Genomic DNA, 114,220 nt, shown 5'->3' on the forward strand with positions numbered 1-114,220 from the left:
TACGACTAGATGATGAGCAGAGCATTAGCAGTCAGTCTGACACAGGCATATCCGCAACACCACCGCCGCCGCCACCGCCTCGACGACAAACGGCAAGTTCGAGACCAAACACCTCCGTCTCTACTGCTACAACGCAGGCCTTCGGTTTGGATAGAACTCAGACTCTACCGGCATTGCCCACAACACCGCGTTCCGCATCGGTAGCTTCACAAGCACCACAAGTATCACAGCTGTCGCAACAACTTGCAGGCAAAGCCGGCAAGCCTCCCCCGCCAGTGGGCAAGAAGCCCGCCCATCTGGCCGCAGGCTCACCACTCTCGAAGACAACAACTGGTTCGACAGTAAGCACGTCTGCACGAAGCGAGGACGCCACGCCTGCTCGCCCTGCACGGTCGGCGTCTACCACATCACAGGTGAGTCAGCACGCGTCGCTGGCTCGGAAAGCCGTGGCCGTGGCACCACAACAGACGTCTGCTGAATCTCAATCGGCAACAGCAATTGTTGGCGGTGGACAAGGCGGGGCCCGCAACAGCAAGGGACCAGCCGGCAGCGCGGGGCACGCCAACGGATTTAAACCTCCACTCCCAAGCCGCCACGGCCAGGAGGCTGCAGGATCCTCTGCATCCGTGGACCTGTTGGACTCGACGGATGATGATGGCGGTGAAGGTATTGGTGGGTGGGAAGCCCTGCAGCCCAGTTCGAAGCAATAGTACTACTATGTCCTGGGAGCCTTGGTTTGCCTTGGCCGTGTCTGATCAGAGAGAACAGGGGGCACGGGAGCGGCGGCAAGGATGAAAATCGATCAGGGAGCACTTTGGCTACGAAGCAATTACTCCACGGAACCGAACACGACTGGTGGTTCGTGAAACACTCTAATGAGCACATGGCGCTGCAAAGAAAGAGAGACATTTTTCTTTTGGGTACTCCGTACGTGAACGGGAACAATAGACGATACATGGTTACACCAAATGACCGGGGGAAGGGCGGGAGCGAGGGAAGGATACAAACTTGGCAATTGGACATGCAATGGTAGCCAAGCTCTGGGTATGTATGTATGTACGTACGGCGTACGGCGTATTGACCCTATGAGACTCTTGTTAGAGCTAAACAGCCTGAAACTAACGGGCGATGCAATGCGTGTGACGTGACTGAAATCCCGGAGGATGAGCCATCCTATTGACGAATATTGGCAAGTGATTGGACGCGAGACACAGTTGCAAGATGTAACTGAGTAGCTGGTGCTACTCTCTTGTACGGAGTAGGCGCAATGACATCTGGTGAGGATGGCGCATCGTCGCTTTGATACCACGATATTATGAGAACACGACGCTGCCGGTCCGGGGCTATACAGAACTAGGGATATTACTCATTATGCCGGTACACGAGCAATTGCTAACGTGGTGAGGGCAGTACTGTCATCAACACGGATAAAGGAGGACGGATTGACGCTAAAAATCCTCTGACAATTCGGATAGAGGAAGAGCGGCAGAGGTGAGATGAACGGCGGATTCTGGAGATGATTGAGGGCTCTGGAATGCTCCCAAGGGCTCTGGGCCGAGTAATAAAGGTGGGCTGATAGTTGAGTTCAAGCCCGGGCCCTGTTCTCTCCCCCACAACGACGAAGACACGAACGGGAACGGCTGGCGGCTGGGGAGATTTGGGTTGCTCAGCTGCATCGCTTGTTTAAATGAGGCGGAATCTGCAAATTGGCTGCAAACCTCGGGCCGCCCTATTGCCGTTTCTGAGCCGCCAGAGAATGCTTGAGCCAACATGACTTTGAGGTTTGGGTACGACAACGGACCAGTATGGAAGACACCATGCCCGCCGATTTGCGTGTCCGACATTGTCATGTCTGGGGGCGTCGCCAAGGCCGTCCACCCGCTCGAGAAGCTTGTCAGTCCATCCTCTGCACTATTAGTTTTCGCACAGCATACAATATTAGATGAAGCTATTACTAGTAGTACATACTAGTAGTAGCCTAGTACAACATGCCAGTATCACCAGCACCCCAGCTGCTTAGTACGCAGCTGTTCCGGCTGCTGCTCTGACAGAAGTGGCGACCACATGCAACGTTCAAGGCTTTGCGGCTTGCGCCGTCTCCACAGCTCGGCCACGCCAGTGATGAATCGCCAGGCCAAGACAGCAAGACTACCGGGGCCCCTGCCCAAGTCCAGTTACAACGCATCACGGTACTTCGCTGTTGGTGTTGCGGTTGTTGGGTGGCCACGGCGATTACCTTGGTCTTGGCTGTTGCCGCCTCGCGATGTGGGCTGCATTGGTGGGCTGATGTACTACTCCATAGCCCTAGGTCAGCATGCGCAGGAAGTGTCCGAATTGCTGCCACCCACCACAGCACCCATTCGACTGCTACTGCCGCCGTGATCTGGGTGGTAGAGTGCCGGATTAAGTACCGATAGCGACGTGACTGCTGCATGGTCTCGCAGGGGCGTGGAAATGACGATGCGAAAAGAAGGCCAAATGGCTCCGGTGGACGGCAGAGAAGGCTCAACACCAACTTTGGGCAAGGAATCAAACAATCTTCACATCTTGATACGGAGTATTCCGTGTAGACTCCAGTTCTGAGTGAGTTCTAGGCTTGGGACGGAGAACGGTGGCGGGAAGGAACACGCCAGGCTGTTTTCCCACTCGAGAAGGAAAGAGTCATTGAACCCTCTTGCTCTCCTCCAACCAGGTGAGCAGACTGCTGCATTCCACGAGCCATCACGAGACCAGAATCCATCGTCCCATCTTGACCATCCACGGCTTGACCTCCACGACGCCGCCTCCTCCGCCACCACCACCAGCGAGCTCCAGTTTCCATGTTTGTACCTTGGCGTATCAGCGATCGCCATCGAGATACTTGCTGCACGAACCCAGGGTGCGGTGTGGTGCTCTGGTGTTATCGGTGCTGTGAGGCCCATCTCCATTGCTCTGATTAAGCTTCGGCTGTGTCCCGAGGCGATCGCCCTCCAAGACTTCATCCATGTGCCTCTCATACTACTCACGAACAACTCCCTAGTACGGAGTATGTGCCTGCCCACCCTCCACTGCCGTTGTACAGCGAGCGATAGGACCTAGACTAACGGTCTTCTCATTAGCTTAGGAAGCTTCGCTCTGTTCTGTTCTGGCCTTCCTTTAGCCGTTTCCCTTGCTCAGGTGTCTCCAACCAGGCCAGGCCGTCTGTCATCGAGGCTAGGCCCCTTCAACGCAGCGGTCCTTAAAGTCGACAACGCCCACCTACTCGCAAATGACTGCACACACCAACACGTTTTCTTCCCTACTCTCCACCCTCTAATAACTCGCTCACATCTGCGTGTCCCGTGAGGCAGAGCTCTTATAGCCCACATCGCTTGCGTTTGCCCTCTCACCTTGGATGACACCACCCCGTGCGCCATTCAGCTTCTATCCTATCCGCAAGATACCCATACATTTGAAAGCTATTATACCAACGTACCGTTAATATCGGTTGCTTGATTGGACCCGTTGCCAACAGTCAAATACTAATCCACCGGCACCCACACAACTACCCCAGTCACGCTCCTGGCTCCGAACCCAGGCAGCCTCGATCCAAAGAAACTAGCACTTCCGAAGTCACCATTTTTCCCACGATCGCATTTAATTCCTCTACCCGACTGCCACCCGTTCCAGTCAGTTGGTGTCGGTCACGGAGCGTATGGGCAGCATCTGAGATTGCGAATACCCTGCCGAAATTGACTCAGACATAAGAAATACTCTCTGCCAATACACCGAACCGCCAACGGCACTAACATACGATATACCTGCCGAAACTTACCAGTGCCGCGCCATTGCCTCATAGGGCCGAGTACAAACATTTCAACGTGAAAACAACAGACTAGACTAAACAAGAGGCAGTCCAAGTCCCAATTCTTGCTTCGTACAGGGTGAAGTAGTATTATTGAAAGAAAGTATAACTAGCCTTTGGACTGGACAACTTATCCAGAGAAACTTCTGCACCTCCGTTTCAGAGCTTCCTGGTTGGGTCTCCGACCTTGGACGGAGAGTCACACGACATCCCTCCCTCCAACACTTGGACCCTGACCAAAAGTCCTTAGCCTCTTGTCTCTTCCAAAATTTCAGCCATGGCTGCACGGGGGTCGAACATTTCTGCCTCAACTCAGAACCGTATTCTCATTTGGCGTTCTGAAGTCGCTTCGGCACTCGATGACGCTGCCTCTTCGGCAGCCAGTTCCACTGGCATCGCCTTCTCTCTTTCGGATACACACTCGTCTGCTGGGAATTCCTTGTCACAACGGCAACATAGCGCTGGTGCCATGTCTCGGGGCCGCCGATTCTGGCGCCGCATTGCCCGTCGTCTATCAGGCGGCCGCTTCGGCGGTTTCGAAGATGAAGACCTGGACCATGAACCTGCCATCAAGACTGCCATGTACCGCGCACCACCGCCTCCCCCACCCCCGGTGGACGCAAGAGGCATCGATACAATCGAAGAAGCAGTCAGTCTTGGTGAAGAGAGCAGCGATGACAAGGTCGGCACGGGTCGAGGTCTTAGAGAGAAGCACGAGCGTTTGGAACGAGCCGCTCGCCTATTAGATCAGAATCGCGCAGCCACTTCATGAAACTGGACAGAAGAGAATGATACCCGGCTTGAAGATTATTTCAAAGCCATGCAGGATGAGACAATGAAAAAAACAGGAACAACACACATGCGGTTCGTGCACTGGCGTTGAATATTGGGCATATGGTGACGGAGTCTGGCATGTCAGCAGTATATACGTATACTTTCCCTCACGGTTTATATTTACTTAATCTAGCATAATTGGTTAATATGCATATTCATCATACCCAGTCAAATTTGCATCAAAAAGCCTCGTATGAAACGCCATACTCCGTGACTACAAATCCACAATCTTCCGCTACGCAATCACACCAAGAGGCACGTAGTTTAGATTTTTATTTCAGTGTTCATTAATCCACGCCTAGAGTGTAAACCAGACCAGCAACGTAGCACCGAATCATGCATGGAAAATTTCAGTCCCCATAGAAACGTACTACTTGTCCACAATCCAGCTTTACATACAAGCCGCCCCAGTCACGAGACGAAACTATCATCGTCTCTTCACTCATTATCGGCCGTGGAGAACGGTATAAGTAATTTTTTAGTTTTTGTGCGTTGGGGGAGGGAAATGAAGATGCAAGAGCCACATGACGATTCCTTCTCTCCCGAGAGAGACTGAGCCATTATACAGGAGGAAAACGAGCAGCCAGCAACTAAAAAAATAACAGACATAACAATAATGAAATGGGGGAGGGGCAAGAGGCAAAAACAAGGACACCAAGAAAAACCAACAGCAACATTTGCATTGACTCGAGTCGGCGAGTCGTCAAACCAAACATGGAAAACAACGACACCAGGGGCAAAACTCTCGTGGTAGAAGGGATCATCCGTGATACGGCAAGTACCCGGAAAAAAGCGTTGCTGATGAGAAAAGTCTCGCCTGATAAGAGACTGGACTACCAGCAAAGGCTTTCTGGCCCAACGAAAAGGTGAAACGGTGCGAAAACGTACGAATTCAATCCGTGACCATAACAATTTCCATTTTTCCCTAGTCGATAACAAGGACCACCTTGACCCCTCCACCCGTTTGCCGTAAAATAAAACATCGACGCATCTGCGCACCGGCGCAAAATTCACCTGCCTGCCAGCCCTAAAAACACGATCCAGCTGTTCTCGTGTACAATAGAGGTTAATATGCGAGAACAAGCCAGCCCAAAATCGCATCTCGGTACCATTTTGCCGAAATGCTCATGATATCGGAGATGTGAGAAAAAGAGTTTAGTTGGTGGACTCAGGCGCGGGCTCCTCAGCCTTGGCCTCCTCAGTAGGCTTGTCCGCAGCCTCGCCCTCCTCCTTCTTGGGGGCATCAGCAGCACCAGCGCCCTCGGCCTCGGCGTTGTCGGATGAAGTCCACAGCGTCAAGTTGTCGCGCAGCAGCTGCATAATCAGAGTGCTATCGCGGTAGGACTCCTCAGAGAGTGAGTCGAGCTCGGCAATGGCATCGTCAAAGGCCTGCTTGGCGAGGTGGCAAGCACGGTCGGGCGAGTTGAGAATCTCGTAGTAGAAGACTGAGAAGTTCAGAGCCAGACCCAGGCGGATGGGATGAGTGGGAGTAAGGTCAGTCTGAGCAACGTCGGTGGCGTTCTAAAGAGTTTTCAGAGGGTTAGCATCCAGAGCTTTAAGGAGTACGGAATGATCAATTGATATGCGCGCCGTCATTGGGCGATTTATTAGGCAACTGCAGCGTGCGATATTTACTAACCTTGTAAGCCTCATGAGCAGCAGTGGCAGCACCCTTGCGCTTCTCACCCGAGGCAAACTCAGCAAGGTATCGGTGGTAGTCACCCTTCCTATTAGCGGAGAAGGACAATTAGCAATCTATGCAGACACTGTTTGTGCATGAGCAACCGGCTGGAGCAGCTTTTACGTACATCTTGTGGTAAAAGACCTTGGACTCGCCAGAGGCAGCGTTGGGGATGAGAGACTCGTCCAGAACATTGAGAACATCCTCGCAGACCTTCTCCAGCTCTGTTTCGATCTTGGAACGGTATTCCTTAATGGTAGAGACGTGCTTGTCGGAACCCTTGGATTCTTCCTTCTGCTCAATGGAAGAGATGATGCGCCACGAGGCACGGCGGGTGCCAACGACGTTCTTGTAGGCAACGGAGAGGAGGTTACGCTCGTCGACGGTCAGCTCACCGCCGAGCTTGGCAACCTCCTTCATGTAGGTGACCATCTCATCGTAGCGCTCAGCCTGCTCGCAGAGGCGGGCGAGGAAGGTCTTGCTATATTGCACATCGAAAAAATGTCAGTCTTTCCGGCCAGCGACGCGGGTGATTTTTCTTGTTTTCTTTGAGAGAAGAGGCACAAGTCTCTGGATCAGGTGTAGGTGGACAAACCTTTCACGCTAAAGAGAAGAAATATCGTCAGCATCATGCACCAATGGATCAAAGCGTAACGCAGGCAGCGGCAGAATGAGGGGAGGCAAGGGGTGTCGCCGGCGTCTGGCAGCTGGGATTGACCGAAAATGTCGATATACGACCAAGGATACGCCGTAACGAGCCGGAGCCGGAGCTACAGGCTTGCGCAGCCACGCTCGCGGGCAGGATGAGGCAATAGACACGGGCCGCAACGGCGGTGGGAGTTTTGAGAGGAGGTGAGGGAGGGGGGAGCAAGACTCAATAGAGAAGAACCTACCTCAGTGGTCATTTTGTGGATAGAGAGATAACGGGAGAGAAAGTGTCGAGACAAGTGCGAAGAGGGAATCAAAAAGGATGATGCGAGAGAAATGTGGAAAAAAGCGTGTTCGGGGGGGTCTGTAGATAAGGCGTTGAAGGGACGAGATGAGGGGGTGGGTGTTTATATTTTGATTGTGGACCACGAGCCTCTGGAAGCAGTGGTCGAGGTCGAGGTCAACTGGTCAAGTCTGGCCAGCTGGTTCGGTTTGGGTGCTGGGCCTCCAGGCTCTGGAGAGGGGGCCCCCGTCTCCGGGCTCTGGGGCCCTGGGGCGGAGCTGGGCAGAGAGAGGCAGACTTGACCAGTTGACATGTTGACATTGACGGCGGCACGGTCAATGTCAAGCGCTCAACGCTCAAGGCTGGCACCATACATGTAGGCATTCGCCAGAGCTTCCATGACGAATGCCACGCACCCGCGCATCCCAAACACTGACCTGCCTGCCCATGGTTTGCGTGGCTCGGGGCTCGGGGCCCGTGGCCTTTGCCAGACGGCTCCTGCTACTTGACATGACTTGAGCACACTTGAACAGCCGGCAGAGAGATGCATGTGTTCATAGCAATTTGATTTCAGTCAGAAGCCAGACGGGCGGCTACTTGGCGCGGGAGCAGGGCCCTGTGGGAGAGCACTCTTGTCTCGTCGTGTCTGCGGTTCATTCCTCATGTTTTGACGATGCCACCAGCCCGGCTCCGTGTGCCTCTTCACCAGACACTTCCACCACCATCTCTCACCCCCCATGACTCCGTCGCCAAAGTTCAGGAAAAGCTCGTCTGGCCAGGTGCGCACCTGGCGGCAATACGACCCGAGGCTGGCAGCGCTGGGACGCCGACGCTGGCCTGGCCAAGTGCTGCGACGACTGTGGACTGAACTGGGGACGTGGACGGGCGCCAGCGGGCTGGGCCACTGGTGGAGCCGCGTGTGTGTCCGGCTTGTGGATGCCCGTGGAAGAACGAAGCCATTGTGGATACCGACTTGGGACGTGTATGCCCATCAATCTCGACGGGGACTGGTCGCCGCAAGCTGTCGCAGAAGATTGAAGCAAACCTGGACAAAGACATGTGTCGACGTGGTGGCACCTGGGGCACGCAGCAAGGGAGGGGTCGACACATGTGCGGCTGCAGGACCAAGGGCCTGTCGCTGTCTGCCCCAAACGGCCGTGGCCATGGAGCCGCCTGGCTCGACGCGAGAAGCTTTCTGGGCGTCAAGTGTCGAATGTCGACGGTCGAGCAAAAACACGTACCCAAGCAGTTGTTTCGAGGCTCTGCCATCATACTTGCTGTTGCATAACGACCTCCAGGCATTCCAAACGGCGATCCTACGAGGCGTCCGAAGCGAAGCGCCTGGGTACCTCCCTTCGACCCAGTAGTACTCCGTACCTATGTCTGGTACATTTCTTGGGCCGTATCGCTGCCAACAAACCCGCACGCTCAAACGCTCTTGCCTCGCGGTCAGTCAACCCAACCCAATCTTGTTCTTCTGCTATGACTGCCCAACAACTAAATTGTCGCGTCATTGAATCGATGTCGACTTCAGACCACACGCAAAATACATAGATGCTTCAGTGCAAAGTTTTAAGATTTTACTACTGGATATTTTTTTTTAGGTACGAGGCACTCGAGGCAGTTGAGAAAGCACAGCGGTCATCTAGGGATTGTACCCCCAAGTTAGAGCCCAGGTGCCTTTCAAGTTGTCTCAGGCACCTGGTAGCTTTATTCTTGCCTCTTCTGCAGCCTTACTTTATGCAGCGTTCCATCGGTCGTCTGTTCCTTCGCCAAGTATCAGGTACCTCAACAGACGCGCCAGCACGGCAAGGTCAGTTGTTCTTTTCATCCATGCCTTGGTCGATCTCTACATTCTCCCTCCAGCTTATCCAGGAGAAAGGCTACTCCTCGACATCTCCCCCGTCCACCCCGAAAACACCAGCGATGGTCGCACTTGGTATGTTTATGCAAAAGCGATATCTGTGGTACGTGGGCTATCGCGAGCCTCAGGTCCTCGGCACATGAGTCCTCTTGCGACCTTGCAGCAATGTCTTTACAATGCCGCTCAGCGTCACAATGGCAGACCCAACCAGGTCGTCGCATCCAGTTGGACGGGACAGAACTTGACGCCGTACTTGGCGGCACTACTCCGTCTTCCCTACCGGATCAATCCCACTCTGCGCATCCACAATACCAAAAAGCAGGGTCTTTACCTACCTACTTTAGGCAGTGAGCGGCTGAAAGAAAATCTTTGCTTTCAGCGACAATACACTGATAATTTCGGCCACCGACTTCATCAAGAGCCTGCTGCCTTCGACGCCGATTCCTCATTTTGCATTTTTTACGTCTCACCAAGTACCCAGGTAGTCGAGGCTTCTTTCTGTGATGCTCCATGGGCCATCATATTATCTCATCTTGGTCATATGGCACCCCAACCAGCAAACAATCGCCATCCAAGCATTGGCTGCTGATGCCTGGTTTCCATGTTGCTTTATGGCTGGCCCAACCCGCTGGAGGTCCCCACTGGCCAGCCGTAACAGCTGACGAGGATTCACGTCAATGCCAACCGTACATCACAGTGGGAAGCAACTATCACGTTGGTTTAAGCAGGAGGCCTTCGGGACCGGATTCTTGCTTTCATGTGCAATTTATATATGGATATAAATATATGCGCGTCTGTAAATATATACGTCTGTGAGGCTGGTCCGAGTGGCATTTGTTCTGGCTCACAATGGTGCGAGTTCAAGAACATCCGGAGCAGCACCTGAGAACAACGTTCAGGACGATAGGTGCCCTGCGCGCCTCCTTCAATCACTGTCAGTAACTCATGGAGGAGCATGCATCACGCCTCCTACAGAGGTCCGTGGTGGCAATTTCCCAGATGCTAATGTGACTCATTTCATCATACGGCTGCCCCTCTTTGTAGCACGCGTCCTTGATTTTCACCACAAACGACGGCTTCACCAATGTCGCGTGGCTCAGCCTCAGGATGAGGTACGTATGACGGAGTGAGCGCAGGCAGCCTTGATGCGCGTCACTGGTTCGAGAAATCCTGTGTGAGTTGTCCGACTTGGTCTGACGCTGCCGCATCTGGTTGGCTACGATATTGAGATCTGGTTCCACCCGTGACCGTTGTTTGCGAGGCTGTTGTGTCACGGACTGTTTTTGTGAAGAGCCCGTACAGGATTAGCATAACCTCATTTTAATGCGTCCAGGGTTGGTTGATTTCCTTTATGCACGGGGTGAGTATCATACACAACACCATACATATATATAGAGTGTCAGCCATATTTCATGCTCTCTACGGTTTTGGCTTTTGCAAAGCGAAAGCAAGGTTGTTTGTATCTCGCCTAGAGAAGCTTAGTGCACGGCACGTGTGTAGTACATATATTACATAGGGCAATTTTAAATAAGGCTGATTAGACTATACAAACCTAGTTATTACTCCATTAAATACATATTTTTCGTTACGGGTATCTAAGCTTTCCAAAGTGTAAACGATTGAAGAAACAACAAGATTGCCACGAATGGTTGGTCCGTCAAAGCCACCAGACCAATGCCGTGCATCTTGTTCCTCTACAGTTCTTCCGACTCGATTCCGCCTGACCAACCTCGTCCCCAGTTCGCCGGATCTCCTCCCGGCACACAGAGTCCCAGCCTCCAGAAATAGTCTCGGTGTGCGAAAAACAGCTGCCAAATCTTGAGACGAGTCGGCAAGGTCCTCGCCACAATGTACTCCTCAATAGACGGGGAGGCAGAGGCGAAATGGAGCAGTCGACGCATATCCTCGAGCAAAGAGGTCTCAGCACCGGCACTACACTCCGGATCGCTATCGCCAACACATGATCGAATGTCCTCTTCGGTAGGTTGGAGCTCCTGCTTCGAAATGTATATCTCTCCGCCGTGAGGGCTGTATCCCCATTCCTCCAGAGGCAGCAGCGGGACCGGGTCGTTATTGTGTGTCACACGGCGGTACGCCCTGTGTTCCAAATTTGTCGTGCCGTCCAGTTGGAAGGCCTTGTCGATATAGCGAGCCAGTTGGTAATTGCCGACCCGAGGTTCGCCAAAGGTAGTCACAACCAAGTTGTCCCAGCCGAGTGACAGCTTCAGCTCCAGCGCGGCAAGACAGGCCACGGCACCGCCAAGGCTGTGCCCGACCAGCTGGATTTTATAAGACGGATACTTCTTCCTCAGCGCCTTGAGTTCCGGCACAACCGTCCCCCTGGCCATCCGCCACGAGTGCAGAAACCCCATGTGGACGGTACAGTTGTCGCACTTGCGACGATAGTTCTCCAGGAAGTCGCTGTCATCGTCATCTGGGGCGGGATAAGGCACGTATTCCTGGGGTATCGTGCCCAAATCCACCACCGTGTTGGCGATGCTGTATGTGCCCCTAAATGCGACAATGATGGCGCCGTTCCTCTCCCCAGAGACGCCGCCATCTTGATTCTCCCTCCGTTTGCTCCCATGATCCACCGCAATGTAGCCGCAGCTGTCGCCCATGAGAAACCCGGTGCTCCATGTCATGGCTAGAGAAAGGCCAGGAAACTCTTTGCACCGCGACAGGCACTGAAATGGCTTGTGGACGCCGGTGCTGCCGATACAGTACGACACGTCTACCAGTCTAGACAGGCGCTCAAGATCCGCAAACAACGACGTTGATATGCTTGACGGCGATGATTCGCTATTTGGTGAGGGCGAGTCTATGACGTGATGCTGAGAACTGTGAGCAAGCCGCCACCACAGCAGCGGCTGTATGAGAAGCGCCCAAGACCACATGTTGAAAGATATCCGACAGGTGTAAATGGCAGAACCCGCGTTTTACATTATCCAAGTGGAGTCAGATGTTTTTGTTATTGTCAACTCGTCTTCTTTGTCTTCCCTTTGGTGTAGTAGTTTGGCTGATGTCGTCGCAGCCCCAACAAAGCAGCCTTCTCCTCTCAGCCACAACGTCCCGAAACGGCGGTGGTGGATTCAGATCGGCAGACGCAGCACGGGTATCGCGACGTGTCGAAGGACCAAGTAAGAATTACAATCGTCCATTCAATCTCAGAAGCAGCGCAACGGCGACAACGAGCGCGTTGCAAAGGGGGGCCGCCCCTAAATAAAATACATGTCAATGGCAAGGAATGCTCACCGTGAAACGGTCTGGTCGAGGCAAAACACGAGTGGTCAGCCAAGAAAGCTGAAGCGTAAGCAAGAAGTGGACTCGTGACTGTTTTGTACCATGACACGGCGTGGTGGGCAGTCCTGATGCGCCAAAAGTGCGGAGTGAAGGAGGTGCGGGGCGCTGCACCTGCCCATGTTTAGCACCGGGTCAGCCCAGCTTGACAGCAAGGCCAAAAAAGAAGGGAAAAGGGAAGCCAAGCCATGCAGGGGGCGCGAGACCAGGAACATTCATCACGGAGAGGGTTAATTGGCTGGGGAGTACAATGCGGCCATGGGCCATGGTTGCTTGATGGAAACGGGCACAAGGTAACTAACTTGGCACCAGTTGACGTTTTGCAACCACTCACATAGACGACAGACATACGACATGCGACATCAGCGCAGTAATGCTCACCAGAAAAAGTATACCAATTTAGGGGCTCGAATTTCCGACAATCTCTATAGTAGCGTATCGAACTGTACATTCCAAAAGCTGCATGTGGGACATGCAATCGCGCCGCTTCAAACTCTCCCTTTTTCCAACGCAGGGGTTGCAGCATGAAACCCACCACGAAGGGGTCAAAGATAGGCGACGCAAAACAATATATACCGAGTAGCAAAAGGCGTGTTCATTGATTCGGGCGTCAATAGTCTGGAGACAGCCATCCTGAATGTGGCACTGTTGCTCTTTCTCCCTCGTCACCTCATCCGAGTCCCCAAGCCCCAAGCCTAGTTGGCCAGGTCATAGGACCACGCAACACCGCGCTGGCGTCTGGCCGGAGGAGTTTGCTTGACAGCGTTGAGGCTGTTGAAGGTGCCCGTGTAGTCGGTAGCATTGGCCTGGCAAGCGTTGAGATTGCAAGTCAGGGGAATGACGACGGACCCGGCAACTTCGTACTCGGCTTGGCTGATGGGGGCCATTGCTATCAGCATCGAAACAAGATACATACCCACGGGAACAAATATTCAAAGACGGGTGTGAGAGGGGAGAGACTTACCCCTGGTCATCAGGGCAGACCTTTTGAATCATGGACAGCTTCTTCGTCTGACCCTGCCAAATGAAGCTCACGTCTGCACTCTCACAGGAGTACCGCGGCAGTGTGCCCCCGCTGCTTGAATCCTGTGCTTTGGACGCAGGACCGTACTCACAGCTGGTCGACGAGTTTGTAGCCGTGTCCAGGAACTTGAACTTGTACGAGGTCAAGCCGTCACCCGTGCCGTTGGTCGTCGCGGTAAAGCTCTTGACATGGTAGTCCGCTGGCAGGACACACTTGTTTTGGGGGTCCTCGGCTTTGACGGCGAGGGCGGCGGGAGGCGTATATGCCAGTTTGGCGGCGAAGGCGGCCGGCATCGAGGCCAGAAAGAAGAGAGTGCACTTCATCTTCTTTGTGTTTTTCTTTTCTTCTTTTGTTTTTCTATATTGATGACTCGCACCAGGAAGGAACTGTCAAAGTTCTGGAATAAAAAAGCCGAGAGTACGGATTTATAAAAGAATGGAAAAATAAAGAAAAAAGAAAATAGAATACGGTGTTTGCAAGAGAGGAAACGGAGGAAGGATGGATGTTATAAATAGCAAAGGCATAACAAGATGGAAAGGAATTTGCGCAAAGGGGAAGGGGGGGCGGTTTGGACACGGGTAATACAGCCATCTGAGTGAGCAACGGTACTACACATCACTTCCTGATACGGCTGCCGCACAAGTGACGGGCCAGCAAACATGAGATAGTTACAAGACGGGTACAAAGCGCAGAGACCGGTTAATGGGTGGTGCCTGGGCCGGTTCACACCACTCGGCTGCATATCAATGGAGAACGGAGACGGTGTGGTGGAAAACGTGGGTACGGGGCGATAAACTTTATGTGATCGGAATCCTGGTAAATGTCCAAAGTTTGCTGTATTTGACAGAGAATATATTCGAAAGTGTACAAGAACTGCGCGATTGTCTTCCGAGACGAACCGGTCGTGACTCGTGTGGAGATGGGCTTACGTGTCGTGCTGGTTGAACAATTTTTTTTTCTCTCTCTCTGGATGCTCTCATATGTTATCCTCTGACGGACGTGTCTACATCACAGGTGAATGGATCGACGGTAGGATTGCAAAAGACAAGAAGTATAATGACTCCCAGCCCTGTCGATCGCGCAACGCTACGGCTGCAGACCTTGTGCCGTGCCCTGCTTGGGGTTAGTGTAGCAGAGAATGACTGCATTGTACGGCCCATGAGCAAACAATGCTGCCGTCTGCCACACATGTCTCTCTCAGTGCTGCTCATACGCGCGTAAATCGGATGCTGCGTGGGTTGTGGTGGCGAATCGCGATACTCGGTCGACCCTCGGAAGAACAGACGAACGCTAAAAAACAAAATCCACACAATGTTTCGCCTCCAGAAGCGACGTGTGCAAACATGACAACCAACAGGATGGCAAAGAAAAGAGCCCGGCGAAAGAATTGGAGACGCAGCAGTGATGGGCAGGGGAAAGGGCGAATATCATGTGTTGTGATTGGGCATGCCACGTCTCATCTCGACGGGGCTGCGCTGCCGATCGTAGACGGAGAAAAGGGCTCAATCTGTTACAACTGGATTGCCGGGGCTGACCTTGTACAAAGACCGATTGACTGACTGGCTCCTCGAGGGATGGATGAATGGACGGATGATGGAATGATGCAATGCTGGAATGCCCGTCCGTGGATTGGAAAGGCCGGCTATCAATTGATCAGGTGACCGCGCAGTGAGAAATGCTGCGGCATTTGCCTGGCATTTCCATTAAGCATCTGTCTTGGTGAGAGGACGACAACGGATTCAACCCTCAAAAGCCATCCTTCACTAGTATTATTGATTGACTCGCATCAAGAACGCGGCATCCCATCCCCCCCACTGAATGCCTTCCCTGCCAAAAAGGCTGCCGCCACCCGCATCGCCATCCGGAGGTAGGATCCCCCCCTGGCGACGCCGAATGTCAGGCACCAAAGATATTCAGGCCCATACGATTTGCAGCCTCAGCAGGGCCCTTTCTACACACCATGCGGCCACACTGACGGAGCTGGTTGGGTCTCGGGGGTGGCTCCCGACTCTACCGTGATCGCGATGTGCGCCGCGATCCAGCTGATACGACGGCAGACAGGTCGGCAGAAAACACAAAAAATCCGCGTCTCTATCATGCCCGCGTGGGCAGAGAGCGCCCGTCAATTTGTCCTCTGCCGTTTCCCATTTTCCGCCGAGACCTTCCAACTCGGGCAGTGGAATCCCGCCGAACCGTTGCTGGCGATCGCTTCTTTGCCGCTTCCATCGTGTAACTGCACATGTTTTATGCGCCCAGCCAGAGAAAGGATGTGATGAAATAATCGCCCACGGACACCACAGAACGGGAAGCCAGGTTTACTGACTTGTCGATCCCCCTCAAACCATGTCCACGGCAGTCCTTGGACTTGCCTGCCGTCGCTACAGGAAGCATGTTGCCTCTACTAGCTAGTCGCCCAAGTGTACATCTCAGCACACCCGGCCGAGAAAGCCACGCAGAATGCGAGAACCAAGATCGCCAGATCGTCGGCTGCGTGCTTGCGAGAATAAACATGTTCCCCCGGCTGGTCAGGTGAACCCACGTGGTGGCCGCATGTACATACCGGGACTTGTTGGTTTCGCAGTGCGGTCAGCCAGGTGCATTGTAGCCCGCGGACGGGAGGACGGTGTATAAGCGGAACTCAGTATTAGATTATCATGTTGGAGTAAGCTTATCCCATGGCGTTGCACACCGTCAGAAACCGCGATCCCGGCCATGTGCCCGTCATGACGCTCGCATAAGAGATCATCTTGTTTTCGCCATGATAGCATACCCGCAGGCTGCAAAGGTGTGGCTATTGGCGGACGTTTTTGCCCGTCACCTGGATTGCACTTCAGACAAGGGAGGTTCGAGACGTACTCTGGTGAGAAACACATGTAGCTTCACCGGTCGAGCGAAAGAAACGTTTAGGCCGTGGTTAAAGCTCACTGAAGGTTGAACTTCGTATTCCATTTACCGCAGTCTATACGATATACAACGCATCAAGCGAATATACCATCTATCCATACCAAACACGAAAGTACTGCCCCTTAATCCATCCAATCATTAATGACGTTAGGTATTTGCCCATCCCTTTACCACGTTGCACCGAGTGTGCCAAGATTTCCCGCCCGCATACCGTGAAAAAAAAAATCAACGTAATTCATTCGCAAATTTCGTCCATCGTCATCTTATACAGCCATCTTCATGGCGATTGTCTTGTGCGGATCATACCCCTTGACAATGATATCTTCTACCTTCCACCCGTCGATACCACATCCCTTTTCCCGCGCGATTTCTACCTCTGGGAATTGGCGTGGTTCTCTTTCCAACTGAATATTGAGAGCGTCTTCATGGTCCGCGTAAACGTGAGCATCGCCCATGACATGTGTCAAGCTGCCGGGCACTAAATCGCACACATGGGCGATCATGTGGGTGAGCAGGGCGTAGCTGGCAATGTTGAACGGTACGCCGAGACCCATGTCGCAGGATCTCTGGTACAATTGGCAGTGTAGATGGCCCTTTTCAGGCGCCGTGCTCGTTGCGCTGCCATTTGTTTCCGTGGAAGAGGCCATGCCGTTCCGCCGTCTTCGGCTGGGGTATGAGACGTAAAATTGAGCAAACACATGGCAGGGCGGGAGTGCCATGAGATGCAAATCACGGGCGTTCCACGCACTGATGATTATCCTGCGGTCGTACGGCTTGTTCTTGAGCTTGTCAATGACGTCTGCGAGCTGGTCGACGCCCTGGCCTGTATAGTCCGTCTTGGCGTCCACGTATTCTGCTCCAAAGTGGCGCCATTGGAAACCGTAGACGGGCCCCAGGTCTCCTTCTTCACGGTGGGTGAGGCCTAGGTTGTCGAGGAACTCGCGGGAACCGTTGCCGTCCCAGATCTTGACGCCGACGTCGCTCAGCGCCTTGGACGAGGTGTTGGCCTCGATGAACCACAACAACTCGGCAATCACAGCACGAAGAAACACGCGTTTAGTGGTAAGAAGTGGAAGAATAGGAGTGCCGTCCTGATTCAGTGAGAACTTGAGAGGTCGAGGGGCAAAAATGCTGATAGTGCCGGTTCCCGTCCTGCAGAGTCATCCTGTTAGTGGGGGTGACGCCGTGAACAACGCGTCTGTTGCAACTCACCGATCAGGTCTTTGTTCTCCTTCTTCTAGAATTTCCCGAATCAGATCAAGATACCGGTACTCTTCGTGCCTCTTGGCACAGGCAGCTCCGTTGGGAGCAACGCCATTTTGTAAAGTCATCTTCAATTGAGGGTTCTTGTATAGCATGTGCAGCAAAAAGAGCGACGCGGTCCAAGGAGCCCGTAGACGCGACTTGGGAACATGCCCCGCTCCCGAATGAGCCAAGTGTCAAACCCGCTGTGGGGCAGCAATCGTTCAGACCGGGTTATTAAAACTCCCGTACTCCGTTACCCCGATACCAAAGCTCCCCAAAGCTCACTTTCGCTTACCCTCGCGCACGTGACCCACAACTCGAAAAATTTCTCGAATGTGCAGTGTGGTGTGTGCGCCATCCACCGAAATTTACGGACCCCGTCTCCGAACTTGGTGATCTTCCTTTCCTCGACATCACCCAACGCCGAAGTCGACAACCCCATCACCAATCGACAAAGATGGCCAAGGAAGCTCCCGCCAAAACCGGTCTGACCGTTGGTCTGAACCGCGGCCACGTACGTGTTGTCAAAGTCTCACCTCGTGGAGGATCTCTGCTCCGCTGTCCCCTCGTCCTCCGCGAGGCGGTTCCTGTTGCCGAAGCAGACGATGGACGCTGACATTTTGTGCTTTTTTTTCTTCGCCATGTATAGAAAACCACCCCTCGTGTCGTCAAGCCCCGTGTCTCCCGTACCAAGGGCCACCTGAGCAAGCGCACCGCTTTCGTCCGTGAGGTCGTCAAGGAGGTTGCTGGGTAAGTTGCAACATAACCACCAAAAAAAAAATGACAATTCGAGCGGAGCGAAATCATTGAATGGATGGGAAACACGGGCCCATGTGTGCAAGACTGGATGCCGGCCTCGATTGCAAACCCGCCAGTCCATTCGATGAATTTCCCTGCCGAATGGAGTTTTCTTCATCCCACGAAGCCTCGAACCCAAGCTAATTTGGATGCAGTCTTGCCCCCTACGAGCGCCGTGTCATCGAATTGCTCCGCAACTCCAAGGACAAGCGTGCCCGTAAGCTCGCCAAGAAGAGAGTACGTTTTTTTCTCACAAACCCTTCATCGCTCTCGTTCTGTGTCGTGGATGCTAACTAGATCACAGCTCGGTACTTTCGGCCGCGCCAAGAAGAAGGTCGACGAGCTGCAGCGCGTCATCGCCGAGTCCCGCCGCGCCCACTAAATCGCATTCTAGACGGATGAAATGATTTTGAAATGGGAAACTTTTTATCGGGTTGCAAAAATGGGAGGAAAAGCAAGCCCTTTTTTCCTCCTTCGGGAAAGCATGTAAAAACGGCGTGGGGGGTCATAACATGGATGCATTACGGGCGGAGGAGTAGCTGAGAAGGCTTGTTTCGCGGATCTTAGGGACGTGAAATAGCTACTGCTTCGTTGGAATACCAAAATTAACCTTCTCGAATTTGTGGATTCTGGTCTTTGTGATACTTGAATGAATGTGACACCATATTTTGCCAACTTTTCTCATTGTCAACTGGATTTCATGGTAAATTTCCTAAAGAACCTGCATCTCCGTTCATTGTTTCTCATAACTCATTGTTGTCTATGGTACAGCCGAGATGCACATGCCAACATCACTACCAGGATGAATGCAGCGTGACTTTCAATCCTTCTTTTCCAAGGAGTCTCCGGTTCTCAAATGTTCATCTAGCTCAATTTCATAATGTTGTCATGTGTAACTACACCATTTTCATAACCGTTCGCTCATCTAAACTCTACCCTGTACATTCGAGATAAAACGCCAAGTCATGCAATAACATTATTAACTCACTTCTTCCCCAACTTAAACCACTTTGGTTTTTTCGTCGTCCCATCTCCCTTGTCCTTCTTGTCCTCTTTCTTGGGCGCCTCAGTCGCAGGACCCGGCTCAGGTGCATCGTCGACTTTTGGAAGATCAGGCACTTTGACAACCTGTCCCTGCTTCGCGACATTTGCCCCGAGGAAAGGCTGCTTTCTGATTGCTGCCGGTACACTGTCTTCCCACACTAAATTGACGAGGACCCGGCCAGATAGTTTATACGATTTGACAAGGTTATGATTTTCTGCGTTGCTGTCTTTGATGATGTCCTTACCACCGGGGAGGACGAGGTGAAACTGCTGCGTAGCATCTGCCATGACGTGTCGCACGGCTTGGTATAAGAATGCCCCCGTCTCGTTGGGGCTGACTCGCCATTCACTGCTGGTATTGTCGGGGAATCGGACCTTGACGAGGATGGATTTAATGGAGGCGATGCGTGCTTCTTCCGCGGCGGCCTTCTCTTCTAGTTCCTTGTCTGAGAGGAGCCGTTTATTCCGCGAGCTTTCTAGAAGCCGGGCCTGATGGAGTTGGGCGTGGGCGATGGTTGGGGTGAAGTCCGTCTCTGAGGCTGGTACCAGGGCCGCAGCGGGTGTAGTTCCTGTTGGCGCAAGGAAGACGTTGACGGGCTGAAACGGATCCTGCGCTGTGGGTGAGGAGGCCGTTGCACTCTCATTAGGAGCATCTTGTTCCACCGGCGCAGTTGAGAGGACAGGCTCAGGCTCAGGTTGTGACTGTGCTGAATCTTCTTGAGCGACCTCTGGTTCTGGCACACCGTCGGTCATCGTCGTATCACCCTGCTGTTGACTCTCCTCCCTGGCTTCTTCTGTCTTTGTTTCATCAACCTTGACGTCAGACCCGCTGTTCTCTTCACCATCTTTGAAATAGGTGCTAATCTTCTCCATGGCCTCGAACAGCGTCTGTTCAGTCCTCTTGTACCCCAACCGAATCAACACATTGCCCGAGTTATGCCCCAACTGCGCCAACGTCTTCTGAAATTCCGGAAAACTCGAAAACTCCCTCCCCATGATATTCAAAACAGGTGTCTCATAATACAGCTGTCCGCTCCCACTTGTTGTATTCGCATACCCCCTCGCGGTGATGTTGACATTCTTCCCCGCGCTCGCCTCTCCACTTTCAAACTGGCGCATGACTTTCCATAGCGTCAGGTCGGAGGGGAACTTCTTGATTAAGCGGCCGCCTGGGATCTCTTTGGCATCGGGTTGGGGGATTTGAAGGGCGATTTGGACGGCGGACGGGGTTTTGGAGCGTAGAACGAGCTCGAGCTTTGCGCCGCCAGCAAGGCCTGATGTTCGGAAGGGCACCGAGAGATCGACCTGCTTCTGTTTGTGTCTGTGGACAATGTTAATTTTGGAGCAGGACTGGTATGCGAAGCGCAGATGCGGTAAGAGGGCGATTTTACTTGACAAGGTACTTGTCGCTGGAGAGGTTGAGCTTCTGGCAAGCTTGGTCTAGCACATCGGAGAGATAGGTACCAGGGTTGACCTTGACAGTCGCCCTGCGCAGGTCGGTGGCGATGACGACGACATGAGATGCCATCCTTTCGAGGGCGGGGATGTGTGGGAGGGGAGCCAAGAGTGAGCCCGAAAGTCTCGAGGAGAGGGCTGAGTTATATGCAGTTGTGACGATGGATAAGACACGGTAGTCCAGTGGCAGTGATGCTAGGCGATGCGGTCTTTGGTCTATGGTGGGGTGAAGTAACTGGTGGGTGTCAGATGTCCACGTCGTGTACCTTACCTCTTCAGACACGAGGGAAATTCATGTGAGAGACGCAAAGAAAGAATTAGGTTTCTATTCAAAGTTTATTAATTGAGCGCTTGTGAGCTAGAGAAAGCTCTGAAATCGAACAGCTTGTGGGCTGCTCACTCATCAAGGGACGTGGGCGTGGACGTGGGCGTGGCCGCTCGTCATTTCTTCTCGAAGCCTCCAGGATCCAGATTCCATCAGGCAGCCTTTCGGTGAGGTAAACACTTGAGCTTCAGCCAATCAGAGGCAACTAGCAGTTGCAGCACACGAGATATCTCCCGAGTAATCGATTATAAGAGAAATTCACCCGTTGACAAGGATATACTAATATGCTTATTATTGTTTTAATATCTGAAAGGACTCCGTAGTACCATGTAGCGCGTAATAGTCAGATAGAGGGCCACAGAGTCTACCCCCCTGACAGCCGGACTGTTCCCACATAAGGCGGGCGCGTGGGAGTAGCTGCTGTGTCGGACAGACAAAATAACAGGATTGCGCTGCCAGATTTTCCCAAATAAAATTAGAGAAAATTCGAGACACTCTGCGATTTCTCATAGTACTGCCAACGTTGACTGGCAGGCAGCCGTGGTGAGGTAAAGCAGCAACAGCACCGCAGCTCCAACCAATCAGAGCCGGCCACCCGCTCTTTCCAGATCCAGGCGTCTCCACCGAGCCAGTCAGCGTTCGGCCACGCCAGTGCGTTTGCCTTGCTGCAGGCGCTCGCTCCGTGTTCTCGGTGCCGGAGCTGAGCTACCACGACGACATTCATTCACAGCAACCAGGGAGCTTCGAAACCGCCGTGCCACACAATCCTCCACGACCACCATCACGAACCCCCCGCCAAAGGCTTCACTACCCCCAAAGACATCGATTGATCAACCTCAGCGCCCCTCGAGAGCAACTGCTCGATCCGCAGTTCCTCACCCAGCACCATGGTACGCCCCAACCGCTCCTCCATCCCATCACAGCATCAAAGGCTAACTCTACCGCCAGTCATCCCCCTTCTCCATCAGTTGGTAGCCCGCGTCCCTTCCCCTTGCCAACCCCGTACGTACTAACCAACGATTCCCAAAGACGGCGGCGCCTGCGTCGCCATGGTCGGCAAAGACTGCGTCGCCATAGCCTGCGACCTCCGCCTGGGCCTCCAGGCGCTCACCGTATCCAACAACTTCCCCAAGATCTTCCAGTACGGCGACGTATTCCTGGGCCTGACGGGCCTCGCAACCGACGTCGGCACCGTCGCCGACCTCTTCCGCTACAAGGTCAACATGTACCGCCTCCGCGAGGAGCGCGCCATCGCGCCCCGGACCTTTGCCAACCTCGTCTCCTCGTCGCTATACGAGCGCCGCTTCGGCCCGTACTTTGTGTCCCCCGTCGTGGCGGGGCTGGATCCCAAGACGGGCAAGCCGTTCATCTGCGGCTTCGACAGCATAGGATGCATTGATTTTGCAAAGGACTTTATCGTTTCGGGCACGGCGTCGGAGCAACTGTTTGGTATGTGTGAGGGCTTGTGGGAGGAGGACATGGTATGTTTTCCCCTCTTCTTCTTCTTGCCGTTTTTCTCGTGATGCACTTTTTCTTTGTCTTCGTGTGGCTGTGCATGACGGAGGGGGAATTTTGCTAAAACAGTTTGCTTAGGGTCCTGATGCTCTTTTCGAAACCATCTCGCAGGCGCTCTTGAATGCTGTCGATCGAGATGCCCTTTCCGGATGGGGCGCACATGTGTACATCATTGAGAAGGACAAGGTTACCAAGAGATTACTAAAGGGTAGACAGGATTAAACGAGTTGTCGGTGTGGCCGAGGAACGGCTTCGGACCTGATGGAGTGCGCACTGAGGAATCGCAGGATTGGGATGCGCTGTACGAATATCTAGATGCTCGGCTGGCGTCGAGATGGAATAAACCAAAGAATTACAATTTACTACCAACAAATTATTCGGCAGTATTGCATGCTTTTCAGCGACGCGTCAATCATGTTCTGACTCTAACTCCAAATGCTTTTATTGAAGTAGTACAAACACCGGCCGCTGCAAAGTACACTTAAAATTCCCCCAGCTCTCGCTGGCAGGCTATCATACATGTGTCTACTATCTAGCTTAGGCCATTCATGCAAAACATTGTTTCCGCGTCTATATAACTTCTTCTTTTTATTTTGTCTTTCATTATTCGTCTATATCTCCTTCTTGCCCTTGATGCCCTCCGTCGTCTCATGTGTTGTTGTCTGCATGAAGAAATTGCGTTCAATCAACTTCAGGACCTCATCGAGGAGACTGTATCAACCGTTAGCTTGTAGTTCTGGCTTAGATAGAAGTTGCAGGGCACTTACATGACAGGTGCGCTAATAACGACGACTGCCTTCCACTCAGTCATGTTGAGTGGGACAATGGCAAACAGACTCTGCAAGAAGGGGATGTACAAGAGGGCAAAGTGCAGAGCCATGGACAAAGCGATGGCGTAGACGAGCATCATGTTCTTCCACAGGGGCAGTGAGAGGAGTGACTCGCTTGACGACAAGGCGTTCATAGCGTTAAACATCTCGATGACGACGAGGATAGACAGTGACACGGTCGAGCCTGCCTTGGCCATGTCGTTGGAGAACATCTGGCATCCGATCTCGGGGAAGTCGGCGGTGCAGTGATGGAAGCGGGAGAGCTGCTTGAAGGTAATCTGGGGCCCCTCGGGGTTGTACATGAACCACCAAGCGTAACCGGCAACAGTCGCCAGACCAACGTATGTTCCGATAATCAGGTAACGCAAGAACAGCCATCCACCAATGAGGGGCTCATCTCTCTTTCGGGGCTGGCGCCTCATAATATCGTGGTCCGAGGGGTTAAAGGACAGGGCGGTGGCAGGAAGGCCATCGGTAACCAAGTTGACCCAAAGGAGCTGAACGGGTATCAAGGCCTCGGGCATACCCAGAGCAGCTGTGAGGAAGATTGAAACAACCTCGCCGATATTGGACGAGATGAGGTAACGGATAAACTGTTGGGTGTTGTTGTAGATGGCTCGACCCTCCTCAATAGCAACTTCGATGGTGGCAAAGTTGCTGTCAGCAAGAACCATATCGGCAGCCAACTTAGAAACATCAGTACCAGAACCCATGGCAACACCAATATCGGCCTTCTTCAGAGCAGGAGCATCGTTGACACCGTCGCCAGTCATGGCTACAACCTCGCCCAGAGACTGCAGAAGATCCACCAATTTTGACTTGTGACCAGGCTCGACACGAGAGAACAAAGAGGCTCGCTGGGCAGCTTTAAGCTGCTCACTGGGACTCAAGTTCTCAAATTCACGCCCAGTATAGCTCTTTCCAGTGAGATCTTCATGCTGACCGAAAACGCCAATTTGACGGCAGATACTCTCTGCTGTATTGCGATTATCTCCAGTGATAACAATCACACGAATACCGGCTTCCTTGCATTTGGCAATTGATCCAGGGACTTCTTCTCGAGGGGGATCCAGCATACCGACCAGACCTAAGAAAGTCATATTTTGCTCAAGGCGGGCGTAATCCGCAGTCGACTTGGCGGATAGCAAGGGATTCTTGGATACGTCGTCAATGCTAGCCAAGGCAATAACACGAAGACCACGGTTTCCATAATCAACAACTTCTTTCATCAAGAGATCGGAAAGCTTGCCGCTGAGGGCAACCTTGTTACCGTCTGCACCAAGCAAAGCGTGGGAACAGCGGTCGATGATGGATTCGGGTGCGCCCTTGACGAGAAGCTTCTTCTGCTTTCCGTTCTGGACAAGAACAGACATGCTCTTTCGATCTCTAGAGAACTCATAGGTGGCAAGACGGGGAAGTTGTTTCTCATACAGGTGGCTGGCATGGTGGAGGCAGTCCTCGGGATGAGTGTCATTAGGAGGACAGGGTCCAATCTTTTCAACAAGCGCACGTAGAGCACCCTCAGTAGGCTCACCAACGCTGGAGAAGGTAGCAGTACGGGAATCATAGGCGAGGTGAGCATCGTTGCAAATGGCAGCGACTTCTGTCATCTGGCGAACGGTGTCTGACGACGATGTCAAGTCCTTCACGGGCTTGCCATTGGCTGTAATGGCACCCTTGGGGGCAAAAGTGGTGCCTTCAACATCGAGTTCATTGAGGTCATTGCCGGCCTCATTGATGTAGACAATTTTGTTGACACTCATCTGGTTCGTGGTTAGGGTGCCAGTCTTGTCTGAACAAATGACACTGCAGCTTCCCAAGGTCTCCACAGAGGGCAAGCTGCGCACCACGGCGTTCTTAGCAGCCATTTTGCGCGTACCAAGGGCCAGGCAAGTGGTAATGACAACAGCCAACCCCTCAGGGATAGCAGCCACTCCTAAGGAAACGGCAATCTTGAGATAGTAGATGGCGCCCTTAGTCCAGCTACCGTGACTGGGATCATTGAAGTTGGGGATGTTGATGAGCCAGACCAGAATGCAGATGACAGTAATGACTTTGGCTAGATTGTCTCCAAAATCGTTGAGTTTTTGCTTGAGAGGCGTGGGCTCAGAGATTTGGGCCGTGATACTCTCATGGATATCTCCGATGGCGGTGTTGGAGCCAGTGAGGACGACAACAGCTCTGGCACGCCCAGTAACGACGGTAGTTCCCGAAAAGAGCATGTTGACTTGATCCTGCAAGACAGCACGCTCATCCTTGACGACGACCTCGTCATCTTTGCCGACACTCTCACTCTCTCCAGTCAAGATAGCTTGGTCGACGGCAAAGCTATTGCTCTCAATGGCAATGACGCGGCAATCGGCGGGGATACGATCTCCAACGGCTACAGTAACGATATCGCCAGGAACCAACTCGTCGGCTTTGACTCGAGCAACGTGGCCATGGTTACGAATAACATTGGACTCATTCGCCGAATATTCTTGCAGGGCGGCAATCGCCTTCTCAGCACTGCTTTCTTGGGAGACTCCGACGACGGAATTGAGGATTAGGATGGTAAGAATCTGAGAGCAGAAACCAAGTGTTAGCCAAGCGGGTTGGTTAGAAGACACTCCGTAGAGCTACGAATCGATATATGCTATCAGCAGTACTCACAACAGCGGGGTCAACGAAGGCACTCCAGCCGCCTTCGTCCTCGAAAAGTGCCAGAACAAATGAAACGGCCGCGGAGCCAAGTAAAATAATCACCAGCTGGTCCTTGAATTGCTCCAGAATAAGCTCCCACAGAGGAGTAGGAGGCTCTTCGGGGATAGCTAGTTGCTCAACAAAGTCAGCAAGACCATTTGTACAAAACGAAGATGGTGGGGTGAAGAGCGGCATCAAGACTCTAGCTCGTTCGCAATGGGGTATTTTATCGCGGATAGGAGGCAAATGAGAGATTGTGCGACACTTGAATAGGAATGACGTACAATTGCGACCATACTTGATTCTCAGCTCCTCAACTTCCTTGTTGGTAAGACCGTCATGCTCGTCCACTTCGAAGTGGGAGAGAACCGTCGCAATGGGACGGGCAAAGGCGTTCTCCATGTCGACTTGCTCGGCGAACAGAACACCGGAAGCTCGGCGAGGAGGGAAATAGGATGTTGCGCGACGTGCCGAGCGAGTATAGACCGGGGGATGTTGAGCACAGCGGCACGGACAAAGGAAGACGAAAGGTTGGGGGACAAGGTAAAGAAGGTTCGAATAGCCAGATCAGCGTCTTGACATGGCCGATTTGTCAGATCCGAGCAGCCCCACGTGGTGTCTGTAGAGAAGGCTGGAGAAGAAGACGAAACAGACAATGAAGGGAAAAGCAGTTTTCTGTGAGCCAGGCCGGCGAGCGCAAAAAGTTGTACATACGTGTTCGTTTTGGCTTTGGAGGTGGTGCTAGTCGACTTCAGGACTCCAGGAGTGGGTAGCGGCTGAGGCGAAGGGCCTGGTAGGTGCTTTGCCTTGGAGCGGGCTCCGTAGTGGCGCCTGGGGCCACATGGCGGCAAAGTCGGGCCTAGAGCCAGGGGCCATTCCGCCAAGCATCGGCCAGGTGTCGGGCCAGTGTCAGCCCAAGCCTGCCAGCTGCCAGCTTACTAGAAGGCGAAGTCAACATCTACATGGAGAAGTCCGAGGACACCGTGGTTGCTCTGCACCAAAGCTGCCGGCAGGTGCAGGTAAGAGGAAGACACATCTGGAATCATGATGAAGTGCAGGGCAGGTGCAGACACATGCAGCTGCCACTACGCGGAGTTGCTCGTGGTTGGTCACCCAGTGGAAGGTAACGACTGGTCGCAGGACCGCCCGTAGGGCTAGTACTCTGTTAAAACAATGCCCGAAGCACCGAGTACTTGCATACGTGAGCTTTGGCAATGGTTACCTGATTACACGCAGGAGGAGTCCTATAGTGGTAGGTACCTTAGTAGGTAGTGGGTACTTGAGTACCTAGTTACTTACATATCGCAACGCAACGTCCAGCATCTTCATCCCGGCTCATGCCTCTCAGATTCGGTTCGTAATATCTCTGCTGGTCATTCACTCCACACAATTGCTGTCTGGAGGATGCCCGTCAGCTTCCCACTAAGCGCTCCATTGGTCCCCTCCAGTTGCCCAGGGTCAGGTATTGTAGCTACCAGATGCACGACAGCGTGCCCAGCCAGCACTGCCTCCTCAAACGTGGAGCAGCCCAACATTGAAGGCTCCATTACCGGCTTCTATTGTAGTAGTACCTAGGTACTTACTTATGGCCATTGCACAGAGAGAAAGCGTGCAAGCATCACAACTGAGAAACAGGATGGTCACCAGCGCTCTCAGCGGCGCAGCTGGGCATCTTCCGCCCGGGTCTCCTGAGTCGGCGCGCCCCAGGTTTTTTGCTTCCGGTCTATTCCAAAAATGGACTAGCTCCAGGGCCTTGCCTCTGTCGGGCCTAGCGTCCGCCACTGGTAGAGTTGGTTCTCCGTGTGTCGCCATGCTTGTCGATGTCAATGCTTCGAGGTTTTTCGGCGATGTCCAGATATTTGCAAACAAAACAACAGGCGGCAAGAGGCCAGAGCTGGGAAGGCTGGCAGGTAAGGCAGGCTTCCGAATGTACGTCGCATTCATGCCGACTCCTGGTCGTGGTTGGGCTGCAATGCCCTTGGCGTACTTCCCTGTACATCTCTCCTTTGCTTTTGTTTTCCTTTTTCCTTTCCTTCTTTTCTTTTTTTACTGCAGAATCGGCATGTCTCTCCCGAGTGGCTGTATTGCAATTTTCGAGACAAGACAATATATGTGTTGTCAAATTGTCAACGGCTCCAATCTAACGGATGAACGTCATGAGATACAATGGGAGGCAGAACGTATTTGACCACATCAGGTACTTGACTATCGCGTTCCATATGATGATATAATATGGTGCATGACCATTTAGCCCTCCTTTTTTTATTTTTTAATGCCTTCATGATATACTATGGTATGTTATTATTGTATAATTCTCGGTGGGCAAATATATTCTGCCAGACTGTATGCCCCTTCTCCCCCGTAAGCAAGCAAACCAAGCCCATGCCATGCCATGCCATGCCATGAATCGCGATTAGCAGTGGAAATCGAGACAAGGTTTGCGGCTATAGTACTGCTATATAAACTACACTGTAATAAAGCCAGCTATAAGCCTGTTGCTGACAAGTGTAATATCGTCCGATATCTTTGTCGCCATGTGGTTGTAAATTATCTAAACCCCATCCCAATCGTCTGATCCTAATGTGTCTCAGCCATGGAACTTTAAACCTATTTGCCACGAACAGGAACCAGAACGTTGACATATTCGTCCACGTGCAACCCCAAGGCATCGCTCTTGTTAAAGTATCCGTCTGATATGTATTCTTTGTAACCGCAGTACCAGTCAAATCAGAAAATAGAAAATTTAAAGGTTTTGCGGAAACTGGGACACTTCTGCCGACGAATGCTTTGACTCAAAATAGCCCTGGTACATATCGTAGAATGTTCTGCAAGGTGTCTTCCGTGATCCCGATGTTTCTTGCGGTGCGGCTTTGCGGTCTATCAGCCAAATGAAACACACATTCGATAAAAGGATATGTTCTGCTGTGAGACGATCAAGCAGACCTCGGGACTGTCCTCATCAGAGATTTCATCGCCGTCATCTGCCCAATTTGATATCCAGCTCGCGTTGAATTCCAAGGCCAAGTTTGAGTATGGGCGCTTGAATGCAAACCCGTACGCGAGTGGCCTTTTGGTCTAGGGAAGAGAGTAAAGATAGAGGCCATTGTCCTGGGAACTGATTCGCTCGAGGTAGTACAGGTTACGTATTTTGGTTGGGGGGACAAAAGCTGAACACTGCCAGCTACCTACCACCTAGGTAGGTATTTATGAACGGGATAGAACAAATAAATGGCGCATGGCATCATTCAAGCCTTGAAGAATGCCGAATGAAATCTCTAGTGTCTTTTTTGCGAAATCAGTCAGACTCTCCTTCAACACCTGTGCCTTCAGGTAGGTTAGCTGCTAGTTATTGAAAGTCCGAGTAGTTGTCGCTTTGTTGAGAGTTGCTTTTGAAGTATTCAAGCTTCCTGTGGAAGGTTCAAGTCGCTTCAGCCGCATCCGACTTTACAAATACATGCCGCATCTTCAGTACAGACCAAAGATATGTTTTGCTTTTATAAATTACAATTATCCGCCACCCTTTTACATACAACCATAGGTAGTAGAAAACTCAGGGTCCCGTCCAATCTCGTACTTAAACCAGCAATCGGATAAGGGCACCAAGACACAAACAGGAATAAATAAACGCCAAACCCACGGCCTCTTTACGATGCTCTTCTCATTCAAGTGATAAATAAGCGCAACATGAAATGCTCTCCGTTCACACTTAACACCCTCTAGCTTCCATGTTTCTATTCCTTTAATCTTGCAAAGATATCACCAAGAGTGATGTATTGAGGACTCCTCAGGATCCCACACCCGGAACACAAAATATGCAACAGGCGTAGATTTGAATATAAGAGCTTCTGGTATTTTCGAGAGACTAATCGCATTTCCAATCACCTTCTTGGAGTGTCAGTCCGCCGGCAACAGAGTCATAGCCACAAATGCCGAGACCTGATCAATTTTTCACGCCATAAGGACATATTTATTAGCGACCTAAACTTGGTCGCGTCTAGGCGGCGTCGTTTTTGTAGTGAGCTCTTTGCCCGCGGCAGCTACGGCGGATCAATCGCGCCTAGAAAGCATCATCTTAGAAAACTTCGTTGTCAGGTATTTGCTTCACTCTACAAGGTACCTTTATGCAACGTATACTAGGGAACAGGAATACGCTCAGTACAAGATTTACGCAACACCTCTGACACTCATGGTGACCTAGGATTCGATATTGAGATTGGTCACAGGGTTGATCCTCTTTATTAACTGCCGAGTACGGACAATCTGATGAGATATTATGCCGATCCTCCAAGGTCACGCAATGTTAATTATTTCTCTCTTGTAAACGTTAGGTAATAACTGAGTGAAAAAGAAAGTGAAAACAAACCATCATAGCCCGTCACCCGGCGCCCAAAACTTCATCCACCTTGGATCCAAATCGCTTCCTTCGCGATAAAATCTCAAGTCGGTACTCAGACGGATTCTACCGTCGGCGTCTTCGTTTAATGAACTCGTGTGAATCATATATGGGTCGTGGAATACCACATCCCCAGCTTCGTAATTGGTCACGAGCCACCGCTGGTGTTTGTGCTGCGCACCAAATTCAGCAGCATTCTGTGATAGTTGTCCATACTTTTCCATATGGATGTTGAACGCGCTCATCCTCTCTTCTGGGGTCAATTCGGCTGCTCTGCGAGTGAAGTCCTCCTCGATAGATCTGCCGAGTCCCACAGAGTCAGCAAGATACATCAGTCCACCTCCATTTTGTGACACGTCCCCGATCGGAACCCATGCGGTGAGGAAGAAGGCCTCGCCACCTCTGAGGAATAGTTTGTCGTAATGCACCGCTGTGCTTAGTGCGCCGGGGACGTTGTGACGAAGCATTGTACGCTGGAGGAGGACTTCGTTGTCCCACCTCATTAAGTTCCTGATAAAACTCCGTAGGTCGGTGTGTGCCACAAAGTTGAGATATTCCGGTGCTTTGTGTGCGTCGGTCATTGTTGTGACCTGTAAATCTGTGGGAGGGAGTTCGCCGGCACCGATGCCGCCGTGGGCTTGGGGTGATTGGTTCGAGTTGAATATGCCGGCTTCCGTTGATGTTCCCGGTTCCAGTATTCCGGTTGGAGCATATCGAGTGAAGTATCTTTGTGGGGTGTGAGTAATCATCGTGGAAGTGTTAAACTTACGTGATCTAACGGGTTACTACAAGATATACCTGCAGTTTATACTCACTCGGATCGGACTTTTAGCACATCCTCCCTTGGAATCAAACTCTTCACGAATAAATAACCATCTTCTTTCAGCCTCTTGCGCATTTCAGAAATAGGAGTGCCTTTAGATGTTGGTCTGAGCCAGCCTAGGTTTTCCAGCGCAACCTTTCCTTCGTTGGACCCTACTGGGATAGGTGGCTCATGCGAGCGCAGGGTCACGGCGGCTGCGGTCATTGTGAAAAGAGCCACTATTGATCTGAGACAAAATTCATGCTACCGAATGCTCATTTTCTTTACAGTTGGTACTATAATATATGGTCATACAAACTTGACAATGAAAGAGGGGTTGGTGCCGAAAACGGCGACAGGCACTCGCCTGGATCTCATGTATTTGCCACCCCGCAGAGGGTGACCATCGCTCGGAAGCTAATAGACCGATTTAACCGAAGAGGTGATTTTGTATCGCCTTCTGTATTCATATTTGAGCGCCTGTTCCTTGTTAGTCGCGGTAGTTGGACATTGGCCGTAGTCACAGGACCTTCACCGGGCGTCAAGAACTCAAGTTGCTCAACATACTCTCCCCCACAAGTTACAACTTGTGTTGGATCCAGTCCCTAGAAAAAAGATCCGTAATCGACTGGTCACAGAATATTCAGTATCTTGCCATGAGAAGTTGCTAAATGGTTACTTGCCTGCCGTGTGACTGTACCACACTGTCCTCCCATAGCCTCTTGCCAACCCTGGGTCTCTGCCAACCACGATTCATGAACCTTAATACCATGTACGACACTTCATGCATCAACCACGCTATTATCATGCACATGAATCCTGCATTTTCCGATTCGGAGGATGAATAACGGTCCAAAAACGACGGCGTTCGCTGGCGCTTTTGAGCAGAGCTGAAGAGAATTACAACAGCTTTCTCTTCTGTTGTCATCCCGAGCTCCACGCTTTTGGTTTGGAGATAGCAAGTTGCAGATATCCAACCGCCTGTACACAGCAGACGCCATGTTGCCCTAGTAGCCGAAAGCACAAATGGATGACAATTGGTCTGCGGAAATCCTAAAGCCGTTAACCTATGCCCTTGCCACGGCTAGAGGAGCGCTCGAATACGAGACCGCAACCACATGTACCCAAGATCATCGATCGCACAGGGACTACATGCCAAAAGCATGAACCACTATTTCGGACAAAGGACCTCATTTTTGGTATGACAAAGAACGTAGACCAGCATATTTGGGGCCCGACATGGGATGTGAGCGGCGTCGCCGTCGTCAGCAATACGTGGCAATGCTGTTGCGAGATGGAATCATTGGAGACCAGATTCCCCAGACTGCGGACTGATATTGACTATCATGAAATGGAAGTAGCAGGTGCTCCGACAGCTTTTTTGTTTTGCATTGACGTCAACTGGTGGGTTTGCTCCTTCCTCCCTGACATTTATGCTCTCCTGTTGCCAGCTGTCGAGCACCCGGTGGCATCTCTAGAATTCCTTCTCTTCCCCCATCCACACAATACCCTCCCTTTGGTTCGTTTTTGGTGGCATCCATTCCCCCAAATCGGGATCTTCTTGGAAGTAATTTTGTATCAACTTTTTTTGGACTTGTTCAGTTTGATTCCTCTGTAGTATGGCGATTGCAGTATCGACCTTCTATACGCCTCGGGCCTCTGTCGACGGCTTTCAATCAACAAATCCAATACCTCCAATCGTTGGGAAACACACCAACAGTTTGACGTTTTCCCATTTCAGCACGTATGCTGGACAGGTTTACGATGGGCTAAGCCAGCGACGAAGGCAGATTAAGTCTCTGCTGTCCAACGATGGTATCGAGAACAAAGCCCAGGTTTCACACGGTTTCTTGCACCGGCGTATAGACCCAATCCCGCCTAACTCAATTAGTCAAATTTCTGATATGCCTGACATCGAAACCGAAAAAAATATACGTCCTCGATCTCCCTTCCGTAAGTGGATGGTCTCCATACAGAAACGAAACCAACATGGCCTCTCACCACGGCAGTTACCAAGCCGTGATTTGCCAGATTGGCTTTGGGGCACCGGCGAAGGGCACAGTACGTCACAGCCGTGCTACTCGATTCGGGCCAAAAACTCATCCGGATCCTCGTTCAACTTTGTTTCTGCAGTTCGAAGCGCCAGTGTGAGTTTGACGGAGCTCAGTACGATGACAAGATCAAAAGCCAACACCGCAATCTCCAGATGTGCCTCGCAGGTTGATCATGGCACCGACGTATTGACGGAACCAAAACAATCTGAGGATGTCACTATTGGCAGGCCAATAAAACTGGATCCTGACGCTCTGGATCGGGCTGTGAAGCGTCGTCGTATATTAGATGAGCTAGTACACACCGAAGAAGACTATATCAGTGATATAAGGCTGCTTTTAAATGTATGGCAGAACACTAATGATGCTACAAGATATTCTAATGAGTCTACTAGGTTTATGTTACGATGCTGGTGTCGCTTCCTTCCACATATCATGGCTTACGGCAATCGGTCAACCGGAATCTCTCCGACATCTTACAGCTGCATGAAGAATTCTTGGACGAGCTTCAGCGCGCCGTCTCAAATTCGGGGATCAAAGAATTTGGTCATCTCGAAGGTGTTACCGGAATACCAGACCAACCGCTCCATGATCGGACGCAAGTCTTCAGTCGTAACGGAAGAGCCAACGTTCACCGCGGTTGGTCAATCATGGAAACTTCTGAGCTATGTGCAGAACCACAAGTTATTGTTGAAGTTTCCAAAATCTTTGAGAGACAGGTGAGCCATCATCACACCACCCACTTACGATGAGATAAATGCATTTCTCTGATAACCATAGATGAGTCGTTTCTTTATATATAAAGAGTATGGCGCCAAGTATGAAATGATGGTTCAAGAAACAGCTTCAGTATATGATACATTGCCGGACTGGGATTGGAACCAGAAAGGGCTCGAGGCCCTGTCAGCCCTATTAAGCACGAGGAGCTGTGCACTGCGCAACACCAACAGAGCGGCTACTATGAAAGATCTCCTTGTGAAGGTGAGACCTATGTCAAGGACGAGGAAAGTGAAGAAAGCACGTATTAACATGAACGCCAGCCGATACAAAGAATCTGCAGGTACCCTTTGATATTTGGAGAGCTCCTCAAATATACCCCTGTTGCTGATTGCCCTAACGCACACATGGCGGCTGAGAGCGTGTTAGCCCGGTTTCGAGAAGCAACCACAGAAATTAACCAGGTGACAAATGACCCTCAAATGAGGAACACTTTATCACGCTCATGGTTACTACAAGACCGACTCGTATTTCCAAACAGGGTAAGCTTTCTGAGGTCAGCTTTTGGAAAAGAGGAGTAGCTAACCATCAGATAGAGTTTCGATTCGGTTTCCAAAGATCGTGTACGATCTTTCGGTCATGTTCGCCTATGCGGAACTCTCCATGTCTGTTGGCAAACTCCAGATGGAGTTGACGGCCAATACTTGATATGTATACTTTACCCTGATGTTCTCTGCTTGGCATGTGCTGGGAAAGTAGATCCCATATATACCATAAAAGCTTGTATAAATGTGCATGAAGTCAAAATAGAGGAGGCAGATAACGGAAGAGGTGAGCGAAATGTCTCGACGTTGAAAATTCCCTACCTACAAAACAGCTGATTGCGATCTCAACAATAGGTTTACAATGCCATACAGCTCCTTTCTCTTGGAAGCTCGTTTTTGAATGCCATCATCAGCTATTTGAAATTATTATGACGGCCTGTGCCCCCAAAGAAGAAGTGGAATGGCGCGCACGATTATCTTCACCACTAGCACAATGCAAAATTGGAGTGGCAACCACGCTTACATTTCTGGACTTGAACATTAAAAGCCTTGGGGTTGTTACCAGCAAATCAGGTGAGTCTTCACTATTGGTCCATCCTGTAGGCAGCATTGACATAAAAGGAAACAGATCCTGGTGCTCGAAGACTGTCCATTCGGAGAGCTACCACGATATGTCCCAAGCCAGCTTTGTACCAGGTAATCATCAAATACACAAGTGGAGTTCGCCAAACCAGCGGCCACGGTTCTACGTCGTTAAACATACATCGATCTCATTCGCTACTTGCTGCAAAGACTCGTGTTTCGTTTCTCGCGCCACCTCGAAGCGAACGCGCGCGTTTAGAGATTATTTTGGCTGATGTCTGGAGTCAAGAGATTCTGCCCTTTTCAGGCATGAGTGGTCGGTCGAGAAGTGAGCGTCTAGTTAGAACATCAGCCTCGACGGTTATTAGGAAGCTGAGTGTGGCGAGTATTGCAAGCTCCTTTGCCAAGAGAGCTAGCGGACTGAGGCAGAGAATGTCACTCGAAGACACTTTCCGGCCAGTCGGGCTACAAACGACACCTTCAGAAGTGGCAGACCCTGGATCCACGTCAAACTCGGAAAACAGAATGAGTGATTTAGAGAAGCATAAAGCTTCGACAGCCGCAGCAAAGCGCTCGTTGTCGCAGGAGGAAATACAGGGAACGACGAAGAAGAGAAGCGGCATGTCAGGTCATGGATTCCGAGGCATGTTCAGTTAAACTCTTGTACGATTGACCCCTACAGACGTGATATGACGATGGCATGCAGGGGTCTTAATGCCCCTGATGAAGATAGTACAGGGATTGGCCGGAATAAATTGTATGGCGGAAAGTGCATAATACATAATGACATACTTTAGAAACTGAAGAACATAAAATAACAGAGGATGTAGTATGGCCATGGCCAACATGAAAGAAAAATTAGGGGCAATGGTACTGGCTGACAGCATTTGGAGAAGTGATGAATGTTGATGTGTCTTGGACAGGTCGTGCATATACATACATGGCATTACCTGCGAGTAGCCTCTAGTAGGTACGGAGAACTTGCGTAGATGGGCTTCGGGCGGACAACATGTGCCTTTAGAATGGAATGGCCTACGGGTGGCCAATTGGTAGAAATGAAGTGACTGCCAAGTAGTACTCCGCACTACTCCATTACAGTACCAACTTTGCAATGTCTTGGGCGAGTTGGCCAAATTAGATGATGTCGCTAAATGATGTCGCGAGCTGGCACTTGCACCTGAACCCTTAGCGAGGTGGCTTGTCTCTCTCTGGCTTGCTCCTGGCCCCGCAGCAATTGAACCTTGAAGGCTAGGGAAATAAAACCGGTAAGCTGCCATCGCCATTTTTCTCGTTGACAAGCTCTCCGGGGCGACCAAGCTCATCGTGTCTTGCTCGTGTTACAGCACCATCCGTCGCTCTGGTGTGGGTTCTCCGGAACAAGAAGGGGTGCATCATGGCATCGACAGGAGACGTCCACACGCAGGATGGTAATGGGAGTGCTGCTGCAGCACCGTCCAAGTCCGAGCGGCTGATACCCACCTTGATGAAGTCGGCCGTTGACCAAACTGTCAAAGCCGTTACAACCGTGGTCCAAACCGAGATTCGAGCACTCCCCAAGCAGATAGTTGCGGCCGTTGTTGCTCAGCAAGCTACAGCTCCCGCCAAAACACCAAAGAAGGCCGTGTCGCCTACACCAGACGACGACCAAGCTCTGTCCAAGTCCCAGCAGCTTTGGAACGATGCATACGATGGCTTGGAAGACGGCGGTGCCACCTCTGGCATTGTGCAGTCATATGCGGAGACGTTGACGTTTGCCATTGCTGGCGGTGACGAAGGGAAGCCGGGGCCAGAGATGGCCACTTTGGCTGCTGATTTGAAGGACCCCGTCAAGCGGCAGGCACACATGCGAGATCTTGTGCAAAAGGGACGCGAGAAGTTTGCCGACGACTCAAAGCTGGCCCAGACTGTGGGGGATGTTGCTGGATTTGTTCTCCAGGCTAGAGGAATCATCGACGTTGCCATCAAAAACGTTCCTCAAGCCGCCTTGCCATGGGCCGGTGTCTGTGTTGGACTGCAGGTGAGAGCTACATGCATGCCCAAGGCTATTGATCCGGTTTCGCCATCGAAGTCGCCATCGAGACCACTGAAACTAAACTTGTCAACAGATCCTTACTAATCCGGCTAAAGTCTCCCGAGAGAATCTCGCAGGGATCACCCATGTAGTCTCTCGCATGGATTGGTATTGTTCGTTGGTTGATCACCTTCTGGATGAGCGAAGTATCGTCGAAGGCAAAGAACCCGCCAGTGTGGTCACGCAGCGCCTGGAAACCCTCGTGCTTGATCTGTACAAGAGCCTTTTGCTGTATCAGATGAAGAGCGTTAGCTCTTATTACAGGAATTCGGGCTTGACTTATCTTCGGGAACTCGCTGCATGGGACAAGTGGGAGTCGGACCTTAAGGCCATTACCACTGCAGAAGAAGCTCTGAGAGCTGCTTCTGTTCAGTACAATACCCAGAGCTCCCTTGAACGCCTATCTGAGCTGATGAAACATGGAGACAAGATGCAATCAACGCTGGGGAACATCCACCAGGATCTTCAGGATTTCATTTCTACCCAGAAGGAGAAGGTTGCCGATGACAAAGACTCTGCTTGTCTCCGAGACTTGTTCGTAATCGACCCGATGCGCGACCTTGAAAGGCTTGAAAGGAAGACGGACAAGCTAATTGACATTGCGTTTTCGTGGGTCCTGGATACTGAAGAGTATACATCGTTCTCGAACTGGCATGGATTTGACTCCCGCCGTCTGCTTTGGGTTAAAGGAGGACCTGGAACAGGCAAGACAATGCTTTTGATGGGGATTGTCCGAGAGATCTCGACACAGTCAGCAGCGTTCGCACCCAGCGCATCATACTACTTTTGTCAAGGCACCGGAGATCAGACGCGAAACAATGCTACCGCAGTATTTCGATCCTTGCTCTGGATGCTGCTTATTCAGCAACCTCGTCTTATCCAGCACTTGCGTGCCAAACATAAATATGCGGGATCCTCGTTGTTTACAGACCCGAACGCGTTTAGTGCAATGTCTGAAGCTTTTGAAAATATGCTGAAGGATCCGTCATTCACGCCTGCATACTTCGTGGTGGATGGCCTGGACGAGTGTGACGGGACTAAAGAAGATTTAATTCAACTGATTTACAAGTCTCTTAGTATTTCGCACAAGGTCAAATGGTTGATTTCTAGCAGACCAGAACTTGATTTGATGAAACCAGATGTGGATGAGGCTCTGGTTGAGTTGGATGCACAAAGATTGGAAGGGCCAGTTCATGCATACATCACTTACAAACTGTCAGGGTTGAAAGAGAACCCTGGATACGATGACGAGGCCACTCTCGTGGAACTGTCTAATGAAATATGTGACAGAGCTGCAAATACCTTTCTCTGGGCGGCGTTGGCATTCAGAGAACTTCAAGGTGTTGATGGGAAGGAGGCTATTGAGACAATCAAGAAGCTGCCCTCCGGGTTGCCAGACCTGTACAGTTACCTGATGGCTAAGATTGAAGAGCATCATGGCCTGAAAAGGATCCGGTGCAAAAACGTTATCACGGCTGTATATCTTGCATATCGGCCGCTCACTCTGAAGGAGCTGGGGGTGGTGGCCGGACTTGGTTCTCCCATTAAACCTCTAGATATCGTAAAGGCCTGTGGTTCTCTTCTCAGCATGACGGGCAGAGTGGTCTCTTTGACCCATGAATCTGTCCGAGAATACTTGTGCCAGAAATATGGCAAGTTGCTGGAGCAAGGGGATGTTGTGCTGAGCCATCAGGATATTGTTAGCAGGTCACTTGTAGAGATGCAACACACCCTGAAGCACAACATGTACCATTTGCCTGGAAATGGGTACTTCCCGAGGCTCCTTGGTGATGCAATCAACGGTTCTGATAACGATCCTTTGGCTGGTGTTGCCTACTCTGCGACATTCTGGATGCACCATTTGGTTAATGCCGGCAGGTCGGAAACTTCTGCAGAGCTCGTGACATCTGAGAGGGTCCTGGATTTTTTGAAGAAATTCTTTCTTCGCTGGATTGAAAGTCTGTCACTTCTCGGAAGCCTGTCCGAAGGGTTGAAAGCTATTCGCCTGCTCGCAGCACAGCCTCGCTTTGAATCTTCAGCGCCGTTAAGGCAGTTTCTCAAGGACGCCGAGAGATTTCTCATCAGTCACAAATCCACCATCAAAGCGGCAGCCTTGCAGACCTACGGCACGGCCTTACTATTTGCTCGACCTGAAAGCAGTGTTCGAGTCTTTGGATGGGATGAGCGGCTTCCTTTCATTCGAAACATGGTCACCACGCAGCAGACCGGGGACTCCAACACGCGGACCCTTGATGGCCGCTATGGCGCAGTCACCGCAGTGGCCTTTTCTGAAGACGGAAGCTTCTTTTCAACAGGTACTGAGGGTTCGCTTACGGTGTGGAAGGTTGAAACATGGATACCCATCTGCACAATTTTCCTCCCCGACTCGACAGGTGTGGCCGAAGAACTTAGCTTCTCTCCCGACTCCAAATCCGTGATGGCGGTGTATGGTGATACTTTGCACATTTGTGACGTGGAAACAAAAACACAGATCCGGACCCTCGTACATCCCGAGAAGCGTAAAATTGCCTGTGCCAACTTCCAATCCGACAGCAAAGGCGTTGTGATGGTTCTTAGGGATGCCACAGTTCATGTGTGGGACGCAGAGACGGACAAGTTTGAGCAGGTATTCGCGGCAAAGGGCGAGGCTAAGAGCATCATTGCTTTATCACCAAACAACAAGACTTTGGCTGTTTCGTTGCTGCAAAACTTGATTGGTATCTGGGACGTGTCCACCGGTTCGGGAGACAGCGCTCGAGTGCTGAAACGCCATGACGAGGCATTCCGCGACTTCACATTCGCGAGTGACAGTAAGACGCTCGGGTCAGTTTCCACTGATGGCACCATCTGCCTGTGGGACATTGAGAGCGGCATCTGTGCGAGAAGCTTCAGCCCTGGATGGAACAACTGGCCGACGATTGCATTGTCCCCAGATCTCAAAACCATAGCAATGGGTGGCTTGGAGGATACAACTCGTCTGCTGGACATTAAGGACTGGAGTCAGCAGGAGGAAGCACAAAGTCACCATAGCCGGGTGACGGACGTGGTCGTTTCTCCTGATAAGACTGTCGCGGCAACAGCCTCCCACGACAAAGACATTCGCATATGGGATATTGAAAGCGGCGAGTGCTTGCAACGACTCTGCGGCCATAAGGACGCCGTCCACTCTGTCGCCTTTTCACCAGACGGGCAATCTTTGGCGTCAGCTTCGGGCGATAAGACCGTCCGGGTATGGGATCTGAAAACAGGTGAAGCTCGCCAAACTTGGCAGGGGCACACTGCAGCTGTCAAGTGCGTTGCATTCTCTCCAGACGGCAAGATGGTTGCTTCATTCTCCGAAGATAAGACGGTCAGGCTCTGGGCGGTTGATACGGGTTCGAGTGTGCCGATCAGGGGCCAAAGCGAATCACAGTCATGCATTGCCTTCTCCAACGACAGTAAGACGCTGGCTTCTGTCAACAAGGATGGCGCCATCGCTTTGTGGGATACCGAGACTGGAAACCAAGTGCATGCGTTTGATGCGGAGGAAGCCGACTGCCCCATGGCGCTCGCCTTTTCCCCAGACGACTCGACGGTCATGATGGGGTCTGTCAATGGCTGCATCTACGCGCTGGACAAGGCATCCAACTCGAGACGGCAGGTTCTTAGCCAGCAAGAAACCTTTTCTGACATGGCATTCGCGGCTGATGGGGAGACTATCGTGACGACGGCGGGCTCCGTGCCGAGCAGCGCGTCTGTGCAGACATGGCTGAACAAGAAGACGCCAGACAATACACTTTTTGTGTACAAGCCGGTAGCATTCCCTGGTATGGAGTCTGAAGCGAGACTGGGCGACGTGTGGATCGAGGGACGTGGTGTTTTGGCGCTGCTGCCGACCAGCTATACATCGAATGTGTTGGCTGTCTGTGAAGACATTGTGATTTTGGGGCACGCGTCGGGCAAGGTAACATTTCTCTATTTTGACTTTCCCAAGAGACCTGATACCTATTCTGCATAGACTAAGAGGAGGGAGACACGGGCGGTAAGTGAACAGCGGTATGCAGTATTCATAAGTACATATGGTGTAACGAGATATTCAGATTGGGAAATATCGTCTCGCAAAGCATAGATAATACGTAATGATAAAGAATAATTAGAGAATTACTTGTGGTACATGTGAATTGTGCTGGCAGTCCTTTTTACGCGTTTAAACTATTACTACTTGGATGAGAAGCATTTGCTGGACTTCAAGTTGTGCTCAGTTTCCCGTAAAGGGCGGCATCAAAGGTCACGAAAAGTATAGCACAACCCATGTCCACAGCCACCGAGCGACAATCATATGTAGGCACACTCAATATATTAAAGTTGCCAAGCGCAGATGGCATTGATATCAGACAAGCCATAGATGGACAACTGCCACAAGCCCCCAACAGCTATTTCATTTTTTTTTATCTTTTCTAAAAGTACAATTCGCACCAGTGCCAGCGGGACAAGAGGCGGGTAAAAGGAAAAAATTGAAGATGATTCCATGCTTCCGTAGCTCATAACAACGCCTGCCTAAATGAATACGCTCAGTGAGTCTTCATGGAGCTCATGCTCTCGTTGGTAACGCCCTGTCGGCCGGGCATCTTTCACGTAAATAGTCAGTTGCTGCTCATACCGCGGACCAAGGAAAGGGGAGGAGGGGACCGAGGGACGTACCTCCATGGTCTGCATGGAACCGCCTTTGAGAATCTTCTTGATGACCTCGTCGTCGTCGTCGGTGCCGAACTCCGAGTACAGCACGTTCTTGGGCGCCGCGTCGTACGTGCCCTGGGCGCCTTGTCTACAAAACGGCCTGTCAGTAGGCGGCTCCTCGACGCTCGGGGACCTTGGTGGTCTGCCAGAAGGGCGAGAATGGGAAGAATGTGTGAGTGTGTGAGTGTGTACCTGTGTGTGAGGAAGATTTTGAACGACGACACGAATTGCGCCAGGGGGATGGACGTGTCGCCCTTCAGCCACTGCTTGTACTGGTCTACGTCCTCGACGAAGACGAGGAAGTCGTCGTCGGAGCCCTTGTAGTGGATCTTGGTCTGCGTGCTCTCGCCTCGAGTCATTTTATTTCTTTGAGGGGGGGGATTTTGGAGAAACTTTGTGAGCTTGGGCAGGTGCGGGGTTGGTGTCGCGTGAGCTGTGGTGCGGGATGAGCTCTGCGTGTTTGTGAGTGTGTTGCTTTTTCCAGATTACTTCAAGGAAGAAGGTGTTGTTGATGGAGTGTTGACACGATCGAGTCAACTTTTTGAAAGTTTGTTGGTTTGGTTTTTGATGGAACGATGGAAAACGGGAAACTTGGGGAGAAGGGGGAGAAGGAAGGATGGAAATGGTGCGAGAGGACGGGCTTAATAAAGTTTGCCCGGATGCCGAAGTGGCAGCTGTCGGTTTCTGCACTCGCGGGATTTCAGAATGGCGTTACTTGGTATGACGATTCGAGAGCTTCCTGCGGGTGGGAAGACGAGAGCTTGGGGGGAGCTACCAGTTGACGTCATTGGCGTTTGTGGGGTGTACTTGCTGGTGACGTCTGGATCGTTGACGTTTTGGGGGCCCACACATGTAGCGGGACTGTTGCGAGGGGTCAAGGACTGAGGGGCACGGGCCACCTTTGCTGAGTGGAGGGAATGTGCGACGGCGTGGAATAGATGAATTGAAAGATGGGAAATTCCAATGCCATGTGGAATTATATTTGCAGGAGCTTGTTTTTTATTTATTTATCTGATTTTGGATGACTTTTATTGACATTCTCTCCTTTTCTTCGCTTTTGCAATGGCAGGATGGGAAATGCACGCGCTCTGAACTCTGTACTACTCTCTGAGAGTCTGAGACAATCAAACTGAAAGTGGCTCCCGTTTATGCAAATCCGGCAACCTGACGTGCCGCAGTGGACTTGCTTGCCAAGGCTGTACCTGCAATATTACTTCATTGTTAGATCTTCTACCTTGTCCTGTGGGTAAGCGTGGCTATGATGTCGTATGCTTGGCGGCAGTGTCAGGTTGGTTCTGGCATTAGTGAGTGCCTGGTGGGATACGGACAACGAGGCAAGGGATGCATATGACGACTGAGTTTTGAATAAGTCTCTTTGCGAACGCGGAGATATGGCGCTAGTAGTAGATACAGGACGTGTTGGTATGTACAACATGTGCGATATGCCTCCACGGGCACCACCTCAAACGCCGCTGCAATATGGCTGCGAATAACCAATTGAAGTTGTGTCAAGAAGAAAACTCATAATACAAGAGATGCATAATTTGCCAAAACGCCATGTAAACCACCGCGGGCCAGCACATGCCCACCCAGCCATCCCGTCTCACCAACCTCACTCACTTCAACTCATCATAATCCGGCAGCGCCCACCCATCACTCTGATGGCCAGCAACCAGCCCCAGCAACCAGTCCATCCTCTAAGCTGACGCGCAGGACAAAGGTGGTGCATGAATTTACACTGGATATACATACCTATATTTTGGCATGAACTCACTCACTCACCTTTTTGGGACGTCAGGACTCGGGAGTCACTTGGCTCCCGGTGCCGATACGTCTCCACTTCGGGTCCGCTACCCGGGCAGTCCATCTCCGGCCTTGCATAATCCAGTGTACAAGGCGGCCAGGTTCACCTGCTGGGAAAAGAAGCGCCATTACTCCCATTACAGAGCGTCAGCGCATTGTCCCGCAGGATGGTAGACTTACTTATTTACAATATACCAACTATTATTGTTCTGTACTGCTGCGTGGACCCGGGAAGGAACCATTCAACTGAAAGCCTGGCCGTGCATCACTAATATCGGATTGCAGGAGAAAAAACCCCTTGACTATGAATCACTTCATATATTCTGCTTTAAATGTAGCTCAAATTCACGCCATCATAAATATGCCTGGTTTTACATACGACGTCATCTCCTAACCACATGCACATTACAAGTAGTTGCGTCTCCGCTTCTGTGTCGTGGCGGGAATCTGCTTCTTCTTATAAACAGACAGCCTGTTGCTAGCACCGCAGTACTCCGTGTCACTACCACCGCAGAGCATTCTGCAATCGGCAGCGGGGGCAACAGCTGAGGAAGCAGCAAGAGCGTTACCGCAGTAGCACTCTCGGCCATACTCAGTACCAAAGTACGTGAAGTTATTGCCATTGCTATTGCAAAACGTGGCACACACTTCATTGGTCATGTTATTCTGCGGCAGTGTCGGGCCGTCCAGAGCTCTCGTGTTGTTGCCCTCAGTTTGGCATCCGGCAAAGACATAGTCGCCAACAGCTGCAGGCTGCTCAGGGTTACCAGTGGTAATGTTGGGGTTCTGGTAAAGCTCCAAGCGGCTGCTGGCACCACAATACTCGTACTGATCACCAGAGCAAGGCATGTTGCATTCCCCAATAGGCGCCGTCTTGCTGCTATCGGCGAGGAAGCTGCCGCAGTAACATTCACTGCCGTATTCGGTGCCGAAATACTTGAAAGACTTGCAGAAGGTAGCACAAGCTTCATTGGTCATCTTGTCACTAGTAGTGGCCGCTTGTCCAAGAGCCCTGACGCCGTTGCCCTCGCTCCAACAGCCGACCATAGTGTACGGGGCCACAGTGGGCTTGTGACTGAGAGTGGCAGTAGGAGTCGGCGTAACGGGTGCGCTCGTCGTCGAGTACAGCTCGAGACGGTTGCCGGCGCCGCAGTACGCGCTGGGGTCACCGCCGCAGGCCATGTTGCATTCAGTTAGGGCAGCAGCCGCACTAGTCTTGTCAAGAGCATTTCCGCAGTAGCCTAATTCCTCAGTTAGATACTTGCATTCCAATGAATTGTCAAGGCCAAAATGAGATGAGCTTTCTAGGTTGGAGGCTTACATTCACGACCATACTCGGTACCCCAGTATACATAAGCTTTGCAGTAGTCGGCGCACTTCTCAAGGGTCATGGTGTCGTTGGCGAAAGAGGTGCCAGCCAGCGCTCGGACGCCGACACCCTCAGACCAGCAGGAGACGTGAGTATAGCCGGCAACAGTGGCACGGTGGGTAGGAGTGACGGGCGCCACTATCGAAGTTGTGGTTGTGGTCGTGGCCGTAGAACCAGGAGTTGTCGTCGTGGTGGTCGAGTTAACTGGAGGGTCAACAGCATCACAGGCTCCAGGGTTTGGAAAGGCGGTGCAAGTTCCGCCAATATCGGTGATAGCCTTGAAGGTGTCGGCTTTGCTTCCAGAAATAACATCAACCCGAGACTGGTAAGGCATGCCACCGGGAATGGTGTACTGGCCCGAGAAAAGGGTATACTTGCCAAGACAGGCGCCTTTCTGAAGAGGGACAGTGGCATTGTTTAAGAGGGCCACGGGACTGTTGGTCTGCGGCGTTTTGTAGGTAATGCTAGCCTGGGCGCCATTGCTGGCAACATCATTGCGAACAGCAGCGACAACGGTAAGGGCGCCAGAGCTGCCAGTGACACAGCTCTGAGGGGCCTGGAACAAGATATCATCCTGAAGAGGATAGCCGTTGCCGTTGTTGTCGTAGGCTTTGCTTGTTCCGTCGGCATTGTTCACGGTGACTGTGAAGGACGAGATGCCCGACGCAGCAGGAATGACGGCCTCGATGGGGTAAAAGTTAAAGTTGTCGTCGAAGCCTTGCGCAACTCCCTGAACAGTGCTCGTGATGGTGCAAGCGCTCGCACCACAGTTTGCATTGCCCTTGCGGTCCTTGTAAGTGATGGCCACGTTCTTGATGCTGTCCTTTGCGAGATCAGTGACCTTGACACGAATGAACCCGGTAAATTGAAGACCAGTGCCGCCGTTAGTCAGAGTAAGCTGCAAGTTGACAGGCTTGACGGTGTAGGGGACAATTGGGTCGGTAAGGGTGACGGTTGGAGGAACCACCTCAATCATCTTTTGAAGGACCTTTTGGCAGACGGCCTTGAAATTGTTGGCGTCAGTCAAAGTCTCCATGGTCTTGTTTCCGTCGACATTGAAAACCTTGAAGTCCGAGTTCTTGTTAATCCTGACCGAGGGGCCGACGACGAGCATGTTGGTGGTGTTTCCAGAGAGGTATTCAGTAACGACTTTGTTGTCAAAGACGGCATCAGTAGAATCGAGTGCTACATTGCCACTGACTACACCAGTAGCTGGCATGAGATCAGGAAATTCGTCTTGATGAACGCCACCAAGAGTGTGGCCGCAGGCCGTAGCCTGAATCATTTCCTCAGTACTGAAACCCATGCGTTCAAACTGCTGTTGGAACATGGTTGCCGAGTTCTGAGGCTGGGGAACACCCAAGGCACCGGCGGCGGTAGCATCTATACGTCCAGCGCGAATGGGAATGATTGGGCCGCCGCATGAACGAACAGACATATAGACCCCCATGGCAAGCAAGTCAGAGAGACTAGAACGGCGAGTGACATAAGGTCCCATGAAATTCATGGTCGTTCTATGGCCCGGACCTGTGTTCTCACCATTGTCCAACTCATACTGCAGGGAACCATCTAGACCACCAGTCTTGAAGAAGGTGTTGGCCGTTGACATGTCGTGGAAGGCGGATCGTAGCCACTCTGCAGCATTGCGGCGACCGGGACCCGAGGCTTCGTTGGTGCATGGGTTGACAGTATCAGCAAATTTGCGAGCCCGGAAAGAGTTGATTTGATACATAATCTCCTCCAATTCGTCGATGCTGGAGGGCCAGGTCGGATCAGCCAAGGCTGAGCCAGCCAGGCTGAGAAGGCCTAGCAACACAGGTGAGGTCTTCATGTTGATGAGTTCTTGGAGATTATCGAGGACTTTGAAGTATCAATTCCGCAATCCGATAAGAGAGGGCTGTTTCCTGTTGGCCAAAGCTCGCGATTCCGCGGCCTCTACTCCGTAGGATCACAGAAGCTGGTGGCCACGGCGAAAGCAAAAAGGGCAAAAGCAAAGGTGATAACCAACCCCAACAATGTCGCTGAGCGTCTACAAACGAAGGACAGCGGTCTTCAAAGCATGACCGGAAGGCGAGGACGCAGGAGATTTATGAACTTCCAAGAACACAGCACAAAAAGAAAAGCCGAACACGCATTGAAGCATGGAGGACTCAAGGAGTACGAAAAAGCGGCCGGGCATTGCCCGATGTCTCTATGCAATGCATATTGGAAATCGGTCATGGAGCCACGGGCCATGGCGGCGCGGCCCAGGCGCTCACCCACGCCTGAGAACTGCAAGCTCTCACAAGAAACGACAAGGCGCCCTGCATGCCTCGCGGAATAAACAAGTGTCCCAAGAGTGGAGGCAGGTTGTACCAATTGGCGATGTGCCATTTCTCAAACGCAGCCTAGTCTGGTTGGAATGGGCCTCGTATTTTTGGCGGCGTTTGCATTAGTCGCCCAGGGGTCGTGGCGTCCTGTGCCGGATTATCCAATATACCATTCGCCGCCGCTCAGCCGCAGTCCCGAATATCCCTGCTGTTTCCATGGTCATTCATTCGTCTCGGGCTGCAGTTCCACGACGTGTTCAGCCCAGCGAGACAGACAAGAGAGCACCTGGGTAGCTAACCGATGACTGTACAACCTCAGTAGGCTCGCTCTGTAGGGGTAAGAAATTTATCAGAGGTTGTTCCTCACCGTTTTCCAGGAAGCGGATGGATGCCATCGAGTCGTCTTGGATGCCAATACATTGGATACAGACCGTTTATGATTTGTCTAGGCCCACGCACCACATACGGCCACGCTGGATCACGCTGAACCACGCCTGATGATACTGCCAGTCTGTGCCTCCCAAGATATTGCATCCACACAATATAGACGTTAATGCTACGTGCCTTCGCTTGCAGTTGACTGGCTTGGCGCTGCTGTGTCCTGCAAGCTGCAAGAAAATCAGCTACACCATGTTAACGCAGGTGGGCTGCGTACGGACTTGGCATGGGGTTCTGTTGCCTTGTCCATATTATCACCGCTTCCTAGATGCCGTTGCATGTGTGCACCATGGGATAGAAGTCGTCTGCTGGATCAGGGTTGTTAGCCAATGGTGTACGGATTGTGCTACCCATGAGAATGCAGAGCAAGGTCACGGTACTGACATGGTACAACACAATATTCTCCGCAGAGAGCAAAACGTGCGAGGCGTTGAACAAAGGACAACTCTGATGGTGCGCACGACGGCCCTTGTTCGTCTTCCCTTGCTCGTCCAATTCCACCAACCCGATCCACCCACTTGCCACGATTTTGGCGTGGTTCGATGCAACGTGGGCGCTGAGCTTGTGTGCCTGCGAGGTTCCGGCTTTTGATCCGGTCTTCTAGCTCACTGCTCCGAATTCCTTTGTCCGTATTAGAGTCCGTGTTTACTATTCCGATGATTATGAAAGCCTACCTAGGCAAGATTACGGGTTGCCACGTGCCCAGAGGAAGGTGGGAGAGCTCAGGCAGGGTAGTACATACATGTTGCCATTCAGCGGCCGAGGGACACTCCTACAGCTGGGATTTCTCGACCTTGAAGACGAGCTGACGTTGCTACCGACAGGAGCGAGTCGCGTAAAATCATATGACGATAAATGACGGTGCTTGGCTGGTGTTGTGGCGTCGACCAAGGTTGGTGGACTGTAGCACTACCGTGCGGTGTTCGTTGGCGGCCTGGCGGCTTCTGTCCTTCTGTGCGCCCACATGTCCATCTCACATCAACGCCGCCACCCCTGAAATGGCGGGTGGCTCCTGCCTGCTTATTCACTCGTTGCTTTTCACCCCGCTTCTCGCCCCTGGCTCTTGGCTCCAGCAGATAAACGTCGCCACGGCGTTCTTAATTATCGTACGCAACAACCGGTGTGGCGTCTCAGCTGGCGGTGCAAGATTGGCCGACGACGAGACCAATCGTTGACAGCCCATTTGGCATCGCGGAGCCAGGTGAGATACATGCATACAATATGCATGTAGGCCCTCAGCTTGGGGGCCAAAAGCGGCTCCCCGTGTTGACGAACCCCATTTCGGCCCTGCCTATTGTCGACATCAGCTTCTGGAATGGGTGCCTGGATGCTACTCTGCCCGTTCTGGACTTCATCAGCGCCGATGTCTGCACATAGTCTGCTGGGGAACTTGGAAATGGCACAAGCATACATAGCCTGCCGAGATTGCATGGTGCATGGAAACGGAAGAATCTCGCCCCTACCTTCTCCTCTCCGCGGACACATGTTTACTCTCACCTGCATGGCGCAGGTCAAGGGCCTTGAACGGCAAGTTGACCCGTGCTATTGTATACTCGAGAGGTACAAGGGTTGGAGGGATCTTTGCGCACCGGTCCGCTTCCGTTATGGATGCTTTTCTTCCCGCAACATTGGAAATTACTGAATCTAGATTTTCTCAGGTGGCCAGGCCACGATGCAATTGCCGCATCATTGGCAATAATGAAGACTTTCTACCCGGGGACAATGGAACGTTGGCGACGAGGCTGTACTTGGATGCATTGTGAGTCGATAGTCATGTTATTTTCGGATTATATCGACCTATGTCCTACCGAGCTTGCCTCTCCGTGTCTTGATTCCCGCCTGGTGAATGTCTCACGACCAGCAAGCTGATGCTGATTTGATATGACCGGCCAGGCAATCTCACCGGCACTGTTGACTTTTGGACTCTTTGACTTTTTTTCCTTTTTCCCCCTTTATTCTTGCCAATAGTGCGTCGGTGGGCTCAAATATTTGGCTTGTTCAGCCATTGACACCTACCCGCATATGGATTATGTCCGCGTGTGCGGTTGCCTATGCTCGTAATTGACAAACGGGTGGCGTACCCAATGGAGGGAAACGGTCCTACGTGCTGTGCATAATGCCAATGCTACTCAATAGTTGTTCACGGCTCCAAGTGAATCAGGCACTGTTATCTATCGTTTCATGGAATGCTGGACATGTCGAACCGACTCATCGTCTGCTTTGCGTTGACGAGTTCAAGTTCGCATCCGTCTTACCAACTATGGTCGTGTAAATCAACTTGTTTCACGTGTCCCACCGCGGGCAATGCCGTTGTCTTAGTCTTGGCTGGTGGCACAATTGCAAGATATTTATAGCCATACCAGGATAGATGCTACTAATATCCAAGACAAAAATTGTCTTTGCAGCTCTTTAAAGGATTCTCGAACCCAATCTCAACCACAACAATTCCCGCCACGTCATTATCCAACTCATTGTCAACTACCACCACTACCTACCCACATCTGAGCTCATTCTGACGAACACCCAACATGGCTGTGGCTGTGGCTGTGGCTATGGCAGGCGGCGCCACAAACCAATCACATGTCCACAGACTGCTGGTTCCCCCTCCATTTGACGACATCAGCGCCCCACTGGCCACAGCTGTTGTCGTCATGCTTTCAGGTCCAAGGTACATGACGACAATCACGGCCGCCATAAACTGTCCTTGCTAGCGCTTGATTTTCCGGGAGGCAGCTCATTTAATGCGGCACATGGAGGCAAATGATGCAAGGCAGCGTGAGGAAGGCCACAAATCCAAGAAACAATCCTGAATTTCGGACCCATGAACCGCTGGTCCCTGCTTTTCCCCTCTGCGCCGGCACTTGAAACGCAGTTCCATTTCGATCGGCACGGAAGTGGCCCTTTCGTCTCAGCATTGCATCATACACTCTGTCACGTTTAAAAACTTTGCTTCCTCCAATCCTCATCCTACGCCAGGGCATCAACCTCTGCATCCCCGCCAACCACTCCAGCATCGTTAATTCCTCGCGCCCAGGATATCGAAAACACCATCACCTAAACAACCACCAGCCAACCACCATCGCCTCGTCCGCAACCCCGCTCGGTTCGTCACCATGGGCGCAAAATCGGGCCTGGCCCTCAAGTTCCTGCAGTGGTTCATCCGCGGCATCCAGTTCCTCTGCGCGGCCCTGATCCTCGGCATATACGCCTACTTCCTGGCGGCGCTGCACAACCACAACCTCCCCATCGAGACGTCGGTCCGCGCCGTGACGGGCATCTCGGGCGCCGCGGCCCTCTACACGCTCCTCGGCCTCCTGCTGCTCTGCTGCGTCGCCGGCCTCGCATTCACCTCCTTCGTCGCCATCGTCCTCGACTTCTGCTTCATCGGCTGCTTCGTCTACGTGGCCGTCGTGAACAAGCACGGCGCCGGCAGCTGCTCCGGCTACGTCGACACGCCCTTTGGCCAGGGGCAGTCCGACGCCACGGCCACAGGCAACAAGGACGGCTTCACCGCCCTGCCCAGCTTCCACACCGCGTGCCGCCTGCAAACCGCCAGCATGGCCGTTGCCATCATCGCAATGTAAGACAAAACATCAAACCCAAGAATATGAATCCACGCTCACAGTGCCACACAGCGTCTTCTTCATCTTCTCTATGCTCATGGAGGTGGCCCTGGTCCGCCACCACCGCAAGGAGAAGCGCTTCGGCCCCTCCCCCGGCAACAACTACACCTCGGGCTACGCGAGGCGCGGCTTCTTCAGCCGCTTCCGCCGGGGCAAGGATGCCGCGCCGCTGGACGAGGCCAGCCGCCTGCCGGAGCACACGCACCCGGACCAGCTGGACCACACGCGCCAGAGCTACGGCACCGAGAACACGGCCGTGAACCACGACGGCCCTGCTGATTACTACAAGCAGGAGGGCGGCTACGGGTTCCAGACGCACGGCGCGACGGGGGGCTGGCACACGGCGCCGCAGACGAGCGGCGCGCCGGCCAGGAACTACAAGTATGAGGATGGCATTTACGAGCGTGCTTGAAGCGAGCGATTCCTGAAAGGATAGGCCTTGGGAAGGGGGAAGGGAGAGGGGGAGGAATGCCGTGTGGGTGGATTGCTGTGATACCCCGACTTAGCGGGGGTTGCCTCTCGCTACGTCCTTGTCGTTTTTGATGAGGCTGGCTTTGGTGCTGTACTACGTAATGAATCGAGCCATGACCTGACAATTGTTACTAATATACACTGTTCTGTACTGTACTATCGTGGGTAACACGCCGCTGAATGCTCAGGGGCGTCTTTCGCTTTGTAATTGCATCATGGGCCAGAATCATAACGACGTCTCGTTTCGTATCAACACACGCTTGGCCATGGACAGTGCTCACAACCGCCATCACTCCAGGTCATGCACACCCCATGAGCTGGGTGCTCCAACTCCCCCACCGCTAGTAGCATACATACGTCCCAACAAAAGATATATAATCCCATGCTTCTTCGCTAACGCATCGGCTACTCAAGCCCATCCCTCCACATGATCCAGCTCGCCGCCAGCTTCTGCCTCATCCCCCCACCCGGCGTCAATCTTCTCCAACTCCCTGGTGAAAAAGTCCTGCTCCTCCCGCATTGCCGTCCGTATATCCGCCGCAATCTTATCAGGGTACCGTCGCACATTCAGCCAGTGCGTCAGGCTCCTGAGGGCCTGCTCCAGCGGCAGCGCCGAATCCACCTCGGCGTCCACATCGCTCCCGGCGAGCCACTCGTCCCGCAACTCGGGGCGGCAGTGCAGATACACGGCCGTTATGACACGCATGTTTGACTGGCGCCATTTGCGTCCGCAGTAGGGGACCTGGTTCTTGAAGAGTTTGAGCGTGTATAGCCGCAGCTCGGGCTGCGGAACCCGCAGGGACTTGCGCAGGATGGTGGAGGATTTGTACTGTACGAGGAGGAGGTTGCGGTGGGATTTGTTTTTGCAAATCTTTTGGAGGACGCGGAGGTAGTTGATGAGGGAGAAGAAATTGCGGCGAGAAAAATCTGTGATGGGTTCTTCCGGGAGAGGGTTGACGGGGTACCCGAGTTCGTCGACTTCAGGTCGCGTTGACGCCTGATCGTCGCTGGCCTCACCTTCGTCTTCCTCTTCGGGATCAAGATCCCTAGCCGGGGATCGTCTGCGTTTGATGGGTGGGGGCACAGCGTCGTCTTCACTGTCATTTTCGGAGTCGGGTTGCTGCTGCTGCCCTGTTTTGTTCTCGCCCTCGGCATCTTCTCTTTCTTCCTCGTCCTCAATTTCCAAGTCACTGTCGGCCTTGTCCTTGAGCTTGGAGCGCAGATTACAGAACTGGAAGAAGCTATTGGCTCGTTAGAACGAGGACTGCTGTTCATTTTGTTGGTGAGAGCCCCCTACCTGTTCTCTACTCGATCCATTTTGCTGTCCACTACCTGCTGAACATCCTGATGGGCAAAAAGCTTCAGCACCAGTGGGACGTAATTGGAGTCCAAAAGTAGTTGCGTGAAATACTCAAACTTGAGAACGTCTGCACAAGGTCAGTGGGGGGGGATCAACAAGAGGTAAGACCATGGCATCTTACGAGATATCCTCAGCCACTTGAGAAGTAGCACAAGAATCCCAGTCATGGCCTTGGACGTGATTTCTCTCGTCCTGGCGGCATCGACTTCCTCGAGTGAGGGCTCGGGCTCTTCCTGTGCAGCAATCTGTCCCGGAATCTCTGGCGGCCTTGGTCCAACCGGGCCGCCATTCATTCCTGGGTTATTTCCTCTGCCCGCCATACCATTGGGCATCTGGCCAGCTTGCTGCGCTACAATGGCGGTGACGTTGACCAGGATTGGCCGTAATAGGACAATAACGAGTGACTGCAAATGAGGCAACGAGTCTTTCTGTTGATACAAGGTCGGTCAGCAAATGATGATCCACATTCTCTCTCTGTTCGAGAACTTACGTAGAATCTCTCCACCGCCATTAATCGTTGCTTATCTCTTTCTGACAGGTTCTCCGGGTGTGGTCCGTAATCCACCTCGGGCTCCGGAACGTGTACATGTCTTGTTGTCTTTTCCTCGGCCTTTATCTCCTTGAGCACTTCTCTCTCCTCTAACGTCAACTCATTGAGGTCGAGATCCTCAATCTCATCCTCATCCTCGTCATTCTCCGTCCATCCGCGCTCAAATTTGAGGAAGCGTTCTCGCTCTTCCCACATTTGCCGTGTTGCGCGCGTCATCCGCACCCTGGTGGAGAAGAGTTCGCCAGCCTCAAGAATCGAAGCGGGAATATCGCTTCCTTCCCATCGCCGACTCACGATTGAGTCGTCAATGCCAGCCATGCCCTTTCCGCCAGCGCTGTTACTAGTGGCATCTAGGGGTGGGTACATGAAGGGGAAGTTTTGATTTGTTTGGTAATTCTGCTTCTTGCCTGCTTTTCCACCGACTCCGGGTGAAGGCGGGGGGGATGGTGCAGGTGTGGCGATGTGAACTGGCTGGTTTAAGATGGAGGCACCACCGGCTTGCAGCTGTGCGGGGGTTGCAATAATTCCATTTGAGCCATTGTTTCGTGCTGGGTGGTTCGGAATGGGTGGTAGGATCGATGTGGTTTCGTCTTCTAGGGGTATTAGAGGCTGCGGAGGGACATATGCTGGATACTTGGATGTGATCTCTTGTCGGAACACATGGTAGTCCAGAGGCGAGGCTGTGATTGTTTCCTTATTCATGCCCTCTTTTATCTCGCTCAGGGCCTCCTTTACCTTTGCTAGATCTCGCGTGCCGCCAAATACCAGTAAGATGGTTTTCCAGAACAAGAGGAATATCTGCGCGTCTGTTAGCAACGCAGCCCTCAAACCCCCAGCCACGTCTCAATCACCTGTGTAAGCGGCATGAAATTCTGCTCATCCCATCGCAGTTTAGAAGTAGCCGTCAACATAAAATCCACCAAAGACGGATTCAATTCCACTGAACCACCAACAGCGTTAGTCATTACCTACATGAATGAATCAACACCAGCCCACACTAAGCCACTTACACAATGCCTTGTACGACGAAGACATATCGTCGGTGTCGTTCAGCGTCTCCTGAATAGCAATATACATAATGGTCATCAGATTCATCAACTCGTCCTGTGCCTCCTGCGGGCTTGCCTGTTGGTGGATGTCTCCAGACCTGCAACAAGTCAGCAAATCGCCCGTTCACTTCACACAGCCCTGCGAGTCACCGCCTTACCAATGCAACTCGAAACAGTTTCTCAGCGCCTCCCAAATCACCGGCAATCCTTCCAACGATGCCAAACACTCCACACCGGCCTTGATGGCCTGCAGCTGGGGTATACTAGCAATGGACCGGCTGCCTCCAACCGGTGCATTCGGCATAGCCGTGTCTCCCCAACGGCCCAAAACAAGATATACAATCTTGCCTATTGACGCAGACCGCAACGCCGCGTCATTGGACTGCACTCCCGCAATGGCGGCCTGTATAAACTTGGCCCGTGTGTCGTGATCCGCATCGTCCCACGAATGCTGGCCGTCAGAATCATTGTTCCAGTGCCACTCGAATGCCTTCTGAGCAGCATTCAAGCGAACCCACTGCCAGAATTGGTACACGAACCATTCGTCAATCTCCTCGGCATGCGGTCCCATGTCTGAGTAGACAAAGTCGTAGGCAACAGGCTCGGCGCGATTCACTTCGGCGACAATGCGGCGGAGCTGGAGCAGTGAGAGAGAGTCTGTAGGTGCCGGGCCCTGTTGCTGCTGAGGCTGCTGTTTTAGCTTGGCCTGGCCTGGTCCTGCTGCTGCTGCTGCCGCTGCAAAACCAGAAGGCATTGCATTTCGCTGCAGGCCAGGTCTTGACGGCGGCACGGGTACAGGGGGTTTATTCAGTTGTTCGGCCCTCATTCCGCCTTCAGCAACTTCTCCCGTATCTGCTACATCGTCTGTCGGCCTCGGGGGCTCAGAGGTCTCCTCGGGAACGGATCTGGGAGTCGGCCACATGGCTTGTGGTGGTGACACTGACGAGAGCAGGGAGGTTAGGCGGTGATGTCGTAACTCGGTCGTTCCTGGCGCATTGCGCGTGCCGTCCACCGGTTTGTTGTGCGCTGTGTGAGCTTCAGTCCATTTGGCCCACCTCAACCAGGCGCTCGATTTCGTGGGCTTGTTGATCAGGGTTGAAGATGGTTTTCGCGTGACTATCGATGCGAGGGGCCTACGTTTGTGAGCGAAGCTTTAGCTCTGGGTTGGTGCGATTGGCGGGGGTTCAGGCTGGCAGGTACGGACATGGAGGAAGCATCCCCATTGGCTGGCACGAACCTAACAAGCGCAGCCAAATGCATCGTTCAAAAAGACATCCATCAAGGACGGAGCGAGACACAAGTGGTTTGTTTGTTTATTTACTTACTATGTTTTACTAGTGATTTACTCATTCATCTAATTAATTGATCTCATTCTAGGCTCTCCCCTCGCAGATTTAAAAACAATCTTGCGTCCTGAGCCGGACTGCACTATCCCAGTATTCAATTCACCGTAACACTATACGCGACGATCGTCTACAGGCTCCAACGGCATAAAATAATTGCATTATCTGTGCGAATCGCTTGTGAACAGTTAACAAGCGCCGTTGCATCACCAAATATCTTCTTCTAGCCCGCCCTATTCGCCACCGCTTCCACTCGAGGCGTCGTCCTGACCATCTTCTTCCCCATCGGGCTTGCCCGCCTTCTTCTTCGCCCTCTTCCTTATCTTTTTCAACCGGTTCAGCCTCTTCTTCTTCTCCTTTAAATATTCCTCCTTATCCAGCGCTTTCTTCGCCGCAGTATCAGCCTTCTCCCTCTTAGCCTTGATCTTCATCCGCGTCGCAATCCGCCTCTTCTTCCCCGGCCTTTTTCTCGTCTTTGCGTTCTCCTGTCCCGTCACCACTCCCTCCATCTTTTCGTTATCCTCGGCTTTTGCCCTTCTCACGATAGTCACCCTTGTCACTTTCCATGGCAACTCCATTCCCCATGCCGGCCAGTGTGATCGCTCGACGACCTCTTCTCCAGTCACTGCTGCAGCCAAGTACTCTCGCCTTTTGCTGTCGGATACATTTCGCACCAAGTAATATGATGGAGGTCGTCGATGTACCAATGCGCCTTCTCCAAGAGGCCCGGTGTCATCTTCCAGGACGACTTTGGCCGGCGCGCCAGCAGTGCCGAAGAGCCGGAAGTCGAACTCGCCCAGGTCCTCGTCGGAATTTTCTTGCACCTTTTGCTTTCCGTCACCTTCTTTGGTGGCCTCGGTGGGATTTTGGAGTGCTAGATGTGGCCTTGCGTGAGGAGTTGAAGCTGTAGGCGCCGGCTCATGAACATCCATGCCCAGTGACTTGGCGATCTGCGCATTCAGCCTCGCCTGCAAGTCTAGATCGATGCCCTCGTCTCCACTGCCACTCCATGATGAATCACGATCATTGTTCAAATCCTCCCGGCGCACCCTGCATGGACATCAGTCACAGTCTCAAGAATGAAGGTCCCCGTGAGCAATGCGAACCTCTTTGCCTCGGGCAGCTCAAACATTGTAGCCAAGCTCGGAACCAGCCAGGATCAGTGTGCGATTTCTGCAACGCGAATTAAGATTGAACGCCTGGATAACGAGCCAGTGGCTCTCGATTTGTGCACACGGGCTGTGGCTCGTGACTCGTGAGCAAGTCGCCTTGGGCTCGTGGATGAAGTTTCAGTGTTCCACCAGGTGACCAACCTGCCTCGGTCCCACTTCAAGCCGCCAAGTGAGTTGGGGGCCATTTGCTTATCTTATCGCACACGGCCAACGGAAGGCGTCGGTCGGGATGAGACCAGCAAGCGCCCTCCGTCTGCTTCCACTTGCTTATTATTAGTAGCGAGATAACTGCCGCGCGCTAACAGACCATAGCTCGACTTCATCGTGGCCAAGCGTAATCACTTCAAAATCAAACATCACAGCATCCAGAGCCCCAAGCCGCATAACACAAGAACCTTGACAATTTCTGGTATCTAATGTGTGCATGTCTGGGATAATTCTAAAAAAAGCTAGCTAAATGCGAGAGAAAATACAACCCCATTGCAGTGCCGAACGGGGCAGGGGGGGCAAGGTAAACAAACAAGAAATGAAGATGCGAAAAAAAAAAACCAAGAAGCCTCTGATCGCTATAGCGCCGCCGTCAAGGCAAATATTAGCGGGCAAAAAACTAGTAATAAAACTCGATGCCAGCCCACGGGTGGTGCGGCCTCGGCGTCTGTCGTCAAATCCGTCCGTCCCATGGCTCATTAAACCAGAACACGTCCCTAATCAATCCCCAATCAATCCCCCTATCAGACCATACCTCACGCCACAAAAGAGCCTATCCTGGCCATGCTAATGCAATGTACTCAAAAAATGCAGTTATATACGTCGAAGTAGTGGGTCTCGCCTGCATGCTCAGGACGCGCGCCCATGCAACTCCGGCAAAACCCAACCGAACCAAATCAACAAACTTGTCAACCTGTCAGATATGACTGTTCCATACAGCGTCAAACAGGTTTGATTGATTCATATAACATATGTAGATCGGAGGCGTCCCTGGTCCAACCGCCTTGCTCCATGCAAAAGGGTCAGGCTGCTGTCTCTTGGGCCGTTTTGCATCAAAAACGGTCAAACCAGGGCTCCCCAATAGCGGGTATCTAGCGTCCACAGCGCCAAGCAACGCAGATGGTGAATAGTAGTAAAAGTAGTGAATATAGTACATTATGTTTAGTCAAAATGAAATTGATGGCTTGCTGCGGATTGCATTCTACTCCACCAGACCCCAGCCTGCCACTGTTCAGGGCGTCTTGAAGGGTGTTGTTGCAAGACATATCATAGACACATCATGAACTATCCTGCAGGGAATCCGTAGAATCTAAGCAGCTGTCCACGAGTAGTTGTTCATTGTATCAAATGAGCCACGAGCGCTGTTGCTGTAGGGCGCAGGTTCGTGTTTCAGTGGAGACACTCCTGAATAAGATCTGCCATCATTGCTGGCATAAGAGAGGCTCGAACTAGACTCTGCAGCCGTAGTTGTCCATGTATGAGCGGGAGGGTAGTAATCTCTTGACGGGGCAGCGCTGCCACCTGGCGAGACATCACCTACGCCGTTCGAAATACCACGAAAAGCATTGTATCGATAGTCTGGGCCTTCCGTATTATGGATGGATCCATTGCTGTGAACAGACTGGTGGCCGTGGTGCCGGGGGCTCTTGGAAGGCCTCGGATTGCTGTCAACGTATCGTGGCATGCTGAAACCACTGTCTCCTCCCAAAGTAACCGTGCTACCAGGGAGCTGTGGGGTCGACGTCGTGGTATAATTATACTGAGATCGTATACCAGGCTGGGGTTGATCTGCAGTCGCCAGTGGCAACGGCACCGAAGAGCCAATCGAAGTTTGTAACGGCAACTCTTGTGTCTCTGTAGCAAATCCCGAAGATCCGGAGAGTGGCAGCTTTGAATACGAATCAGGTGCCATTGATGAGGGGACCTGGGAGTTCCAAGAAGGGTATGAGCTGTATTAGGATACACAAGTTAGTTCATTCCCGCCGACTAGCGCAAAAAAAAAAAAAAAGTCCATACTATGGGGTTTTGGCTACTAACTTGGATCTCATGGGATTGATACTTGGGTTGTGAGGTTTCGGGGGGCTAAACGTAAACGCCGATCTGGGGACTTGCATATCCATACTCCTAGGCTTCCCGTCTTGTTTGAGATTAATAGCGCTGGCGACAACACCCAATCCTGTCTCCACCAGCGCCTGACCTCGCGATCCGGCGCTCGATCCAAGAAGAGGAATTTCCTTGCGGGCCTGGAAATTCCGTGGGCTGCGGCCACGGACCACAATCGGAGCGGTGATGGACTCTGACAATACAACCTTGGAGTTGTCAGAGAGCGTGCCATGGACCTTGAGGTGCAATACAAAGTGTTGCTGTAGCTCCTTTCGACGGCCATTGTTGGCAGTGGCGCTAGAGTTGTGTTAGAAGACCGAATCGACTTGTCAACCACGACTGTCATGCATAGCGTTTACTTACATCCTGAACTGAAGTCGACGCCAGCCGATGGGATAGACGGCAAAGTCTCCATCGTTTTCGTTTCCATCCTCCTGGAATGGGATCAGAGGCAACGGAGACGGCTCCTGGTCCGGGCCTTGGCTGATTTCGGGAGAGTTGGGTGGTGGAGTCTTCCAGGGAATCACGATGAGTCGTACAGGATTGCCATCTACAGACTCGATGGCAGACACAGCTACTTCCATGTTACTGACGGAGAGCGTTTCGTTGGACTCGGTAACCACAGAGAGCTGTCCTCGTGGCATGACCAGCGAACCACTGATCTGGAACAAGTTTCGACGGTAGCAAGTCAGCTCAGGCTGCAATACAGAGCCATCACTGCTGCTCGCAGGCATCTCGGATAGAAAGAACATGCCGTGGAGCTGAGCAGACAGTTCAAGCTGCTGTACACGGCCCTGTTGATCGACAATGGTAGATTTGTCTTGCGAGCGTCTGAAGGAAAGCAACTTGTGGTCCTGGTTCACTGTGAGTCGCGAGCCATCGTCCCTCATATCATGAACTATTTCCTGGTAGGCTGGTGGCTCGGTTTGGGAGAAGGACCGTTTAAGACTAGAATAAGAGTTTTGACGGTCGTAAGAGGCGGGCTCATCCTGAGAATATCGGTTATACGAGTAGGGCTGGTCCAACTCGCCTCGGGGTCGAGCCGAGAGATGTGGTTGCGAGTGCCCATGGATAGAAGAGTCCATGCTTCCAAGGCGGGTAGGCAAGTGTGAAGAGCCGCCATAATTTGACCATAGACTTGAATGAGCAGGTTCTCCTCGGAGCTCTGTCATGGTGGCTGCTGGGTATGCTGCCGTAGTCATCATGAGCACATGTCTTTGCAACAAATGCCTTGTAGAACAGGTTGTGCCAAAAGTGATGAATTACCACTGGGACAGGACCCTGGGAACGACGGGGTTTTTATGCCGGTGATGAAGAAGGCGTAATGATAAGAGCCCAAGGGCGGGAGCAAATATAACCGCCTTGAGATGATTTTAAGTTTGAACTTGGACCGTGACGGATGAAACGGCGACAGCGTGTGGCCTTTAGCTTTACACGGGCCGAGTCGTAAGGCAGGTTCAAGTAGCACCGGCTGGCAGTTTGGATAAAGGAAAGATGTAAGTATGGTGGTTGTAGAATTGCAGATCAAGTTGCGGGCGAGTAGTATACTACTTGTATCCCGATGGATCCCCCCCCAGGACGGCAGATGCTTGTGGACTCTGTGGATTCTGTGGAGGGGCGTGTGTCCTAAAAGGCCCGGCACTGACCTGGGTACATTTGGGACGCGAGTGCCAGGGCCGGTGTTAACAGCCAGGAACGGGAACAAGCCCAGCGTAGTGTGTGTAATTGCAATTAGGGTCATGGAGCAAAATGAGACTAAACAGGCTCAGGCTGCTCAGGCTCAGGCTCAGGCTCTTGGCCCATCCATCCACTGGGCTAGTATCGATCCGTCTCTGCAATCTTTCGTCCATCGAGGAACAGAGCTAAGTCCGCCTTTGTGTAGGCGTCTGTTCTTGGAAGGCGAGTAATATCAAGAGGGGGCCGGCCTAGCAGGAAACCCAAACCTCGTGGACCGTGTGAGGCGACGACGACACGATTTCCCGGCGGGCTCCATATCTCGAGGAGACGAAATGTAAAGACAAAACACTCTTCAATGTGCAATGTGAATCCATCCGTGCCTCTGCCAATTCTTGGCACGCCAGTTGTCTTTGTTATGCAGAAACCATGAATTACCCCAGAAGCATAAGGGGACTTGGAAGCCCTAAATGCTGCCCATGACAGATGGACGGTTACGTTGGGGGCGAGATCAAGTCCGACAGCACGGGAAGAGCTACCGTGGGATGGGACATGGGGCCAAGACATCATCATGGGTGCAGTACGAGATCGAGGGGCCACACAGACGAAAGGTCCTTCCTTTCGCGCTGCCCCATGGGAGGCAAATATTACATGCTTGACACGCCCCGTTATGTCAACCTATCGACCGTTTGCCGAAGAGGAGACGAAAATATTCCTGGTCGGTTCAAGGCCAAGGGGGCAACAGTGTCAGAAGCCATGTACCGGTGACGAGCCGTGGGGAGGGTGGGCGAGTCTGCCGAGCGGGTGTCTGTCACAGAACAGACAGCAACCAGACCTCCATGGTAGTGATTACTTTTGCTCGGCATGGGCCTGAGGAGTGCAACAAGAAATCGACGCACGACGCACGACGCAAGACGGAGACAAGACACGGCAGGGGTGTCGGTGGGTCGAAGGATGGTTAGTCTCTTAACAAACTCGAGCTTCACAAGCCTCATGGCTCAAGCGCACATTCCGGACCCTGACGAACCAACAGTGTGTGTTAAACAGTTGGAGGCAGAATGCTCCGATACCACCAGGAAAGCCAACTCCAAGGCCCGCAATTCTTCTAGAAGTTGGCTTCCGCGTACCGGTATAGCACCACAAAAAAATGGGTGACGCCCCAAGGCAAGTCTTCCGGTGGACGTGGACGCTGTCGTTATCATGGCCAGCCAAACCGTGAAGCGAGCGAGGTATTTGAACCTCCCCCGCCAGAGACACAAGTGGCTACAACATGACCAGTTATGAAATACACCCAACGGAACCCACGTTTTCGCGCAATACGGCAGCTGGATTCTCTAGCCTCGCTTCCATCTTCCGCCGACTTGCTATGCAGGGTAGACGACTAGAAGAAGGGCTGGACAAGCCGGCAATCTCTGATGTGGCTGTTCGTTTCTTGTCAGAGGACTCGGCCGATAGTAGTTGGCGACTAGCGGCTGGCGGCGATATTCAAGGACGAATGCGCGCCATTGCCACACTCTAGCCAACCCCCGAAAATGGTGGCAAATCAGTCATGCGCAATGCCCAAGCAATGTTGCCAATTAGTGTTCAACACCAAAGAACATGTCTAGACTAATTGTGCTAGTTGTGTCAGGAGTTCGCCCCAGAGTGTCGGCCGAAAACAATTCGTCTCGCGTCATAGCAAGAGCCACGAGACCTCAGAAGGTCAGGACCAGTCCTGCATGGGTCAGGTGCGGACAGTGACCGAGGTTGTGGGAGGCACGGCCGACTGACTTTTGTCAATGCGTCTGGAGATGCCATATCAAGCGCAGAGCGATGGCGACAAAGTCTCGAGCTTAAGAGCAAAGGAGAAACCCGAGTTGGATAAATGGAGACCCTTCCACTAGCGGCGGCATTGGTTGGGCTGACGGGTGCGCCTCCATCGAAGCCATCTTTTCCATCACCCACTAGGATGCAAATAAAGCGGGTGCCAGGACATGTCGCTATTGGTTAAACGGTCTGCACGAGGCGGGCTTACTTCCGGTGATGCCCCATGCTAGCCGTTCTTTGCGTCGATGTGCCTGCTATCACTGTTGCAGGACTGGTGCGGGACACCAACCATCGTGGGCACGGGAGGCCAAGAGGGAGTGTGTTGTCATCTCCTCCGGCTGGCTGTTGCCTTTTCGGCCGGCCTGTCAGGCTATTCTCCTCCCCTTCCCTGGCCACCAGCCATGGCCACGATTGGTCCATTGGTCGCAGCCATGTCTTAGTTATTCGGAGACAGCCACTTTTCCCATTTCGACAGGCCGGCATGGTTGCACACAACGGTGCAGAGTCGAGGCTGTTGAGCAGGCATCGCCCGAAGGGGAAGCTCATCTAGGGTTTGAGGTTGCTAGAGGCAAGCAACTGGAAAGAAGCGAGCAAAAGCTGAGGGTGTTATGGAAGAGAAACTTGGTGGTATTTCTCCTTAAAAACAGGATTTAGATATTGAAGACCAAGCCGCCAGCAAAGGATGGCAAGCCTTGTCTATACTAAGGACCACTGCCGTGGAGGTTTTTAGTGCCGCAATCCCGGAGGGTAGCCCAAAGAGGTGTGTGTAGAGAAGCAGACGAGCCAAAACTAAAAACAGGGGCGCGTTGTGAGTAGTAGTACTACTACTACTAGAACCGAGCATCTAACAAGCTGATCAAGGGGCCAGCAGAAACCGCTTGCTGGTATCCGTACTCCATGGACCGCGCAAGCATGGCCAGGCCAAGGGGTGCAAACCGGTCCCGCAGGCACAGGGAATCCAATGCCGCAAGGATATTGAGAATTTGAGAGAGGTGAAGCTTAAACGCTCCAACTGCTCCGAATGCAAGGACTCGTCTGTTGTCACAGAAAGTTGGTGATACCCCTCTCTCAGCCTCCGGTATAAGTTAGATCTTTTATCTCTTAGTCGGTTGTTGGTATCTTTTTTCGTTTTCCCCCAATGCCGGTACCGCCACAATGGAACGCCGCTCGGCATGCAGGGTCCAGTTGCTTGAGATAGTAGTATGTATGCTCAACGTCGTCGCACGACCAACATGACAATCCCAATTTGGGTCAGTGGTCATAGCGGGAGCATTCCCAGACAGTAGGAGGCTCATTCTAATATCACGGAGAACATGTCAGGAAACACCCCATACACACAAAGGGGACACCAGACTTACTACGGGGTAGCCAGCTGCATGATGAAGGACTGCAAGAAGACATACGTAACCACGCCCATCAAAAGGGGTAACATTCCCAATCATCACACCTTCTACTCGAAATGAGAAGCCGGCTTTGATTTGTCCAGGCCCAAAACGAAGCCCACTTTCAACACTTCCCGTTGATGATATATGAGATGTGCACTCCGTATAAATCATATTAACTGTATGCACAACTCCGTCCTCTGAAAGTTCCCATTGGCCTGCCTGAAATGCCTCAAGTAGGCGTTCGCAATCATTTTCTTCTGGTGACGACCACATGGAGGCCAGGTTGGAAAGTTTGGCCCTGGATGTACAATTTGCGCCACGGCCCACCCCCCTTGCGCCTTATGTAGGCATAAGAGGCTCTAAAAGATCGGACATATTGTTCGGCCGTAAAATCACCTAGAGGCCTCTCGCCCGCAGAATCGTCCGCCAGAGGGCGGTGCATCAGAGCCAGGGAGAAAAAGCCCAAGTGCGCCGCCAGGCAGCCAAATTATTAAAAGCCTCGCCCACTCGCAACCACTCAACGCAGTTTCTGAGTGGGCGAATCGTAGAGGCAGGTCGATGTTCGAAAGCAAGTCGATCTCTCCATTTGAATTCATCGCGCCTAAGCGTATCCTGGTCCATATCAACGATGGAGTCCGGGCGGCATTACGCCGCATACATAACACTCTTGTGTCACAGGTTGATCAACCGATCTCGTGCACATTGCCATCATCTGCTTGGTGCGTCGTGACCCCCGTGTGTCAATGTCAAAGCCCCACGCGACTGTTGGCCTGTTCACGAGGCGAGATCCTCACGTCCAGGTGTGAAAGTCATCATGATTCGAAAGGGGCTTTTAGGCTAGACGGTGACAGAAGCCGGCCATTCGGTTTCTGCACGGCCTTGCGCAAAGCATAGGCTATGGTGAGATCTTGTGCGTTCCGTGTAATACAGCCGGGAGCTTAATTTGGGAATGAGGTTAGAGCAGAAAACGACAAGTGGCTTGGCCTTCCTCGAGATGTGAGTGGGACCTGTGTCCAGAGTCCTGAAAATAGGTAGGGGCTGGTGACTCTCGGCTTTTCTCAAATGCTTGGCCCGTGGCCAGGTGAAGATTGAAGATGTGGGCGTGGGGTTGGGGTTGGGGTTGGGGTGTGAGGCTGTGAGGATCACTGAAGTGATATTAATTATCTATGGCACAATGGTGGTGGAGACGGGCGAGACGAGAAGGACCAGACACATGCACACACGGCGCTGAGAGACATGGGTGCACCATACTTCGTACTCGTTGCTTCCTATGTAAAAAAAAGAAAAGAGAAAGAAAACGGCAGGAGCACCCAAGGCGTATCGCAAACTGAGACGTCCGGACACGTTCGTCATAAAATATACTGAGAACCAAGTCATGCATGTATGTACTTAGTATGTATGTGCTCTGTACGGACGTACGTACTGTACATTACTTTATGCGATGTACTCGTCGGCTTTTATTCAGAGGTAAAGTTCCCGCGTAGTATGGGGTACTTCTGCAAGAAGTACCTACCTAGTCGGTAGGCACTTGGATTGCCACTCCGTATGCCGTACTCCGCAGTGCGTCATGGTTCATTCTTGCTGCGTGAGTGGGCAGGAGGTTGCGCCCCTGCCGAGGCTGCACATTACTTGGAGGCGCTGCTGCCTTCGGGCCATTCACCAAGAACAGAAGCAGAAACTACACTACCTAGGCACTAAGTACCTGCCTCTGTCCAATTAAGCCCAGCAATTCTGGGCCGCCCCGTAAGGCAGGTTCCCCCCACGCCATCACGCATGCGCCAGTGGGCTGGCCTTGCCTGGCGAGCTGGGAGTTGCGGGGGTGTAAAAGCGCATCACAGCATTCCGAGCCAACAAAGCAGGGAAGGAGCACTTGACTTGCAGCAGGTACGCTGACCAAAATGTTCCAAGTTCTAAAACCGGTGGGCCAATCATGCACTCCGAAATTGGTGTCTGTGAGAAACAGGTCGTGGGAACATCGAAATTTCGAGTCCGTGGCAGCAGGAGAGAGGTCTCTGCTGCCGTTGACTCTTATCTCCCAACCTCGGGCTTCAATCGTCGTCTCCTGAAGAACCCACGCTACGGAGTACGCGAGCGAGAATTCAAGGTTCCCGTGTCTTGACGTCCCCGAGCACCCAAACACGCAACCTGTGGCCGGTCATGTCCAAGACGACGTCGAAACATGGCCTCCCGCATCATCGGCATTGCTTCAAGCAACGACGGCCTCTTTCTTGCTCGAACCCTTCGCAAACGCAAAATCCTGAAGCCTGGCCTGGCATCTGTGCCCACCGCCTTGGCACTGCTTGTTCAACAGTACGTAACCATTACCGAGACCACACTGACCTGGGCACATCTAGCCATCTCAAAGCGTCCAACGACTGTGCGCTCCTCACCATCACTAGCATCATCCGCTGGGACATGGCACCTGACCAGGGTGGTCGACATCCTCACCTGATGTCACCGTCAAACTAGAAGACTAGCCTGTTCCTTCTATGCATAGCAAGGGACGGTCCCCCAGCACAGCATCAAGGCGATCTTGCCACGGCACCCGCGTCAACTCCAGGTCCCGTTGGACGCTCAACAAGCTATAACCATCATCCACTATTATCCATTATGAACTTTCGCAACATCCTTCCAATGTACATCCCTACATGTGCCGCATCCTTGCTGACCCCTCCAGTAAACTTTATCGACCACACTGTGAAGTAGCATCCGGAATGCTGGCCGTTCAGATCCACTGTAACCTCTTGGTGGAAGCACAGTGGCGCAGGGTTCTTCCTTTGTCTCAACTTTACGATGCTGTGGCCTCTCGCCTAAATTTCGTGATACCGAACCAGTGCGCAGGGCAAACAACAGTTGCAGTACAATATCTGGGCGCACATTTCACACGTTGTTGCGAGCACTCTTTAGGCATAATGATGTCTTTTCATTACCTACACCAACTGCGACATCGCCCGTTTTGAAGCGTCCAAGTGTAGATGTCTTTCCCTGATATGTGCATGGTCTGCCAGCAGATGGCAACTTGCATACATACTATGCCACAGTTTCTCGTCACCACCAACCTTGATGACCACAGGGTTGAGGGGAGCTGACTTCAGTGTCATTTTCCCATTCACAGATACTAATCTCTTCACTCTTGAAAGTCGAACCGGATTGTTTGCAGCCGTTCTCAGCTGTGTTTGCGATGTAACCATCAGGGATGGTGCAACCGTCCACTTAGGCAGATCTGCCTCTCAGTGCCACTCATTTGGCCTCGCTTCCTGCTGCCATTTGGTGTTGGCAAGGTGCAAAAGGGTTACTTCCCGCCTCGACCCGCTTATCTACCTGTGGTTTATTCTTAGAGTCCCACGCGAAACTCTTTTTTGCATTTGAGCAATTAAGACCTAGTCCACTCTGTCAGAAACAGCGCATGTTGGCGTCGACAATGCCGTGAACTAGACGCAGACACGAAATCGTCCTCAGTTATTGATTCGACGGGATGGACTTTCCTCTACAGGTTAGGAACATACGGCGTGTTGCGCGATGGATACTTACAAAATATCACTGAGATCATGAATGAGCCCGTCTCCCAAGGTCAGAAAAGGATGTGGGAATCGCCCCTCCTGGCCCGTGCTGGACGCTCAAACGGACCTTCCGACACTGTCCTTGGATGTTGCACCGAGATCATGCTCCGGCCCGGGTAAATATTGCTATTAAATATGTAAGCAAAGGGGGTGGATAGTTAAGTATCCACGATTCAGCGATCCGGATCTCGAGTTTTTCTTGAATTCACGACTATTCTTGCCGCGTGGATCACGGTGGCGAATACTGGGCGCGACCAGCCTGGTTTGATTGCGGAGCCTACGATTTCGTGCTCCGTCCGCAGTACAGATGGCGTGAGTTGGAAACACTACAAGTCAGTATCTGCTTTGAGCGCGGATGTGCTTTGGAGGATACGACACCTTCCATGGAAGCGCTAGATAACCCATCGATACCGATGCGCACTGCCCGTCCCCGAACTGCATATGACAAGTAGGTCTCATCCCGTAGAACCTTACGCGAGCTTGTGAGCTGACAAGTACTCGTCATCACCGTGAGGCTGTTGGGACATAGCTACCGTGGCTATGTACAGCATCTTGCTCTGCTACAGGAGCCCTCGCAATAAGCGACACATTAGGCATATCATGAGCGCTTTCCTTCAATGACCGCCTAGCCTTGTCGCGACAACGTCTGATGCGCAATAACCTGACAAGTTCTGCGCAGCCCTTGTGCTCTCCCCATCGGACTTTGCTGTGAAGACGCACCAACCATCACAAACGGCTTAGCCAACAAAGGTCCCCTGGGTCATGGACACAACCTTGTCGCCCACGTCTAGGCGATTGGGGGTGTAATGACAGACGATTGGCAGCAGAAGGTTCGCCAAGTGTGGTTCATTCGGCTGACCCACCAATTTCGTTGACGATCTCCGCGCGCTTGCCTTTTCTTTACAGCCACTACAGACTGAGATGGTCGGCCGAAATCGTTAGACCCGGTGCGCCAACATGTTCTCACCAATGTGAGGAGCTTCCTCTCGGCTCTGGGTCTCGCTAGACTACGGAGTGCTAGTAGCAGGTTCTGTTTATTACTCAAACGCAGTGGTGTTATCCGTTGGTGCATGACTCTTTGCCCAACGTCTGATGCCGCCGTCCCAGAGTCGCGGGGATGAGGCCTGGGGATATCCATCCACTATTGATGCATTCCATGATGTATCTCTGAGCGTGAGTTTGCATAGAGTGGGATATATCGATTCAAGAATAGATGTTGGGATCAAGGTACCCATGTATGGGACTAATGTCCGATACGCTGGACACAAGAGGTTATGAGCTTCTCTGTTGTTTCTATGACTGATCTGCGGTGGTTTGTTTAGTGATTGCGAATTTCCGTGAAAGCAGCCACCAGCGACCGTAGGAGAGACAAAGTTTTCGAATGTTGCGTGGTTTATGCAGCAGCTGGTCTGCATCAGCGATCACCCACTTTTCGATCTTGTACACGGCAACAGATGTGCCATGTTTATGTATGCGAGCCTTGGGATTTGCCTAGTGCAGAGGTGGAGGGGGACATTTTTTTTAAAAAACAAAAATTTAAAAATTCTGGGCCTGCTAACTGCAAAACACTCTGCTTGGCTTAACATAGAGCATGCGGTTAATATCTCTAGATTCCTCACTGACATTTGAGGGACAGGTCCAAAGACCAGCCGTACCACGCTCGACTACAGGGAGAAACTCCCGTTGGATCACATATTTGCAATTATAGGCGCCGATTTGTAGATGCCGTGGACACGAGGGAAACACCCTGACAGCCCTGGCGCTTAGAGCAACAGAGCTGCATTATAGCTTCGTCCAAGGGAAAAGCACAGCTTACACCAATTGACAAGTTAGCAAGTGGATAGATGTGCTCGAGGTAATGTTTGGAACAAAATGCACTACATACACTGTGCGAAATGCTCCGTGACTCGGGTCCGAAGGGTCGTCACACTCGGCTCAAGGTAGGAGGGTATCAACGAAATCATTATTCGTTCGCATTCCTGCGCCCCACAAGGCATTCGGTTAGAATGGCGACTTGAGTGATGATGGGGCGCAAGAAGCCGTCATCTGTCCCTCGCCCCCATCACCAGAAGAAGGATGAGGCCAAAGCGGGCGTGGTTGGAAAGGTTGGTGCCACCGGTTCCAAAAAGGATCAACCGCAGCATCAACGTCAAGCAGACATGACCGTGGAGTCCATCTCCACCTCAGAATCGGCTTTACAGTCTGTAGTTCCGATCAGAAAACAGTGGGCAGGGGCTGGGTGGACGACGGGATTGGGATGAGAAGCTGTTGCACTCAACGTCTCGCTCACACGAGACGACGGAGGTCTGACACGGGGCATCGCGGCATCGCGGCATGGCCCTGTGGCAGGTGCTGACGCTGCTCGTACGTACTTGTACTTAGTTGGGAGAACAATCTGTCCTGGGTATTTGGACGAAATCAGGGCAACCTCGGGAAGAGTGAGGAGCCTGATGCCATCATTCTGCGGTGCATCCAGTCCCTTTGCATGGCATCCCCGCAAAACTGCAAGAGATGATGCAGCTATCCCTCCTTGGGGTAGTGTCGAGTGTCTCTGGCTCTAGCCCATGGTGCAGCCCTGGATATGTATCCTCCCAAAGTCCTCGGTCGGTTTTGCGGTGGTTCGGACGGAGAAGAAGCCGGCCAGGTTCTCACGCACTCCAAGATTGGGAGATGCTGGCATTCGTGCACTTTGTACGGAGTAGGCCAGCCGGAGTACACCTTGTAACATTGCACGTACGCGCGAACCTCGGACGCGAACCCCTGGATATTGTATACACATGTCGCTTCCTGTACGGAGCACATATTGCTGGCTGCGGCTAGAGGTTGACTAAGCGGTAAGAACACGCCCCCCCCTTTCAAAGAAACCACATGGTCAACTTGCACCCCCGTCATCATAGAAGCAGGCCAGCCTGGCCAACCAGGGACCAGTCCTGAAGCCTTGGAAGGCCCGAATCATTGTACATACATACATACATACACACATACATACAGCAGGACGGCAAGACTTTTTGTGCACTCGAGAGACAGACGGGAACCTCTATCATATGAATGGAACCCATGTCCCGGCCGTTTTGCAGGACGGCGAGTTGCGTCGAGGGCTGTGGATAGATTTGCAGACGCGCAACATTACATATCTGTTGATGGGCAGTTATTCAAACACGTTGCCTCCGCCGGGACGAGGCAGCTTACTTTGCGAGCAAAATACATAAGCACCAGACCGTGTCTTGGGCCGCCAGCCCCCAAATTGCTGACGAGATACTACTATTGCTGCACAAGAAAGGCCCATTCTGGAAAATGCAAGGTCGAATCGTGGTCAGCCGAATTTGCCGGGCGGGAAAAACACGAACAAACCCCAGGGTAGCATTCGGGACATTTTGGCAGATGGCGATTTCTTTGACTGCGAACACTGGTGTTCTATTGTAAAGCTTGGGGCAGTCGACGATATATTGGTTCCTTTGGTCACTGACTTCCCTGTCCTTGCCCCTGCCCTGGTCTATCCTCCCCCCTCTTCTAACCTGCCTCCATCACGGCGGCCGATGCAACATCGGGAGTCGGTTCTCAGATTGCAGAATTATCGGCCGATCCCACTTCGCCCAGGCGTGCGTGAAGTTCCGGCTTCCATGTTCCCTTTGGCATCTGGCAGGCTCAGCCCTCACGAGTTCGTCACCGAGGGGGGGGCAAAACGGAAACAAAACGCTGACCGTGGTCGACGCATGACACGACGGGCGCAGAATAGTAATCTGCTTGCCCTCCGTCGCGCCAGCAAGTCAGGTAGACAGTGACGTCGGGCTGTCCGATGACGATGACATAGTAGTTACTATTCCTCCATGGACAACAAGGCACCGGCAACGAGTGGACCGGGATTTTTGCATGTGTCTTGTGCCTATCATGTCGCTGCTGTTTCTGATTTCGCCTCTACGCGGAACGTAGTTTGTTTCACGACCACACTAAATTTAGCCATGAACGGGTTGGGGAACCAGACCTGTTGCGTGAAACAGCCCCCGACCAGTCTTCATTTCCCTCTGGTTTCGTCCTCCTGCTCCAATGTCTGGTACGGCAATGCATTTCTGGACCCCAGGCGAATTGGAGACGCGGCCTCGAGGCAAAATGCATGCTGGCGGCTACGAGTCCGGCGAGCAAACCCAGGCGGCAACCCTGCATTAACAGGACGTCTAAGATGTTTCGGCCCCGGGATTGGGCGTTTCCCCCCATCCTCCTTCCCTATCCAGTAACGCCTCGATGCTCGATATACAGATGACATGATTTGGGGGTGGCACTATGGTGGTCCTGAGATGCAGGCTTTTTTGTGCCATCGACAAACGTACTATCGCGCCGAGCGTTGTGGCGCCATGGGTGCTGCTTCTTCCTCTCTCCCCATGCTGCAGGGGACATGGGACGCGATATAAGATGGGATTGGCGAGTGGCATAATTGCGGGTTAATTGACGCTCCTGTCATTGCCAACGAACCAAACTTTATTCTTCCTCTCGCGGCAGTCTATTGTAAATACATACACCACCGTGGTTGGCAATGTCCAGCAGCCCATCGTGCCACCAACACCGCCAAGTGATCATCACAATCACGAATCGTAGCATCATCTGCTTTCCACGGTGCCGCTAAAATGTGCCTTTGATCCACGCCAACCAAGAAAATGAACACCAACCTTTTCCAAACGTGGCCGTGTGTGTCTGTACCAAGAAACGCAGGCCTCTCTGCAGCGCTAGATGTACGCTCGAAATAAATCGTCCTGCAAAACCCCTTTCATCTGCTGAATTGCCTCCCCAATAGAATGTATGCGCCCGTGTCATCTCCGAGACGCCCTTCATCTCCGCGGCCCTGTCTTTGGCCAAAAAAAAAAAGACGACTTGATCAAGTGTCTTGCACAGGGGGATAATGGGGCAGGTTACCCGTCACTCGATCTGCCAGTTTCCATCGTCAGAATCGGAATCTCCACCCTCGACTTGGTCTTCGACGTCCATGAGGGCCATTTGGACAAAGCGGCGGACCCAAGCTTCTTGAGCTGGGTCGAGCGCGCCTGCATTTGCGTTGGGTGCACCGGCCTCCTGAGGGTTTTGGTGCCTTGCGTTACCGCGACCTGCTCTGTGACGATGGCCTCGGGCTGCTCGTGGTGCTGGCTGACCCCGACGATGGGGCCCGCCTGCGGGAACGGCGTATTGGTGTGCTCTCCCTCGACCTTGGGGGCGGTTTGCCTGGCCGCGCCCTCCTCTGGCTGCTCGGGCGGGAGGGGGAGGAGGCTGAGGAGCTGGTTCTCGACGAGGCTGGTTGTCCATTAGGCGAAGGACCAGGGGCGCCTCTCTGGCAACCGCAACAGGAGGATTCAACTCTAGGGCTTCTTCGTTGTCGGATTCGGTGTCATCCTCAGACTCGGGCTCTTCAATCTCGGGAATGATTTCCGCGAGATCCTCGCCCCCAACAGGTATCCGTCCCAGTTCCCGTCCACCGATATAGCCCAGCCCGACGTCATCTCCATCGCCGGCTTCCAACTCCCAAAGACGCATGTAGCAAGAAGTCACTTTACCATCAGGCTGCGTATTATAGTGCTTATACGGATTGGCGGGATCCAGCCATGCCGAACACAAGTAGCAGAAATGCGTATCGCACCGCGAGCAAATCATGTGATTGCATCCATGGGTCTTTTGCGCCGGCGCATTGCACGTAGGACAAGGACTCGTATGTAGTTGTAGATATTCCAGAGATGCCTTCTCCTCCTCAGTCAGCTCGTCCTTGTTGCGTTTTGGTGTGCATCGCACAAACTCTCCATGCCACGTCTGCAGGCACCTGCTGCAGAAAGCGAAACCGCAATCTTCACAGACGGACAGCAAATCTGCAGGATCGAATTTCTTGGCTTTGCTCTTGTTCTTCGTGCTTGCCTTTTCGTCAACCTCATGGGCGGCGTCGTCCTCAGTGATTGTGTCTGGAGTTTCGTCACCCGAGGATTCAGCAAACTCGAGGCCTTCTGGTTTTTTGTGCCGTTTCGAACGAGCGGCCCCGTTGCACCATTGGCGAGGGCAGTAGATTGTGTCCTTGTCTGCTTCGAGCTCCGTCTTGTACTTGAGGGTTACGTAGCGCTTGACCATGTCTTCAGGGAGGCCGATCTGGAGGAGTTCGCTGGGGCTGATGACGGCTTTGGATTTTCCCTTTGCCATGGTGCTGGAGGAGGAGGGGGAGGAGGAGGAGGAGGATATTGCACGATCCTTAGCACAATTTGGTGTCAGACAGCGGACTGTGGAGAGATTTCCTTCCTTGATGGCGTCGGTGTAGAAGTCTTGCAGGCATTGGAGGCAGAAGATATGGCCGCAGTCCATCATTTTGTGGCATTTGGAGCCCTTTTTGGGGTCTACGTTTTGTTAGTATCGCTTTCTCCTTGTGTAAATCCTGAGACTCAAGAGTTCTGGGAGACGCATACTCACCCAAACATATCCCGCATTCAAACGTCTCTTTCTCAAAAGCCGCTTTCTTGGCATTGATGTCATAGTCCAACACGGCAAGCTTATGATCGGGATCGACCTCCAGCGTAAATCCAGTATTAATCGCTCCAAAAACATTCTCTGCCTCCCTATGCAAATGGTCAATGTATGTATACGCGATCATATCCCTCCCTGCCTCCTCCCACAACCGTGGTCCATCGTCCTCTAAGACACGCAGCGTCGCGTCCGGAAGCCACTGCGGTGTGGTGGAAATCGTCACAGCAGGTGGCTTGTCCGAGGGATACCCATCTGGGAGGGTAATCTTCAGCGACAGAGGAGGCAAATGAGAGACAAGAAGTGAGTCGACTGGTTCTACAGCTAGGGCTGCAGGAGTAGACGCAGATGCGGGGGCTGGGCGCTCGGCTTGTGCTACGCCAGACGACGCCGCTGGGAAGAGAACAGTGACTGGCTTTGCTGGCTGTACCGGGAGTTCCAGCTCAAACGTGAATCGCGGCTCGCCCTCTTGCGACGGTCCTGGGGAGGAGAGTGCATGGCGTATCTCAGGGTATATCGCCTCCAAGGTCTCGAGCTCCATCAGCCGAGGATCGTCGTCGTCCCCCGCATTATCCATGGTGTCGTGTTTGCAAGCGTGCGTGAGGAGACCACATAATCTGCGTTGTCATGAGAAGGCGTAAGAAGATATCCCCCGGTTGGGGCCGGGAAGTGGCTATAAGAACGTTGTGCGATGTGAGAAGTGCATCTGTGCATGAAAGTTCTGTGGTTGTGGCAAAACGGTGGCCAAGGACCCGAGTACGTGCTGATTAGGTTGAGGCTCGAAGGACTGGATAATGATATTTACTTTATTCCGCTTGCCGATTTCCCTCGAATATTTGCCAAGCTTGGCTTCGAGAATGAGTAGGACCAGATATTTATTGACGGAGTGATGAGAAGACATCAAGTTTGAAAGCGCCTCAACCGCAGACTCTGTGCGGTATGACTCCTCGAGGTTCCACCACCCTCTTCCCGCCTCTAGTCGATCGCGGCGCTGAGAAATGTAAACGCTAGTTCATACGCCGGTGACATGTTCCGCTTCAGCTTGTCACGGCCGGGGAAGAAAAAAATAGCAATTTATCCAAAGCAAACACAAGCAAAAAGAGATGTGCCAAAATAGCTACATTAAAAAAAAGCTTCATAAAATCACAACTGCGACCCTTAACCCCACAGACCGATCATAGCAGGCGGTGGCGAATTCTGCCGCCAGGCACAGGGAGACGCCCGTACCGTCCACATGTCTCACCCACTATTGACATCACGAGTGGTTTTATTCCTCATCACTCAAAGGGGGGAACTGGTTCTCGCACCCAATTCCCCAACCTGGATAGACATGCATTCATGATTCCTATTCCCACAACAACACAACCATGCTTGACGACACCACGCCGCTGGCGTCGCTATCCGTGACGCACGTGTATTATGTATGTTCTTCCCGTGCATCGCCTTATTCGAACAACGTTGCAGCCGGTTACCGCAACGACATGTATCCAATGGTTCCTCAGAAACTCCCCGTCCCGTCGCTGACGCTCTTCAGGACCCGGAAGACCCAGTGTCCCTGCTATGCGCGTACCTAGCCCTCCTCCCGCAAGCCCTCTGCATCGTGTACACGACCCTCATCCTGTCCACGCGCGAGGTCGAAATCGCACTCATGTTCGCCGGCCAGCTAGGCTGCGAAGCGCTCAACTTTCTCGTCAAGCGGCTCATCAAGGAAGAACGCCCGCGCAAGATCCACGGCAAGGGGTACGGCATGCCCAGCTCGCACGCGCAGTTCGTGGCATTCTGGAGCGTCTCGCTCGCTCTGTTCCTCCTGGTGCGGCACAGACCGCACCCGCAACCGCAACCGCATGGCAACGCAAACTCGGACTCTGCGAGCCCCTCGCAGAACAGAGCGTGGTCAATGCTGGAAAGAGTCGGTTTATCTCTTCTCGCGGCTGCCGTGGCCGCTGCTACCGCATGGAGCAGGATATACTTGAACTACCATACGCCCAGACAGGTCATCGTCGGGAGCGTGGCCGGCGTCCTCATTGCCCTGGCGTGGTTCGCTGTCACCGCGGTGGCACGACAGACGGGGTTGTTGGCGTGGGGGCTGGAGTTGCCGATTGCCAAGCTGCTGCGGGTACGGGATTTGATTGTGAGCGAGGACGTGTGTCAGGCCGGGTGGGAGAAGTGGGAGCGGAGGAACAAGGTCAAGATGGGCTGAGCATTTTACGAAGCCTGGCGCATAGGAGGGATAGATCTGATACCCCGGATAAGACGGTAAGATTACAAGTTTTCACATGAATTCTTCACGAGACTTGACTTTTGTCATTCGAACATTGATTGTCGGCAAAGCCATGCCGGCACAGTACATTGCTTTTTGTACATATGTTCCCTGTGACGAAATACACGGTCCCATGCCACATCTATCAATCATAACCGCGGCAATACTGAAACGACAGAATAGGTCGTGTCCCTCATTTCCATAACCCTCCCATTTGAAACCATCAAAAAACTCCTAAATAAAAATTATGGTGGGCAACCTATAGTTGCCACCTACAGTAGAAGAGAAAGATATTTATAAAAGTAATTTTTTTTCTTTACAATTTTCTTTTAAATCCACTCAGCTTCATTGACAGGCGAGAAGCTCTCTGGACTGTGTGGACGGCCAACAGGTTGTGCAGTTGGACTGCTCGGCTTCGCTTTGGTTTTGCTAGGCGTCCGTTGGGGAGTGTACACAGTCGGACTGAGACGAACTTCCTCCTCGTCGACTTCTTTGACGGGTTCCTTGTTCACCAGGGCCAAAGGCACTGGGGGTAGTTGTTTATCGCCGCCTTCTGAGGCTTCATCCTCGGGGACGACGAGAGTGTCTGGGATTTGCGGAACAGGCACACTTGAAACAGGTCGAGTCGGGGTCGTGGCTCGAGGTGAAGGCGGCACTTCGTAGTAAGACTGGACAGAGGGCATGTCATGAATGTTCGAGACCCGGATGCCAATTGGGACGGTGGCGGACGAGCCCAGGGATGATTCTCGGTTGTGTCTGCCGCCTGAGAGTCGGATGGTGGGAGGAGGTAGTAACTCGTCATCATCAAAAGGGTTGACTGCCTGATCGTTGTCTTTGCTGGAAGACACATAGGCTGTGGCCGGGAGGGTATACATGGGCTTGTCGGATATGGTGTCTCGCGGGAAGAGGTTATAGGCAGAGTTCTTTCGAGCATGTGCTTCTTGTGACGGAACTGGGCCGGGAGTGGTAGTTGCTACACCAACCGCGGGAGCTTCAGGCATGCCGTCCGGCTTTTGGGACTCATCTGAAGTGAGGGCATGTACAGGGCCAAGCCCAAGCTCCACGTCCTGGGTAGTGTACAGGCTGCTCGCTTGGCGCCGAGCAGGAGGCAATTGCGTAGACAGCGGTACAGGCTGCTCCATCTGTCTCGTAAAGATGAAGCTGTGCGGTACGCTCGACTTGGGGTGCCTGATAGAGCGCTGCCGGTCAAATTCGAAGTAGCCCCTGGGGCCAAGCTTGCCGATCTTGGTTGACCGGAGCAGTATATACATTCCGCCCGTCATGAGACCCGTCAAGTTGGACACCACGACAGTAGCCATGGATAATTCTGACTGCGAGGTTTTAATGGTGGAAGAATCGTCTACAGCCACTGCATAAAAGAACGGCAACATGATAGACTGCAGCGAGAGTTAGAAAAGCAAAGATATCATCCAGAAAGAGCGCTGTACCCGCGGAGACTTACCAGTGTCAGTACACCCAGAGCCATGTACCACGCCATCCATGTTGCTGTTATTCTCTGCTGCTCACCGATGCCTACAACACGGTACAGACGAATAAATGTAACAACACACCCTATGAGCAACGTTGCTGCAATTCCAATAAGGAGACCAAAGCAACCGATAGCCCATCTCCGAAGGAAGAACACGACCGAAGGAAAACAGATATCGGGGGGAAGTTCGAGTCGAGTCAAAACGAACGTTAAAATCAAACCGAAAACGATGACAGCCAGACACGTGGGGACGCTCCATTTTGATCGCGGAGAGAAGGGTTGGTATGGACGAAGGGCTTGAACTATTGCTTCAAGCCCGAATGTGAACTGAATATACGGTACAATAAAGAAGGCTGCGTCCGCATAGTGAGGTCAGTTACATGAATAGCCACCCGTGCGAACGACAAGAAAATCCCATCTTACCTGGAAGCATTACTTGTGAAAGGGGCTCGCAGCCCCGAATGAAAAGCCCACGCAGGCCAAACGACTGGATAGAAGCAAATATGATCCCCTGCACCACAATACCCAACGATAGCGCAAAGGGAAAGACCTCAGCAGGGCCAAGTACTCTCCAGAAGGAAGACCTATCTCGAGCGTTAATATCAAGACTCTTCTGTTTCGGTTTTCTTTTTTCGGCTGGGCACATGGGTGCACTTACTTCAGCCTAAAGCTGAAATCTTTTCTCTTCGCAGTCATGTAACAATCCCAATAAATACCAAGCGCTGTCGTGGTACCCGCCACAGCGTTGAAACTAGCCAGAATTAAAAATGACGTCCGTATTGACTTGGACGCCGCAAATTTCAACTCATTAATAAACGCAGCCGAATTGTTCCCTTGGGTGCCCAATAGCTCCCCTGCCCTGGGCCATAATTCGAAATTAGGTGGCTCTGCCCACCTTGAACCAAAGCCATCCATAAAAGACGATGTTGAACTGCTGCCTTTGTTAAACGTAGCAGATGATGACGTTCAGTCAGTCAATCACGCCGGTGGAGAGTTGTCTTGGTTGACTGAACAGAGGAGGCCCGATGCCTTCGCTCAGATAGCCAGCTCCTGTTCGCCGCCCGTGGAGATCATCTATACTACCGGCTGCCTCGAGGGTGATGAGGTTCTCTCGAGTCGTTTTGTCGTCGTGTCTATGGGAAGTGAAGAGGCGAGCCGCGGAAACAGGACCTGTTTACTCGCAGAGAGAAGGAAAAGAAAGGAGAGGCGAGGAGTCGTCAAAGAGGGCGCAGCCGTCCGGGGAAGAGGAAACCCAGATTAGGGGGAAGAAACAAGAAGTGAGTCGTTCTTAATTGTAAACGGCTGTCCGGACAGCCGAAAGAATAGCTAGGTTGGTTTTAAGTGAATGACTAGCAACTCCAAGTAGAAAGGAAGGATGGGGTCAACCCAGTCGATGCAACAAGACACGAATCACCATTCAAACCAAACGACAATAGAAAGATGAATACAAGACTACGTTTTTGTGTCAAGAGGATGCCAAACGCTATAGATGAGCGCGGGGCAGAGTCAGGTACGGAGGGAGGATGATGACAAAAACCCGTCCTGGTGGTGTGTGGCTTGGCAGCAAGTGATATCGAGCAGGACCAGGGAACACCTCCGGCATGGCCGCCACCCGAATCTGTGCTAAGCAGGCTGAATGCCAAAGCCTGTCAGATGGTTGAACACAGACATCAAGACTTCTTAGCATAGATTGAGAAAGTGCTAGGATCCTCCAACAAGGGGTCATCTTGTTGCATTACCGGGCAAGGGAGCGGTTAAGGCCACCAGGCCACAGTCGAGGTCACAACGAATGGCGTCGACTCCAGCGATTCAGACGGGTGGGCTGGATGTTGAGCCTCTGTGTGTTACTACTACTCCATCTAGTCTCGCCGCGGCCGAGCGTTTAGCCCTACGGCGATGTCGTGCATGTCGCACATGGCGTACATGTCTCACGGAGCCTCCAGATCCTCTTGAGCTACCGATAAACTTTAGCTGAGATAAAGTTGTCTCTGTAACCCAGATCGTTATCAGCGCCCGACGATCGATTTGGCTGGCTACTTCTGTGTACACTGTAGGTGTCAATGTTTGGGCTCAGGGAGACTCTCCATTCAACCCACCTGTGATTAGTTTTTTTTTTTTTTGGCACGCTGCACTCGGGAGCGCCGCAGAGGGGTTGCCCCAGACGCACAAGGTCAAACCTCGAGACCGTTGACTATATTAATCCCACAGTGTGTGGCGTTTGGGGATTGGAGTGTTGAAGCAGTCTTGCAACAACTTGGAGTTTCGAATGTCAGTGGTGAAGTTGAAGAGGCACTCGCACTACACCTAATCGGGAAAGGCTTGGCGTCCTTCCCTCGTTCAACGCTCGCAACCGCAACTTTCTTTGAAACAAGAACCGACCCTTTTCGACTGCCAGAGTCACCCATACCTCCTGTTTGGAGACTAGAAACACCAGAACTTGGGAGGTTGTCGTCAAGTCTTGATCGCGGATTGGTTCCCGGCGGACCAGATCCTCTGCTGCTACAACCTAACCCTCCCGACTCCGTACTGACTTGTGGCAAACTTGTATCAGGGTTAACATAACAGTCGTCGCGATACCAGAGCCATCCAGGGTCTCATTTGGTCCGCGCTACATTACGAGCCAATACCAGTTCTGCCACAGGTGATGATGTGCGGATTTCCTAGGATCTGGCATGCGACTCTTGTTTCTTGCGCTTTGTTGAGAGCAATGCACAGACATCTATTGTGCAACACCAGTGACGCAGCTCTACATGCTGTAACGTGAACACCTCGATGATTGGTTATGTGGGTGACTCGAATCGAGAGCTCTCACCTTTCTGGGGTTCTCATCGTGGTTTGCGACCAGACTCTGGCAAGGTGCGCCCGCAACCTCGACTATATCAGATAGCGTTCTATACTGTTGCAATTTTACTTTTGTCGCAATTTGAGGCCATGCAAGCGTTTAGGCCGCGCGACTGGTTATCAAGGGACCTGCCTCATCAGTCCGGATCCGAGCTAGCCGGACGGTTGAACTACTCAGCCACTCTTCTCCCGCGACACACAGTCGGATGAACTCTGTTCTCGCGGTTTTCGATCCGGGAGATAAACGCCACTGTCTTCCTAACGCCTGAAGCATTGAGTCCACTGTCTAGTCGAGCCTGGCTCGCTCCTATTCGTCAACGCCAAGAGCTGTGAAGCATCACTGAAACGCGGAGAGGACACCGATTAGGCTAGAGCAGGGTGAGCATGTACGAAAGCACAAATAGAACGGTCTTCAGAGACACTACCCTTCTCTTGGTTCATTGCGTGTACTTTTTCAAAGTCAGACCTTGTATGCGGGAGTGACTGGAGTCATCTTTGTCATGCTCTCTGCGCCAAGATAGCAACAGGCCGTGGAGGAGTATAAGATATAAAGCTGGAGAGAAGTAGATGGTATTTTGCCATTTGTCCATGTTCCTCCGGGAGGAAAATACCGAAGGCACAGTATCACGAGGTGGTTCGCTCAGACCGTTCAGCATTGCGATTCAGCCATGGCCGGCAGTATTTCCGACCCAAACAACTCAGCCACGACTCGGAAACCTCCATGTCTCCGTCCTTGAAGACTAGTAGCATGAAATGATGTCAAATTATCACTTTCCAGTCGTGCCAAGTAGCATAAAGCTCATCTCCACAATGTAACGGCTGTTATGCCGGGACCCTGGTAAATACGTCTCGGCAACGGTAGGAGCGGCGCTGGCCGGTACGCACGACACTGCCACCGGCCATTATCGATAAAAATTTCTCAACTGCTCAGGTTGTGTGTTGGAGAAGGGAGGCAACCGGTAGACCAGACATGTCGACGTCCATCGTCGGCCTTCTCCGGTCCAGTGGCCACGAACACGCAGCAAAGTCCAAAAATGCCAAAAGCCGGAGACAAACGTCCGTCACGACATGATCTCGATCAGACACCAAAGCACGCGGCCAATCAGGCTCTTTCCACAGAGCAACCAAGGCAATTTGCAGGACAGCGCTTTCCCCCTCCACACGGCCGTGCGTCATTCATGAGGTTCCCCTCTGTGGCTGATAGACCCTAATCCCATTGAGTGCGCGGAGGTGCGTTGAATGTATTAGACCTACTTTTTCGCGATACCTTAACGGTACCTCTTTTACTACTAAGTTAGCTATAATATAAGGTATTTCTTTGTAACTTAGAAAGTTTTAGTAACTTTTATTATTATATAAAATACTAGTAGAGTGATGTACCTTTTAATACTAGATTTTTGATTGGCCAGAACCTGAAATTCGGTACATCCAACGCACCTCCGCGCACTCAGTGAGATAAGATTGCTCTTCAACCAGATGCCAGTTTAAGACAATTGAGAACAGACTTGTCTGTCTGACAAAAAGGCCAAGTCATTATGCTGCATGACGCTTCTTTCTGTTGGTCAACTTGGAGATAAAACCGGGGCAGTGACTGTCCGCCAATGACGGCCACAAGCCACACGCACCTGACGTCATCTGTCGCGGAAGCAACATTTCCAGCTAACAGTTGAACGACCACAAAAGGATGTTGTGCAACCTTCTACGTCCTTCTTTCACCCCAAGTTCCCAACCCGTGACATCTTTCACCAAGGCAGCAAACGGTTAAGTGCTTTGACCAAGCCATGAGGTGTCCACTTTCAAGGTTGCCTCAAGTCCCCCAGCCAATGGAAACCAATCCCGTCCCTCGGAGCTTCTCCCCCGACATCATCTCTCAACACCACGTCCTACCAAAAAACGTGGCTTTGAAATATCCATGACGCAATATGTCTCTCACCCCATCATGTGCAAAGAAAACAGTTTTGTAGTCACGGAAAATAAGGCGAGCCCGTGAAGCCTTGACCGCAGTCCTGCTGTGCTCATCGGTCTTACATTATATATAAAAAGCCACAAGACGGCCTTCCCGTTCCTCCATCTTCTCTTATCCCGGACATCGAACCTTACCAATCAAATAATATAATCACTCTTTTTAAATTAAAAAATTCCCTACCAAAGTACATTGACAATGGATTCCCTCAAGCAAGGTGCCAACTACGTCTCCGAGACTGTCAAGCAGGCTACCAGCGGAGCCTCCAAGGAGACCAACAAGCAAGTTGCCAAGGACAGCGATGCCCCCATCGGCACTCGGTATAAACATCCCCGGATCGTCGTCGTTTCGACATGTAAACTAACTGGTGTAGTGCTTCTGCTGCCAAGGACGCCCTTGGTGACAAGGTTGACGAGCACAAGCACGATGCTAAAGCTGAGGCTCACAAGCAGCAGATCTAGATTGGTTTTGCGGGACGAGAAATGCCGAGAGCAAATGTTGTTTGCGGAATGACGTGCATATCCAATACCCCCTAGATAATTGCAAATTTAAATCTGTCAATTTTTCTTCTTCGACCTGTTGATGTATATTCTTGATGTAGCGTCGTAAATTCTTTGCGCGATATTAATCCCAGTTCACGTTCAAGTACCAGTAGAATTACTTGCCCGTCCACCACCTTTGTACAATCCATGCTGTAGTCGTGTCTACACCCGATGCCTTTCTCGCACCCTGCCTAGTTATTCTTCTTGGTGGGAAGGGCCAAAAACGCATTCGATATCTGGCAGTACGAATACCACATGGCGTAAAGAGGAATGGCAACCCATAGGCCGTTGAAGAAGACGAGGTATACCCACATGTACATGAAGTTGCTACCATCCAGGTTAATATTGCCGGTGAGCCACTCGGGGCAAAAGGTCATGAATCCTATAGTATAACTTGGTTAGCAAATAGAAAAAATTAATTTTTTTTATAACATCAATCAGTCAATCTGTAATGCACACCTCCATAAAGCTCAGCAGTAGCCAGAATAATCATCCAAAAGTTTGCCTTGGGGCTCCCCTTGCTAATCAGATAGCAGATGTACAAGGCCACAGGTCCATCAAAGAACACAGTCAGCAGTTCAAGACTAACAACACCCTGAATCCGCCCATCAAGTAAGGAGGAAAGTCAGCTCTACACACTCGTAATAGATTCGATCACTCGGAAAGAGGTAGGTGGCGTACCAGGTCTATACCAGCCCATCTCTTGTCCGCCCTGGCATATACCATCCACAGCTGCGCAAACGGGTTATCCCCACCGCTTTGCGGCCCATAAATTCTCTGGTTCTCCCAACCCAGGAAATTAAATGGTGTGGGAAACAAGTTGGCAATGTCTGTCTCGGCGTCGGGTGTCATGTACGAGAAGAAGCAGTGGTACAGGAAGCTGCCTTCAAGGATGAAGTGGCACAGCGCGTCGGCGAGGTGCCAGATGAAGAGGAAGCGGAGCGTGCCGGATGTTGACGTGGGCAGGACGGATTTAGAGGTGAGATAGGCGACTAGGACGATGGCGACGGTGGCGAGGAGGGAGATGATGGTGGTTTGGTCGAAGAGGTTCGGGGGCAGGTCAGACATTGTGGCGGGTGGTCGTGGTGGTTTGCGGAGATGAGATTCGTGATGATGGCGGCCGGTGCTGCGAGGCGAAGGAGTCAATTGGCGGTTTTGGGAAGGGAAGTAAGCAATCTTCTGAAATTGGCCGAGCGTGAGGGCGCGCTGCGTTGGCTCTGTCGGTTTATGGTCAACGGTGTAGCTGAGCTTCGGTCCTCATTCCCTCAAGTGCTGGCTGAGCTTCCATGTCGTGGAGAGAGCTCCAGTCCCCACTGGGGACCCTTGGTCAGGTCCCAGCCCGACCTGACTGGTCGAGCTCATATTAGAGCACAAGACGGGGGACGAAACGCTTTTCGCCCTTTACTGCAGGTACGAACGCCGATTACGCCGCCATCGCAACCATTAGACATTGGCAACAAGACAATGCCATCTACATCCCTTTCTATTTTGGAAACAAACTTGTCACTACATCTCACAACACATCACCCATAAAGCACACTATCACATCGACAATGAATCAAGGCAGCCAGATGCAAGATACAGGATGCCTTTGTGTACATGCAACCCAACTTCCCTTTCCTTCCTATTTACGGAGTACTGGATTCTACATGAAATCGTCAAAAATCCATCTATTTCAGCCGTCCATAGCTTCATCAGACAAGATAAAATATCCCTCAATTGCCAACATTCCTAATCCCACTTCTTGAACTCCTTTTGTTTCTGTCTCGTGTTCCACCCCAGTTTCCCACTGATACTATTCACCCAGTCCTCGCTTCGTCGACCCTCTGTCTGCACAGACGCGAATGGGAACCGACTCGCACTGATAGTCACATAGTCACCAGGCTTCATCTCCACCCGCTCACGGCCGTCAAAACTCGCCCACGACGCCGTCCGGGCGTCGTACGGCACGCCAACGCGGAGCACAATAGTATCGGGTAGAATGATTGGTCTGAACGAGAGTGTATGCGCGCAAATGGAGGTGACTAGCATGACGGGGTTTTCAGGGTGGCAGAGTGAGCCTCCAGCTGCGAGGTTATACGCCGTGGATCCCGTTGGCGTAGATACGCAAACGCCATCCGCAAGAATAGAGGTGAAATGCTCGTCGTCTCCGAAAATCTCAGTGTATGACATGGCTAGGATACTCTGTTAAATGGAGGTTTGATACAATACTCATCAGCAGAGGGGCATTCTTCTTACTGGGATTCGGTCCACGGTCCACCACCACTTCGTTCAGGATTTCGTAAGTGCCGTCAGGTCGATGGGTGTGTTCATCTTCCCTCTCTTCCCCTATCAACTCTTCTACCAAGTCCCTGCGGCTGTGAAGATCGTCTTCGTCTTCGCCAGACTCCTTTTCGTCGTCAGAGTACTTTCGTCTGATGCTCCTCATCACCGTGCTTTCAAAACGAAGGCGCAAACTAACAGTCACGCCCTTGTCAAACGCAGACCCTAGTATTCTTTCGTGCTCTCCAAAGTCAAACTTGGTCAAGAACCCCAAGCTGCCTAGGGCAAAGCTCAAGACAGGAGGGACGATGCGCTGGAATAGCCAGCTGGCATAGAGGACCGTGCCGTCGCCGCCGAGCGTAATCACAAAGTCAAACATATGTGGTCGCGATCTACACATTGGCTCGTCCCAATACCGTAGGCGTCGTTCCAGACTCGCTCTTGCTGTGGCAAAGTCTACAGAACCGTCTGCAGAGTAGCTTTTGGCCGCGTCGTCCAGAATACCGGCTACGTCGAACTTCTTGCTTGTCTTCAATTTGTCTTGCACAAACACGACGTAATCAACGTCCCTTTGATTGTGTAAAAGCCACTTTGTCAATTCTCTGGCCTTGGGAATCAAGTCTTGGTCGTAAACTTTGGTCAAAAGGAAAATAGTCTTGACTCGAAAGCGGATTCGCATGCTGCTCAGTCTTCGACTTAATTCACGAACACCCCATGCCATGTCGGAAAGCTGCTTTTTAGTAAGCATGCGACTGTGAACCTCGTCGTTTTGAGTCAAATCCAGCTGCGAGGCACTCTTGGACATAGTACGGGTCCAAGCCTCCTGATCAGTCTGTCCAATTCGACCTCCATCGAGGCTAGAGGGATCTACCTCGACACGTGAGTCTTGTCTTGGCTTGTGTTTGGATCCGGAGGGTCTGTCTTTGCCCTCTGCTCTAGTTTCATCGACATTGTGCTCATCGTGCTCGTCGGGGCTCGCATAAATAGGATGCGCATGGTATCGTTTCTGACCAGCATCACCAACTGCGGCGTTGGCTCGACGCTGGCTATCTAGAAACTGATGGACAAGGCATTGGTCGCGCCGGGCAGCCGCGGGGTGTTGATGTGCATATGGCGGCACTACCTCTGATGCCACGAGAGAACTCTTTCGGCGATATGGATTGGCGGGGTCAAAGGTCACCTAGAAGCAGAAAATGACCTCTCGTGTTAGCTATGTGCACCCGCAAAGTGTCGCGACTCAATTGGGATGAAGGCCTTCGCACCTCCAACGACTTGGTGTCATCGTCACTGTCGCCTACAGACCCGTCCGCCTGCTTTTCTGGCTCGGCAAAAGTTGCATGCTTCACTGTTGTCGCCTTGACCTTTCGGTCTTTATCGCTGTTGCCGTCGCCGTCCTTCATCGTGGTATAATCGAAATAGTTGTCCAAGTGTATCGACAGCGGCGTCGGAAAGTCAAATCGTCTCGCCGCTCGCCACACTGTGGCTCTGTGTCTCGAGATGGCGGGGTTGATGTCGCCAAGCTCCAACCGCAGTATGGTCGTGCAGCCTACAATCGGTTCAGATATGGGAAATCAATTGATCGGCTTCCTTTTCGGTGTCGCCGATGGTGATGATGCGTGTTGTTTGTCCTTTGGGGGTTAGGAACACGCCAACATGATGACAACATGCTGAAGCTCATCTTACGAAAGCTTATCCAGCAAACCAATCTTGGGTGCCGCGGTAGATACCTAGCTAGGTAGGTAGGTATCAGCTACATACCCTAGCTACAGGTAGGTACGGAGTACTAGCTTGCCAATGGGAATACCAGACGCCTCAACCGGCACAACCGGATCTAAAGGATTAGCGGCAGGATTTCTGATCGATGGCTGGGGCAGAATGCAGGGGCCCACAGATCAAGTTTCTGCTTGAGAATTGGTCGTTCGTTCAAGTCACGGGAGAAGGACAGCAGTCAGTCGCATCCTGTAAACACGTTGCATATGCCAATTCATATTCGCAAAGTGCAGGACAGGGCAAATTAACATCAAATAAAGGACCTGTTAAGCACTTTGGTCGAGGAGGAATACGCAGACATACATACATAAGAGACAAGTGGAGAGGCGTGCCCGACGTGAGTGTGGATGAGGATTACGATAAAGGTCAATTAAATAGTCAATTCATCAATGTGACACGTAGTCTGTGAATGACGGTAGATGGTGTTGATGACTGCTTTGAGCTCGTTGAAAGTACCTGATGTGGTACCGTTGGACTGAATATCAGAGTGTATATGGAATTACCAGAGCTGAGATATGTACCTAGGTAGTCACTATGAGTGGGGTTCGGCCGTTCCATCAAGAAAGTGGCAAGACACATTCTACATCCCTACCTAGCTCTTGTGTCGGCACCGTTGCATTCTTCATGCTCCGGTAGATGCTGCTGCTTCCCTCCACAACGCTGGTTTCTCCTTGTCAGCTCTGGGAGTAAGATACACCATCAAGGGATTCTTCTCCCACAGCATATAGGATCGTTGGCTCAGCCACCCCGAACTCTCAGACGCAAGTTTCATGTCGAAATTATAAATCACACGAGCGAGGATCAGTCGCATCTCAGCATATGCCAGACTGCAGGGCCCGTTAGCATTACTTTTCTTGCCTTCCGTTTTCACATGAAAGTAGACAATGATGTGTGTTGAGAGGGAGATTGGAGGGGTTTATGCCCTGCGGGGGGAAGAGAGGGGGTTTGCGGATTGGAGAGGCAACTAGGCAAGTGCGATGCTTACTTCCTGCCAATACAGTTTCGTGGACCGACATGGAATGGCTGAAAAATGTTTCGGTTGTCGTTTGCGAACCTTGCGTCTCCCAAAAATCTCTCGGGATGGAAGTTGAAGGGGTCCTGGAAGTGCTCTTCCATGTGATATACAGCCCAATGGTGGACGCCCACAACGGTCTGAGGTCAGGTAAGCATCCATTTGTATAATTCTCGTCATCTTTCCCGCCTCATGGAGGGCCAACTACTCACGCCTTTGGGCAAGAAGGTTCCTGCAACCATGCCGCCCTCCTTTGGAGTGGTTCTTGGCAACGCAATTGCAACAGGCGGATACATTCGGAGAGCTTCATCTAAACAGGCTAGCATATACCGAAGTCTACTGGCAGATTCGATAGTAATCTCGTCTTCATCGGCAAAGGTCGATCGGACTTCCTCTGTCAGGCGCTTGAGGGTGTGGGGATTAGATGTGAGTAGGTACGTGACACCAGAGAGGACGGTGGCCGTCGTCTCGGATCCTGCAATAACTAGCAGCGTGGAATTCGACTCTAACTGCTCAATCGACATGTTCCACTCATCCTTCTTCTTCAAGACACCGTCTATCAGATCATCCCTACTGCCAGCTTCGATTCTTTTTTGCAGCTTTGCTTTGTTGATCTTGTCGTGGAATCTCTGCTTCTCGAGGGCCCGATTGGGAAGTATCCTCGTTACGATACGCTTCAGGAGAGGGTAATAGTCTTCGACCTGGAAATAGGCTCCCAGACGGCTCAACTCAAAAATACACTTGACCCATTCGTGGTAGTCGGAATTTTCAAGACAGTCGAAAGAGTCTCCAAAGGCTAAATCACCGATGATGTCAAATGTGGTGAAATTGTACCACGAATCCATGCGAAGGGGGGTCTTGCCGTTATCGTTCCACTGGTGTAGTCGCTTGATGAGGAGATCGACAAAGTGCACGATACGTGACTCTTGGCCTCTCATGGACTTGTCTGAGAATCCATGAGATAGTTGCCGTCTCAATGCGGCATGTTCGTCCCGACCCGAGTATATTATGTCTGGTGGCGTAAGTGCAGCTCTACCCGGTCGGTAAATGGTACGATATTTGGGGAACTCTTCGGCGTTGTTCTTGTGCCCCATGATGTCTCTCCACGCCTCAGCATCACTGAAAGCAAGCTCATTGGGTGCAATTCGCACAATGGATCCGTATTTCTTATGCAGATGAAGTACAGTAGCATGATGCCTTCCGCTGAGCAGAGAACGCAAATAAGGGATTCGAGAAGCCGCACAGAACCAAGGGCCAGGGTATTTTCTCAAAGGGTGCAACCACAGGTTGTAAATCCAGCAACCTGCAGTATATATTATGACCTATAATGCTTTAGTACGGAACGCCCCAGTAGCAATGTTGAATATCATTGATTTTGGGAGAGTACTAACAAATAACGACAGGGCTCCTGCGATGAGCCCAAGACGGCTTGAAACCTCAACCAACTGCACCATGATTGCCGGATATTATGCGTGGTAGAACAGGGCACAGAATGGAGCAGATACAATGATTTTCTGTCTCTAGATTTTCATTCGTCAGTGCCGCGGCCTCAGAAATATCGTCGTTGCCTAATATATGCACCAGTACTGGTCGATATGGTTTGCGGCTAAGTCATGATGTTGTGCGACTTGAGACAGATGCCTCTGAGGAGAAAATGTGCCTCATAGCCGCAATATATCTTGTCGGCAGTCTACTCATACGGAGCGTGGCGCAATCTTCTCTGCGGCACCCAAGTGAATGAGCACCAGCCAGTGAATCTTTGGTCCATTCCTCAACGTCGTCGCTGATATGCAGACAATCGGCTCCCGACGCTCCCAGCTGACTTGAAACTGGTACTGAGCGGGGAGATATTTGCGGAGTTTCGTTTAGCTGGAAAACACTGACCAACTACAGGCGGTGTAATTGGAGGATCGACGTCGCATCGTAAGTTATGCAGCCCTTCGGAAAGTGAGTAACCACCGCTTGGGCTTCGCTTCTACTAGGACCAGAGCCTGGTCAATGCTGATTGTCTAGTAGGATACATTCAGGGCGAGATATGGAGTAGAGGGGCTAAGACGGAGTGATATATCATCCGTCATCATTGCGTCTTATTCACTCAACTACGCGGTACATCGACTAGGTGTTGGTCAGAAGCATTACGGATACAAGTTCATACATACATATGTACAATGAGCGTCGTTGGTATCCTTGGAACATGGCCCAGTGGATAAGTGCCGAGATGACAAGCGGCCAGCCACGAAAGCGTAGCTTGCTTTCTGACCAAGAACCCAGGTGCTACGGAGTACTGCTGGCGGGTAGATCCCGGTCTCCACCCCCAAATGGTTGGAATGGGCTGGAATGGCTTTTCTCGGCCGACCAAGGTCACGCCCTGGTAGGTGCAGGTCTCTTGAGGATAGTCCTCATTGGGGCTTCTCCAAAGGCCTCTGAGAATCCGGTAGCATTTAGGGTGGACCAGCTACCCCCAGGCAGGGCAGGTCTGTGTGCAAGACGAGACTCAGTCGACAATGCTGAAACAGGAGCCCAAGTGGAACGAAGACATTGTGGCGATGATGAAAACTTGACGGGCTGTCTAGGCTCCTGTACATGCGCCTTGTCCAAAGCACGGGTGGTATTGTGGCTGGGAAAATGTCGTCCAAGGCCGCAACTCTCACCACTTGCCAAGATTTTCATTTTCCTCAACAAGATATTTACTCCGGAGAACACAGCCGCCCGGCAGAAACTCCGCAATAAGAGATCAAATTGTTCCTCCATCTTATGTACAGTCGAAGCGAACTCCGCCGTCTAGAGCTCTCCGGCCAGCGATCTCGCGTAATGGAATGCTTCCCGCATATATAGGAGTCTAGGCAGAATGCAGGCTGCGGTTGAGGGTCCGCATAGGACCCCGGGCTCACCGTGTCAGTGGCGCGGGATGAGTGTGAGCCGATGGCGCGATTCAACTGATTGTCTTTGTTCTCTTGAGATGGAGTGCAGCGCTGGATGTAATACGCGTATCGTAGGTGGACGGCTTGGAATGCTTGCGAACACGGCCACGTTGGAGGTCCTGGGACAATGCGGAACGCGTATGTAAGTGTGGTGCATGAAGCCCGCAGCCAATAGCTTCCGTGGCAAACCAGGTTCATTCATAATCATCTGCCGCCGAGTATCTCCTATTTGAGGCACACTTATGTTATCACTCCGCGGCAATACCAGGCATCGCTTCTTCTTCAAATGGGGCCATGACTGCTGACAGTTCGGGCCGAGCTACGGAGTACTGGTGCTCTCGAATGAAATCGACACGATAAACTGTACCTCACACGCTCAGTGTACCAGACATATGTGCACGATCTTCAGAAAGAAAAGTAATTGCTCTTGCTAACCAAGAATTGACCAGAAACCCCAGGCAACACGCTCAAGCCTGCGTTGCCCATACACAGAGGCCATGCTTTACAAGCAGCAGTAGACGCATAGCCACAACAAGATGTAGAAATCAAGGCAAAAACACCACCAAGAAAGAAGCAACTATTACCTACAAGATCTGCCCGCCAGCGCAAACAGTCCAGCTCTTGACCATCTCTCCATTCCGTCTCCCTGGCATGTGGCAAAAGCAGGCCATCTCATCAACACCAAGCAAGTATCGCATTTCAAATCCTGAGACGACTGTATATATTCCACGGCTCATATACTACCACCAGTATAGCCCTGCAGACACAATAATACCATCCATCCCCCTCATGACATGACGTCCAAACGCCCCAGGTCTCAAGCCCAGGCAAAAAAAAATGATCATCAAACCCATGTCCCGAAGGTCTACAGTCTTGGCCCGAGCACAAATCAACCAGCTATCACGAAATAAAAACCCCCCGTTGAGCTCTGTCAGAATTCGTCTTTCCCAGCTTTTTTCGCCAAGCCTTTTTTTTCGAGGTCATGTCCATGTTGACCAACGACTCTCTGCCTTGATGGTGTCCCGGGCAGTAGCTTGTAGGAAATAACGAGACCTTTTTAAGAATTAAAAAATGGCCCGCCGGGGTAGATAAATAACCCAAATCAATTCAACCACAGCTGGTCACAAGGTCAAGCACGGTCACGATACACGAGCCAACTAGAGGTCTAGCCGGAAGGCATTGAAACCCAGGCATCTAAGACTTAGATGCCTCGGTCATCTAGGTCGGGTTACACACACGGAAGGTCTTATATATATACATGGCCCGTAGGTCAGGTCCCCTAGATTGTTGAACCAAGGACCCTTTGACACCATACGAGATTATTACTCTAATATGAAGCTTTTCCCTTCCAAGCCATTGTTATCAAGGCCCTTGTTACAGACTAGGTCGAATTTCCTGGGTCAGGGCCTAAGGAGCATATTATCCTACTATGTGTATGAGTCGTGATATCCCACTATATATATGGAACGTGATATCCCACTATGTGTATGGAACGTGATATCCCACTATATATATGGAACGTGATATCCTACTATGTGTATAAGTCATGACAACGCAATTCCAAGTCTGCCAAGCAAATGCCGTAATATGTCGCAATATCCTACTATATATATAAGCCGTGATATTCTACTATATGTATGAGTCGTGATATCCTACTATATGTATAGGTCGTAATATCCTACTATATGTATAAGTCATGACAACGTAATTCCAAATCTGCCGAGCAAATGTATTCTCTTCCTTGCTCTTCATGACTAGATATGTCTTTCGCCTGAAAATGCCTATTCATGCAAAATAACATGGGCCGTATATGCGCTGCTACATCGAGAGTGGTAAATTGGGGCCATACATGAGAGTATATATATATATATATATATATCTGTTCATCTTTATACCTCTATACAAAGTAAAGACTGCTCTACAACTTGGCAATTGCTCTGACCCTTGACTTTTGAGTCACCCAGCGATCCTCCACGTCTGCCGAATATATATGCAATCCTCTAGCGTCATGCATTTCCATCGTGCCAGTCTACCCCTTCTGGGGGCCCTGTCCCTCTCGGCTCGAGCTGCTCCTCAGTCGGAGGATCTGACTGCCCAGAGGCCTGGAATCATACAGCTGTCTCTCAAACCCCCAAGCGCGAGGGACGGGCGCCAAGCCGATATTGACCTGACGTACGCCTCCAATTACAAGTACGATATAGAGTTCTCTCTTGGCACACCCGGCCAGAAAATTGTCGGCAGCTTCGACACCGGCTCTGCACACATATGGGTAAGAGAGAAAGCAGAAGCTTCAGTCAACACCACCGTCGCCAGGGCTCGTTCCTACTTCGACAAAAATAGCAGCTCGACTCTTGTACGTACAGGGGGATCAGCGACCTCCGGGTACAATACCGCCGGTAATTCGTCCTATCAAATCGACCTGTACCGGGATAATATGTCTCTAGGTGGTGAGTGATTTTCGTTTGCGACGGCATTTGTCGCCCATGTAGATTGGCTTCTGTTGATACTGACCCTGAGAGTTGGCGCAGGCATTGACATCAAGAACGCCAGCTTTGGCATTATTAATAATGCACCGAGGGCACTGGATAGTTTTAACAGCATTTTCGGTTTCGGTATGACTGATGAGCTCGGAAGTGAGGAGAAGGAGCATTTTGTTCCCACAATGACACTCCTGGCCGATCAGGGCTTGATCGACAGGCGAGTCTTTAGCCTTGAGATTGGAGATAGTAGCGGCGTCCTTCTTGGCGGTGTCAACCGGAAGAAGTTCTGGGGTCGTCTCGGGAAGCAGAAAATGACTGTGCATCCCTTCCACGGCAAGAGGTAGGTCCAACGCCAAAACCCAAGCTTGAAGTGTTTGATGCGACTCGGGCTAATTTATACCCAAAGCTACGTCATCTCCTTTACCGAGGTCTCTGCTACGGCTGAGGACGGGTCGAAATCTAGTTTAAGTCGATCTGATGAAGGCATTCCTGCACTACTCGACACCGGCGCTACCCTGAATAATTTCCCGCCCTCTGTTTTCCAGCCAATTTTAAAGAGGTTTCCTGGCGCTAAACCCATGGACAACCGCCCGCTCTACAGCGTTGATTGCTCACTCCGTGATGTCAATGCCTCGATCGACCTCGCCTTTGGCAAAACAACTATCAAGATGCCATATCGCAACTTCGTCTTCCCGACTAATAAAAAAGGCGACTTGTGCGTTCTTGGTATGATGGAGTCCCAAGGTGAGTGCGACGTATACTTCTCTCGTCCTTGGAGAGCCAGACGCTTATATACCTCTAGAACACACAGTGCTCGGCCAAGTGTTCATGCGCGGCGCCTATATAGTCATGGATCAAGACAACTCGGAGGTCTATCTGGCCAACGCCGTGACGTGCGGTTCCGAACTGGTAGCTATCGACAAGGACGTTTCCGCTATATCTTCTCTCACCGGGCAGTGCCGGCCCCCCGTCGTGGAACAGAATCTTTTGCCGTGGAAAAAGCCTGGCATAGATCCTGAGAATTGTGTGAACGCGATAAGCGAAGACGTTTGTGGGACAGCCGAATACTGTAGGATCTTCCCAGGGGCATTTGGCAGCGACTTTGAGACGGAAGATGACTGCCTCGCCGCTCATGAAGTTCCACTCGATGATTGAAGGCGCAGACGAGGGCTAGAGACTTGTGTTGTTTGGGAAAATAAACGTTGCTTGTTGGTAAAGCGCCTAGGTTCGTGGGGACCCGCCAAGTGTACTCTGCACAGTATGAATATCTAGTCACATGGACACTTCTGAGGTTACTGGCACTGTATCGGCGTATATTTCTCAACTGCATTTTTATTTGACAACTAGACAGTCCTGCCCATTGAGCGAATACAGTGCCTTTCGCTCTACTATGTCTTTCTCTATGCTCATTATAGCTGTTTGCCCTACCTATAAATCGTTAGCTTGGTGGATTTCAAAAATGTAAGAGGGCCCCAGAGCGTAATGACCGTCTTCCCCGTCACGGCCCAGCTTCCTCCGGGCGGTCCTTGCACCCCATGGCAGTCCAGTTCCCCCTGCCCGCCTTGTTTCAACCCGCGCCGCCACCGGCGAATTATCAACAGATGAAGATGCGACGAGTAAACTGCACAAATCGCCCGGATGTGAACCATCACCAACCGTTGTTTCACGACAACATGTCAAACAAAAACTGACGCCGGGCAGACGCATGGGTAGTACCATTATAGCTCGGCAAAACCATGGATCGATCAGCATTTCAGCAAAATCACACCCCCCCTTCGTGTTTCCCGCACTCAACCTCGGTGCCGCAGGTCAAGCAACAATTCACACATACGCCACGCCATGCAACACCATCCAAGACCAAGACTGCAAAAATGAAGCATCTCATCCTTGTTGGAGCATGCTACCTAGACACAATCCTTAGGCAAGTCATCCCTGCGCATGCGCCGCCACTTTGGCACGCACGCGCGGCATACTACTGACCTGCCCTGCAGCGTGCCTCACTTCCCCCAAGAAGACGCCAAGCTCCGCGCGACAAATCTCACGATCCGCAGGGGAGGCAACTGCCCGAACTCACTCGAGGTGCTCCAGCAGCTCGTTACAGACAAAGACAATACGCAACTGCACCTCGTGTCGTGTCTGCCGCGCCGGGATGCCCCCAGCACCAGGAGAATCATCTCGTCATTCGGGCCTGACACCAGAGTCGATTTCCGGCACTGCATATATAGGGAGGGGTATACGGAGGCTGCGAGCAGCTACATCATCAGAAGCCAGCAGAGCAATAGCCGCACCATTGTGAATTACAACCATTTGCCGGAAATGACGTGCCATGAGTTTGCCCAAGTGGTGGACGGCTTTGATGGGCATGAGCCGACATTGTGGCACTTCGAGGTGAGCGCTGCATTTGCCTTCTCTTTCGGCTACTGAATCTGGCGCTGCAAGGCCGTCATTTGGTACTATCCCGACGTGCGACAGCCTTCTCTGGTCTGTGATTTATCTTTGAGGCAGAGGAATTGTGACTGATGACTTTGGCTTGCTTTTTGTCCGCGGCACAGGGCCGCATCCCGGAGACTACCCTCGCATGCATGCGTCTGCTCCGACAGAAGCTGCCCGAAGCAAACATCAGCGTCGAGGTTGAGAAGCCCGGAAGAGAGGGACTATCACAACTCGCCCAAGAAGCCGATGTTGTCTTTTATTCTCGGGTGTGGGCAGAGGTAAGGATTCCATCACTTAGTACGCGCAGTCTTGACAATTTGTACTCGGTCCCTCCCTCGTCGTCTCATCTATTCCTCCTTTTGTTGTGCCCTCGCCTCACTGAGACAGGCTGCCTGGAACAGCCATGCTCATGACTAATGTACAATGCGTAATGCTAGAGCCGAGGACACAGGTCTGCCAAAGCATGTCTCACAAAAGAACGCCGCCATCAAGGGTAAGTGACACATGCCGTAACTCTCCTTTTTTTTGGTCTTTTCCTTGTCAACGATTCGACTGACATGACATACACAGATCACTCGGATTGTGCACTTGGGGTGCAGACGGGGCGACTATCATGTCTCAGGCAACCGGAGCCTGTCTTCACTGCCCCGTGGAGAGCGAGTCTGGCCAAATATCCGTTATAGAGTGAGTCCCAACCCAGCAAGCTTTTGCAGAGACACTCATTGGACATCAGAGGCTTGGAGGAGACCGACTCTCTGCAAAGGCAGGAAGCGCCTAGATTTGCGCCATGACGGCGGTAACAACATGGCTAACTGTATGCCACCTTGGCCCTTTACTTCACAGTCCTGTCGGCGCTGGCGATACATTCATTGCCGGAATGCTTCTCAGCTTGATACGCAACGACTGGCCCTTGTCGGATATCGGCAAAGCAGCATCATTTGCTGTAAGGCTAGCAACCTTGAAAGTCCAGAGAGAAGGTTTCGGAGGACTTGGGCTGGATATTGCGTCACGATAGTCAGTTCCCGCCAATCTCTTAGGTCCTTTTTTGTCACTTCCGTTGGCAAAGGAGGCCGCCGACAACCAGACAAGACGCGGGTTCATTCTGACGGCCATTTGTTTCTGCTGTGTTCTATTGCAAAAGAAAGAAGCCAGGCCAGTCACAGGAGTTTGCCTGACTAGAGTGAGGCATCCGGAACAGTTGCTTGCTCACTTATCAGAACGTGTAAGACACAAAAGCTTTCAATCAGGATATGGAAATGGATACGTCATTGAAACTCAGCACCCCTTGGATCGGATTTGCTTTCCCAATCGACTCTTACCAGTGGCCACATATATTGCCCAGCCCACAGACGGCGGCAGCCGTCAAAGAGTCACTCGTTCGCGGCAGCATTGGTCAGGACAGTCGATATCGGCGCATGGTTTTCCGAGCCCAAAGAACTGACAATGCGTCGAGGTGACGGGCAAATACGCTGTCCAAGGCGGGTGATAAGCGGTCGTTCCTTGGGGGCGCCAGAGTTCTGGTGCTGCCAGCAGACTCGGTACTGCCAGCCCATTTCCCATGCAGCGTGACTCTCCAGCAAGTCAAGATCAACATATTCAACCCGGGATCAAGCCCTGCAGCATGGCAGACACAAGCACGAGCAAATCATCACCTATCAAGAAGGCGACTAATGGCCTTTTGTCTGGTAGAGCGACTTCCTTCTGCATGTTATGGAACTTGGCTGGGTGTCAGATTCCACCAGGTCGAAGAGTCTTGGCGAGGGACGGGACATCAGCCCCTGGTAATACGTAGTCCTGTCCACGAGGCTGAGTAAGTCCAAGGAACATCTGCTGTGGGGCTATTCTTGGTGGGAGAGTTGTCTCAGTTGCGAGAAACCGAAGTTTTCGTCCAGCTATCCAGCCTCAGGCGAGAGCAGCCCCGTCAATACTTATGTCGATCCTATTACTCATTGTGCTTGTTCGTTGGCAGTGACCCCCTTATTCGTTTGTGGCAATGTTGCACGTACATACACACTGGCCCGAGGGCCAGCTTGTCGCAAAACACCACCCGGATCGCTGTGTGCGGCCTTTTCATCACAGGCCAGAGACTCGGAGGCCGGTGCATGTACTCTGTAGGGGCGCTACGGTCTTGGGGGTGTTCCCTGTCGACGGCGGACCTTCATAAATATTGTAAAATGCTCCATCTTGAGATTGACCAACAGTTTTCCACAACGATGGGAGGGGGTAGTGCGACAGCCGGATACGTTTTTCTTTGGTCGACGCTGAAAAAGGTGGCTGAAAGTTGTGTAATAAAGGTACCTAATATATTAGCTTTTTTTCCACAAATGTTATTTGCAGGCCCGGAGAAGCTACATGGAACCCTGTACTTTGAGAAGAGAGGGTATGTGACGCCAACATGCACATGAGAGATCCCCAAGCGACCGCATGGAGCCGTTGCGGACAACTCGATGTTGGCTGCGCCGGCTACGGCGGTTGCAGCTGGAACAGGCGCTTCCCGGTGCCTGATACCGCGATTTCCGGTGGCATTAATGCTTTCCGTAAAGAGGCCCCTCGGGGCGATTTACCACACAGGTTATGGTGTCTGATCAAGTCACTGCATGCAAAGTCTCGACAAGGGGGATAATGCCGACTCGCAGCCCCTACTACTCCGTGCTCCGTACTGACTCCGTACTCGGTATTGGTTCCAGATTGCCCATTGCGGAAAGAATGCTCGGTAGCATGCTCGAGCTCGAGGGGTAATTTAACACTTGATAGCATGCCAATCATGTTCTTCTGCACACCTTCGGTTAGCGGGAACGAAGAGTCAGTCCCTAACAATGGAGTCTGGGAGCAAACGTGTAAAGCATGTCCATACAACGGAAGCCTTGATGCAGGAAAGCAAATAGTTTGCCCATGTCAAAACCGGACAGGCATTTTCTCCCATGATGCCCATGTTGGAAAGAAAGGGGCGTGCGCATTGCCTGGTCCGGCCCAGACTCGAAGGCTGCCGCCGCAGAATATGACAATATTTGAGAGCTCAAGGGAGCAGCTGATCAAGTCAAGTTACGACCGATATTCTACCGCGCAGAGACATGGTGAGGAACGGGTAAAGTTCAAAGCGTCTTGTTCCAACAATAGGCAAGCCATAATCTTAAGGTTTTTGGAGTTGGGGGCGTGTGCGTCTGGGAGAAAGAACCGAGGGGTTCGGAGTGCACTCTCGAGTTCCAGCATCGTTTCCCCTTCCAGCACACCCAAGCCCTGTGGCCCCCTCGGCTCTTGCTTATTTTTCTGCTAATACTGGAGGCTCAACCCCGGCATGCCTGGAACCGCAAAGATGGCCTGTGAATCTGGAAAGGTGGTGTGGGGTTTGAACGTAGCCTTTGCTCACTGCCTCGACTTGTGACGGCGCATGTACGTACGTATTACGGAGTACAATACTCCGTACTCCGTGCTATGCGCCCAGCTCTGCCATGTACTTACTTGGGTGAAATTGGAAAGCGACATCAGCTCCTGTCCCTTCACCTGTCTCAGATGTACGTACGTACATCCATGTCCAGGCATCATGGTGCACGCGGCGTTGAGTCCCAAATGACACCCTTGGCATCGCTACTCTGTAGCAGCTCCGCCATTAGAAGCATGCGAGTAGTTATCATGATGCCCTGGGCTGAGCGAACGGCATGAATCATGTGCATCTCCAGGATCTGATGGCAACCTGGCTCAATGTTTCTCCCACCAGGGGATACCAGGAATTAGGACCATGTACATACATATGTATCATACCTAGTACTCAGTACGGTGCCAGTAAAAGTCAAGACTACTGGCGCCCAATTTTTTATACAAGTATTCAGACTCACCAAATTTGTTTTCCTCCTCCTCAGGACAGGAGCCCCGCCAATACAATTTTTTTAATTACTAGTCGCCGTGGACGGAGTGCAGCATGTGCCAAATGCCTGCTCTCGCGACCACATGTCATTTCTGATGAGAGATCAGCGATCCTCGGTGCCTCAAGAAAAAGGCCGCCGTTGGTGGTGTTGCTTTGATGGAGCACCCCTTGCTGCATACCAGGGCTGCTGTTGTGTCTCGGCAAAAACAGGAGAGCGCCACAGCCGGCCCAACGTAAGGAGTTAAAGTAGTAGTATACATACGTACCTGGGTATGTTGTATGTTCATACTATTTGCAGAACTCTTGTTTGTCGTGAAACGCCTGCATTTCTCGTTGGCGTCCGTGTACCTCTTCCAAGATGTCACCACACATGCATTATGAGGCTAGTGCAGACTGCATATCATGCTGATGATAAACCCGCCAGACACAGACATGCTCCCGCAACGCTTCGGGAAATGGCACTCTGGCAGATTACCATCCACACTGGAGCGTCCTTTTTTTTTTTTGCTGACCGCGTAATCAGACAATACATGTTGAGAAACAACCATCTGGCCCACAAACTTTGGGGGCAGCTTTGAACTCGACGTGACTCTGTAAACGGAGATCGAAGCACATATTGTTGCCCGCTTGGACAGAAATACACGAGTTTTCGCCCAGAAACTAAGTGCATAATATGGGCAAGGCCCGTTTACTTCGGGTGTCACCGGCGTATTGAGGGACAGATACCACGACGTCTCGAATTCCATTCGCCTCTCGTAAGAGACACCACGATATTCCGGGTTATTGGTTCAGGTGACACCGATCGGCGGCGATATTAGTCGAGTTTGTTTATGCCAGCGTGTTTTTTCTGCCTGTCTTCCTATCAGATAACGGAAATACCGTCATGAGGTATCGTACAATGCAATACACGTAGCCATAACAGACCTCCATGATGACCGAGAAAGGACGTCACTGGTATCGCAAAACTTGTAATCTTCCAACAGATTCGCAAGACAGCAAAGAGCTGGTTCACGTAGTTTTTTTTTAAAAAGCACAGCGCGAGCCGGCGAATTCTGTGTTCATCCCGTTTGCGATCGAGTAGTTACAGTCCTGACTTAAGTAACACGATGCTCTAACCGTATTCGAAGACCATTTCTGCCCAAGAGTGCGTTGAAGAAATATATCGAACTGTGGCTCGTCTGAATTGGTGACAATAAGCCCCGATAGATCTCATTTGCCTTTCGATGAAAAAAAAAAAAAAGCAAAGCCGGCGAGTTACCGGTATCGTCGTGGAACGACCAAGGTATTGTGTTTGATCGACGTGTTTTTCACCAGGACGGTAGTACGATTGTTTTGAGAACCAACAACCATGTGCAACTTGAATTCTCCCGTCGGTATAATGCAATCCCTGGATATGTAGGGAATAGGTAGGAAGCGTTCTTTAACTTCTGTAACCTGATGGGGCTTACGTACATGCCAAGCATCAATATTGACCTCCGTTGGAAAGACGATCTAACCCTTGGGTGAGACAGTGTCGCCTCACTGTAGTTGGCCATTGTGTAGTAGGTAACCTGCTAGAGAGAGAGTTTTATAAACGAGAGCCCGTGAAAACATCACTATTGTGAGCCTTATGCTATCGTGGCCGATTCCGCATCATCAGGCTTGTGAATAGTTCCCGTTTTGACTGAGACCTTGAGCATCGGCCAACAGTGTTGCGTCATCCTCAATGAACGAGGGGACAATGTCTAATTGGACATGGTTCTATGGGGAATAGTACTCCGTACTGGTGGTATACTGCCCCCTTCTGTATACTTCAAAAATCTTTGTAGATGCAAAACCGTGTCCCAGTCACCTAGGCACGTTCCACGTATTACGTATGTACAATCAGACACTGACCCTGCAGCAGCTTTCGTGGCGTTCTACATGTCGTTCTGAGTCTGGGGAATGGCGGTTTCTGTTTGGGTAACCAAAAAGAGTTAATAGGCCCGGCGCCTGAACGGTTGGTGGGTGTGTTGCAGTGGCTTTGAGAGTGACAAAAGCCAATGGATGATGTAGTCTTCGAGTACAATAGCCGATTGGCATAAGTGCACCAAGACAGTGTCTGCATCTCTGCCGGTGGACTCCGTGCCCCGTGACCTTGTGATTGACACTCGCGAGGTAAAAGGAGGGTAGGAGCAGAGCGAAGCTTGGCAATGAAAAGATACTATCGCAGAATGCTCCGTCCTCAGTGGATCGGTATAGCTTACTCCGTGATAAGATTCAGAGGGGGTTTGGTTGTTGTGGTGGCCAAGATTGACGATGCGAAATTGGGATATGTCTGGTACTTTAGAAGACCGCTGGCTGCCCGTATTTTCAGACGGAGGGAGTTCTGATTCGAGGAGAGTGGACCGCGGCGAAAAGCTAGCTTTTTGCACACCCTAGGTTTGGGGAAGTTGCTTGTGGTGTTGCCCGCTTGCCGTCTGTGAGGATCGAGAGGTGAATCGAGAGGGTCAACTGGTCTAGCTGATTTATGACCTGGATGAGTCTGAAAGGTTTAGTTTAGCGAGGGTGCAAAGGCATGAAGGGGGGCCGCTGCAGATGAGTCGACGTAAAGGACATTTGTGTACTGCGTACATGGTCTGGACAGAATTAGGACTCGGTTCACCAGTGCGTGTTCCGTACTTACAACATCGAGTGGAAGTTGAGTGGTAGACCGGGGGGGCGTGGGCGTGGCATGCGAACTTTAGAGTGTGGTGCACAAGGGGCCGCGGACGGGGAGATGGCTGACGAACGCATGGATGACTGGGCTGGAATGAGCAGCAAGACGATGGACTGTGTTGTGTGTGATATGTGTGATGTGTGATGTGTGGTGGGTGTGTATCGTGTCGTGGGCAGTGACGGTGGGAAGTGGAGGATCGGATGGAGTCAATCTGGTGCTGGCGCAGTCAGATTGTTGACGACAGGCAAGGCATGTCGGGTCAGATGGCGCCTGGCTGCACACAAACTTAGAACCTTGGGGCCCTGGAGCCATGGCGCTAGGAGTTGAGGAGCTCCAAGTGCCCCCCGTTGCCCACAGGCTTGCTGCGTCCCTCGAGACGCCAGCCAGTTCAACGCCCATGTACTCCGTACTACTCCCTCCTAGCCCATGTATGTACGTACCTAGCACTCGACCCAGGTGCCACATTCATTCTCCATGCCAAGGCACTGACTCCTAGTTTGAATGGCCTCGGATTGCCTGGGACTCTAGGGCGGTCCTCTGAGTTCTGTTGAAAGGCTGGTAGTAGGTGGACCGCAGCATCCGCTAGCATCGCGCCTGCCCAGCTGCAGAGAAATTTCACCGCCGCAACTTCCCTGGGTAGTTCTACAGAGTCCAATACGGAGTAACGTGGGAAATCCGTGCAAATGCTCAAGCGTCCAACAGGGTGATTAATGAAAACACAGTCCCCGGCCCGCGTGTGACCTGTGCTTGCTGATGTCAAGCACTTCCGGATCCGTCTACTAGTACTGGTACTTGGACACATCCATGCTGGCCCTGTGGGAAATACGATGCAGGACAATGCAGTCCAAAAGCCATCCACAAAAGGCGGACGTGGAACTTGTGACACTGACCAGCGGGGTCTCACTGGCCCCGTCCCAAGTTGGTTCGCCTCTGCCCCTAATAAATCAAGGCTAATAGAAGGTCATAGCCGGGTCGCAATAAAGCTGACAGGATGGATGGCCACATCTACTCCGTATGGTTGCCAGCCAACCAGCCAGCCAATCTGCGGATCAATGATTTTGAGGTCGTGGCAGCAGTACTCCGTAGTGGCACTAGTGGATGCGACCCGACTCAGCGAGCAATCAGACATCCCATTCCTCCGTTTCGAGCTACTCCATAGAGAGTCCAGCAGAGTTTGGCTGTCTGGTTCAGTAATACTCAGGCGCCTCGATCCTGACCTGGCGCACGGAGTGCCACCGCAGCGACGGCTTAGCAGGAGAATATGTCGCGATACTGTGATGTCTAGCACGAGAGAACTTTGAAGCTTTAGACGAGTACGCAGTACTACTCCGTAAGAACTCGAAAAGTACTGCATGCAGACGGTCTCCGTACGGCACCTAGCCCCTGCTCCCCGTCCTACGGACCGTTGTTATTACTCGCATCACTTGACCATTAGAATGCCCAAGCATCACGGATTTCCAGGTCTGTATCAAGCGCCGAAACTTGTCTGGTTCAAATGATCCCCGCCTGCCGTGTCAACGCCAACGCCAATGCCGGCAGCCTAGTGAAGCGGCCAACCAAACCACAGCTATCCAGCCCATTTCGGAACTCACGTCTTCGTCTGCGCAACTACCGCCACTTCAGCATCTTGGTATTGACTAGACCAGACGGCCGGCCAATGTCCTGTCACACTTTGGCCTACAACATGTAACTTCGTGCTGCTCGTGAGCACCACTCACCACGCAACTTGGCAACCAAGCACTGCTGCCACCTTTTTTTTTTTTTGGCTCCCAGCAACAATAGTGGAGACAATTCCCCACGGGCAAAGCCCGAACACACTTGTGCACCCAGCACTGGCCAGCAGCCCCTCCATCGCTGCACAAATATTATGCCGGCTAACACGAAGTACGGAGTACACGAAGAGTATTGAGCCGGCGACTGGCGCTTGTGGGTGGCTTGAAGGAGGGATAATATGGGACAGTCCGCAGTCGCACCTTCCCACGCATCATCGTCCTAGTCCACCAAACACCTACGACGCGCACCCAGGCTTTCACACCTCCAGCCTCAACGCAACACCATGTACGGAATAAGCCCACGCGCAAGCAAATACGCAATCTCCTCATCCTCTTCCGAGTCTTGATACAACACTCCGGCGCCGCAGCAAACCCCCGGCGCCATTCCACTTTTCACCCTTCTAGCATGAGTTAGCCAACCACATTTTGCCAGCCAGCCTCCGGTCGCCCATGCTTCCCGTTGCCTCCTAACAACGCAAGATTATCTTTCAAGGCTAATGCCTGGTAGTACCTCAATATCAGACCGGGGCTTTGTCAACTGCTTCGCCAACAAACTGAACATGGAGTATGGCGTACACCAGAATCAGTCAGGCGCGGTTTCGCCGACACAAGTCTGCCAATCTGCGGCTTGACGCCCCTGGCGCCCCTCCAACCCAGCCGAGAGGAATGACCCGTGCTGGAATCCCAGCAGTAGTAATAGCTGGCTGTCCTGCGTCTTATCCAGTTTGCATCATCTTGACCCACAAGAGTCCTTGCCGTCCCTTTGTATGATGAAGATGAGCAGGCCGACACCATCACGGGCACCACCGCATTCTTTCTTTTACTCGTGGCCTGGGCCCAACATAGCGGACTGATCCATATGGTCGCGGCTCTCTCGATTCGCAATACATACTCCCTACTGTGCCACGTCAGATGACCACCCGACGCTCCCGTGTAAGATAATACATTTTCTCTTTGGGCCCAAGAGATTGACTGTCTTGCCAGCAAGCGTATACCCCCTCTTTTGTCGATGACGCTTCATCAATGTCACAACCTAGCCATTCCGTTGCCACTAATCATTGTGCTTCCGGGCCCGGGCTCGCGGCGGAACGGAGGACCCTTGTGGATGCTGATCGGTGCTGACGGTGGTAGAGGTGGGACGACCATGTATCCGCCTTCCGCCGTGTGTGGCACAGCCTTCTCACCCTTGGCATAATATCAAATACTAGTACATACATATGTATCAATCGGTAATCAATCACCCACAGCTGGTTTCGGAAACTCGAGCTATTACCATTGGCATCTGTGGTATGGGTCCTATGGCTGCAGACTCGGTCAATGCGACGCAAGAGACATTTTTTGTTGATGTCGCAACATGGTTAGATTGCTCCAGCATTGTTGAGATGCTTGGCTCAGCTGCCTATCAATGCCATGAAGGCCTCAACGATATCTTGATGTCATGCTTCGGATCATGATGCCCCATCCGAAGCCTATTCTTCTTCGCCGTTTCACCTGGGCTCACAGTAGCGCCTGATATTCAGACTGTTATCGTTCACTCAGTACTTTGACAAAGTTTGTAAGAGCAAGCCACTCTGTCCGCTCCGCCGTGGCAGCAGCGAGCCTATGATTGCGACATTGGCCGCACAGTGGTATGGTTGTGTGCATAGAGGCGTGCCAGGAACTCTCGTGCTGTACCACGCAGACACACAATTACTGGACGACAAACCCGGAAGACGTTTTTGTACTGCAGCGGTTTATTTATTCATTTACTTCTTATTGGAAACATGTGGATATTTCTACGGGATTGAAAAAACCACATCATCATGGGTGCCAGCTACCAAGTTGGCCGAATGCCCTGTATATGCTATGCAGTCATACGAGTTATTATCTCAATACATGTCCAAGGTGAGCATCAGTCCGCTCTACCCGCTTGGCTAACAACCTTCTAGCAATTGAGCGGATATGGTCTGTTCGGGTCTCCGCTTTGTGGCAGCCAACTTCAGCCCCGGGTTGATGTCTCTGACGAATGAAGAGGTGGGGTCAAACTGTCGAGAGAAACCGAGCCAGCATCTAGGTACAAGAATTGTTGCCATCCCTGGGTACAGCAGGCTAGCGCGACCCTACGCTATCCTGGTATTCCCGGTCGCTAATAATGTCTCTTTCCAGATCTGTGGCTAGTATCGTTGTTTCTCCTTGATTTGCTTCATGTTGCGCCGGGTGTGTTCTGTAAAGTTTTGGCTGCATAGCCCCAACAGGCACATCCACACACCCCGGGACGACCAACAGTTTTTGCTGCGTTACTACTGCAGGTGTGACCGAGCACATATCGGGCTTGAATACTCCGTACGTGCCCGTTCAAGAATTCAGGATGAAGGCAGCCGGGGTGGAGTCTACAATTGCACGCAGCCTGCCCTCCCGAGCCTCACCTATTCATGCAGAGCAAAGAAAAGAAGCGTATTTGTTGTGCGGAGGAGCCCCAGGGTTAAAATCCTTGGTTGTATCGCCGAGGGCTGCAGTCGACTTTCATTGCCATGGAATTGCTCCTAAACGCGGACTATGTACGTACTAGTATCCAAGAACAGAGCTACTAGCAGTACACATGGTTATTATCCGTGGCGTGCAGTGGTTTTCTTTGGCGACAGATGTGTGAGCCTGATACGCAGACCCCCCACGCCTGGCCATAGCCGACATGTCCCTCACTGGTGACCAGGTACAGTTTTGCACCCAAGGGTATGTCTAAAACAAGCCAGTGATCCAGGACGCCCTTACTGGATCGACCCACCTGATTCCGTGAGCCTCAGCCGGCCTTTCGTGATGTGCAATTCACACAGCACTGTTGGGAGACGTGAATCACAATTTCTTTGCATGTGCCACCGGTTGATCCTCTCTACATACATAGACTCGTCCTTGAGCTCCTATTGCAACTACTAGTACTGCTTTCCACTTTCTGGCCGTGACGATGGATTTGGCTCGAACCTTGTCGCCGTCACCCTTTCAAGCGAGCGCCACTATGAGGCCATCTACCTGCAAAGCCGTCCCTTCAGTCAAAAACTGGGACCTCTATTTTGTCTTGACTCACTTCCGGATGTTTTCGAGAGCTACTTGCTTGCAGGGTAGTATTTTTGGCACTTGAATGATATTCGGCTTGTTGCAACGCAAAGTTCATATGTATGTACAAATATGGCCTTCCTGCTGGAAAAGAGGCCGGGCCTATTTTCCGCCACAAAGACCGTGGGGATTGACCAGCCTCAGTTTGTTAAGGGAACGCCCATGGGTGGACTTGATGCTTCTCCCTCCCTGTCTTGCTTCCAACGGCAAGGATGGACAAATGGCGTTCATGCTCCCAGGCTCTCCCATCTTGCCTCCATGCATGCATGCCTTTGGCGGCAGCCTTGTGCTCTGGAACCGCCCAGGCGGCGCAATCGCCTGACGCCGGGCTTCCTAATTGCCTAGGTCGCAGTTTAGACCGGACGCCCATGATCCCGGTCGTCAAGTCAACTCTCTCTCTCTCTCTCTCTCTCTCCTTGGTCGGGCCTTTGGTTGACCTTGGACGCTGGTGCAATTCATGACCCTGTCCGTCCTGCCAAAAGCGGCGCAGACCAAGCACATGCTGCTGTATGTATGTACTACAATCCGCTATTCCTTGACACGAAGGGCTCGGTCCTGTGACGCAGGAACGGCTGCCCTATTTGACTGGGAGACACTAACCGGCATATTCGGTACTTTGAACGTTTTTGGTGGTAGTATACGACAGTCGATCTGCCCTCATGTACAATGACAGCTGTCTTGGCTATCCGGCGTGGGTCTCCAATACGTCGCTATTGCTAGCCTAACGAGCATGCAGTTGATAAGGGAACGCAAAGACACGGAAAAAACAAGCAAGCAAATGAACCCGGCATCAGAACTGTTGAAAACCAAGGCGTCTCCATAGCCATGGGTCAACCACCGTCGATGCCGGGGAGGCTTCGGCTGGAGAGAGTGCCACATAACCAAGGACAACAACTAATAGTTGGTGGCAACGCCGCATCCAGTGCATCCAGTGGTGGTGGATTCACTACATGCTACTCCGTACCGTGTTCCGTGCAGAGAGAGAGTCCATGATGTGTCCGCAAGGAGACAATCCAGGAGCCCACACACACTGCTGGCGCGCTATTGTCTCTCGGAACGGCCGCCCCCCCAGATTATGGAACCCTTTTTTATTTTTGCACTGCTTCCTTTTTTGCCTTTGCATCCTGGAATCCATCCGATGAGACACCCTTGAGAGCCTCCGCCTGTATGTAGGCTGTATGACGCAGGTGCAGATCACACACGCTCGCATCTGCACCCACAACATGTTTGCACCCCCTGGATTCTGAATATTGCTACCCCCACCCTGACCCCATTTGCCTTTTCCCTTGAAGGAGCGGCTTGAAAGCCAAAAGCAACTTGGCAAGGAAGGCCATCCCGACCATGAGCGTTGCCTTCCGCACCGAGCGACGAGTCGGGGATCAACAGGCAGGGCGTGGGTGCAATACCGGGCCTGGGCGTACCCCCTTCTCAGATCTTTGCGCGGGCCATGGACATGCAACCCGCACGTTTGACGACCCATCTCCAGGACGAACGTCAGGCCAAGCCATGCCGTTTATTATCCTCTATGTGTACTTCGCTTGGCTTACTCTCAGATCCATGATCCATGTGCTGGGTTTGGATCTGGCGCCGGCTACCAGAGCAATGGGCTTGGGCCGTCCTCTCTTGCCTACTTTCACACAGATGAGGGGTGTTGTTGTTTGCTCGATCTGTCTAAACCGCACCCCCCTTTGATATTCCACACTCCCGCCCCGAACTTACAGATCTAAATAGCCTCGAGGACCTCTTTCACTTTTGCAGTGCATCTGGACCATGTTCTTTCAGACACAAATATATACTCACATACTTATAACATAATATAACGCTTTACCGACTTCTCCATTCTTTACCTACCACTCTTCTCCCGCACAATAATCGAGTCGTGCGTGTGCCATCGATAGCACACACTCTTCTCACAATATGATGTATCCAACATACGGAGGGTATACTCCCGATACGTTACCATTATCGTATCCTCAAGGTGTCTTTTTGGACGATTTATCAACCCGGACGGCCATTTCACAGGCAGCAAGACGGCTATCACGGGGATCTGGAGGACAGCAACGAGCAGGAACAGCCATGCGAGTATCGAAACCCAATAGCACCAATAACAGCCCCAGATCTTCTTCAACCATGTCGAACCGGAGACGAACAATGATGGGCGGTGATGTGTGGACCGGTCGAAAGCAGCAACCGATGCTTGATTATCTTTCTATTCCTCAGCATCAACATATTGACTCTACACCCTCACGAAAGGAGCCAACCCGACCTCTCAGCTGGCATCCGTCTTCATATCATGTTCAAATCCCCCAACAACCCGTCTTTCTGCAACAGACACAACATCAGCAGCAGCAGCACCACCACCACCACCAACTGGCCGGTCTGCCCTTTCCAACGCCAAATATGTATGGCGTTGATTCCAACGATTTCTACGGTAGCCAGGCTCAATTTTCTCCGATGATGACTTCGTACTCCAACGACACATCGCCTTCATCTACTTTTTCTCCGTTACCGTTGTTCTCTGCCTCTGAGAACACGCAGTTTGCGCAGTCCGACGGATGGGATGCATGCCAGAAGCCAGGTCACGCGTACACTGGCCCTGATAACCAGGCTGTCAGTGAGCCTTTCGCAACGCTCAACAACTCATCGAATGCAAAGACTTCGGACGCGTATGGCCTGGACTGGAATACGTTTATTGCACATGGATTCAACAACACCACTCCACCTACTCCCGAGGCCTTCTCCCAGACGCAGCAGCAGCCAACAGTGTCCGAGGCAGCTGTCTCATATGAGCCTTTGGATGAACCTGAAGAAGAGGGTGAGATTCTTGTTGGCATGGGCTTGTACGATACTCCCGAAAAATTTGCTGAGGACCCTCAACTGAACAACTATCGAACAACTGTTTCGTCACTTTTGGGATCATCGTACCGACCTCATGAGCCCCAAGGCAAGGGTCTCAAACTTGAAGAGACTTGGGAACCCCCAAAGGCGGAAGACGAAACAGAGGAAGATGCGGAGGAAGAGGAAGAGGACGAGGATGACTCCGAATGATATATGTGGTGACGTTTGCTCAACGACAGTGAAAAGCCGTCATCTCAATGAGAGGTTGAGTGACTGGTGATTTGGCCTTTAGATTTCACATGTGAATTCCCAACGAGCGGGGAATTTGCTTCCGGCGAAGTTACACCCTCTCTTCTTTCCCGTTTTTGTGTTTATTTTTTGTCTATTTATTGGGAGCGATATGACTTGGAGCGTTATGTCTGACTGTATTTTTTATTTATATTTTTATTTTCAGTGGCTATTTCTAGACAGCCCGGAACACAAAATGCAGACACACAAGACTTCTGGGATGGACATGGCGGAATGGGATCTTTTGGGTACAAGGACGGCGCTAAATCAGGAGCAAACCAGGGACAAAAATCTGTGGCCTGGTAAAGAGGCGACTGGAAGAGAGGAGACGAGGAATGGCCCAAAAAAAAGGGAAACTGTACGAGTAGCATACGCTCGAGGAAAGTCTAGTAGCTAGGCAGGGGAGCAGACAAAGCAGGCTAGCTAGCAGCCGCCACCCCTTGAATACATACATGGTATCAAAGTGCAATCAAAAAAGACTTCGAGGAATAGTGCAAGTGCGATATAGGCGTAATGGATATCTGCGTGGTGTAAGAGCTGGCTCACCGCAATTGGAGCCAAATTAGCCCTGGTCATGGTTCAATGTTGTCTAAGTAGTATTACTCATGTACCAGGCCCGTCTTTGATTGGAGCTGGAGCCTTGTAGCTATGTATCCCTTTGAATGTGCGCAGGTCCAATTGATGTATTCAACCCACCTCTTTTATGATATTTAAAGATACCTAAAAATACTTTTATATTAATAATAATAATTAATATATTTTTATATACTTGAGAATTTTCAAAATCTTAATAACTTTTACATTACAAAAATCAGACCTGCGCGCATTCAAAGGGATGTACAATGCACAAACTGCACCTCGAACTGCAACTGGAACAAGAACCAGGTGCTCTCGTGCTTGTCCCAGCCCGACATGGAAGTAGTGTGGGTTAGCCGCCTTTTTTTTTTTTTTTTTTGGGCTGCTCGTGCTCCCTGAGCAACTAAACCCGTCTTGGCACCCTTTTTTATTATTTTAAAACAAAGCCAGCATTTGCCGGGGGATAAAAAGTAGGGCCAGCCAATAGTGGCCCGCTTTGAACCCTCCTGCTCTCGAGTTTCCTCCCCCCCGGGGGGGCCCGCCCGCTCGAAGGGGACCAGGAAACAAAGTGCGTGCCCCACGTTACAAGAGAAGAAGGAGGACTGAGGAGGTAGGGAGGTGCCCGCCCCAAAAAAAAAAAGGGAACGAAGAGCCGCTGTGGAAAAAAAAGCTGGGGGGTGCCCCTGTCAAACATGTGTCGCAGCGGATCTGTGCGTCGGGTCGGGGGGTGTGTCTGGCGGTTCGTGGGTGTGGGCGTGGGTGGAAACATTTTTCATCAGTGAGCGTGTGTGAGAGACGGTGACAGGCGCGGAGAGTGAGTGAGTGATGAGCATGGGACGGGGACATGTCCGGCGCTGGAGGCTGCAGATTTGGAGGGAAGGAGCGCGGTTGCGTTTTGAGTGCGTGCATGTCATGTACGGAGTACTGCATACCTGCTTAATAGGTATGTATGAGGCGTTCGGCATGCTTGGGGTGTGGAGTGCACATGTTGGTTTGGTAACATTTTGGAGGCCTTGGACGCCCTTTTCCCCTTCTTTCTTCTTAGCCAAGGGGGGGCGGATGTTGGCTTTTGTTGGCGAGTGGGTGAATTTTTTTTCCCCTTGGTAATACGAAGTGGTATTATTGCCCTGTTTTACCTCCTGCCGCGTACCATGGAGATTGGGGATGGGGAGATGGCCCTGCTGACGGGGTGGGCAAGGGGACATGGAGGCAGACTCGACTGGACACTTTTGGCCGCCGAGCGTGTAGTTGGGCCTGCTGTTTTTGGGCTGGCCTGGGCTTGTGCCGGGTGAAGTCTGGGTGAGGCCCCATCTCCACTAGTACTACGACGGGGGGAGGAGGCAAGGGTAGGGACCAAGCGTGTGTTTCTCGCGGCGCCTTTTTTTTTTTGCTGCGCGTTGGAGTTGGACCATTATTATCTTTCCCCACTGGCCTCAGGTGCTGTTTTTGCGACTGGAGGGCAAGACAAGAGGACAGGGGACAAGTCGCAGGTCAAAGTGCACTGTAGCTGCGCCACACGGATCGACGTAGTTGCTGCGAGCTTTGCAGGAGCCAGGTTGTGGCTCTTGGCTCCTGGGCATGCACTGTATGTACTTGTACGTACTACGTAGGGAGTGCTGTCAATGCAATGAGTGCAAGTATTACGTCGGCGGGCGTCCGGGTTTCCTCCCCCGCCTCGCATGTATCACTTGCTCTCTTTACCCCTCTATTTGTGGCTGATGGCTTCCAGCGTCCAGCGCGGGCCATGTGATGACGGCTTGACTGATTGATTGCTTTTGCATCATACTTTATCCATCCATGGCTTCGCAGTGCAACTGTAGTGCGACGGTCGACGTGACTGGCGAGGCGAATGGGCCCGACCTGCGTCGGCCGGCCGGCTGGATTGTCCAGGTATCAAATGCGTGTGACGCGGATTTCCCTGGTTGGCAACCGGCACGTTTGTGATTTTCACCGCCAGACGAAAATAGGGCCATCTTGAAACGATGAAGAGCCTAACAGAAGCAGGCGCGGGCAAAATGGGCTGTGGCGTCCTCGCCGATGCTAAAAGGCGGACGCGGCAGGCCATGGTCTGAGGGGCGTCCAGCGAACCAGCGAACCAGCCAGCCAGGCATGCCGCGATAAACAATGACCCCAAGCCATTACTGCGGGCAGGCGCACTGTACATACGGAGTAGCGTGAAATGTCCAGTGTCACTGACAGGCACTGAGTCAGGTCTGGTGGGATGCGCCAAGGGTGCCTTAGCTTAACAAGAGGTTTATACCCGCTGGGGTTCAAGGTTTTTGACCCGAGAATGCGGCGCTCCTCCTCGTCGGGTATTCAACATGACACAGCGTGACAGGCACACGACATGTCATCTGCTCACTATGCGAGTTGCCGGCAAATGCCATGCGCAGAGGCAGGCCACGCAGCTGCGCGAGACTGCGTAGTCGAAGCATCGTGAGGAAAGAGCAACAGGCCCGCGGCTACATGAGTACGCCGTACATGTATGTACAATGTTCGCCGCCAAGACCGAGCCTTGCAAAGCACCGTGAT

At 51.9% G+C, this 114,220-nt stretch overlaps 30 protein-coding genes across 30 annotated transcripts in view; 13 read left to right on the forward strand and 17 right to left on the reverse strand.

The window, feature by feature from the left end:
- The window catches only part of MAA_07272 (phosphatidylinositol 4,5-bisphosphate 5-phosphatase), a gene marked incomplete at both ends in the record, with an annotated part of 4,211 nt that extends 3,501 nt beyond the window's left edge, over window positions 1-710 (forward strand). The window contains one exon of the mRNA XM_007825270.2: window positions 1-710. This exon is cut by the window's left edge and continues 608 nt beyond it. Coding sequence (XP_007823461.2) covers window positions 1-710 — 710 coding nt within the window.
- Window positions 711-4,100: 3,390 nt separating this feature from the next.
- Window positions 4,101-4,595, forward strand: MAA_11252 (uncharacterized protein; the record flags this gene model as incomplete). Its single annotated transcript, XM_011413232.1, has 1 exon — window positions 4,101-4,595. The coding sequence occupies one exon, from the start codon at window positions 4,101-4,103 to the stop codon at window positions 4,593-4,595; it is 495 nt and encodes a 164-aa protein (XP_011411534.1).
- A 1,217-nt stretch (window positions 4,596-5,812) lies between these two features.
- MAA_07273 (14-3-3 protein) lies at window positions 5,813-7,243 on the reverse strand (the record flags this gene model as incomplete). Its single annotated transcript, XM_007825271.2, has 5 exons — window positions 5,813-6,178; window positions 6,297-6,384; window positions 6,466-6,819; window positions 6,934-6,941; window positions 7,232-7,243. 5 exons carry the CDS (start codon window positions 7,241-7,243, stop codon window positions 5,813-5,815), a joined length of 828 nt encoding a protein of 275 aa, XP_007823462.2.
- Window positions 7,244-10,827: 3,584 nt separating this feature from the next.
- On the reverse strand, window positions 10,828-12,030 carry MAA_07274 (triacylglycerol lipase; the record flags this gene model as incomplete). The annotated part of the gene is made up of 1 exon (XM_007825272.1): window positions 10,828-12,030. The coding sequence occupies one exon, from the start codon at window positions 12,028-12,030 to the stop codon at window positions 10,828-10,830; it is 1,203 nt and encodes a 400-aa protein (XP_007823463.1).
- Window positions 12,031-13,128: 1,098 nt separating this feature from the next.
- MAA_07275 (uncharacterized protein) lies at window positions 13,129-13,750 on the reverse strand (the record flags this gene model as incomplete). The annotated part of the gene is made up of 2 exons (XM_007825273.1): window positions 13,129-13,306; window positions 13,398-13,750. The coding sequence occupies 2 exons, from the start codon at window positions 13,748-13,750 to the stop codon at window positions 13,129-13,131; spliced, it is 531 nt and encodes a 176-aa protein (XP_007823464.1).
- A 2,874-nt stretch (window positions 13,751-16,624) lies between these two features.
- Window positions 16,625-17,692, reverse strand: MAA_07276 (Thymidylate synthase, active site protein; the record flags this gene model as incomplete). The annotated part of the gene is made up of 2 exons (XM_007825274.1): window positions 16,625-17,513; window positions 17,574-17,692. 2 exons carry the CDS (start codon window positions 17,690-17,692, stop codon window positions 16,625-16,627), a joined length of 1,008 nt encoding a protein of 335 aa, XP_007823465.1.
- Window positions 17,693-19,388: 1,696 nt separating this feature from the next.
- Window positions 19,389-20,976, reverse strand: MAA_07278 (GLUT4 regulating protein TUG; the record flags this gene model as incomplete). Its single annotated transcript, XM_007825276.1, has 2 exons — window positions 19,389-20,769; window positions 20,840-20,976. The coding sequence occupies 2 exons, from the start codon at window positions 20,974-20,976 to the stop codon at window positions 19,389-19,391; spliced, it is 1,518 nt and encodes a 505-aa protein (XP_007823467.1).
- A 1,301-nt stretch (window positions 20,977-22,277) lies between these two features.
- On the forward strand, window positions 22,278-22,965 carry MAA_07279 (Proteasome B-type subunit; the record flags this gene model as incomplete). The annotated part of the gene is made up of 2 exons (XM_007825277.1): window positions 22,278-22,709; window positions 22,822-22,965. The coding sequence occupies 2 exons, from the start codon at window positions 22,278-22,280 to the stop codon at window positions 22,963-22,965; spliced, it is 576 nt and encodes a 191-aa protein (XP_007823468.1).
- A 389-nt stretch (window positions 22,966-23,354) lies between these two features.
- MAA_07280 (calcium-transporting ATPase) lies at window positions 23,355-26,657 on the reverse strand (the record flags this gene model as incomplete). Its single annotated transcript, XM_007825278.2, has 4 exons — window positions 23,355-23,454; window positions 23,511-26,134; window positions 26,226-26,383; window positions 26,540-26,657. The coding sequence occupies 4 exons, from the start codon at window positions 26,655-26,657 to the stop codon at window positions 23,355-23,357; spliced, it is 3,000 nt and encodes a 999-aa protein (XP_007823469.2).
- A 3,963-nt stretch (window positions 26,658-30,620) lies between these two features.
- On the reverse strand, window positions 30,621-31,675 carry MAA_07281 (phytanoyl-CoA dioxygenase; the record flags this gene model as incomplete). Its single annotated transcript, XM_007825279.1, has 2 exons — window positions 30,621-31,374; window positions 31,464-31,675. 2 exons carry the CDS (start codon window positions 31,673-31,675, stop codon window positions 30,621-30,623), a joined length of 966 nt encoding a protein of 321 aa, XP_007823470.1.
- Window positions 31,676-33,439: 1,764 nt separating this feature from the next.
- MAA_11253 (uncharacterized protein) lies at window positions 33,440-36,002 on the forward strand (the record flags this gene model as incomplete). The annotated part of the gene is made up of 8 exons (XM_011413233.1): window positions 33,440-33,597; window positions 33,657-33,846; window positions 33,897-34,220; window positions 34,282-34,482; window positions 34,542-34,760; window positions 34,815-35,049; window positions 35,118-35,336; window positions 35,392-36,002. 8 exons carry the CDS (start codon window positions 33,440-33,442, stop codon window positions 36,000-36,002), a joined length of 2,157 nt encoding a protein of 718 aa, XP_011411535.1.
- A 736-nt stretch (window positions 36,003-36,738) lies between these two features.
- Window positions 36,739-41,413, forward strand: MAA_07282 (wd-repeat protein; the record flags this gene model as incomplete). Its single annotated transcript, XM_007825280.1, has 2 exons — window positions 36,739-37,362; window positions 37,451-41,413. The coding sequence occupies 2 exons, from the start codon at window positions 36,739-36,741 to the stop codon at window positions 41,411-41,413; spliced, it is 4,587 nt and encodes a 1,528-aa protein (XP_007823471.1).
- A 553-nt stretch (window positions 41,414-41,966) lies between these two features.
- Window positions 41,967-42,491, reverse strand: MAA_07283 (Ribosome maturation protein SBDS; the record flags this gene model as incomplete). Its single annotated transcript, XM_007825281.1, has 3 exons — window positions 41,967-42,023; window positions 42,097-42,274; window positions 42,325-42,491. The coding sequence occupies 3 exons, from the start codon at window positions 42,489-42,491 to the stop codon at window positions 41,967-41,969; spliced, it is 402 nt and encodes a 133-aa protein (XP_007823472.1).
- A 1,849-nt stretch (window positions 42,492-44,340) lies between these two features.
- On the reverse strand, window positions 44,341-47,135 carry MAA_07284 (copper radical oxidase; the record flags this gene model as incomplete). Its single annotated transcript, XM_007825282.1, has 2 exons — window positions 44,341-45,176; window positions 45,257-47,135. 2 exons carry the CDS (start codon window positions 47,133-47,135, stop codon window positions 44,341-44,343), a joined length of 2,715 nt encoding a protein of 904 aa, XP_007823473.1.
- Window positions 47,136-51,164: 4,029 nt separating this feature from the next.
- MAA_07285 (uncharacterized protein) lies at window positions 51,165-52,086 on the forward strand (the record flags this gene model as incomplete). The annotated part of the gene is made up of 2 exons (XM_007825283.1): window positions 51,165-51,631; window positions 51,687-52,086. The coding sequence occupies 2 exons, from the start codon at window positions 51,165-51,167 to the stop codon at window positions 52,084-52,086; spliced, it is 867 nt and encodes a 288-aa protein (XP_007823474.1).
- A 468-nt stretch (window positions 52,087-52,554) lies between these two features.
- MAA_07286 (HAM-2, protein required for hyphal anastomosis) lies at window positions 52,555-56,026 on the reverse strand (the record flags this gene model as incomplete). Its single annotated transcript, XM_007825284.2, has 7 exons — window positions 52,555-53,386; window positions 53,443-53,572; window positions 53,627-53,933; window positions 53,996-54,853; window positions 54,907-54,995; window positions 55,066-55,202; window positions 55,263-56,026. The coding sequence occupies 7 exons, from the start codon at window positions 56,024-56,026 to the stop codon at window positions 52,555-52,557; spliced, it is 3,117 nt and encodes a 1,038-aa protein (XP_007823475.2).
- A 654-nt stretch (window positions 56,027-56,680) lies between these two features.
- MAA_07287 (uncharacterized protein) lies at window positions 56,681-57,579 on the reverse strand (the record flags this gene model as incomplete). The annotated part of the gene is made up of 2 exons (XM_007825285.1): window positions 56,681-57,497; window positions 57,554-57,579. The coding sequence occupies 2 exons, from the start codon at window positions 57,577-57,579 to the stop codon at window positions 56,681-56,683; spliced, it is 843 nt and encodes a 280-aa protein (XP_007823476.1).
- A 1,337-nt stretch (window positions 57,580-58,916) lies between these two features.
- On the reverse strand, window positions 58,917-60,882 carry MAA_07288 (NDT80/PhoG like DNA-binding family protein; the record flags this gene model as incomplete). The annotated part of the gene is made up of 3 exons (XM_007825286.1): window positions 58,917-59,556; window positions 59,645-60,007; window positions 60,074-60,882. 3 exons carry the CDS (start codon window positions 60,880-60,882, stop codon window positions 58,917-58,919), a joined length of 1,812 nt encoding a protein of 603 aa, XP_007823477.1.
- Window positions 60,883-62,654: 1,772 nt separating this feature from the next.
- MAA_11254 (uncharacterized protein) lies at window positions 62,655-62,903 on the forward strand (the record flags this gene model as incomplete). Its single annotated transcript, XM_011413234.1, has 1 exon — window positions 62,655-62,903. The coding sequence occupies one exon, from the start codon at window positions 62,655-62,657 to the stop codon at window positions 62,901-62,903; it is 249 nt and encodes an 82-aa protein (XP_011411536.1).
- Window positions 62,904-66,754: 3,851 nt separating this feature from the next.
- Window positions 66,755-67,044, forward strand: MAA_11255 (uncharacterized protein; the record flags this gene model as incomplete). The annotated part of the gene is made up of 2 exons (XM_011413235.1): window positions 66,755-66,885; window positions 66,930-67,044. The coding sequence occupies 2 exons, from the start codon at window positions 66,755-66,757 to the stop codon at window positions 67,042-67,044; spliced, it is 246 nt and encodes an 81-aa protein (XP_011411537.1).
- Window positions 67,045-73,043: 5,999 nt separating this feature from the next.
- MAA_07289 (zinc finger domain-containing protein) lies at window positions 73,044-75,192 on the reverse strand (the record flags this gene model as incomplete). Its single annotated transcript, XM_007825287.1, has 2 exons — window positions 73,044-74,491; window positions 74,565-75,192. 2 exons carry the CDS (start codon window positions 75,190-75,192, stop codon window positions 73,044-73,046), a joined length of 2,076 nt encoding a protein of 691 aa, XP_007823478.1.
- Window positions 75,193-75,982: 790 nt separating this feature from the next.
- On the forward strand, window positions 75,983-76,815 carry MAA_07290 (PAP2 superfamily protein; the record flags this gene model as incomplete). The annotated part of the gene is made up of 2 exons (XM_007825288.2): window positions 75,983-76,036; window positions 76,150-76,815. The coding sequence occupies 2 exons, from the start codon at window positions 75,983-75,985 to the stop codon at window positions 76,813-76,815; spliced, it is 720 nt and encodes a 239-aa protein (XP_007823479.2).
- Window positions 76,816-77,204: 389 nt separating this feature from the next.
- MAA_07291 (uncharacterized protein) lies at window positions 77,205-79,060 on the reverse strand (the record flags this gene model as incomplete). The annotated part of the gene is made up of 4 exons (XM_007825289.2): window positions 77,205-78,272; window positions 78,338-78,717; window positions 78,788-78,948; window positions 79,023-79,060. 4 exons carry the CDS (start codon window positions 79,058-79,060, stop codon window positions 77,205-77,207), a joined length of 1,647 nt encoding a protein of 548 aa, XP_007823480.2.
- Window positions 79,061-83,366: 4,306 nt separating this feature from the next.
- MAA_07292 (Glucose-repressible protein Grg1) lies at window positions 83,367-83,629 on the forward strand (the record flags this gene model as incomplete). The annotated part of the gene is made up of 2 exons (XM_007825290.1): window positions 83,367-83,488; window positions 83,542-83,629. The coding sequence occupies 2 exons, from the start codon at window positions 83,367-83,369 to the stop codon at window positions 83,627-83,629; spliced, it is 210 nt and encodes a 69-aa protein (XP_007823481.1).
- A 272-nt stretch (window positions 83,630-83,901) lies between these two features.
- On the reverse strand, window positions 83,902-84,778 carry MAA_07293 (Emopamil-binding protein; the record flags this gene model as incomplete). Its single annotated transcript, XM_007825291.2, has 3 exons — window positions 83,902-84,092; window positions 84,170-84,305; window positions 84,392-84,778. The coding sequence occupies 3 exons, from the start codon at window positions 84,776-84,778 to the stop codon at window positions 83,902-83,904; spliced, it is 714 nt and encodes a 237-aa protein (XP_007823482.2).
- Window positions 84,779-85,441: 663 nt separating this feature from the next.
- On the reverse strand, window positions 85,442-87,372 carry MAA_07294 (ATP-NAD kinase; the record flags this gene model as incomplete). Its single annotated transcript, XM_007825292.1, has 3 exons — window positions 85,442-85,884; window positions 85,949-87,152; window positions 87,235-87,372. 3 exons carry the CDS (start codon window positions 87,370-87,372, stop codon window positions 85,442-85,444), a joined length of 1,785 nt encoding a protein of 594 aa, XP_007823483.1.
- Window positions 87,373-88,364: 992 nt separating this feature from the next.
- MAA_07295 (Cytochrome P450 CYP65BD1) lies at window positions 88,365-89,848 on the reverse strand (the record flags this gene model as incomplete). Its single annotated transcript, XM_007825293.1, has 3 exons — window positions 88,365-88,569; window positions 88,728-88,894; window positions 88,967-89,848. 3 exons carry the CDS (start codon window positions 89,846-89,848, stop codon window positions 88,365-88,367), a joined length of 1,254 nt encoding a protein of 417 aa, XP_007823484.1.
- Window positions 89,849-93,683: 3,835 nt separating this feature from the next.
- Window positions 93,684-95,310, forward strand: MAA_07296 (Peptidase aspartic, active site protein; the record flags this gene model as incomplete). Its single annotated transcript, XM_007825294.1, has 4 exons — window positions 93,684-94,122; window positions 94,204-94,495; window positions 94,562-94,899; window positions 94,958-95,310. The coding sequence occupies 4 exons, from the start codon at window positions 93,684-93,686 to the stop codon at window positions 95,308-95,310; spliced, it is 1,422 nt and encodes a 473-aa protein (XP_007823485.1).
- Window positions 95,311-96,093: 783 nt separating this feature from the next.
- On the forward strand, window positions 96,094-97,603 carry MAA_11256 (uncharacterized protein; the record flags this gene model as incomplete). The annotated part of the gene is made up of 5 exons (XM_011413236.1): window positions 96,094-96,543; window positions 96,708-96,866; window positions 97,026-97,081; window positions 97,159-97,272; window positions 97,432-97,603. The coding sequence occupies 5 exons, from the start codon at window positions 96,094-96,096 to the stop codon at window positions 97,601-97,603; spliced, it is 951 nt and encodes a 316-aa protein (XP_011411538.1).
- Window positions 97,604-109,903: 12,300 nt separating this feature from the next.
- Window positions 109,904-111,034, forward strand: MAA_07297 (uncharacterized protein; the record flags this gene model as incomplete). Its single annotated transcript, XM_007825295.2, has 1 exon — window positions 109,904-111,034. The coding sequence occupies one exon, from the start codon at window positions 109,904-109,906 to the stop codon at window positions 111,032-111,034; it is 1,131 nt and encodes a 376-aa protein (XP_007823486.2).
- Window positions 111,035-114,220: the final 3,186 nt, after the last annotated feature.

The sequence above is a fragment of the Metarhizium robertsii genome (assembly GCF_000187425.2).
Source record: "Metarhizium robertsii ARSEF 23 chromosome Unknown MAA_Scf_5, whole genome shotgun sequence".
Taxonomy (NCBI): domain Eukaryota; kingdom Fungi; phylum Ascomycota; class Sordariomycetes; order Hypocreales; family Clavicipitaceae; genus Metarhizium; species Metarhizium robertsii.